This window comes from Erithacus rubecula, assembly GCF_903797595.1.
Source record: "Erithacus rubecula genome assembly, chromosome: 9".
NCBI lineage: Eukaryota > Metazoa > Chordata > Aves > Passeriformes > Muscicapidae > Erithacus > Erithacus rubecula.
In genome coordinates this window covers 15,317,547-15,461,725 of record NC_136660.1, presented here as the reverse complement: position 1 = coordinate 15,461,725, position 144,179 = coordinate 15,317,547, and the positions used below count along the sequence as shown (strand labels likewise).

General features: G+C 38.8%; 3 protein-coding genes and 1 long non-coding RNA gene across 10 annotated transcripts; 2 read left to right on the top strand and 2 right to left on the bottom strand.

Annotated features, from left to right (window-relative positions):
* Positions 1 to 55,220: 55,220 nt before the first annotated feature.
* LOC306805249 lies at positions 55,221 to 60,642 on the bottom strand. Its single transcript, XR_013775167.1, has 4 exons — positions 60,436 to 60,642; positions 60,007 to 60,123; positions 57,886 to 58,140; positions 55,221 to 55,759 (listed from the first exon to the last, which is right to left on the bottom strand). It is a non-coding gene; the product is annotated as an uncharacterized lncRNA (long non-coding RNA).
* An 11,036-nt stretch (positions 60,643 to 71,678) lies between these two features.
* On the top strand, positions 71,679 to 76,508 carry EIF3F (eukaryotic translation initiation factor 3 subunit F). Its single transcript, XM_079311909.1, has 8 exons — positions 71,679 to 72,036; positions 72,136 to 72,206; positions 72,336 to 72,415; positions 73,479 to 73,616; positions 74,687 to 74,778; positions 74,986 to 75,122; positions 75,260 to 75,373; positions 76,116 to 76,508. Exons 1-8 carry the CDS (start codon positions 71,694 to 71,696, stop codon positions 76,191 to 76,193), a joined length of 1,053 nt encoding a protein of 350 aa, XP_079168035.1. The 5' UTR covers positions 71,679 to 71,693; the 3' UTR covers positions 76,194 to 76,508.
* A 7,539-nt stretch (positions 76,509 to 84,047) lies between these two features.
* ANXA7 (annexin A7) lies at positions 84,048 to 95,509 on the top strand. The gene is made up of 12 exons (XM_079312842.1): positions 84,048 to 84,105; positions 86,876 to 87,083; positions 87,399 to 87,500; positions 88,604 to 88,644; positions 88,904 to 89,006; positions 89,292 to 89,386; positions 90,057 to 90,170; positions 91,296 to 91,466; positions 92,946 to 93,116; positions 93,225 to 93,300; positions 94,515 to 94,627; positions 95,153 to 95,509. The coding sequence occupies exons 1-12, from the start codon at positions 84,049 to 84,051 to the stop codon at positions 95,273 to 95,275; spliced, it is 1,374 nt and encodes a 457-aa protein (XP_079168968.1). The 5' UTR covers position 84,048; the 3' UTR covers positions 95,276 to 95,509.
* Positions 92,235 to 138,612, bottom strand: PPP3CB (protein phosphatase 3 catalytic subunit beta). Of its 7 annotated transcripts, XR_013775163.1 has the most exons (16): positions 138,192 to 138,612; positions 127,784 to 127,985; positions 125,611 to 125,735; positions 123,474 to 123,585; positions 122,466 to 122,611; positions 117,103 to 117,242; positions 116,928 to 117,005; positions 116,735 to 116,829; positions 115,154 to 115,279; positions 113,182 to 113,259; positions 111,647 to 111,673; positions 108,649 to 108,730; positions 107,716 to 107,813; positions 98,367 to 98,425; positions 97,699 to 97,770; positions 92,235 to 92,612 (listed from the first exon to the last, which is right to left on the bottom strand). XR_013775163.1 is itself a non-coding variant. In XM_079312831.1 (15 exons), exons 2-15 carry the CDS (start codon positions 127,872 to 127,874, stop codon positions 100,523 to 100,525), a joined length of 1,407 nt encoding a protein of 468 aa, XP_079168957.1. In that variant the 5' UTR covers positions 127,875 to 127,985; positions 138,192 to 138,612; the 3' UTR covers positions 98,961 to 100,522. The 7 variants fall into 7 exon arrangements, 6 of the variants coding, with proteins under 6 accessions (XP_079168957.1, XP_079168959.1, XP_079168960.1 ...); XM_079312831.1 differs by lacking the exons at positions 92,235 to 92,612; positions 97,699 to 97,770; positions 98,367 to 98,425 and adding exons at positions 98,961 to 100,701; positions 102,311 to 102,340; XM_079312833.1 differs by lacking the exons at positions 92,235 to 92,612; positions 97,699 to 97,770; positions 98,367 to 98,425; positions 111,647 to 111,673 and adding exons at positions 98,961 to 100,701; positions 102,311 to 102,340.
* Between the last annotated feature and the right edge of the window lie 5,567 nt (positions 138,613 to 144,179).

Here is a 144,179-nt window from a genome sequence, read left to right as displayed (position 1 = left end):
ACAGTACTTACATCATTTGCAGTTCTTCAGCAAGGACAGCAGGCACATGCTCTTGCTCCCAAAGCACAAATGCCTTAACAAGCAGATAATAATTTTCAATACTCTCCAATAGCTACTCCAAAAGCAGCAGAGGACTTAGGATAATTCTCACAGTTTAAACAGTTATTATTTATCTTACAGAGCATTGAGTACATAGACATACAAATCATCCAAAAACCAGGCCATCACAAAGCACTAGTACAATACTTTATTATCCCCAAAAACATCTAAGGGAAAATACTTTCTGTACTATAAACTAATTTAGGAAAAAAGATCTAATTTTTATACTTCTCTAAGCTTCTCAGAGAATCAATCAATTAAATTGGCTAGCTATGTTGAGGTAATTGAGAAACAGTTCCCAGAAGACATTACATAACTACAAACATAGTATGAACCAAATGTATTGAGTTAAGCAAGACAGAAGCAGGAGTCTAGAGTCTGTTTTCTGTCTAGAACTGAAGGACAGGGTGTGACTTTCTGAGTTACCTTATTTCCTAGGAAAGGGGAAAATCCTGGTCTGTATTGCCAGACAGATTCTCAGCCCTTCCCTCCACTTCAGCCCTGTGCATTTGCATCACCCCCAGTAACATACTCACACAAACACTGATCCTTTATCAAAGTCAGGTTTTACACAGCAAGACAGAGTGGCTTGATTAGGGCTTGATAAAAACTAAGCTACTCTGGCAGAAAGAAATGTTATCATTCCCTAAAGCCAGAGTAATTACTAATCATCAAAAATAGCAAAAAAAGATGTTTTCCAAACTCCTCCATGTTCTGTGGAACAGAAATTATGAAGATATCTGTACAACTAATGAGGGAAAAAAAGGAGATTGCAACTCAGAGATTATTTTACTCCCAGCAAACAGTGGCCGCCTGGCCAGTTTCATACAAAAATATGTGTTCAACAAATTAGTCAATATTTACTAACTTAAATTCTGTCTTGCTTATCAGTCTGACATATAAAACACAGACTTCAAAGGAAAAATACATGAAAGATGACCTTTTCAGTTCTTTTTTTATCAGTTTTATTTTTTCAATCCCTAAAGGCCTAAAAACTTTAAATCAGAGGGAGAGTGTTCAGACTTCTTTTTGCTACTTGCTCTTTCATTTAAAATATCCCTTTTCTTATTCTGTAATCTCCTTAAATGTCTTAGACACGGACTTAAAGCTCCTTCAGCCATCTATCTGAGCTAGCTGTTACATTCTGGCAAACAGCAACTTTTCTCCCAAATATTTATTCAGGTGTTCAAAAGCTTGGAGATTTTATTTGTTTGTTTTAAACTTTTAAGCAATCAAAATAAAAGTATTTCTTCCCTGGACACTTAGTCAGCTTCCATTCTTATAATAACCCTGAGATAATTCTACCAGATCATCAATAATGCATATACTCTGGATTTATTTTTTTTTAAAGGAAAATAAAAGGAAACAGACATGCTTTTCTCTAGAAGAAAACCAGAAGTACAAAACAGAGTGACCCTTTTGGCCTTTCTTATATAAAACAGGAAAAAACACCCATAATAAACCACAAGCACAGTTTTCATCTTTCACAGATTACTTAATGATAGCTTGCAGAAGTCCCCAGAAGAACATTAAATATTTCATACATTTAGTTCATCCTAAATATCAGGGGATTATAGAAATTAACAACCCTCTGGTAGTGGACAACCATCTAGCAGGCAGCTAGCTGCTCTGCAAGCATATCATACACACGATTTTTAGATCCAAAATTATATTTTCTTATTAAAGTGGCAGAAAGGGAACTTATTGTAAGTTTTGCATAACAAACAGAATTGCTACAGATTAAAAAAAGAAAAACGAAAAAGGATTTTTAAGATAAAGGCAGGAAAACAGTTGCTCATAGGAGTCTAGCTGAAAGGAGTTTGTGTGCTGCATCTCTTCCTCCTTTAGCTAACTATTTGTTTTCTGTTTCCTTCTGCTCCTTTCCTTTTGTGCTTCCAGCTTTCCTAATTTGGACATCCAAAATTTAACCAAGGACTAATCATGTAGCTGCTTTCTATAGTAAATGGAGTTGCACAACTAAAGGTTCAGAGTAACTAGAGAAGATATTACAATGTAATCAGAAGTAACTGCAATGAAATAAGATGAAAGTTACACAGTTGATCATTCTGCTGTTCCTTGTCCATGCCCTCTTATTCTGGCTGGGTCAGCACAGAGCACAAGGGTCTCTTGGTCCACACTTGGAAGCTCAAGGCCAAGAGCCCAACTCCCCGCAGAGAGACTGGCCACCTTATTTTTATAGTTGCAGTCAACTTTGTGCACAGTCCTTCTTTCAACAAAAGCCCACATCTGTGATACATGCTAGGCCAGCTGTCACAACAAAAACTAATACTGTCACATCCATGTCCCTGATTGATTTGGAGTTAGTCTTTGCAAAAAAGAAAAAAAAAAAAAAAAAAAAAAAAAGAGCTCAAATACTCTCAAATACTCAAATACTCTCTAAGTCACTGGCTTAAGTCAACCTTAATAATGCTAACAAAAATGAAGTAAACTTACATAAGCATTTTAGGAAGGCTTGAGTATGTAATTCACACTCAAGGATGTGAATACTGTGGCATACAGAGGGAATTCAGCATCATCCAGTCTGAAATTCAAGCAACTGTGGTTCTTCTATAGGAACCATCAGGGATCTTGGGAAGATTCATGACACTTGTTAACTTTACCTTCACATATAAAGTGAGTGTCTGAGGTATAGAATGGCTGGGGGAAAGTGAGTCTTACTTTAGTTATTTTAATGCTGGAGCATAGGGTGAATTGAATTGTGTGATTAGTGATTGAATAGCTGCTCCTCTATTACATGGTCCACTTGGCCCAGAGATTCCAAGTGCTTATCATTATTCTGTGAGCATAAACAACATTCTTCTAGTCTTGATCATACCAAGACACTTTGCATATGCTCTCTGTTGCACACAACTAAAAAAAAATTTTCTCTCTCATACTCAGATCTGGCATCAGGTTAGGCTCCAAATACCTGAACTATTGGATTCAGGCATCAGCACTTTATCCAGCTGGGTTACAATACAGTTCCTCAAGCCTTATAGCACACAACACATGCACAGAACAGCTTAACAGAAACAGAACACCTCAGTGGAAAATTGCAACTTTTACAGGAACATACAGTCTACAACCACTCAGTGTCTAGAGAAGTGTTTATCTCAACATTTCATAGAGGGGAACTCAGAATAGAAAGATAACATACACTGCTTCTGAAAATCTAGTCACTAGCAGACTTGTACAAAGCACTGACCAAACAACAGAAAATGCACAAAGTTCCAGCATTTAGAGTGGAAGCTTATGGAAGGGAAGATGACTAAACCAACTCCAGCAATGACTTTTTTTTTCCCCACAAAGATAGCATCCCACAGTTGTATTGTACTTTCCACTCACAATGACTCAAAAGTCACTCCCATAAACTACACGTGGTGAAAGTTCCTGTGCTCACTACAGGGAGCATAGATGTTTCTGGGGTAGAATATGACAGATGCTTGGAACTGTGAGTGTATGGCATATCTAAAATTAGTGGATGTTGTCAGAATTAATGGCTCTCTACATTTACAAAATGCCACGTAAAGACAACCAGATCTCTTGCTCACATTATCTCTTACAAGTTCACCAACTACTTGCTGTGGATGATATCACAATCAGCATGCACCTAGCAGGGACTGCCTTGCACTGAGCCATCGGCATTGCTTCCCACAGAATTTATGTTTTCACATAAGTTCCCATATTAGATGTGGGCAGAACGTCCCTCTCTTGTCTCAAAATCATATTAGTACAAATAAACCAGGATTCCTGCTGTACAGCAGAAGGCTACCCTGACTGGGCTGAATCCTTCAGCCACATGGGAGACGAGAGTGGAAGCATAAGAGAGCGTTGTGTAATTTACACGTCACCCTGCACTATATCAGTAGCAGAGCTGGAAATAGAAACCTCCCCCCTTAGACAGCACATCAAGAGGCGTGACAGGTGCTTCAGAGAGCCCTGTTCCAAAGCATGTGTCAACTAGAATGTGGGCATGACATTGCAGGGCAGCAAGGATGGGTACTGAGACAGGCTCAGCTAAGCTTGCTGCTGAACACTTTTCCCTGCATCTACCCTGTACTCAGACACCAGCTTGCAGAAGTGAGTATTTATCACCTGTACTATGCACGTATGTGATGAAAATTGGAGGTAATATGGCAGGGACTCACTTCTAATAGAGCTTTAATAATGAAAAGCAGTGATCCCAGTGCTCCTTATTGAAGCAAAATGGTCTTCATTACAGTGGTAGCCTTTCTAAATACAAAATTAATGGCATTTTCAGACTTGGCCTTAGTTTATTAAGTCATTAGAAATAGAATTAATTCATTAAATCTGAATTAATAGAAGGACAGACCATGCATTGGCAAGATGCCATGTAAAGCAGACTTTTCACAGGATTAAGCTCTCTGAGGAGCTAACTGTCAACCAAAGGCTAGTTCAGTGTGAAGGAGTCACCCAAGACAAGGAGATCTGTGACATCTAGCAGCTCAAGTAGCAAGGATTTGTTGTCACTCAATGCTACAAGGCAAACAGAAGCTTTGGGGTGTCCTTGTACTCAGGACTCACAAATGACTTCTGTTGCCACGTGACTGAATTCTTTTCGTAACTGATGGGCCAGAGAAGCAGCATGATATTTTTGAAGGTCATGAGTCTATGTACAACTATTATGGTTGATTTTTTTATTTACTTTTAAATTCAACAATGGATTTCACTCCAAAAAGCTTCATCAAATTGACTTATATGAGTGTATAACCTGGGTGGGATCCAACTGCTGGGCACTGAGCTAGTATCCACTAACAGTGATTTTGCTTTAGCTCATGTATCAGGGAATGTAGGAGAGCACATGGTCTTAAAGCCTGTAATCAGCCTGAAATTCCTATAGACTTCTGCCATCTTCATCAGAAAGCTGGGGGACCTTGTAGTCTTAGTGCTGCTACTGTACTGCAAAATACTAGTAGAGGGATAAAACTTATGATAGGCATGAAAGCATTGATCATAAAATTTTAGTTTTCCTGTAAAATGAATGAAACTAGCTATGAAATATCTATCATATATCTTTGCCAAAGGCTTGTAAACTTTCGTAACAGAACTAGAAAATATCATGAATTAGTCACAGGATTTCACAGGGCTGAACTACGGGCCTTTATGAATACCAGACCAGTTAATTTAGTTTATATTGTGACTAGGTAATTTAGATTATATTGTTTTTAAAAACAAAAACCAAACAACACAACACAGTACTTCTCCTAGAAAGGCAGCAAGACAATGTTTGAAAGAAAGGAGGAAAAACATCACATTCAATAAAAAGAAAACTTACATAGCTCCAGTGACAACAAGAAGTAAATTCAAAAGTTCATTTAAACATATTCAGACTGGGGAAGTTTCCGTGTTAGAAGGGAGAGATAAAGATGCCTACATTATCTTTTCTTACTGGACTGTGAGCTGTTAGTATTTGTGGCACTCTCCAGAGCTCCTCTATCAACTCTGTTTGAGAATCTCTACAAGCCTTAGAACCACAGAGAACACTGAACCACTCATGGCTGGACCTTCCCCTTGGGCAGACCTCTGGAAACTGCAAACATCTTCTCTTCACTGCAGGGAATTTCTGCAGTGGTGGATAAACCACAGGCCAAACAGTGTGGTGATCAAGAAGTATTTTAGTCATCTGCTGTGAAACATGTCAACTGTAGTATGGCAGGCTACACCATCCACTGAGCCTCAAATGTTGCTCAAAAGCAACTACAAGGCCATTGCAGTATTTCCACAGTCTCTCTCACTCTCTATTAATTCCAGACCAACATACTGAAATTTAAAAATCAAAAGGGAGAAATTATTTAACATCCTATCCTGACAACTAAGCCCAAAATCCTTGTGGATGCATCTAGATGACTGAAGACAATGAGACTGTTTCCATCAAGTCCACTAAGTTTGGATCAGATATTAAATCCCTTGCATTGGTAAAGGCTAGAGCACAGCTAACAGTTACAGCTTGATGAAGCATGAGTCACAAAATACCACAGCTCACACAGTGTCTGAGCTCTAGTGAGCAGTATCAGCAGCAGAACATTTGTTCAGATCAACACAATGAGCGCGCGCCTGACATGATGGTTTTCACTGGGCACAAATAACGCACATCTGAGTGCGCTCACAGCTTGTTTGTTCTAGTAAAAAACAATGCAAGACAGCAAGAAAGAACAAAAGTGAAGGCTGTGAGATGGCAAAGGGTTGTTGTTGTTCTCCCTTTAACAAGGCCTCACAACACAGGAGGTGATTCCCCAGATGCTATTTCCCAGTCTTACAAATGCACATATTAGAACTCTGTAAAATCCCCTCCCAAAGGGAGAAGCTGAAGGAGCAGAGATGAGATGTTGAGGTGCTTCTACTCCTGCCAGCAAACTGATTGCAAAACAAGAGACTTGGATTCTTTTTAATCAAAATTCCACCCAAAGAGAAACAGCCACACAAAATATGTACATTGAGGAAAAAGACCTATTGGCAGGAGTGCCACTGGAAGAAGTTAAGGCTGGAGAGGAGGAGGAACACCTCTGCTTCATTCATTTCCTGAACAGAGTGATTTTATGTGGAACTTCTGACTGCTAAGTCTATCCCACTTTCCACCCTTCAGAGCTAAGTAACAATATTCCCTTCTGCCCCTCCATGGCTGCTAACCCAAAGATCTCCACCTAGTTTACTTGCCTGATAAGCCCTTTCTCTTGGAGTTCTTACTGTTTGATTTTAGCACCAATACAGATACCAACTAGTATTTTTATAAAAGATCACAACAGTCATGTAAAGATACATCACATCTCTCAGCTAATTAGGAAAAAACCATGAGTAACATGATTTAAGTCTAATAATCACTCATTCGACACCATAAACACAGTGACTGATGGCCAGTAATTTACCCTATTCACATTAATTTGTTATACAATGGGGTGCAGTGACACAGAAATTGTAATAGGAAATGGTCTTTGAGGGCTTTGTTTCCTTTTTTTAAGTATAAATAACTTTTAAGAAAACAAGCATAGTCTTGTGATTAAAAGACAGATATTTTTAGAACAGTGTTCTAGAGACCATATTGCAAACTAAAGCAATAAATTATACATATTTTAAGAACACCTTCATTAAAAGCTTGTTGTTAATAAGTATACCCAGGCTTGAAGATCTGTCCTGTCCCGAGTATGCCACACATCCAATAAGACAGCAACCTCTCTGTGAAGCTGCTGTGAAGTTTGTTTTTCTTTCCAAATACTTTCAGGCATTTTTTAATGGATAATATATCTCACAATTGAATAATCAGTGTATTACTTGTAAAAATGCTCACAAAGGAAGTCTCACAAACCTACTAGGAAAGATAGATTAGAATGTCTGTGAGGTTTTTCTGCTACTTCCTACCTTCCTGAGGTAGGAAAGAACTCACTACCAAATATTCAAACTCACCAGTAATGCTAGATTACAGACCAAAGCCAAACTACAAAGGAAAGCAAAAGGTGGAGCCCACCAGGCTCCACCTCATTTCTCATGCAAGAGTCCATGTCAACAGCAGTATGCCCCATTGCCTTTTCATCCTTCTCCCAGTCCTCCCTATCCCAGTCTTCTCACTTGCTTAGTCCAAAAGCATTCTGGGTTGATGCTGTCTCCAGTGTATATTTGCACAAGCCTGTTCTTATGAGGACTTTGGTATTAGCTGGTGCCAGTGCTCTTTGAATCCAGGCAGTAAAATCCAGCAGAAAAAAATGTCCAGAACATAAATACGTTGCTTGTGTGCACATATGGGCATTGCCATATGTGCAGCCAAGCACCAATTTTATGAGAATAACACAATTCATACAGGTCTTTGAAATATCTAGCTGTTAGAACAGTAAGTAAAGTATTTTCTTTTCTTTCTCAAGACACTAAATTAAATCCAAGTGTCTTAAGTGTCTGAGGAAATGTCATTTCCAGATCTGGACTCTCTGATTGTACGATTTTTTTATACACCTGTATAGTTGGCTGTAAAGACTCACAACTCACAGATATCCAAAGAGGTGGTGACTAGTAGTGTGGCAAACACAAACCACATGTTCTTCATGACTGTGTGTCTACCCCTAGTCTAACTGTACTGTTGCTTGGCACATCCTGCCTTCTAGAAAGCAAACTTTCTGCCATTGGATTTGCAGTTATTGTACATTCATATATCATCTTACATGAGGGGAGCACACATCTGCTGGACATATAGGTTTCCAAAAAAGAAACAGTTATTTGGTTACTTACCCAACTAAAAGATTCAGAGAGGTAAAATAGAAAAAGAGAACAGAAATTGAAGCAAAGATAGATTGAGGAAACAAATATTTACACAACCTTCACACTTGTTAATCTTTCATAGGAAACTACATAAATTCTTAGCTTACTACATACTGTAGTAAGGTTTTCCTCTGATATTGTAATCTCTTTGAAGTATCAATAGATAAGATAAAAAAAATTAAAACACGTAAAATATTTAGTGGGTTGTTTTAATAATTAATCAGCCTAAAAGCTTTCAGTCTAGTTGTACTGACAGCACAAACAGACTTTTCAAGACAAGAAACAAAACTAAATATCTAGTCACCTATTAAAATGTGTAATAAGAGTGCTATTTCTAGCTCTTCAAATGTCATACTGAATCAAGAGAAACTGCGATAGCTAATGATTTTTTCTGGAAATGTAACTCTGGGGCATATACAGCTTTTAATAATCCCACAACATGTTTGTGTATGTGATATATTCTTTTCCCATTTTGCAGACTTGTGCCCAGCAGGTTTGTGAGAAGGTATCTTCTTGAAATACATTATACTGGCACAGAGCAGTGAGCAGAAATTCATTACAATTTTTTTTGCAACAAAAGACTTGACTGGTAATTCTAAGTTGATACACTGAATACCACTTTCCATATCTCTCACACTACCTGATGGATGGAACTCCACACAAAGATCTTCTCTAAGGCTTCTGAAGACAGAGATTGTATCTTCACAACTGTGTGGAGCACTGAATTCACTTACATCCTGGAAGGAACCTCAGGATGAGGATTCAGTGACTGCTGATATTATCAGAGAAAAGCCTAGACACAGACAGCACTGTGAGGAGATTCTCCACAGTACAGCCTCTAGTCAAGTATACTACCCTTGCAGTTAAAATTTCAGATAGGCAAGATGAGGTGTAAATCATGTGAAAGTAGTCTGCAGTCTCACAATATCTGCTGCAAGGACTCACAGCCTTTTCAGGCAGCCTCAACTCACACTCAGTTCAGACTTTTTGCTAGGAACACTCAGACCCCAGGTGCCAGTGCATTACCCAGCACCCAGGACCTGGGTCATCCTCCAAGGCACAACACACACCAACAGGTCACATCAACCTTCCTGGAGTCTTCTCCCTTGCCAGGCACTGGCTCATCTGCCTCCTGCCACGACCATACAAAACTCAATTCAGAGTCAAGCAAAAGACTGTCAACCACACTAATATCCAGTAAGTGGAGCTCAGCGCTGCATGACTGGCAATTCTTTCAGTACAGCTTATATTTTGTGACTGGCTTGTCCCCAAAACACAAAAATGGCTTTGAATAAGGATTAGAGGAACTTCACATGCAAAAAAATGTCAGCCAAGTTTTCAGAAAAATAACCATTTGCAAAACCAACACTTCATTCCATAAAATTCTACAAAATTGGCCAATAGATGGAAGTTACGAGTACCACCACTGGAAAGACATGTCTTACTTGAACAAACAATTTGTCCCAGTATTTAAAGAGTTCAGTCAGAGCACATCACAACAGAATAGACAGAGCAGGAAACAGACCTAGCTCAATCTTGTACTCTTTCTTGCTTAAGTAACACCCATGACAAAAGGATAAATATCTATAAATTCATCTAGACTGTTTTTTGTAATTATATCCTTATCTACCACCAATGCTGTACAAATTTCAGATGAATCGATATGAATATTTTTAAGATAACACCACCTATATGTAACTCCAGACTATGTCAAACAAGATTCTGTACTGATGCAGGGCTCGTTGTTTTTTCTTAACTCTTCTAAACTGTGGGCTTGATCTAAGTGAGGGCTAACATTACCTCACATCATTACTGCTATTGATGTAGCTGGCCAGAAGTCTAAGTGCACAGTCCCTAAATCTGGCCTTTCTCTCCTAGGGCCTCACATGACTAACTCACCCTGCCTAACTCAGAAAAGCCATGCCTGTGATTATGAAAACGCATTTGACTGCAAGGTCAATTTGATTTGGCCTTCCTGGCACCACTGGTGTGTCCCTTGTAATGACAACACTGCAGAGAGTGGAGAGTGGTCACAAACTCACAAAGCTTGTAACAATAATTCATCAACCACTACTTTTGACTCCTAAATTATAGGATCAATACAGGCATAGAAAAAAAGGAAAATGAACTCATATTCTGGTATCAGTCTCCTTTTCTGAACAGTCGTCTTCATTCTAATTATGTTCATCCTGCTCTAAGAAAAATATAACCTCTGTTCCTTATGTGAATGAGATTTTATTCAAAACAAGAACTGCCTTCTGGTCTTGGGGCAGATTTCATTCATATTGTTATTATATGCAAATAGTTTATTCTTTGAAAGACCATTATAGCTATAAATCAATTTTGTAGACAAACTACATTTTCCTGCATGCTGCCATTTCCTTTTTACTCATTTTGATGGAGGCATTGAAAACTCACAGCTGTTACAGTACCAAATACTCTTCTCTTAGTTCTCAGTGTAAGAGGAAGTAGAATTAATTCAAAGAATAATTTTAGCAACAGTTTGCTTTCTAAGATAAGGTCACTCACTTCAAAGTTTTTATTGTTTATGAAGAGGGCAAACATCAATGAACTGTTACAAGATTGCCTATGGATATAAAAGATTATTTTTTTAGAAATTGCTTTACCTCTCCATATCTCATTTCCTTCAACTGGAAAGTGATAGCAGAGTTGCCTGCTATGCTGGCATTTGTAGATAAGAAACAGATTTAGTGCTACACTGTAATTCTGTGGCTAGAGAGACTTCACACAGGATATGGAAGAAACTTGCCCAAAAATCAATCCAGATCATCTCCTCTTACTCTGAAGAGGTAAGAAAACCAAATACTCAGGCTTACATTGTACACATTAGATAGATATCAAGATGTAAAAGAAGTGAGAGAGAATTAAATACCAACTGACATATGGGCATTCACACCCCCAAATTCCAATATAAAGTGTCTGATCTAAGAAGCACATCACAAACCAGTTTTTCTACCTCATTATTTTCATCTAATGCTATTTGTTTTCCTAAACACATTCCAAAGAACAGCATCCACGATGCAAGAATCCAAAATGACTTAATCATGCTTCATTATATCTTAGTGAAATCATGAAAAAGTATATACAGAAGTGCTATTTCTTCCAGTATTTAAATAGTATTTCTCTCTGTGATGGCAGGTAGTGTCTGTTTTAGCAACCCTAATGAGAGTGAGGCATGACTGTATGTAGTTGGCAGAGTTACTCAAAGTGTCTGACCACCACTGCCCAAGCAGTTTGGCACGGATCAATTTTCATGCAGAAAGAATTGAGAAGTGCTGATGAACCTAAGCACGAATGGCAGCAGTGTGACACCTCCTTTGAAAGACACCTACAGTAGCACATTTGCCTTTACTGTCATGCTTGGGTAAGCACTCCCTTGGCTGATCGTGAAGACATGACAGCATCACTTCCCAAACCCTCTCCTCTAACTAATTCAAATACTGAGTCCAAAACCTGCTTATACTGGCCAAGCAGAAGGGTCACAATACAGTCTGCAAAGGAGTAGAGGCTGAAATCATACTAAAGTCTAAGGTCAAGTTCCTGAAATCCTATTTACAGACTTCTCTGTATAGGAAAATAAAAAGAAAAAGTGAAGGAAAGCATCTGGGTATCCAGTATTGTTGAAAACCCAGGCTTTTATGTTCCTACTTCAGAGATCCTAAGCAGCAAGTAAAAGCTCTAGCATAGTCTTTTACACAATAAGAGCAAAGACTAAAACAACCTACCCATGACTGAGAACTTCAAAGGCCTGAAGTAAAAACAATTTTCAAAGAACACTGAACTTTATCCATGCTGCCAGCGCATTTCCCAATGCCGAATAAATCCAAATCAAATATCTCACAAAAAAAAAAAAAAAGCAGCTTCTCAGCTGAAATCTTGTCTGTTCTTAAAGGCACAGTAGTTTCCATAATCCTATATGTAGCCTCTGCTCTGATATAAATTACACTAAGCAATGAAAGTGCTGACCCTGTCTTAACTTGCACCACAAACAACACACACTGTACAACCTAATTCCTTAATGCTCATTCACATATATAGCACCACAGCAGATAATGGGATTATGGAAGAGATTGAAGACTTCAGGATCAGACTAACAGAACCACTATGGCTCATTGCAAAGGACTCAGCAGAGAGAGAAAATATCATGATTGTTCATCCATCTTAGGAGATATATATTACAGTTTTTGCTTAAATCAAACAGAACCAGCAAGGGCACTGTTTTGGTCTCCCCATCTGCACTGTACTGTTATAAGACCAAAGGGGCATATAGCAAAGTCATGGTACAAAAAACTGAAAACACCAAAGAAACATTGAGGAAAAGATAATGAACCACTGTAGCTCTCTCCTGCAGAATGCTTGAGACAAAGCATTCTGCAGTAGGTTCATCAATTAATTAGCACATTGTATACAGTAACACATCAGTATATGTAAATGCTGTGAACATCTGCTGCTATGTCTTCATAGTGACCCGAGTGTGTGCATACATCCACTGCACCCACATACACAGAGCGCATTCTTCAAAATACAACATGTAATTTTCACAAAGGTTTAACATTCCTGTTTTTCCCCAGATTCAGCCTTTGCAAAAACAGTAAACTTGTAATTCAACATTTGCAGAGTGCTTCAAAGTTTCTCTGACTTCTCCTTCCCCCCTACTCCAAATATTTTCCCTCCCCTACAAACACAAAACACAAGAAGAGACCTGTTTATCACATGACCTTCCTTTGGAGGAATCCTTAACATTTGTACTCTTTGAATCACTTATGTATCAAAGATAAAGGAAGCTGCTAAAAATATTCAGACGGAGCACATAATTCTTACCTTCCTGACTTTTAGATTAGCCTCCTGGGCATGTGAAATTTATTAGGCACTGCTCCTTTCTTCTTCTAAACAGCTTAGGTGTGAGCTTGCGTGTATGTGTGTGTTTCTGTGTCTGTTTACAAAATATCTGATGTATTCCAAAAAGGCACACATGATGTGTTTTAACTCTATAAATATCACCACTTATATCATTTATTATATCATTATGAATGTATATTGGCTTTACAGAACACGATTATCTTTAAAAATAACTATTCATATTTGAAGCTAACAAGTATGCCAACTGAACAAGAAAACAGGAGTGCAAAAGAAAAAGAAACGGGATTCCTTAGAGACATTCAAATGTGATACATACATGGTTTTGGTATGTCTATCCATGCAGCAGAACCAATGTGGCCCAACCTTTAGGATCCAAGAGATACCAATCAGCTACTAACTGAGCAAGTTAAACCACCCCTTGCCTTACTGGATGTCTTAGACAGAGAAGCATTTGGGACAGATGTCTTTTTATGACCAGGTATCAAGACATACAAGAGAGAACAATCTTTAAGTGGCATAACCTGTAAAATTAAATATTAATATACCAAATATTTACCCAAAGCAGCAGCAGTAATAGCAATACTATGCAGAATATAAAAGCAACAACTGCAAGTAAGGAAACACTGATCTTTGGGCAGAAGAGTGAAGAAAAGATTCTACTTAGAACAAATCCCACTATCAACCATGCAGGTTCCACTCAGGTGCCCTTGATTTGGGGGCTCCTTTATTGAACCCATACATAAAGGAGTAACAGCCATGGCACTGACATGAGCACAGGGCACTTACTGGTTAAAAATCAAACAAGGGTAACAGCAGGAGCCCAGGCAGTTTTGCTGAAATGAGATCTGCGCAGCAGGGCAGGCATGGCTTTTCTTCATTACCCTAATAGCCTAATAAATAAATAAGGAATAGTTGTGTCCATGGCAATCACGCTGGTGATTTTTTTCTCCTTCCTTTCCAAGACACCTCAGGAGTGAGGTAGCCATACCCCGGCTGCAGAATGTGATCTGTAAATAAAAAACTGAGAGCTAAATGAAGCCCTTTCTATGATAGGATTTGATTAAAACTACTGCATATTCTGACATTTAAACCACCTCCCATTCATCAGGCACTAGTGATACCTGAAGCTGTTGCTAATTATTTTTCACTCCTGAATTCCTTATGAACTGCTTGCAAAAGGTGCACCTCTGCAGAGAAGCACACAAAATACAAATCTTCAGAAACAATAGATTGAGACTAACCAGTAGCCTTCTTTCCACTTAAAGACACGACGGTTTCATACCTTGCCATTCCCAGCTTCTGTTTTATCCAAACTACAGCAAGTGTTGGCTTCCTAAAGTACAGTATTCTCAGCATGCCGCACGCAGGGCAGCATCCATGCGCCGCTGACTTGGTAATTGCATTATCTGCAGCCGCTGATGAATGAACAACCGTAATGCATACATCCTGCCTTTAGCTCTCTCGGGACAAGCAGACACACACTCCGCACACCAGATTCACTCAGTTTGCTGAGTCCGAAGCTATACAGAAAATGCCCGTGTGCATCCCCTCTCATTTTAAAAGCAATGTTGTAATCTTCTCCCCCTTCCCCCTGACAGAAATACAGCACTTCTATTTACAAGCACCAGAAGCTCATTCCCAAACCTACTTCTCTGCATCTGCAATCTATTCTACCTGTAAATAATAAGACTTCAATAAAGGCTCGCGAAAATTGTGGTGTAACATCGGCACCGTCTCTGCATACTAGGAAAAACAGAGAGGAGCTAATATCCCACAGCATAATGGCCCTTTAAAGAACGACTAGTCCTTATGGGTATAAATAATCTCAAGAATAAAATGGAGCCAAGGCAATTTCCATTGCAGACGGAGAGCAATGACCAGCTGCCATAGCCGCGAGAGCCCCGGCCGGCCCGTAAAGTTCCCCGCGCAGAGCAGCTTACCTCGGAGCGGCACGGCAGCTCCCCCCGTGCCCGCCCGCACGGGACCCGCAGCCGCGCCGAGCCGAGCCAGCCGAGCTGCGACAGCCGTGCGGAGCGGAGCCGACCGAGCGGAGCGGAGCAGAGCGGAGCTGAGCCAGCCGAGCCGCCGCGGCTCCCCGGCAGGCGGCGGCCGCGATGGGCACCGCCCCCCGCCCGCCCGGCGGCAGCGGCGCGGGAACCACCCGCTCGGCGCCGGCACAGAGCGAGCCCCTGCCGGGAGCGGGAACGGAGAGGGCCTGCGCTCCCCGGCCGGGAAAGCGAGCCCGAGCCGGGCCGGGGGAGGGCGGGAGCAGCGGCCCCTGCCCGACCTGTTGCGCGTGTCGGTCGCTGTCAGTCCCTGGGGTGGTGAAATTGGCTGGGGACGGAGCGCTGGGTAAGCCGTGCACTAGTGCGGGTGGGGACACGGCGGAGCAAGGGGCTTTCAATGCAGCCATCGGTGTGTGTAACAGATCACTGAAAAATAGGGAGGAAGAGATGAAGGAAGGGGGAAGAGGACTCTGGTCAAAATGCTCCGTCTGGGGAAAAAAGATCAAATAGAGGAGAGGGGAAATCCCTGTCTCATTCACACTGCTTTTCACTGGATTAATATTACTATTTTGGTTTCATTAGTCCTTACTGCCAAGTCCCAACTGCCAGATCAGCTTGGGTACTCCACAAAAGTGGAGGAAAGGCAGTCCAGACTCAAGAGCATACAGACAAAACACTTAAAGGTATCAATCCACAGATGGCCTGACTGCTGCTCCTGTGTAAGGGAAGAAACACCGTGGACATACCGGGAATTTCATCCTTCTCACATTAGGATGTGGACTTTTTTTAATATTCAGAGGTTATAATTGTGTTTTCTTTCTTTTTCACCTTCAAAGTTCCTGTTGACTTCAATATATTGACAACCATAAGAATGTGGTTTGTCTTTACTTGAATATTATGCATGAAACAAAAAAATCACCAAATAATACAAACCAATTTCCCAAATAAATTAATTAGATCTCAATCTGTAAATTTGTTTGAGAAAAGATCAAACATATTTTGTTTTCAATGGCCAGAAGACATAAAGGAAGTATAACCCTAAACTTTGTTCCCTCTAAAAGCACACTAACCTCTCAAGGACAGCTGGAGTAATCTCCTTCATTTCAGAGAGATGAATAAATACAAAAGGCAGGCTAGCTGCCTTCCAGATGGGGACAGGAAGTTTGCAGTGCTGATCCTGAGCAGCCCTCTGCTTCTTGAAATCCCCAGGAGAGAGGAACATGACCATCATCTCAGAGCAGAATGGACAGCCGGGAAATCTCAAATCTGAAATCCAGCTAGGGCAGAAAATAGATGTCTGTTTCTCATCTGGTGGAGGGAAGGGTGATAAAATTTGTGGTATCCTGCCAAAACCACTGAGCCCACTTAGGCACAGAACCTCATATTACCCAGGCTTAATAGCATCAAGAAGGAAAAGGGGAAAAAGAAAAAAAAAAAAAAGACATTAATTGGTATTCCCACCTCTCAAACCCCAAAACAAAAACACCCCATCATAAGAATAGCCATCTGTGAGAATAATTAAAAGCAAGGCCTGGGATTGACCTAATAGCTGAAATGCTCATTTTCAATTTAGAAACTTACTAAAGTGTCAAATGTGTGCAAGTGTGTATGTACATCTCCATGCAAAAGAGGCATAAACCAGGAGCAATGTAGGTAGACAGATAGTTAAACATTGTAACCTTGTTCTTTCCTGATCTGTTCAGGGTCTGCAAGCATTGTTTGCCTGTCTCTGCTCCTGAAACAGTGCTTCTAAAAACCACTTCGAGTACCTTTAATTAGACTGGGGACTTGCTGGTTCATCTGTGAAGCCAGGAATGTCAATCTACCAATCTAGAAGAGCTATTCACTTCCAGGTTTTTAGGTGGGGAAGGCAGATAGCTGCTTAGCAGGGTAGGTTCATTCTTCAGGCAGATCCATCAGCAGGACAAAGTAAACCTGGTTTTGTCTCTCTAATGCATTAGTGCATCTTAATGCAAGAAGTTCTGAACTGCATTTTTTTATCTGCTCTGCTGAAATACAACTCCTGCCATCCTTAGATTATACAGTTGCTTATGGACACTGTGGAACAGTAAAAATGAGTTGACAAGATCACAAGGAATGCACAAATGTAGGTCTTCTGGCAACAGAGGGGCCAGGTCTGTTAAAACCTCAGCAATGACATGGCAACCACACTAGTCCCACCCACAGCAGCAGGCAGTTGCAAGTCAAACCATGGAGAAATTACAATTTTAAGTGAAACCACACTTACATACTTGACCCAATTTACAAAAGTTGTTGAACTTTTCTGAAAATTCAGAATAAATAAGAACATATTTTTCAAAATATGCTCAAACGCCAAGTCTGCCCCATGTAGCTGATGCAGATAAAAACCCTTCAAACCTTACTTGGGCTATCTGTGAGAAACCAGCATTTCCTCTGAAACAGGAGAGGGCTTTGTACCTCACTGCTGTCAGCAGGTGACTTTACAGCTGCCCATCTGCTATGCATTTTGTAAATATCAAACATTTGTCTCCTGCAATGCCCCATCTTCCTGCTCCTCTCAAAAGCAGGAAGTCTGCCTTCCTGCTGGTGTCCAGGCTGTATTTAAAAAAAGCATGTAATGGACTGTTATCTTACTAGCAGCCAAACTAATAACAGCAGTCAGTCTAAGAGATGACACGTGAACACAAGAGCTTAAAGTGTACAGTAGGGCCGATGGTTTCATTAGGAAGTGAACTCAGTGCTTCTTGCAAAGAGCTCTGTTACCAGAGCCAAATGAAAGAATACTCCCCACTGCTACTGCACCCTCAGCAAACTGCCCCAGAGCAAGGACTGAACCATATTTTTCTCTTGAACGGTGTCTCCCAGGGACAGGTACCAGGAGCAAACTAAAATACTGATAATTCAGGTAGGGGCCCATAAGAGCAACTAACAGCCTTCCCAGTAGCAGCAATTGACAGGCATCTCTTTGAGGGGTTTGTCCTGTGTTCAAATGCAAAAACTGCATCACACAACTCTGAGACATGACCCAGATGAATTGGAATTTTAATGCTAATCTAAGTACCCTCACTGAAACAAGATAAATGTAATGGCTAAATAACTGGTATGAGAAAACAGAGATAAATGGATTATGGGGCAACACAGACAAAAAGCACTTAAATATATATCAGAATCCTTCTTAGTAGGAAGACTGGCTATGCTGCACATTTGCTCTCCACCCCCATCCCCTCCCATGGAAATTTTGAGCTGTGAGGCTGAAAGAGAAGAGACCCTTCATTAGTGAGTATTTGACTCCACATACTGGTCCCAGGAGCTGTGACACCTCTTGTGAAATTTTTCTGTGCTCCCACAAACCATGTAACTGTTTAGATTCTTAATGACAAATGTTCATAGGTAATAAGTACATGGGCACAAATACTCCTCACTTACTGAAGTTTGTGGGACTTCTGTGATCATCTTTGCTAATGACAAGATTTTATCTCATTCACCACGAAATTCCTAAATTGTGCCTCTAGATTATGTTAAAGGAGGCATGTATTTAGTGCCAGAATCACAATCCCCTACCTGAGGTGACACAGGAACTGGATGGGACAGCTTCTTAAAACAGCCTGCTGGCAGTGATGTGAGAAGAAGAAAAATCCCTGCTTGACTCAAACCCAGATAAGCTTTCCACAGCACTAAAGCAAGACAATCTTTTTATTTGTAAAACAGAGAAGTCTTTAAAATAAAATCTGTGACATCACTAATCTCAAATCCTGCCATTTCCATAGCCATAGCCTGAACAAAAGTTCTAAAACTACTTCATGGTAGAACTATCCTACTTTGTAAGACAGTAGCTTAAACAAGAAAATCAAGAGTGACTCAGGTCAGTCTCTCAGTGCCTCTGACTCAATGCAGGTATACTGACTCCAGGCCCCTTCTCTGGGCTTCCCACCATTCTTCATCACACAATTTAAACCAGACACAAAGTCATGCTGATTCTGTGAAGGCATCCAGACAGACAAACTGCAACATTTTCCAAAGGCAAAATCATAGAGTGTAGTGAAAGGGAAATTGTATTGACCTTTTGCATTGCTAACAAGGGATTTGCAAGCACACAGGCTATGTTTGTTCAACCAGAGTTGAAAAGAAAACCAGAATCATATGAAACATCCCTCTAATCCATGAGCCCAGTGAACAGGATGGCCCTAGCTATTGTGTCAGGGCATACAGCTTGGGGTCCTTAATCCTTCAAATTATTGGCATGGTGCACTTGTTCTGTGACAGCTCTTTCAGATCTTTTCCCATCTCTTTTGTTTTGTTTTCTGCTTGAGTAAATAGTAGGGCAAAAGTGAGACACATTTGTTTCTGCTGTCATCTGTCAGAGTGAGTGGTCTGGAACTTCACCTCCCTGCTTTTTCTATCAACATTGTTCTTGACTACTGCAGGTGAGCTGCCATCAAGGAAAGAGTCCTCTCCCATTTAGTCTTGTATGAAAAGTGCAGAATGAAAATGATGGCACAAAGTACAAAGCTATTAAGAATAAGGGTCAAAAATAGAGATAAAAAAATGAAAACCAGAATCCACCCTATTTATATCACAGATCACCATTCATATCCATGGTAGGCAAACACAAAGTGAACAAATTGGCTCCAGTTTACAGAAGGAGAAAAATGAGGCAGAGAATGTCAATCTGACCATGATCACCCCATAGATCAGTAGCATATTAGCAATCTCAGGGTTTCTTAGTACTAATTTCATCATCTATCCACTAGGCAGCACTGCCTTGTTTTTGCATCAGAATTATTACAAATTATTAAACCAGGATTATACCTGGTTTATATTATAAATCACCATCCTGGTGATTTATACCAACTTGGCACAGACAAACAAGGGACAGAGAGAAACTACAGTGTGGAAAGTTCAGCTATGAGGTGATCTTGAACAGCTCACAGATTTTGTGTCATGGTTTTCAACCTTGGTTGTGGTAAATGCTGCCGACTCCTACCTGGTATGAGAGAGGTCAGGACAATATTGTCTTCTGAAAACCCTTTAGAAAAAAAGATTTTAACTCAGTGACCAGTCTTCATTTGTTCACAAAAGACTCTGTGTTACTTTTAAAATACACAGTCCCCCTACCTTAATTCTTTACAACTTAAATAGAATCTTTGTAAGAAACCATGATAATTGTTGATATTGCTAGTAGAAAGAAAAGAAGAGTAGCATTCTGTTTGTGCCTGCACAAGAGCCTCACTGGAGAGACAGGACAAAGGTAACCTTGGCATCTGCTGTTGTGTTTCAAATCCCAGGAGGAATGAGGACTCTGAATGCTGGTTTAACGCTTCTCTTGCTGGGAATGATGTAACAGGAACAAGCAGATTCTGCAAACAAAGACAGTGTTTTTATGAGCAGAGGTAAAGTTTGACTTTTCTTTCTCTGCCTTCCATCACAGCCTAATCCTTCTCTCTGTCTGATAGACAAGGTAGTAGCGAGAAGGATGTATAGATGAAATCATACAGACACCTGGCTCTGATTGCAACTTTGCCACTACTGCATGCAGCCTTGTACAAAACACTTGTCCACTTTCTTGCATTGCCTGTATTTCCAGCCCTTTCAATTCAAGTAGCAGCTGCCACACATACCAGTGTCCACACATATGTTCTCTATCCCTAACACAGAAAGCCGAGGAAGTTTTGATTTGTCTAAGTCTACGGCAGACCTTATGGGCAAAAAATCCATGCTTCCTCAAAGGGAATGCCTTGCTGTGCAGTTGTTATAGGGTGTGTGGGCATATGTTTCTGCTTGGCCTAATTAATTTTTAAATTATTTCAATAACCAATTCTTCTTTGGCAGGCTATGCTATCTGTTACTACATTCATGCACATATAATCAGGTTCACACATACAGCCATCTTTGCTAGTTAAAGACAGCTCATCATTTCAACAGGGAACATGGTGTTCCCTAGTAAGGTATAGGAAATACTTAAAATAAGATTTTCCATAAAACTAGAAATAATTTATGAATCTGAAATACATGCCATAAATGCATTACAATGCTACTTCAACTCTCTGTTGTGATTAATAGTACTGACATCAGATTAGAAAGTTTATAAGTAAATAACAACAACAACAACATTAAAAGGATATGGACAGAGTCCAAGCACATTTCAGTTTGGGGTTTAACAGTTTTCAACATATTTTTACTTTCACTGCTAAGTTCTCATCTCTAATCTTAGGGACATCCCATCCTAAAAAGGGATCAGATGTGATGTAGGGAGCAAGAAGCTTCAGCAGTAGGGAGACTTTTCCCTTCTCTCTGTACATGGAAAAATACCTTTATCTAGCTGGAAAGGGAAATATAACCCAGCAAGATGTATAAAGTGTGCCAGGTCTCAAAAGTAAATAGTGAGGAAAATGCTAAGCAATCACTAAAAGTGTGCAATGTCCATGATTAGCTGTAACAATAGTCTTCAGATTGGGATGCCTTTTCTGTAACCCCACTTTTCAAGATTTGCTATTATTTCTACCTCAAAGGAGCAGAAATAGTCTCTGGACATTTTCTTCCCTTCCATTCATGAAAGAATTGAGAGGGCTCTTCTGCCCATTCTTGCCGCATCCACCCTTGGAAAGGAGAGTGAAGAAATGTTAATAAAAATTAAAAGCCTGCAGGAGAAGGTGGGCTGTGCTGTTGGGGACAGATTTATAAAGTTTTTAAAATTGCTGAAACAGTGTAGGGTTAGAGACAGATTTAACAGTTTACATAGACAAATGGGAGACCAAAAGTACAGGTAATGATAGATTTTTTTTCCTTCATGTAGAACTACTTAAAACTGATTGCTTTGGATGAAATAACAATACATCTTTCTTATCCTAATTTTTAATTCATAGAGCAGATTGAACTGTGCAGGTTTGGAAAAGTTCTGAAATTTCTTCTTTGCATTAATTTCTGCCTGTTTTTACCCAAAAGATAAAGATACAACCCAGAGATGTGCTAAATCTAAAATTGTTTGGAAATAGGGAACCAGAAGCTTAGAGGACATAGGAACATAAAGCAAAAGAACCTAAGTTTGTAATACTTTAGACCAAGGCCCATCATGAAATCTCTGACCTGTGGATTCTTACTCAGCACCACTGGCAGTAAAGTTTATTTCTCAGTATTTTCACTTGTAAGACTCAAATCTTGAAAGCAATTTGGGAGAGGAGCAAAGCACTTATTCTCTGCTGGGATTTAATTTGCTTTCTGTCTTTATTTCTATCAGCCACAAGGGAATCTTTATCTACCCACATCAAGCCTAAAACTTCTGCAATGTGAAGGATCAGAGCACAGTAACATTAAACAGAAACAAAAATAAACAAAAACAAAAATAAAGCAAAGATTGATCTTTAAAAATGCATGATCCCTTCATCTTTCCTGCCTCAAGGAGATTTGTTTGTAGAGAATGTTAGATTTAAGTTCAGACCTTTCTTGCATAAGGAATCATAGTAAATAGTGGTAAACTTAACACCCAGATTTTGAAATAATATCAGTCATCATCATCATAATCTTCATTTCCATTAAAGCTCGGAGGGCATTTTGGAACCATTACTAAACTAATATTCCTAGTTTGGCCATTGCACAGGCAGATTTCTTTTTTCCAAACCTCATTTTTGTAAAAGAATTAAATAATATGATATCTTAGCTTTAAAATTTAAATTAAAATAATCTAGAAGGCTTCACTTAAATAATCCCATTCAAAACATTCTCTAGGTGACCTGTTTAAAGCTACAGAGTTCTTCTATATTCACAAACTCCACCAGTTCAGTCTCTTTTCCTAATGGGTGGGCATTTTACACAAAAGCCTGTATAATGCCAGAGACAGAGTAAAGTAGTAGGTCCCAGGTATGTGTCCTTTGACCAATGTACTTGCAGCTGAGAATCTGTTAGCTCCTGCTGAGTCCCAGCCTGTCATGGGCAACCTGCTTTCAGTACCCAGTTTAGTTCTAGGCCTCAGGATCCTTCGTGGCAAATTCAAGTGTAATGCCTTGTTGACTCATCCCCTGTCTCAAGTACCCAAACTACCAATGTAATCCACACTCTGAAAATCAGGATTTTCTAGTCTTCTGAGTAACCACCATCCCAATGTGGTAAATTAAGTGCTGTGCACAAACTTTAGACATGGACTTGCTTCCTAACAACCAATCTATTAAGTACCTTAAGCAAGATACCAGTATTAAAGTCCTAGGACAGAGCACAAATCTTGCTGTGCTGTCCCTTTGACAGGATGTTTAATTTTAATGAAGGGCCCAAAAGGAAAACTGAGGACAGTATTGTTTTAAAAGTTATCACAACTAGTTAACCAAAACCCTTGAGTCCTCACATTTGTGTTTTGCTACATAGTCTATGTCTTCCTCTGTCTGAGGCTTAAAACTGATGAGGGAGAAGTAAACTGTATATAATAGAATCTCTAAGGTTCTGAAATGTCAGATAATAGCAAGTCATTTGTAGCATTTGTTTGAAACAAACATACAAATTACAGAGAATTACTGAAAGACATACTCTGAGTCACACATCTTTTGCTGTCACTTGTCTACTGAATAAACTGCTCCGCTCTGGGAATGTCAGTGCTTCATCTTGAAAATACAAAATATTAAAAGTCATGTCTCTATGATGTATACCTTACAGGCATACAGAAATTCTGCTGTTTAATTTGGGATACCCTTAATGTCCAAACAAGGAGTCAAGTTTTCTCTGTAGTTTTCAATGCAGTTTCAGAAAAAGCTCAATTATTTTTGAGACTCTGAAAATTAAATGACTGTCACAGTCTAACAGCAAGCTGTGAATCTGGGACAGAAATCCTGCTGTTATGACTCCCATCTGAGGTCCTGAACATCACACATTCCCATAACAGGACACTGGCTGCAAGATGTAATTATTTCTCTTAAATTAAGAGATCTGTTGTGTCCTACCCATGAATTACCCTGAAAATTCACTTCATTATCTCCAAGCCATTAAAACAGTCACAGTTTTATTTTGCCATTGCAGCACTTCTATTAGGTGTGAAACTAGCACTTTCCTTTGGGATGGCACAGTATTTTAGGAAACCTATCTGTACACAAGCCTTTGTCTGAGAATGTTTATCAGTAGAAACCATATCTATATCAAATCAATAAACATTTAAAATGGGTAACATGGTGTAGCTGAAATAGGGAGATAAGAGCTTCCACCTAAGGATTATGAATATGCAACCTCATGGTGTTCAATAGTAACACAGATTGTGACTACTGGGGTATTTACAATACTGTATTTGTACTTATACTGGTTAGAGACCATTTCTAATAAATAAGCACTTTCCTTATTTTGCTGGTACCTTGCTTGACTGAGCCTGATGAGGTGGACAAAGGCAAAGAGACTGAGTGTCATTTATCACATGCACTTCAGAGTGATGAGGGGATAACAACAGTGGGGACCTACAGGGCAAAGCCTGGGAGTACTGATAGAGATACTGGACTGCAGTGATGCATCTCCTGTGCCAACTCAGTCTGACTGACCCAGAAGCTTGGGGACAGATTTTTCTCCTCTGCATATTAATTAAGGGAATATATGCAAATGTAACAAGCCTTAAAACTATCAGTCATACATCTTGACCTTAATAAATAAATTTGGATACTGCATTGAGACCATTCCAGATTTATTGGCTGTAGCAACCATTTTAAGGATATTGCCATGTGCCATTTTGCCATACTTCATACAAGAAGTGTATTCTGTGTTTTTCTTCTGACAAGAACTTCACTGTGATTGATTTAAGGACACATTCACTAGCAATTTTGATAGTCAGACAAAATCACAGTCCAAGGTATGTACATCTATAATTCTGCCAGGTACATTCTTGTTTGAAAACTCATGTATATATGTATGTATGTATACATATGTATGTTCTTGTTCCCGTGCCACACAATGCATTATGTGAAAGTCACTATACTTTGTAGCATCATAATCTGGTGATGCTTGAAGTTGCACAGATTAAAGAAATTGCTCTGCCTTCCAGTGGGTGTTTAATTTGCCTAAATGTTAGCTGCCATTTCTCTGTAGTGAATTTCAACTTGATTTCAACTTGATTTCAACTTGAATCTGTAAAAGGTACTTGGTGGTTATGGAAAATTAACTGCATATATTAGAGCAAGACTATTAATAGCTTTTCAATACTTCTAAATAATAGAGACACACATCCCTTCAGGAGTTGGGTACATCAGAATGTCATCCCACGCCTCACCCCATGCAAACACGTATCCCTCTGCATCCCATGCAAATACAATCTGTGGCAGGACAGTGTAATGAGGACTACTGCAGCAGAGTCAGAAAGAGAAATCCTATATGGTTTGCAGAAAATGACAGATGTTAATTTGAATACCATTTTCATATAAAAAATTACTAGACTAGCTGGGAATGGCCTAGAAGAACTATTGTCAATGACAGAAATTGTGCTATGTTGGGTTTTATGAGATAAATCTTCCAACATTTTCAGAAACAATTGCAATGCAAAAGCATCTCCTTAGCAGAAGAAATGGTGATCTAATAGCAACTATTGAGATCAACCTTCAGCCTCAACATACGACTCATACCATTGTTGCCAGCACTTTTGATGGAATAATATTTATTAGCATGTTGAAATCTGATGCTAGCAACAACACATTTAATGATTATGCTCTGAAAAGTTTTGTCATACCTTCAAGCCAGAAAAGCAGGCCTGCAGGCTAAGTAGTTTGTGCTGACAGAAATCTCAAATCTCAGATGAGAAGCAGGAAAGGAAAGGGAACCAAACCCCTAGCACCAAGCCAGCAACAACTCTGGGGAAAACACATTACAGGAGTTACATGCTGAGCAAGGCCCTGATGGGTTTATACATATAGTGCTGGCAGATGAGTTTCCTTCCTCTGCAGAACTTGAATAGATTGAGAGGACACTGAGAGAAATCCCTCCAGAAGTTAGTATATGACAACACTAAATTGCATTCCTCTGGTGCCCTAATGGGACATGAAAAGCGTGTGCTGAAATAGGGGAGATTTTATTGGGTTTTTATTAATTTTACGCTGCCCACTTCTTTATATTTTTCCATATAATTTCTAAATACTTATAAAGTTGCATATATTCCTAAAACACAGCAATATGTAGTAAGTACATATACACCAATCTGAGTTACTACTATTAGGAAAGAGAAAGATCAACTTATAATATTTAGCAAAAATGAATTGGTGACATACTACACAACTAGAATTTTTACAGAAACTTATTCTCCTGCAATTCATTGCTTTAACTCTCAGGAACCCTTATACAGGAATATAAGTGTATAAAAAATAAAAAGTAATTGGAATGTGCTAACAGGATAAGTAGTACCAAGACATCAGGTCTTATATTTTAGTATCTCTACTAGGCGACATCCTAAAATTGTTGGAATCTTCAGGCTTCATAATGAACTCAAGGACTTTTCATAAGTTCTGGGTTATTTTTCTTATTGTGCTTAGGCAGAACAATCATAGTAGAGCCTATAAAGATCCAGTGTCACTTAAAATTTTGCTAAGCCCTTAGTCTTACTGTCATTCATCAACAGTAGGCTCCACTCCCTCATTATTATAAATTAATGCTGTGTGGAAAAAGTTTCCTTTATAGCTACATCAGCATACTTCTCCATCTCTTATTGTTGTTGCTCCATCTTTGCTGCAGCAGCCAGACACACACCTTAAGGAACCATGGAGTTAAGCAACTTGGATGTTGGAACCAGCTGAACAGCTCAAAGCAACTGCACATCCTGGAACGTGCAAATAGATTTATACCATCTATATGAGATGTATTTTATTTAATGAACAATAGACCAAACCTCTCCATCTTGTGATTTCCAATTAAACTCATGAGCTTAACCTCAAACTGGATACATATTAAAATAAATTTCTAGGGATGTATAATTGACAGAAATCTGACCTGATCTCCCTTCAAGATAATCACCATGTAATCAGTTCCTGTGCAAAAACAGAAGTTAGTGTTTCCCCCTCAATGTCTCTGGCTGTAAAAAGCTGGCCCCTATTAAATTAATGTGTGTCTATGACTTCTCAGTCTTTGGAGCTTGTGTGTCTGTGTGTGGTCTGGTCTCTCTGTAGAATATGTCCAGCAACTCATGTGTGTCTTCTGCATTTGTTCAACAGCCATGAGTGGCCCAGAGTATCTCTGCAAAGTGAGGCACATATGGCAATGATTAATGGGGGCTGAGAAGTAAATAAATAAGTTGTGGGGGGAACTTTGAAAAGGGCACAGAATGGAGGAGAACAAAGCATCCCTGGAGTCTGGTAATGAATTCATAACCAACATAAGAGCAAACGAAGAGATAGTGCCTAAACCTAGAAGCAAGAGAAAACAAATTAGGCAGACACATTATAAACCAGGATTTATAACACGATAAAAATGAAGAATAGCATATCTGGAAAGATCATAATAAAAGCATCAGCTTCCTGGCAGTTCTGAAACAGGCAGCAAGGCTACTGGACTATTAGAGATAGAGATAGCTTCAAACAGCACTTGATAGAAATCAAGGGGAGAGCAAGAAAAATTGTATCCTTTATATTAACCTATAGAATTCTGTGTTGTTACATTGCAGATTGCATCTTTCATCTGTAAATACCTACAAATTGTATGTGAAATATATGTATGAGAACATAGAGCTGCACACAGAAATATCTGTTGTGATATGAATGTGTTACCTTTGTGTTGATACTTGAGTATTGGCCTTTTCTCCTGGGGCAGGCTAGAAGGATCTGAAGTTGCTCAAGATGCCAGCAGCCTTCTAAGGAAAATATGGGACAAAAGAATACAATAGCCTAGGCCAAACACTGGGGATCAGAAGTCTTCAAGTTGTCTTGACCATGGTCTTTTCTTCCTGCCTTGGTCCTTTTTAATTTTTTGTCAGATGTTATTTTAGACCAAATACAAAACACTGGGTAATTTCCTGCTGATTCCACAATTTTCTTTATTATTTGAGCACAAGCACCATTCAGACACTTATCCAATGCACTGACGAGTCTCAGGAGAGATGGAATCATAAACCTCTCTGAAGCAGCTGCCTTCTTAAGGAGCAAAACTTCAACAAACCTGAAACAAGCAAGCAAGCTTTCAGGTAACTTGGGTTTTCACTTTTTTCTGTCAAAAAATCTCTATACAGCAATGTCAATGAGTAATATATATTACAGGTAAGGTTCTCAATACACCACAGTCTACACCACTTCACTGTCGCTGCTACTGGCTGTCATAAGAAGGATGAGGCTATCCAGTTCCAGGATTTGAGGTATTCCATTTGAGTTTGAGTGTATTTCATCCACCATGTGCAGCTTTCCTAATGATTAGCTAAGAAGGAGACTGTAATTCATTTGACCAAGTGCATTGATCAATTCAGATAGGGAAGAATATAAAAGGCAAAGAAAATGGTCAAAGTAAGAGCTGTTTTCTAGGGTTTTTTTCTATTAACATTTTCAATTAGCTGTATGTTTTTACATCTTTGGCTCCTTTGGTTAAATCTGAGTATGATACCACAGAAATAATGTCTTAATGCATAGGATAATGAATAGAAGAGCAATACATACTACATACTTGTGCAAATATATTCTCAGGTCACTGCTAGGCTGATAAAACACTCATATGCTGCTTTTTGATTCTGTGACATGAGTAGAGCTTCTTTTCTGAATTATGATATTACATTAATTCATTCTAGGTCCAGCTGTTAGGCAGCACAGCTACAGTTCCATTTGGATGTCCTGAGCTTTGCACATGTAATAAATCACTGTGGCAGCAGAGGGATTTATGTGAACAATTCCTCATACATTTATACAAATTCATATACCTATCAAAGACTGTCTTGTTTTACAGCTCAGTTCAAATACCACCTGCAAAAGTCTGCTAAATTTCAGGATCTGACATGTTCATTGAGTCAATTTATGCAATGAAAAATTCAGTGGGACCACAAACTCACAGGACCTTTTGGAGAAATGCTGAACATGGAGACTCATTGTTATTTCCTTGTTCACCCTTTAGAGTCCCAAACATTCTGTATGTTCAGGTATTGAAATCAAAATTACAGTAATCTATGCCTTCTTGACTATTCTCACATTTTAGGACATTTGCCATGTCCCACTTGCACTGGCATGGCACTTTCAAGCAAGCAGAAGAACCAAATACATATTTAGCAAAACTGACACACAGAAGAAAGAAATATCTCCTGACCCAGAGTTATGCTGAAACAAGGAACAAGTCAGGATATTCAGAAAAGCTCAGGACACTGGACATACAACTCCCATTAAATATTGGTTAAGTGACTTCATGGCTGTTTGGGTTTTTAAAATACTAGCTGCAGCTATTCAAAGAACACACCAGTTAATATATTTGTCATTACTCTGGTTAATAAAAATAGGAGCCTTAATCAGGCTTCTGAACCCATACTGAGGAATTAAAGTGTCCTGGTTTGTGAAAGTGCTGAATACCAGCCACTCCCACTGACTCAACGAATGTGCTCAGCACCTTGCTAGCAAATCAGGCCCAAATTAGAGCACTGACATGAAGCTATTAATCAGCCAAGTCTCAAAGCAAAAACAGTTCATCAGGGGAATCAAGGAATAGAAAAAATTAAGACTATAGGGAAGAGTGAAGAGATTGCTCTACAAAGTCAGCTTAAGATTGCTACAAGAGATTTTTCTTCAGAAGTTTGACATTATTCATGTATGTAACAAACAGTTCCACAAACAGAAACTCTTTGCTTGAGTCTGCTTCAACAACAGCAACACCAGTTTCATATAATGCACAATGCATCCCCAGAGATTTGCACTAAATCAAGTTGACAAGAAAATCAAGACAGAAACCATGCAGAAGAGCTTTGAAAAATAAATCAAAAAGGCTATGCTGATTCTGCAGCACAGCTCTGTGCACAGATAAACCAGCTTTCTCCAAAGTCATCTCAGATTGTTGCTAGAGCATGTGAAAATGTACAGACCTATGATAGGAGCAATGTAGACATTATACATCACCCATGGATATGGAAAAGAAATTACCCTCACTTCCCTGAATTCTGTTGTAACTACTTCAGCACTACTATTGCTTCAGCACAGCCAGGAGTGGGCCCCTGTTGTTGAATATAGGATGTTCCTCTAAAATGTTTGAACCACCACTAAATTAATTTCATGATCACTGGACACAGGTTTTCTTAAACAATGTCTCTTCTGATTTTTTTGCACAGATTTTGCAGTTTTCTTTGCACAGATTTATATGTTTTCCACTTATGTACTTTCCTATCTTGCCTTAATATGGTTTTATAAGAGGATGAACATTCAGCCTCTTTCACTTGGCAGCCAAAAAGCTTTCCTAATGTGTCCCTTGAGAAGTCTTGGGGTAGAGGAATGCCACATAGGATAGATCTACCAGAAAGTTCTTTGTCATACCACGTCCCAGTCTCTGCCACCAGTACTGAGAGTTTAACCATATGAAAGAAGATGTCCATATGTTCCAAAAATCAAAGCTCTGGTGCACCCTGAGAGGTGTGAAAGACACGAAAATTCAGAAAATATTCAATGTTACTCTGACTTAGATGGTGGTATGTTAAGGCCTGAAATTTATGAGATATTTAAGTCACCAAAACTCTTTCAGTTTTTGGCTGGCTGCATCAGTGATTCCGGCCTACATATTTTGGTAGACACATCTTCCTCCATAATTAATTTGATACAATCTTGTTTTGACAAATATGCACTTCAAACACATTATTATTTCCTGACATATTTTTCACAAAGTTCTACATCTGTTTTGCACCTTATATTCATTATTTTAGGCAGCTCCCACCCCAGAGTCCTTGTACTCCATGTTCCCAAGAGAAAAAATTGAATGACTAAGGGAAAAATATATGAAAGAAGGTGGCATGAATAACAATGAAGATGGGTGTGCTCACATAAATCAGAAGTCACCATGGTCACAGATGGCCTCCAGCCTCAACACTGCCAGGTGACAGTGATTTGTAGGCAGTGCAGCAAAGACAGGCCTTGAAGGAGGTTTTGGAAGACAGTCAGGGAGTAGCTGAAGTTTGGCAGAAGGTTTTACAGGAGAATGTGTCTAAACGAAAAAATGCAGACAAATAAGTGGATAAATGTTAGTGGAATAAAACAAAGGCACAGAAAATCAGGTATTGCATTAAATAATGAAAGAAGACTTAGCAATGAAACAGAAAATGTTATTTTGGCTTTAAGTACCAAAGCTGGTATTTTTTAAAATGAAACAGGATTTTTGGTTTGGTTTTAATTGTCCAGCTTATATTACAAGCTTATATTAACAAGCTAGTTGGGTCTTTTTCCACTTGGAAAAAATAGTGACAACCCATGTTCAAAAATATTAAGAACTTTCATGGTGGAAAATGTTCACTGGAACATTGACGAAAGGTGTGTGTACATATATATATATATATATATATATATATATATATCTTTAGTATATTGTTAAGAAACAAGGTGCACACAAAATCAGTCTGATGTAACAAACACAACTTTGTATCCCTGCTCATCTATATCATGTTTAGCAGCTTTTTCTGAAACATAATGTTAATGCTACTAGTTACTAGTTAATGTTACTAGCATTACTACTTGTAATGTTACTAGTAAAATCTTTGAGGGCAAATTTCATAGGCAAAGGTAATTGTTCTTCCTAAATTAACTGACACAGTTGAGAATAAACAGACAAGCTTCTGTACTGTCAGTTTCCTAAGCCTTTGACAGAAACACTCCATCATTCCCTGTAGATTTACCTTCCCTGACCCTCTGACACAAACATCTGAATATGCCATTTAACTTGCTAGTAACATAACTATAGAGAATAACACAGTCTTGAGTAAGACATGGACATGTTCAGACAAAGAACAAATTGAGGAGTCTAAATTGAAGTTCCAAATAAGCATCATTCTAGGACAAATTTGCAAGCCTGGATCTCACCCTGTTTAGTCCTGACAGAGTCCATGGCTTTCACTGGCATCTGGGAGCAATTGAAAGGAGGGAGCACTTGCAAAGACCATTCAATTATTGAAGATCTTGAAAACCATTATTCAATTTCTATGTATATCAGAAGAGAAAGAAGAGGGGGGGAAAAAACCAACAAACACCTCAAAACTATTCACCGATTTCCTTAAATTTCTAGGAAAGTAAAGAGAAATTTCACACCTTCCTTAGTGACATGTATTGAGGGCAAGTATCCAAACATAAAACATTACCGTTTTAGGAGCCACACACTGGCCCATTGGCTTCTCTCAATATTATTTATGCTAATATACAGAACCAGCTCTTTATTTGCAAGAGAAGGATTCTGGGCATGTGTGTGACTTGGGAAGGTGTCTGTTTAGAGATTGAGTGGAGTGCTACTGTTCAAAGAAAAAAATCAAACAAGCTCACTGTACTTGAAATGTACACAACAAGGTTACTGAAGAAAAACCCAACAAAAAACTAACTCAAAGAAGAGAAAGTGTCTAACCATTGACCTGGTTAGAAGGACTCTTCCACTAACAGGTACCTGGTGTTGTTAATGGTCAAGCCTAACTTCAGCACTTTTCACGTGGGGCTTGAGCTACAGATCTTTGCATTGGTGTGTTGAGAGTAGGAGGAAGCAGGAGGGTGCCAAGCACAGGCTGCTCTGCCATATCCAGGGGACAGAGTAGGAATCTCTGAAGAGATTCTAGGGGAGTACAGGAGATCCCTCTTCCACTTGGTGTGCCCAAACTGATGCTGAGCACTTCACAAATGCTGGGCAAGGTTCATAGACATGCTGGAACAAGACCAAAACTTATGCAATCCACCTCCCTCAGCTATTTTGAGTTTGTGTCAGACAGAAGTTTGGACATGGTTAATGCTTTTTCCCATTGTAGACTATAAAATCCATAGATTGTTTGAGAGCAGAGTTCTTCTATTAGGATCAAAAGGCAGCTAATGCCATGGCTCATAATGTCCACAAAATCCTGACCCAAATCTCACCAAAAGCTTACAAAATTCAAATGTCACTTTCTTGGTCTATCTCTGACAGAGATAAGGAGAGACAAGGAAACTAAAGCCATATAAACCACATGAAGAGTCTTGGCAAACCAGTTCTGTTACTTCATGAAAAGGTCTGGACACAGTTGCAGAACATGTGCTTATCCAAAGCTACTCAGCCATGAAAAGGTGGGGCTGTCACTAGCAGAAGTGTGTTTAGTGGGAGGTGTTATGCAGCATGGTGACAGTATCACCTAACATATTATGTTATATTATTACTGTTAATACTATTTATATTCTTATAATATTATTTAATGTTTCTAGCAACATATCAGACTGCACTATTAATTCATATTTCTACTCTCTCCTAATCTGCTAATGTTCATCAGTAAATCAGAAAATTATGATTAATTCTGAAAGTACTGCTGCTCCATTTCCTAAAAAGCATATTTTTAAACCAAATTATCAGCACACCAACAATATTATACACTGGAGGTAATTTCCATTGGAATATAAATAACTTGGAACTGTCCACTAAAAACATAGTTGCATATTAAGACCTTGATCATGAACCTCAAGACATACAGGCTCTGGTTGTCTGAGCTGCAGGCCAGCATTTGCAGGTTAGAATGAAAACTGTAACCAAATGTGATTATAGCTTTATTTAGCAAAAAGCATGACTCATAACGGCCTCTCTTTTTCAAAAACTGTGTATCAGAATAATTCAATGGCTATGTTTTCCAAAAATCAGTGTTGGTGACTGAGGTCTTTTACAATACTCACAGCTTCCCACAAGGTATTAAAATGAGAGATGTTAATATAAAGCTGGCACCCTGAATGCACTAATCAAGTATCTTGGTGACCTAAATGTCAAATAAATTAAATCTGGTGAGGTAGAAACTCATCCTGTAGCATTTTTTACATAACATTAGGAATGCAGTAGCATGGTAGTTCAGAACAGAATTGTATTATGTAAGGAAAAGCAGCAAGGCTAGAGAGGAGAACAGCAAAGAGAGTGAAAATTGCAGGTGCCAAATTTGAATTTTCTTGTGTCTGTACTTTTTCCCTCAAGTGCTGAATGTCTGCAGTATGCAGCATTTTTGAAAATAGTTTTTAAGTTACATGAATTTCAATTTAAACAGATCAGGGATGAGGATTCATTCAAATGTTAGCTTTCTTTTTTTCCAACTCTAACGTCAGTGGAGCCATTTTCAGCAATTTCTTTAATTTCTTTCATTTTTCTGACAAAGAAGAATTACTTAGTTGGAGCTCAATGATCTTCTGGTTTCCATGATTATGTAACTCAATAGCCATAAAACAAACTAAAGATGGGCTCAGCACAGCTAACATGGAATAGGAAAATGAAGCTGATCTGTCACTGCCTTCTGGGTGACAATAGAAATGGCCTTCTCTGATTCAGCTCCTGCCTCTGCATAGTGCTGGTTGAAATTTATTCCTCCTTTGTAAAAATTGGGTGGACATGTTTTTCTTCTCTCCACCCCTCCATGGCTAAAGCTTTATCTCATACAGTATTCTGTTGACAGATTCTTCTGTTTCAAGGCAGCTGCTTAAACATACCTCAGGAATTAATTTCTCTTAGCATAAAAAGTTCTGGCTGGTGGTGTCAGAGTGCAGTATTTCCTTGTCACAGCCTTCAGGTCACTTTGCATAAAGCTGTAGCATAAGAAGAATATTGAAGTTTCCCCAGAGGAAATCATTTGATCACAAAGCAGAGTGTATGTCTCAGAGAACCATCGTTAGATTTATGGTAAATGCTGATAAAAAACTAGAAAAATCAGTGCAAACCTATTTTCATCTACTCATGTTTGAAATTGATGGCAAAGTAATATATCAAAGGCAAAGTCATCCAGCAGCACATTGCCACACCTTCTTATCTCCCAGATGCATAACTTGTTTTCACTCAGACAATTACTACACAAAGACTGTAAGTCTGTCAAATATAATGGAAGTGGAAAAGGGGGCTGTTATGCAATGTTTCTATACCCCAAATACCACCTAAAAACTGGACTGTACAGGTGAAAGTGTGCTTGTTTTTAGCTGTCCTATCTTGCACATAGCTTCTCACAATAGGCACAAACTTCCTTTACAAGTACTTGCAACAAAGAGCAGATGAAGGACAAATCTATTTGCTTTGTGCTGATCCACACTTAGCACAGCGTCCAACAAAAATCTTCCTCTCCAACTTCTGGTTTTGTGCAAACTTGCATTTCTTACAAGTTCATGTGAATTTCCCAACCTGAATGAGACCAGTAGGACTTGAATGAACTTTCACAATCTGTGTCAGAACCAGCACTGGCAGGAAACTTGTCCCCCAAGTCAGTGCATCACCGGTGTGATGTTGAAGGTGCAGCCCCAGTTCTGGAGGGGAAGCTGAACAATGGAGGTTCAAGTGCATCTAAGTGGATAGTAGTGATCTAGCAAACTCTGGTTTTCCTCTTAGTGAACACTTCTTGCAGCTCCTCAAGGGTCTGCTAGACGTCTCAGCTTCTAGTGCTCCAGCCAACACAGGTGCCAGAGACCACCTCACCAATAGAAATGTGACAGCCCAGTGTCTTCCAGACAAAACCAAGCAAATCCTAGGGATTCTAAATCACCTCTATCCCACTGAGAGCTGTACTATTTATAGATCCTCTAGGAATCAGTCCACACGTAAGCAATCTCAGCAGTAAATAAAGTCATAGCATAGATGCCTTGAACTTTTCCACTGCAGTTTATATAATTTTGCTAAAAAATACATCCAATCTCAGCTTAAAATCATCTGAAGGTTTCAAAGCAATAAATCACTGCAGCATGAGAGTGCTAGCATTGATAAAGAGGTGTCAGCCAAATCTCTTTTATGGGAATTCCAGAGCCCAGTCTCTTCCTATTGCAGCACGTCCCAGGAGGCTGCAGAGAATGGCTTTCCCCAGTAAAGATGACCCTGGGTCTGCTCAACAATGATAAGAGTTCAAAATGCAGGCAATTTGTCCTGTGTTGCCTGTAGCAACACTGATATGAAAATAATGATAGATACCCTGGTGATAACAACTCCTGGAATCCTTGCTGGGCTATTTTAAAAGAGAAACAAGCCTTTTTCTTTTGCTACCACAGACACAGCTCAAAATAAAGGCTGCAAAAGCAATACCTGCCTGCCTTTCAAATGGGTGTGCTGGGAGCTTGCCTATACTGTTGGTGTGTGCTCCTGCAGCAGCATTAGCCAAACATTGCCTCATTCTGCTTCAGCTGCCTGGCTCTGGGAATGGGGCAGTGTTTTTGCAGCAATGCCATCTGCTCCCTTCCAGTCATGAAGGATCTTGAGAATAAGCTAGCAGGAGTGGTGATTCACTGCATTCCTCTCACCACCAAGAGTGACCTGTTGTCAATGATATGCATTTTAGTTATAGGCAAGTCTCTTTGTCCCATGCTCATTTCTCTTCCATAGTTCACAGGAAGCTGAATGGGATGAAAATTACTGTCCTAATGACCTTCAAGATGGACCTGGCCTGACACAGCATCTCTCAAATGAAGCCACCAGAAACACTGTGCAAGGCTAGTACAGTTTCAAGTAAGTGTTAGCCCCATTGTCATCAGGATTCCATTCCCTGTGCATTTTCTATAGCCACATGTGCTGTCACTAGCATGCATTGATCTCTATTACTAAGTGTTTCATAAAAGCTTACAGGAATTAAATACCAGAAAATGTGTGAGCATCATATTACAGTTTAGTACCACAATAATTTTGTGGCTTGTGCTGAGGTTTTACTATTGCTTTCCAAGCAAAGTCAACGGAAAGATGAAAGAATTTTCTGTGCTTAAGTAAAGGCTGTTTAAGGAATAAGACAGCTTCCAGCAGGAAAAGGAAACTCCTTCAGTATTGGATGGGAGAGATGCCAGAGTATTTCATTAAAAGGAACAGAAAATTGATGATTGTTTCTATCTACATGGTGTGTATTCAAACATTCATTAAAGTGTTCACTGTTCAAAACACACACGAAAATCACAATACTTAGCACAATACATTTCAACTGCTCTGACCAGTCTTCTAGAAATCCTGGACTTGTTACAGCATTTTCCAATATCCCATAAATATCCTATTTTCATTACATTTTTAAGCCCCAAGATTTGAACCCAAAGAGCAAGGATGTAAGGTACTGCTAGAGGCTTCCCACTTCTAACAAGTCAAACTGACCTCTTGAAGATAAAGCAGCTGCTTCTGCATTTAATTTCTGGCACTAGTCTTTCTAATTCTTTGTGAGACAGACAGTCACTATTATTTGTTTTTAATAAACAAGAGATCACTGAGATTGATGGAAGGAGAGATGAAGGTGAAATACCTAAGTGGTGCATGTGGATAGCTACTTGTGTCACTGTTAGGAATAGGAGTCACACAGCATCTAGAGAAGGCAAAGACAATACTTTAGGTTATGGAATGAGATTATTTACATTTAGATGAAATACTTCAGGAAGAGGTTACAGATTCATACTCAGTATGAGTACTCAGTACTCAGGAGGATAGTAGAGCATTACTGACACGGATGGTACTATTTACAAGACAAAGAAGTCTCACAGTTAGGAGTTAACTTGAGAGAGCTGCAAGACACATACACAGTGCCTAATAGAACACACAAGAATATGTACTGAAATCCATGAGAAGGGAACATCAGAAATCATCTGTTCTATATCTACCCTTATCTTTGAAAAACTGAATTCTGTACCTGTTAATTTGCCCTAGGTATGACACTCTGGAAGAACCAGGCTCAAAACCTAGTGAATCCACTCAGCGGGGGATATCTCCTCTGAGAGGGAATCCTTCTGTAGTATAAGGAAATTGCAGCTGTTCCTTCCTCAGCTCCTGCTTTGGGAAATGCAGCTGGAAAAGTTAGCAAGGCCTGGACAGCAACAACTTCTCTGTTCCCAGCTTCTGGAATAACAGGTCAGACACTTTTTTACATAACTTTTAGAAAAAGGTATGAACTGACAAATTTTGCTTGGAAAAGTTTAGTACAGTTTGCCACAAAAATCTGAGGAATTAGTGTGTTCACTGCACCCCTAACCTTATTTCCAACTCTATTTCCATCCAGACTCAGTGCTTAATTACATTTTAAAAAATCACGTCTTGTATGATGCAAGTCTTCCAGGAAGTTGGTGTTTCCAATTAATTCAGAACCTTGCTAATCTGCTCACTGTTCCAGGGGCTGGCACAGAGCTCTTTGCTCAACTACCATTTGAGATGCATATGCAAGGTCTTCTGCAGAAGGGAAGGAGAACTTGATTTAAATTTGTGGTTCTCTTCTAAAATTGGAAAATTAATTTCAAGCCCTGTAGATAAGCATTTGTAGCATCCTGTATAAAGAGGAGCTATGTTATCTTAGGCTAGATGACACAGTAAACAAAAAGGCTTGTCCTATTCCTATTAATTAGTCAAAGTGATAGGAAATTTTGGTAATGTTTTTAAAGAGGCATTTAAGCAATAGGGGACACACTACAGTCTTCTGTACTCCTTGTCTCATGCCTATCACTTAAATATGAACATTCAACACACCCCCTGAATCAAGTCTGGTTGTGAGGCATTGCTCAGTTTGAGTTCTTAGTAGTTTTGATTTGGATACAACTGCCTTGGAAGTACTGGAGTAGTCAGACATCAATTCAAGAAGGGCACTTGAGAAGAAGGGCCTCATGTCTCATTAAAGTCAACAGATCTAAGCACACGGGCTGCTGCAGCTTTGCTTATCAGCATTCAGTCAAGCAACTATACAAGTAATGCATTTAGGCACATCAGAGATCTTGCTGCATCACTCTAGTCATGCTTCTGGAACACTCAACTGGAAGTCTAGCAAAATTATCCTCAGACAGCTAAATTAGATTACTTGGAACTCCAAGAGTCTGCAAATTAGGATTGCTGGTTTCTATCCATCTTAGACAAATCTCTTTAGTAATAATTTTCCCTCTGCTTTCTTCTTGTACATTGCCTGCAATGCAGAAAAGGCCCAGTGAGAGACTCTTTCAAGAGCATGAGTAAAACAGGACAAGATACATAAGACAAGGAAACTGAGGAATCTGACTTTTTAAACAGTGTTTTCAGCTAAGAAAACACTAGCCATTAGTATTATCCATTATTGACTTAATCAGCCTTTTCTTGGTGGCTATGAAAGTTGTGTTCCAGGAGATTTAATATAACACATGGGGAAAATAGAACTCATTCACTTGTAAAGGAACTCCACTTGTGTGTGAGATTATTCTAGGTGTGAATTAGCCTAAGTAGTTTATCTCCAAGCAATTTTCAAAATCCTGTGCCAACTAACACTTGGCCAAAAGCAGAAAACTCACTGCCAAATCTTACCTTAGAGTTCAGCACAGTGCTGCATCTTGAAAACCCATTCTGGGAGAAGGGTGGACTTGGAGTTGATAAACAGGATAGGAGAGTTCAATGCTATGTGGCCGCTCCTCAGAGTTCCTTCCAAAAATAAACTACTACACCCTTTAAAACAAAATGTTGACCATGCAAGACATTAAAACCCTTGGTTCAAGCACTCTTTGTACACAGCAGGAGGAGATGTTATCAAAAGTAGCCCAGCCAACAGAAACAACTGTTAAAGCAAATCCTTTTGTGACTGGTCCATTGTTTCTGAACACCCAGCAACAAGCAAAGGGTGTCCCTCACTGGAATGGAACAAACCTGGGTAATAGCAAGAAGCTTTGCAAATATCATTAGGTACTATTCAAAACAGCAAGACATTAGAAAAACAATATGAGGGCTTACATATGCTTTATCACTTCTTTGCACTCCCCATGCACAACTGTCCCAAACAATAAAAGGGCAGGAGGTTGCTGTCTAGTGAATGGAAAGGATCTTGTAAGGCAGAACTCAGAGTTAAGTGCAAGCTGCTGCAAAATGCACTGCAAGAACCTGCAGTCAGACTGAAGTTCAGGCTTCACTACTGCACCAGGGAGCAAGGACATGCAGGGACATTTATCATGCCTTGCACAAATAATCTGAGTTTGGAATAGCAGTGCCTCTCTATGCATCTGAGCACAGACACACTCTGGACTATGCAGGTTCATTCAGTGTCAAAAGCCATCTATGCCATTTGGAGATTACTATTTCCTCACTGGAGTTCCAGAGACACACAAGGGTCAGATTTGGTGACTGGTCTTTGGTACATCATCCACAAAACAACCCTCATTTAAAGCATATGAAAAAGTCACACAGAGGACAAACAACAAGCTATGTTATTATAGCTGGCACAGCCAGAGCAACTTATAAAACAGGAGAAGTAGCCGGTAGGAGAAATAAGAAGATATGAGATAGAGCAGTCCCACCCGAAGATGTGCTGCCAATATTTTAAAATAACAGCTCCCAGAAGCGTTTCCCTGTCATGTGATGGATCCCACACAGGAGGAGTGGCTGTGCTTCAGAGGGAAGTGCTGGGTGGGACGAGGAATCTGTTTGCTCTTCTCTTGTTTTCCCCATTTAAACAATGTTTTTATAAACAGAACCAAGGAGGGAGGTGGCTCCACTTGGCAGACAGGCACCTTCTGAGTAAATTTGCTAAAAGGGATTATTCTCTGTTCCTGAAAGCTGTTCTGAGCATGCTCAGATAGCTGTGCACAGAGTTCAGCAGGTACAACCCAAAGTACTGCTGAAGGCTTTATGCAGGGAATTAGATTGATTATTCCCCCAATATTCCTTTTCTAGCCTTCCAAAAGTAACTGCTCTTCCAGTGTAAGAAGATGCATTCTAAAAGTAACTTTGTTTTACTCCCAAACTTGCTTGCATGAACCTCAAACAGGGTTATATGACTAATAACCAGAAAATGTAATTTGGCATGAAAAAAATCACTTTCCTCTTCAACAAGGGCTGGTTCCTGAAATTATAGTGACCATCCTCCCAACACACAGTTGTCCCAAACCTTACAGACTGACACAGATATACTGAGTTTGAGAAATATGCTTTAGATTCTTTCCCTGTAATCCCCCTCCTTGTAGGCATTCACTTGTTTCCAGATTCTCAGAAACAGAAGAGATGTAAAAAGTACTGCAGTGCAGCAAGACTCACTCCTGTTCTCACTAGGAGATGCAGTGTAGGAGGAACTTGCTCTTAAATCACCCGTTTCAGTCCTCTTCCCCCACACACATATAGATGATGCTTAATTATAACTGACACGTATTTCTGCTGCAGGGATTGCTTTATGTATTTCAGTCACCTAATGCTAAAAAAGCCCAATCTTATTTTAGTCCCAGACCAGGTTCTCAAAAATCAGAGCTAGCTCATTTTATGCTCAGTAAGAGGGAGACCTTATATACATCTGTCTTTTCATAATCAATAACCAGGTGTTAAATTATCCTCTGGGGAAGAGGCCTAGGAGTGCTGAGAGACTAAAGCATTACAAAGCTGCTTACTTCAAGGCCATTCATGATTTATGCACTATATGATTAGCCAGAATCAGCCTCTAGGGTTAAGCTTGCAGATACTAGTGCAATATACAGAAATAGTAAGTGACCTAATCAAGTATTTTGCTACTTAATACATAGTCTAATTAAGATATTATAATATTCAGGAAGTAACATAAGGTCCATGACCTGTAAGAGATTTCTTGTAGTATGAGAAAATCACATTTGTGTAGATTTAGAGTAATTAATGAGAGGAAACTGGCATTAGAAAAACAAATAAGTACCAGAAACATGCAGGAATGCTGGCAAAGAAATACAGAGGCCCATCAGCAAATCCAAGCAGCACTGTGATGTGGGCTGAAAATAGTTCAACAAGTAAATTTAGCATCTTTGGTACATTAATAAATCCATGTGCATGACATGCAGAGAATGGCACACACGGCTGAAGATGCTGAAGGTAAGGGTAAGGAAAACAGTTTGTGTTACCATCAGGTATTTAAGAGTCAGATTCTTCACTCAAGGGTGAAACAGTGATATTGCTTCATAGAAGACAAGACAAAAGTGGATTTTTGCTCCATTCAGAACAGAATTCATGGTGGTCAAAACATAGCAACAACAGCTTACTTCCAGTAGCCTAAATGCAATCTCCTGTTTCAACAGGCTGAACTTGTCAAAAAGGTCTGAATGAGGGTGACAGTCAGACCCCACTTCTTGAGAAGGCTAGAAGTCAGTTCAACATCCTTATCAGAGATCAGAGGGTTCAGCCTGCTCCTACTGGAGTCAGAAAAAGGAAACTTATTACTACATATACTGCATCCTCTCCTCAATGCATGTCTAAATGTAACTACAGTGCAGTCTGAGTTTGGCACTGAGTTTGCCTTGCCTAGACAGTTTCCCCCCTTACAAGGGCTTACATCAGGCCATGACATTCTTCATTTTAGGACTCTGATCCCTTTGATCAGTTTTTTGGTTACAAACCACTATTGACAGCTGGCAGTCAAGACTCCCAGGGTGCACATAAGTCACACAAAAACACTAAACAATCCCCCAAAGGTATGTGACATTCCTCTACCTCAAGCAGCAGAACATCTATACTTGCAGGTGGGCACAGGCTAGGTATCTAGGGACAAACAAAACAGCTGAATGGGAAGACCAACAAAGTTTTCCATGGCTAACATCAACTTGGGTAAATAAAAATTACCAGAGGTAAGCCACAACATTGCTTTGGTGTATCATGATCCAATATTTCCTCTGTCAAGGATTCACCCTCCTCCATTCCCTTAATGCTGATAGCACCACTATTTTCCAGGGGTCAGTATTCCATGACTGGAACACAAGAACATGCACTTCCTCTAAGAAGAAGGAAGACAATAAGGAATTGTTGAAAAATTTTAGAGTGAAAGCCAGTCTTGATATAAGGATGCCAAACTACATGAAGCTCACTATATTCTATGCACATTTTGCAATTATTCATTTATCTATAGCATTAACAGTTCACCTGTCATTTCTAACTTGAATTTCCATTTACCACAACTATCTCTCTGTTCTTTAATCTGAGCCACCTAGGTTGCTTTTCCTTTGTGAGATAATTCACTACACTAACTTTAGCTAAAACTATGAACCCCAAACATATTTCATTATGCAAATTGCATCAGATTTCAGAGCCTTACTGAGAAAGTCATGTTCAGTTCATTGTATTTGTAATAACAATTGCTAAGAAGTACAATAGATAGCTGAAAAGCAACCGTGGGGCTTTTTTATCAGGGGTAAATTCAGCTGCCTGAACAAGATAGAAATGAAGTTCGGGCTTATTTCAGAGACTGCACCTTCATAATTCTCCCTGAAGGATATTGAATGGCTAAAACCAGGACAAGTTCAGTTCTGATAAGAGCATTAGATTAGAAAACATTACTGACTACATAACTCCATGCACAGTGTAGTATTATAGTTGTGGGGCGGTTTTTTCAATACAGTGACCTTGTCTAGTCATAATGTACCCTTCAAACTTTCTACTTAAGCTTTTGAATTATCAGTTATATCTTCACCATACCAGTAAGAGTCTTTCATTTGGTTTGCATTTTTCTTTAAATTGATCAGCATGGTCAACTTTGAAGCTTCACCCAAAGAGCAGTTTAACACAGTTACACATGACTTGTCAGGTCTTAATAACTCAGTGAAGGTGAAATGTTTAAGTCAATTTTCTTCCTGAGAGATAGATTTTGAGTGCTTTGTAATTATCATGGCTTACTAGACAAAAAGGAACCTGATCATCTAAGTTGCTTTATATTTAGGATTTTACTCTTGAACTGTTTTTAAATATTTCAAATGCTCAGAAACACATCTAACAGCCAATTGAATTGCTGTCTGAAACATTAAAAAAGGCAAGAAAGTTTTCATCTATTGTACTGTGTGATTTCTACAAGACAGCAATGAAACATTCATATCTGTAGGGCTGACTGAACATATTTTGTAAACAAAAGGTATGATCAAAAATAGCCATCATTTTACCCTTATTACATATCATGACATAGTGACTAGTGTCACTGAGCCAGTCTTAGAGGCATCTTGTGGATACTCAGGCCAATCTCAGTGTTATCAGCATCTCAGCACCTCACATTAGGTATTAAGGTAGGAGTAAGCATGTTAATGTAGTCACGTTTTTTTTTTAAACGTGCATTTTAAATGCTCTCTGAATCTGGTAGGCCTTAAGCAAGTATTCCCTACAGAGAATATTCTGATAGTCATTTCGTGCATTCATGTTACCAGGCAACATGCCTATCATCCTACACAGCTGGCCATACTTGTCAAAGATCATGCAAAGAAAGATGACATTGCAAAACCATAAACAGAGCTAGATCAACACACTTGGAAGATGCTGGAGCAACGCAACAACATGACTATAAATGTGTTCTGATGGCTGTAAAAGTGTTCTGTGACTGTCAGTTTATGTGTATTAGGTAGCACTATAGGAAACCTATGGACTTTCCAGTCTCTCATATAAATTCTTCTGTTGAACTTACATCTACGTGTGCAAGAAAGACTGCTTTTTTCACAGGATGTCTCTTGAGAAATATTTTTTGCCTCTGCAGTTGAGCACATGACTCTGCTTTTAGGCTTCCTATTCATAGCTGCAAAAAGTTGCTAATAAGTGACATTCAGGAATCTCAATGAAGCAGGTAAGAAAGATTTTTCTTAGCACTTCTACATCACTCTTGGGTACAGGTATTTTATGACCAGATAAAGAAGACATCTGTGTTTCTTAGTATTCATCTTTAGAGAAAGCAAGGTCAATTTTTAAATTTGAGAAGTAAATTTAAGCAAATCTTAAGACAAAGTAGCAGCAAACCTGTAATATTACTATTACAAGGTGATTTATGTTAAAAGCAGAATGGACAGAACCAAGAGAGTTCATAATAAATTGTACTAAGTATAGAGGATCACAGTGGATCCACACCTCTTTATGTCTGCAACACGTTTCAACCTGCTATTGCACACCTGTGTTTAGCTAGAGAATTTGAAACATTTCGATATTAAAGTCTCAGAATTAGACCCTATATTCATTATTCTATAAATGACCCTGTTGAATTCAGAGAACCTTTCCTGAAAACAAAGCCAACCACGTAGGGAACACTAACAGAGTGAAAAATCTATCTGCAAAGGTTTTAATACAGATTTTCAACTGTGTTCTTCTACAAAGTCATGATTCTAAAAAATTCTGCAAAACGATTATATAATTGCTCATGAAAACAGAAATCTTCAACTAATTTTTTTTTTTTAGAAAATATATGAATTCAAACTGTGAATGCAGAATTATGCTCCATAGTTGTTGTGTGAACTCCTAAAAGCATGAATAAATTGATGGACTTATGCCAGTTATCTCAAGGCTGCTTTACACAAACCACCCATCATCCACATTTATTCTATGGTATCAATTTGTGGCTCACTGCATGACTCAAATCACAGTCACCACACAAAATCATGCACAAGTACTGGTGCAAACACTTCTTGCAAAGATTTTAGTCTTCTCTTTCTAGGAATATTCTTCTAAGCAAAATTTTGCATGGACATATACTAACAGAAAATGGTAGGATTTAAGGGTTGTCAGGTGAGTTGGTTGGTTGGTTGGTCAGGGGGGATGTGCAGTTGCTTGTCAGCCTTTATTCTTGCAGAAGAAAAGGCTGTAGCATTCCCCTATTTCTGCCATACATATGTTTATGCCCTACACCAATATAGGTATTATCAGATGCCCAAGTGCAAGCTGTAAGTCAACCAGGCTGTGTCAAAGCCTAAATCAGTGCAACTCTTTTGTCTCTGATGGATTACTAACACCAGCTGAGGATCTGGCCCCTTACATACTGTCAAAAGAGGAAGGCTGTAGAAATCCACAGAATCAGAGTTTGTTTACATTTCCTGCCATTCTTTATCTCTAGTTTTCCATTTGCCTATTTCATATTTTTACGAAATGCCACTCCAATTTATTTGGTTTTGCAGTTATATAATTCTCCACACCCTCCCCCAGCCCTGATTCCACTACTGCTGAAGATTCAACTATAATTAGACTTGATAAACTCTAGAAACAATTCTCTAGCTTTCAGGTACTAAGGAATTACATTCCTTTAGATTGCATGGTAACTAGCTGGCTGTCAATTGAACAGCTTGAAACAAACAAACAAATAAACCCCAACTGCAGACAAATAAAGGTTTTTGAATCTTCTGCACAATAGTAACTAGTCCAGACTCACTAACTCCAGTGGCTGAAGTGCTCACTGTTATTACTATGCAGATTAGCTGATCCATGAAAATAGGAAAATGCAATGTCCCACCCCTGCAAACTGCATGTCTTCTGCAAGGCTCTGTGGAGAATCAACTATTTATATAGCACAGCCCATTTTTTTCTTTTGGATTCATGTTCTAGATGAATCTATGGCCTCAAAAAACACTGATATCTCTGTCCACTCTATCCATTAACTACAGCTTCAATGACTTTTGAAAGGATTGTTATTTTACCCTTTTGTAAAGGCTATACTGTAATTGCATTCATTTTAGGATTCTTTAGGATTTCAGCCCCTTGAAATGCACAAATAAGTTTTCAAATAATCTGACCTAGCCAACTAACATTATTAATCCATGAATTTCAGAGAAATAAGAAACAAGACACATTGGATCAAGATTAAAATTCCACATGATATGCAGAAGGGCTGCAAAAACTAAGTTCTAGATTGAAGTGGCAACTACTTTATGCCAAATTCATCACTAGATTAAACAGATGTAATTTCCAAAGTTATGCTAAATTGCAGCCACTTCTTATGTGAACATGACCTTTTCCATTCCCACTACTCCTACCTCACCCTGCCCCCAATCCCTTCTTTATTTTGGAATGAAGCCCAAGATGGCCTGCACCAGTTATGTTTTTATAATACTCCAGTGTCAGTTTCCACTAAGAGGCAAGAAAAGCTAAAATGCACATTGCAGGGCCCTTATAAACAGTTAACATCTTAACATCACTCCTACAAAAAGAACAGATTGAAAATGGCAGCAAGATATTAGATCTTACAGCATGTAAAAGTGTTGAAAATGGAGTAATCAGAATTTGGCTGAAAAATCAGGGTGCACAAGACTGACAGAGACGTCAGTAATTCTTGGTGCTTTATCCAGGTATCTAGGTATCCAGGGACTTAAAGTGTAAGCAAACCAATAGGTCAACAATGTAGGCTTTTCTATTAATCTAATAGGGGTCTTAAAAGCTATCTGGAGTAGCCAGGCCTGGCTGTTCTGTCATCATTTAAAGATTTTTGTGGTCTTTTTTCATGCCAAGTCTGAGCTTTCTCCAGGACAAAAGTGCTGAATATAACACTGAACAAGGTTAAGGCTAAGGATGTCTGTGGCTTGATTTTTACTTAAAAGCCTGGAATAAAACACTTGCCTTTTATCCCTTTACTTTCAATTGAATAAGGATTTGACATTTTTCTCTTGCAGTAAGCCAGTTCAAAGGTCTCTATTTCAAGTGATTTTAGCACAAGAAGTATTGGACTAACAACTCTAAAGACAAAAGACCAGGTAACAGAGCATAGAATAGAAGAGAGTGGGAGGGTAGCCTTTCATTCACCTAACCATGATCCAGCTGGTGGTTATAAATGTGGACTTGATATAAATGCTGACTGAAGCTTCACAACATGCTTCTCTGCATGCTGGAATGGCAGTCTCTCTCAAAACCTATAGATGTCTGCTTTGCAGATGCACTGAGCTGAACAAACCCAGGGGTCAGAGCAATGAGAAGACACCAAGATTTAAAACACTGTTCTAGAAAGGGAAAGCACACCTGCTGACCACTCCCCTTTGAATTAGCTAAATGTTATTGCACAGGAGGTCATTCTAGATCCAGTCTAGGAGCTAGGTTGTGGAAGCTGGTGAATTCAGCTATACAGAGCTTTTAAAGAGTGAACAGTAAATATATAGGACTGCAACTGCTACGTACATGCACATTCCTGAAACTGGTCTGTGACTGCCAAAGTCACCTGGATGCAAATACTAAATGCATAATTTCAGCCTATTATTCTCTGCATAATACCTGCAACATCAGGAGTTGATCACCTGTATGTAGTGATCCCTAGCAGCAAGAACAACCAGAGCAACCAGAGAGTTAACCATAAAGAACACATTTCCAGTGTTCATGGGAGCCCAAAAAAAGAAACCATGCACATAGCTATTGTTCCAGCTGACATTACATATAAAGGCTCAGAGGTACCAAAATGTCATGAGCTGTCTTCTTCAGCAAGTTTCCGTTCCAGTTTCAGAAGTTTCTATGGCAACTGAATTGTTAATCCACATGGTTTTTATTCCAATTCATGCTACAGATCACATTTGGCAAATGCCATAAGCTCTCAATTTATGGCTAATTGATTCCGTGTTTGGGGATATAAAGTCCCATTTCCTGGGTTGCAGGGATTACACTCATTTTGTATTTTCATACACTGTGTTTTTTAATCACAAATATGAAAACCCAGATATTTTAAACAGAACTTCAGTAATGCATTGAAGTACAATTTAAAAGAAGCAAACAAGATTAATATCTTTGATACTGAGTGCTTAGAATGTCCCTTGTGTTGCTTTCCCCACACATTTTTTTCTTGCATGGGCATTAGTGGGCAGGACTTGCCTGCACCTCACAACAATCTGCTGAGGCTCCAGCTCCCAGCAGCAATGCCATGGGTTATAGAAGTGTGGGACAGAAAACAGAACAGCAAAGGATGCACAGAGTTCACCATGGCCTGGGTCCATACCAAGGTCAGCTGCTAGAAGCTGTTCTAGTAAAAGAATGTTTCTTTAAAAATAAAATGCTTAAGGGATATTTTATGGCAAGTGCACTCCCTTTAAGGAATGTGGTTATTTCTCCCCATTCAAATGTCTTTATCTGCTTCCAACTATAAATAATTTTGAACTATTAAAACTCACCAGCTTTAACACCTAACATAAAATATAATAATAAATTTCATAACACTGCTTAAATGAAAAGAAGTTAATTTGAAGCTCAGACATGAAAAAAAGCCCCAGTATTTAACAATTTTGAATATTTAGCAGTCTTAAAATTAGGACTTGTTCCATTTTTCCAATAATTAGTATTTGTACCATAATTATAGTTTGTCTATAATTTCAGTAATGCTTAAGAGCTTAGCTGCAAATAGAGAGCCCTTATTCAGTGTACAAGAATGTTTCCAATCAGTGGCAAACATTCAAAGTCTTCTCAGACACAGAGTTTAAAAGATCCCCATGGATGTGGGGGAGAAGAAGGGCTGAAGACAACACACATATATTATTACCAAAAATTCAAAGCCTGCAAAACAAAGTATAGTGTGCCATCACAGGCTAGTGCCTTCACAGAGGCCCCAAAATTCAGGAAATATTTGAGGTATTACTGTTTGGTACTTACATAATTCTGAAACTTACACAAGTCCTGTCACTCTGAATGTTCTCAGCTCAATTTTGGAGGAAGCAATTTCATTTTCCAGTTCTATCACTTAACCCTGACAGGTCACGTATTATCAGCATCACACCAACAAGTTCCCCAGAGGTAATGTTTGGACCCAGCCAAGGATTTCCACAAGACTTCTGCCTAGAAACTCTGACCCAGTTACATGAGTTACAGCAAAGCCATGCCTCCAACAAGCTCTGTTACCCTGGACACAATATCAGCTAGAAGATTTAAGACATATCAGTGCCAACATGCTGTTTACATACTCAAAGAGCCTTTTCAGAAGTTTGTACACAGTATGTAATTTTTTTCTCTGGGGCACAAGACATGGTATTGCCCTGGCCTGTAATTTCAATGTAAAAGTCTCAATTATATCTGTGATTTATTACCCATAACAATTTTGACTGTTTTAGGTGTAATCTTTAGACAACATAAGACGAATATTTGAACCTAGCACAATTCTGTTAAGATCAAACATAAGCCTTTTCAGATGGTCAATAACTGCATTTCTTAGCTTGCAAAGTGCAAGCTACTGAACACCCAATTAATAATGAATTTAGTATGTGAATAAGAAATATCCCTTAAAATACAGAACTTTTCATGTAGGCAAGCTGAAAACTGTGGAGATTCAGTGTGAAGTCTGTTCAAAACAGTAGTTCAGTTTCTGGGACAGTTCTGTTTTCATGGAGTGGAAACTACACTAATAAATCTAAGGTTCAGTATTTCTGTTCCTTCCTAGTCTGCCATAGCTCTTTTAGTTCAATGCCTCTCAAATTTAAATTACAATATCCTTCCAAAGCAACATTTCTGTGCTCAGATTTTTTCATGCAATATCAGTCCTTTAAATACTAAAACCTGAGTCACACAGCAGAAATGGAAAAAATGTTCTGAAGAAATGGAGAGGGAAAAAAAAGGAAAAAGATTCCACAGATTGCTTTTCAACAGAACTATAGAATTTGCAAATCTATTTTTTTGTGTCAGCCACTAATCTGTGCTTTTGTATTGTGATATTATTCTACAGTTGCCAGCAGACAAAGCAAGACAATGCTTTAGCACCTTATCAGCTGGATTAGAAAAATAATGGCATTTATAATTTAGAATGGACAATAGATTACTAAGTCTCAGTATAATTTTGGATGTTCCTCAGTAAATATTTTCAGTTTATATTCCCCCTCCTTTCCTCTTCAATTTTCTTCTTGACATACAATTACCCATTGAAGACAAGCGTTTGATCCTCAAATGAAAAAGAAAACTAGTAATTTAGTGCTCTGTAGACTCTCTCTTCAATCTGTGAAAAATACTTGAAGCCCTAGTAACAGTGCAAATCACAAAATAGGTGTTCTCTGTTATAGGAAAACCAGGCAATTTTGTCCTTACCAGCAGCTGAAATACATGCTGCATGACAAGTTTGGAAGCATCATTTCTGGGAATTGGAGATTTTAAATACCAGTAACTAAATGTAGTAACTATTCTTGGTACTCCCAGATATGTTCCCTCTTATAAAAAGGGAGAGGAGGAGGATTAAAAAAATTCCACAGGTGGTATGCCTTTTTCCAAAAGAATTCAGTTTCTAAGAGAATTCATCAGACTTCTGGAAAGTGTTAAATGGAAAAAAAACCTGTACCTGTAGGACCCTAGTAGCTCATAAGTAGAATCCTCATTCTACCAGAGTTTCCTCAAACTGTAGTACCTGATTATCATATTATGTACAATCAATCAATCTTATCCAAGGTGTAACATAACTCCTCCCTCCAAACTACAAAGAACACAGCATCCTTTCAAAGTTCAGATTGTGCTAAGCAAGTATAGGTATCTGCAAGGCAACACCATTCAGCATTCAATGCCTAGTCTCTATTTCTGTGTTTCTTTCTTGCTCCTTTCCCCGGCTCTCCTGGGATGAAGTCAACGAGGGAAACTATAAAGGTAAAAGAAATTAAAAGAAAAAGCAAGAACAAAATACCACTTAAGTTACTTCAGCAGTACATCTTGGCATCTTTCTTAAGATCATGTTATTATCAACTACCCCAGACAACCACCTTCTTCACACAGGGACTGCAGAAGGACAGTGCAGATATGTACTGATGCCAGATGGTTTCCAGCTCCTTTCGGGCCCCACATGCAGGTCACTGAAACTGTCTTCCAAAAAAAAGACCTTAGAAAAATCTGGTGAAGATTTAGTAAATGTGCTACTCTGGGTTTGCTGTGATGCTTTCTGAAATCTGTAAAGTTTTTCTTATTTTCCATAAAAACAGTTCTGTCCAACACCACACAGACTACTTCCCAAAAAAAAAAAAAAAAGACCAGCTCATACTGAGCTGGTAACTGGGGTATCTTATTCTCTGCATTGACACTGCATTAAAAATTCATGGAGGAGAAGCTCTTCCAGATGTCTAGCTACTGTCCTTTGACTTCACTTATAGCAACTGCTCTGCAGCCCCAGGAATACCCATCTGAGCAGCCTGGCCTGAGCCAGCATTCCTGGTACACTAACCAAAACCACAATACTTACAGATTATTCTCTCAACTGCCTGGAGGAACATATCTTCTTCCGGCAGAATGCAAAGGAATTAACGGTTTTGAAAACTCAACATAGTAAAGAAGGAATCAAACACTGGCAAGTTAACAATATAGGCTAACAGGTTTCCAGGAAGCAGCAGAGAACATTCTGGTCTCCTGCCCTGTAAGACACTATGCTAGCAAAACAAACCACTTTAGTGACTTAAAGCAGCAAATAAACACTGAAAACCACCTTCTCTCTGCTTCTATGTTATTTCATGAAACTAGGCTTTTATGAAATGAAAAGTCTTCCACATCACAGGAAGCATCAAACTACTGCCTCCCTGGGCACATTGTCACTTTTCTGTAAATGCAGCATCAAAACCTTATAGGTTCATAGGTAGGAAAACACTTCTAGGATTATCTAGTCCAACCATTAACCCAGTACCAACATGTTCAATATTAAACCATATCCCCAATGCCTTACTGAACACTTCTGGGTGATTTCACCACTTCTCAGGGCAGCATGTTCCAATGCTTGACCACCTTGTAAATGAAGAAATTTTTCCTAACATCCAATCTAAACCTTCCCTGGAGCAATTTGAGGACATTTTCTCTTGTCCTGCCACTGTCTACCTGGGAGAAGAGCCTGACTCCCACCTCACTACAGCTTCCTTTCAGGCAGTTGTAGACAGCAATGTCTCTTTTGAGCCTCATTTTCTCCAGGCTAAACCCCAGCTCCCTCAGATGCTGCTCACAAGACTTGTGCTCCAGACCCTTCACCAATTCAGTATAATCATCTTCAGAAACAGAGAGATTGCCACCATGTGGATCTCCAGCCTCACTTGTTGTCAGTTATTCCAACAAAGTTAACTCCTGGTCCTACTGTAAGCCAGGCTACCAAAATGCCATTCTGTAGTTCTCAAACATGCAAGATGTTTGCTATGGCCACTACATTGCATTTATAGCCCTAACTGGATGGGGAAAGATTTTTTACAGAGTTTAGTAGTGTCATCCGTTATATTTAATATTTCCAGAATCATATCTAGAGAGGTTTTAGGCAAAAAAATGATCAAAATAAAATGTGACTGTCTATGGGGGCCAAATGTGATAACTGGGGAGGAAAAAAAAAAAAAAGACAATTTATTAAATTAGCAATAAACTTCAAAACTCATAAAATTTAAATATATAAAATAGCATTCTGTCCAGATCATTTTAATTCACTACAAGAGTATAACACCACTCTGGGAAGAATAAGGAGTTGACTCTCAAGACAATTTAAGGATGGATGCTTAAAATCCTAACCCTTACTAGGAATGGATTCACAGCCAAAGAGCTCTCAAGTTGGCATGTACTGGTTTGTGCCTGTTTTGGAAAATATTCTGTGCTGCCAAAAGAGAAAGACCAACCTCAAATACCATGAACTGTATGACAATATTATGCAGCCTGATCTCTCACTTGCCCATCATAAACCATTGTTTTGGTTTAGTCTGAATTTAATTCATAGGAATCATAGGAAAAAAGAGGGACTAGGCCAGGTCATCATTACCTTATAAAAAGTCAAAAATACAAAAAACTTTTTTTTTCAAGTTTACTTGCTTCAAAATATAAATCACAAATTGAACTAACTTCTCCAATTAGTTTTTCAAGCTGTCAATAACTAAACCAGCCTCCATCAGTTCACAAAAAAAGTTCTCATAAAAAAAACCCTCTAACTATACCTTCCTCCCAAATACTTCCAATACATAACCAACACAGCCATCTTCTCTGTCTTCCAGGTGACCTGTATTTACTGAACAAATATTCAAGGGCTTTTCAGAAATTTAGGACTCATGACTTAAACTGATCTTTACTGGTACTGACCCTAAGGGAAGATCAAGTGAGGAATGAAGGGAAGGGCTAGATTCTAAGTTGTTCCCTTGTGTGTCTGCAGTGCACTTATTTAGTAGCTTTCCATTCTGTGGCTGTTGCTTTGATTTTCTGAAGAAATTCTGAGAATTTTTTGCTTAGCAGTACACACCTAACTGTGCAGTTCCTGGCAGTATGCCCAAACAGCTTGTAGTGTCTACTGGAATTTATACTGGAGATATTCCCCATCTCACAACTATGACCTTCTTCAGACAGGTATCATGACAGAGAACACTTAGCCAATTCCCTCTCCTGGCAGTTGCTTAGCACACAGACAATTGCATGCAAACTCATCTCTGCAGAATCATTAATTGCACAACATTCTGTTAACATATATTGTTATTTTCTAAAAATTATATTGAATTGATTCTTAGAAGAACTCCTACAAATATATTCTGAACCAGCACACACAGGGTATCTAGATGCCAAATTTGCCCTTTTGATCACATACTAAACTCATGAAAGAGGATCCAAAATTCAAAAGTCATCTCCAACTTCAAAAAGCAATTTGATCCAAAAGACACAAATCAAAGCTTCCCAAGGGTTATGCTGTATAAATGCTGTGTTTTTGCAGCTGGAGGTGGTTTTGAGCTACTTTAATTTAATCAATTATCTTTTAGATAAATATATAATGCTAGACATATACTATGTCAGAACAGAACTGTTTAATCCATGCAATAATCATAGTTTGGAAGGCTGTTAACTCTGCCAGTGAAATTTGCATTTCATTTGAGCTAGACCAGATAGGCTCTTCATTTTTCCTATTTTTCTTTTTTTTTTAACTTACTAATGCAACAGAATACTCCACGAAGAAGCACACCATAGAAAGAACATCCTTCCCACCCTTCAAAATCAAATTGGCTGCAAAAAAGAAACACAACCGAAAAACCACCTGAAACACCACAATGTCAAGATGAACAGGTGATGTCAAGAATACCATGAAATAGCTTTTTTGTACACCAAGACTTCATTAAGTATATGGTCCCTGTGAGTGCAGATTGACCATTCTGTTCAGCTTGGATAGTGAGCTAGTGGCCAAAGACTTAACATTTTCTTGGTAACAGCATTGGGTGCTTAAGGGACACAAAGGTTCATCTGGATGCTGTGAATGGAAAAGTCACCATCCTAAAGAGCATATAACTTTATATATGATGGGAAGAAGAAAGCATTTGTCACATTTTATAAGCAGAAAATGAAAACACACAGTTACAATACAAATCACAAGAAATGGGTGGTTGGACCTGCATATTTAAACCAACACAATTGTTCATATTATTTTGCTGGACTTTTCCTTTCTCCAGTCTAACAGCACCCAGTAATAGAACAAATTGCAGAAAAATTCAGCAGTTCAGATACCATGGTTAATTTGTAATGAGATTCTGTGACCACAATTTGAAGGAATGGAAAAATTATTCAGTCGAAGTTCAAGCTTCTAAATGCTTTTCTTGCAAACATAAGATTGGGACTGAAGGAAATAAACAGCTGGTTTACAAGTCTGCAGAATTTTCTGAGGAACAGCAAGAATTCTAATAGAAGATTTACCAAATAGATACACTAAGACAAATTTAGTGTTTCTAAGCTATGTCAAGGATTCTCATATACCTCCATCTTCTACCTTTGTATGTTTTCTTCTTCACAGATTTATCTTCTTGCTGTTTAAAAATTTCCAGCAGCAGTGAAAACTGGATCTTGCTGTTCATCCAGAATCCAACATAAGCAATCTTGCATACAAGTTCTTCCATTTCTTTTCTTAGTTTCTTCCTTTTTCCTCAGCACCTGGGACTCCACTGAAACAAAGAAGAAAGCTTTCTCACCAGTTATCTTCAGACATTTCACAGCCAAATCTCCAGAATTTTGATGTCTTTACACTCTACCACCACTGGACACACTCCAATTCCCAGCTTTCTCCTAGCTCCCAGCTCTCCAGGAAACCATTTTATCCCTTTTCCATACTAAGAAAAGAAATGGCCTTCTAGGAATCAAAATTACAATACACCTCTTGAAATCAATGGCATTGTATATATAAAGTCAACAGACTCCAATCCTACCTTGCTATTGTACAGCTGCATCCTCTGCTGTAAAAGCCCTCATAGATTGATTTTTCTTAGCATCAATTACCATGTCAACAAAACTGAGGCTGACTGTTGGTCTCAAATATCTGACAATGCTTTGAACATCTGTCTAAATATTGCTAACAGTGCTTGCTATGGGTAAAAACAAGCCCCATAAAATGTGGGTAAACAGTACAGCCTCATATGCATAAAATAAAACTTAAAAGGTTCTTCCTTGCAGTGCCTCAGGCTCATCATTACATCTGTGAGCTCTGCCCTGCCACTGTCTGCTACAAGAAATCTCTTCTTGTGGGGCCTCAACTATACCACACACTATGGTGTTCCACATTGCTTTGTGGAGAGATTAGACACCACTCCCATTGCCCTCCCTGACACATAGAGAAGGCAGCCAGAGCTCCTGCAAGTGGAGGCAGAAAGGTCAGTCTCCTTAGGGAGCTGAAAATATCAAGATCACCTATTTGAGTTCCTGCATGGGAGTGTGCTCCTAGAATTGGTTCCCTTCCTCTGATGACAGTAAAACTGCCCAGAGATGGATTGAGGGTGGATCTGGTAGTTCTTCAGATGTTCATGGACCAGTCCTCAAGCTGCATGCCTCAGTCTGAAAAGGTCACAGATGACATACAGGGCAATGTGTTATTTCTAATTAGTTTTGGTACTTTAAATAGCAGGGGGTTTTTATTCCTTTGGGAAGACACCTCTGTGGTGCAGTCATCTTCCCATCCCTTGCAATAGTGGAGAAGGAATTGCAAATATGGATTACCAGCTGGCCTGTAAACCAAAACCAACTGAACATAGCAGTTCACATTCACATGCTTGCTTTGCATACATTTGCCAGATTTCAAGAACCCCAAAAAAGAAAGCCACTTGCCCAAATAAAGTTCTCAAAATTACTATAATACAAAGTCATCAACTTCCAACTCATTCAGTCATATGGACAAGCATCTAGAGAGCTGATATATAACTCTCATTATTTTCCTGCTACAAATAGCAGGGACTTAAAAGTCCTACCACATGAGATCATTTATTTATAACATAAAGGAAGATTAACTCCTTTCTGTCCTCCCTATAGGACAGAAATGACACTGTAGTTTCTCAGCAAAACTGAAAACAGAAAATGACAGAAAAACCCAATAATATTTTAAAATGCAACACAAACAATGTTATTAAAAATAAAAAAAGAAAAATTAAAAAGTGCCAAAACTTTAAAGACAAGTCACTCCTAAGTAAGAAACAGCTTATTTTCCCCCATGTTTTGCCACCAGCTGACTAATCCTGATGATTCACATAGCTAGGTGGAGTTACAATGGTTTGTGAGGGAAACACTTGCATTTTTACATAAAGAAAATTTGTACACTTTTGACTAAATTAGTGCTCAAGGAACACATTGAACAACCTGACACCAATGCTTTAGAAGATTCAGATGAATGAACCCAGGCCTTCAACAATCCTTATATTGGAACAGAGTACTTCAGAAGTAAGATTTAGGAGACTGAATCACAACTAGTTTTCATACAAGAAAGCCTTAAATCAACTAAAAGCAGCTGAAACTTGACTGGACCAAGAACACCATACAGTTCACTACCCTAAAACACATTGTCCTATTCACAACCCAATATCTAACCTTATTCAGGGTATCTCCCATTCTACAGACTCACTCCATTAAGATAATCAGAAAAAAATGCTTATAGGTACATTACTAGCTTCTCTTTAATGGAAAAAAGAAAGTGGTTTCATTTGTGTCATACTAGATATTTTAAGCACACCCTACCTTGCTATGAGCTGCAACTCTTATTATTTGTTTATCCATCAGTGTTCTCACCCACCTCACTCCTGACCCACACACCAAAAACAGAGTAGAACAGGATCAGAGATTCCCAGTGCAAGCGTGCATCCCAAATAAGGTGAATTTCTGTATTTAATTCTTCTCTAGTTGCCAGTGTACTTCTCTATGCTAAATTTCAACCCAGTCCCAGGACTGAGAAACCCAAGTACCTCTTCACATAAAAACACATCTTGTTACAGTTCTATATACACACAAGTCTTCTGTTTTGCCAGTTGCTAGAAGACTAAAAGCAGGTAGGACCTCACTGGTAGATCTGGTCAAAAATATAAAAAAGAAATCAAGTTAGCTCAAGAACTATCTACTCTGATTTCCAGTCTAGTCTGACTTAGCCAGTAATTTAGTACACTAACCAGGACTACAGGCAATAAAGGCCCTTATTCTTATTTTCCAATATAACCTAGAACCTAGAGAATTTGAGGTAAAGCACAGACCTTATGGGCTTTCAGCACTCCTCACAAAGCAGAAGCTCTGGACTGGGAATCTCAAAGCTTCCCAGTTATAATCAGCTGCTCTGGCTTGCTCAACCCTTCATTGTGTAATAAGCAAACACATTATTTCATATAGCAATTGCAACTTCCAAGGGTTACATAAAAATTTCTGATTTGCAGGTAACTGGGAACCCTGGTTATATTCTGAATTGGTATAGACTTGAGCTAAGATTCCCTATGAGCTAGAAATACTTCAAGTTAATAATGCTCAAGAATAAACACTGCTTGTCATTTGGTTTGTTAGAGCATCAGTAAGCATTTGGGGCATTGCAAATGGTTTCTTAAAGGTAGCACTTAATCACCCTACAAGTACAGAAAAGAGGTTTGGGTTTTCAGCAATTTGGGTTTTGTTGAATTGAAGTGTTTCACAATGCCAGAGATGGAGAGAAAAACAGTGATAAATGATACAGCCATTTAAAAATATTGTTCTGGACTCAGAGATGACCAATTCTGATAAGAGAATAAAGAATACAACCTGAGGTCAAACCAGTCTGGAAAAGAAATTGCCTCATTAGAGAGTAACGTGCCTGCTGCTGCTTGAACCACCTAACTTTTCCTGGCATTTTCTAAGCAATCATCAGCATGCCTTACTTGTTGTGATTTTGTTTATGTTTACAGACAGACAACTGGTGTCAGATTATGCTTAGTCCCTCTATGAGGACAGAGTTCCTTACAGTTACATTAAAGCAAGTAGATCGAGCTGCAGATTGATGAAATCTCAACAACTTATTTATGTCCTAGATTTCTCACTGTTAAATGCAGATTCTTAACTAAACTTGGAGGAGCTGCTTAAAATCAGGTACTGGAAGCTGACTTGTTCTTTCACAGAGACTGAACAACTATATAGCCCATCAGATGCTGCATCCCACAGCATGTTGCTAGGTTTCATTAACTTGAAGCTGAAGCCAATACCCCAGTTATTTAGAGCAACCCACTGAGGCTTCTTTAAATATAGGAGGAAGAAAGCCTCCTCTTCTACTAGACCTCACAAGGTTTGGAGCAGTGAGCAAATTAAAGCTCAAATATCTCCCAAAAGCAGCTCTAGCCAAGCCATACAAACCAAGCAGTTGGCAATGCAGTGATCTTGCTCAAGATGTGGCCAAACTGAATCCTAGGAAAAGCTAGAAAAGATTTTTGTGGCAGTGCTCTTTCCCAGGATGCATTCTTGGTAGAACAGTGCTGATGCATATTTAGTGCAATGTCAGACTTGTAGAGAGAATCAGATGCTCTTAATCAAGCTGAGCTTCTCAGTGGCTTCCCCTGAATCATAACATCCCAAGGGCTTTGTCTGCTATCCCCATGCTCATACCAACTCATTAGAGTAATATCAGGATAATAATTTACCAGGACTGTGCCAAATCCAAGTCAGTGTTTTTGGAACCCCCCAAGAGAAGATATTGAAAAAGTAGTGAACAAAAACCTTTCAAAGGACATCTCCTGTTCATTAGGACTGCTCTGTGGCCACTAATATTAACTTAGTTTAATATATATCACATCACAGCATGCTTCTGAGAAAGCATATGCTGAGTATTTTTAAGTGGAAATTACTCTTTTTTCAGCAATATTTCTTTGCCACTATTCTCCGTGGGGATCTTGGATCTCAGATGGTAACAGTTATGGAATGAGATTACCTGTTCTTTGGATTGAGCCATGCTGGAGTTTATGCAAAGGAGATCAAGCATACTGTGTTTTTTCCATGGGCACAGGCTTCACAGGAGCAGTAAAGGCAGAGCTCCTTCTGAACTTTGCTGAGGGAAGAAACCCAATGTCAAAGCCAGTCCAAATAAAGTTGCACATACAAACATGTGCTTCTTTGAATTTAGAGATGTATGAATAGGGTATGAACAGGGCCAATATCTTTGCCACTTGCTCTTCTCTCTGCCTCAAGCTCTAGTAAATTTTAATTTCACAAGACATTCTGGTGTCAATTACACTAGATAGAAGGCCTACCCAGGCAAGTACCACCATCAATGAGATAAGAATCTGCCCCAACCTGTACTGCAGCACAAACACCATTTATTTAGCTTTTCTCTTGATCACTGACACATGGTATTTCTTACCTTGAACAAAGCTATCCAGACTGATTGACTGTCTCCAGAAGAGCAGCAAATAGCTGCTTATATCCTGGTGATTTCTGTGATTACAGTCCAACTTAAGAACCCATCATCTCAGTTCTAGTTATGGATCAGGCATCTCTGTGTCCCAGGAAAGCTGTTCAGTTTCTTTGTCCTCACCTCCTCTCACTGTCAGGATCTGGAGAATGACCAAGTGTTTAAGCTGCAGTTTCACAGAAATTGTTACAGAACAGCATCATCAGACTGTACTTTTAACAAAGCCTGAACCAATCTGAACTGCAGGCCAGCAGAGTCCTGCTTTCTTCTTGCCTCAGAGTGCCACACCTCTTATTGGCACTAACAACAGACACCAAGAAAGTTATTAACTTTCTCACCAGATCTCAGAGCAAAGATGGCACTATATGAGGACAGATAAGGGCCAGAACTAGCAAGTGGAAAGGCAAGTAGAAATGTGTGGCAAATTAGATCAGCTTCAGTCATCACAGGAGGAACACAGATTTTGTAATTATTGAATTTTCTGAGCATCTGAAACATTTTTTTCAAGTGCAAGTGCTAGATGCAGTATGGAAAGCATGAATGGAAGGCCAGAGCAAAGTCTCTGAAAGAGTTTTCACAATTAAAGCTAAACTGAATCTATTGGGAAAGGACAAAATTAGACTCCTCTGCTATTATGAACAGAAGAAGCTCTGTTATTGCCTGCAGCAGCCCTCACAGCCAAAAATGGAAGGCCCAGAAGCTAAAGAGGTGGCAGACAGATGAGATGGGTCCTCTTGTTGGCAGAGCACTAGAACAGAAGGAGTGTAGCTTGTCCACACAGCAAGTCAGAAGCAGAACGAGGTAGCTGCCCTTCCCTTTTCCTATAGACTCTAACAATTTTAGCCATTCAGTCTAGTGCTTTCTAGGCTAAGCATCTGTTAGAGCTTATTTTGGCTCTGCTTCAGGTCACAGTCTTGTTCTTGGGAAGGTATTTTGCCAAATGAAATAGAAATCTTTTGGCCCCGGTGCTTGTGAGCAGATATTTAAAATATTGTTTTTGTCAAGAACAACTTATTTTAATGGGTTGCAAAAAAAACCAAATTCAACTTGATAAACTATTACAATCCCTGGAAGCTCTGGTTTGTATCGATTAAAGGGCAATGGAAATCAAAGATTTCATTTTAATGGAGCAATTTTCGAGCCTTTGCAGAAGTTCTATCCCAAACCCCAGAACTTTTGGTGACACAAACTGGACATTGCTTAAAACAATTAAGCACCATGTCCTCTTTGCATAGCATTTGACTTCAGCTGACAAAACAAATGTGTTTAGCAACAGCTAAGATACAATAAAATCAGTACTGCTACAAAGCCAGAATTATGTCTTAACAAAAGCTTGCTATTCCACAGGAAACACGATTCTAGTGCCCATGCTGAACAAAGGTGATAAAGTCTGAACACTACCCAATGTAAGCCATGTTAAATACTGCACTGTGCTCCAAGTCACTTTGCAGACAGTTGGATCTGCTTGAGTACCTCAGTTGCAGAAGAATATTGAAATACTCTTCCCATGATATTGACATGCCACATCATAGAGAGCTGCCATGAGAAAGCAGACAGAAAAATATAGAAAAGTTTTCAAGGAAAATTAATAAAAAGAGAACAAAGAAGTGTTACAGCCTAAAAAAAGGGTTTCTGCAAAACTCTGGCTGACATGCAGTTTCATCATCTTTGGGGAGTTCTCTTACAGGATTCGGAGTCACCCAAGGGCAACAAGTACTTCAAGCTGAAGTTTTGTTACTTGCTGTAGCCAAACATCACCAGCTTTAGCAACGACTTACCAACGTTCTTAACCAACGACTCACACATTTCTGTGAGTCTTTATATACCTGTAAAAAAGTACAAGGCTCCCACAGAAATGAGAAATATGTTCCACGTGTTACCTTTTCCCCCACAGCTCTCAGATTTACTGTAGATGGTAGCATGACTGATCATCTGACTAACATCTGTCCAACATCTGCTTTTTAGGGAAACCACCCTGCAAATATAATTAGCTGAATCTAGGCTACCATTATTCACAATGAATACCCCGTTGTATATTGAAGCTATCACTAATGCTATTCCCTTAAAAAGATTCAGCATACTGACTCAAGAGCATGAGATGTCTGATGGGGGTGTGTGACAGTGATGCTATATTGCCATCAGCTTTTAACACTCAAATATCCTAACAATCCCCTAAACTGTGAAAGTAGACCACAGAAAAGTCAAAAAACCAAAACAAACAACCCCTCCCAAAAACTAACAAACAAAAAACCCCAAAACCCCCCAAAAAACCACCTAAAGCCATACCTAGAAATTATTGCAAGATTTGCAACAAAATTATCTGCTTGTCATCATACTTCTGATGGCAAGACAGTAACATGGCACCTTACACAAGAGAAAGAGTTGAGGGATCAGGACAACTATAAACAGAGCTGAAGGTGCTTCAGTCCTTTTAATGCCCAGAGCTTGCTACAAACTACATTTAGGATTTCCTCTTCTGTCCCCTAAAGCCATAGGTAAGCTGAGCCAAACCACTGACTATTCCTGATTTTTATCTGAACTGTAAACCCTTTGGAGCTATATATCATTTTGTGTCTCTATATGTCTATACAGAAATAATATTTCAGTCTGCCAGAAATCCAGATCCCAGACTCAAGAAAGCTACTGAAGCTTTAAGTGCCATGACCCACATTCTCCTTGTAAAGTCAGTTTCTTGCAAACTCCCTCTGGACTCATAAATATAGTTCTGTTTCCAATAACATGATTCCATTTAATGCCTTCTGCATTTAAACCCATAATCCTTTAATAACTTTGGGAATATCTGAAGATATTAAAATTAAAAAAAACAAAAACCACAACCCAACCAGAAAGCAGTTGGGCATCCCTGAAGTTGATAGTTTGTATGAATAAGCCATAGGACAATAAAAGGCCAGACTGACCATAGTAATAACTCCCAATGCTGACTTGAAGAAATTAAAAGCAGGCCAGGAAGCTTAATTCTAAATGTGTTTTCAATTGATCTTTGTTCCTGACTGTGTTTAATGGTTAGCTGTTTGAGAAACCCTCTGGGGTTCTGCTAGTTGATTTCAAACTGGGAAACAACAAGCAGTAACACACAGAGAGAGATACTTTTCAAGAGAGGGAATTTAAACACAGAAAAACAAAAAAGAAAGATTTCTAGACAGAGCTAGATAAGGGAAGGTGAGGGATATCTCCCATAAATGTGCCATTGGCAGAAGGGAGCCTTGCTGGTAGCTACAGAAAAAAATGGCTGGGATGATATTTCAGTGATGGATCAGCTTGTTTTTCATTCCAATGGGGAAAAAAAAATAAAATAAAAAAATAAAGGGATGTAATTCAGAATAGCAAATGGCAAATGCCAAATGTTGAGAGAATTAGAACAGAGAATCCACAATCTAAAAGCAACTATGGAAATTCTGAACTTTTCATGTCAAATTACACTGTAAAAGCTGTGAAGTTGTAGCTGCAAATAGAAATTTGACTTTTCAGAAGGGGCCTGGAAATCAAACCTGAACAGTCTATTTATGTACTCCCCTCTGCCACAATAACAAATTGAGCAGTGCTGTGAAGACCTGTGATTCAGCTGGAGTGCTGGGTAGTTGGCATCAACTCTTTGTTTGTGCAGATCAGTCCAACCAGCCTGATGCAGTTTACACAGCCAATGCTTTATCATGCTTTCTGATGCAGAAAGGCAAATTGGCAATCAAAATGTAGAAGGCAAATTGATATGTCAGTGCTCATGGTATTTCAAATCCAGATAGATTGGTTAGGACAGCATTTAGCAAAGAGAAAGGTTTGATACAATATGAAATCAAATGTTGCTGCTGTACCTGAGATCTCAGCAGCATGAACTCATCTCAGCTGAAGAATTATTTATTACTGGGAAACAGTATGGACACAATACTGTTCTCCTTCTCCTTAGGCTAGGTGAAGACTTCCTCCCTTTCCAAAGTGCACAGTCTCTGGGCCAGAAAATGCCCTCTTCAGCTTCCTCTCAAAACTGTTTCCTCAAAGGGTAAGGTCTTTCCTGCCTTCCCTCAGTAAACTGTCAGTACATATCCTACATGTAAACCTACCCTGTACAGTATCATCAAGTCATATTTTGCAGAACTGGAAAACTGAGATCTAAAGGATAAATGACTCCCCCAAATCAGTGGAACAGACAGGAGGGTAATACTATCCCAGTTGTTATCAAACACTTCACACTGTAAGAGCTAAAGCACTAGCCAAGGCACGTCTCTGATATTTTTTCAGTTATACAGACACATTGCCTTAACATCACCCAAATGCCAGTAACAGAAATGCACTGGGCCCTCAGGTCTCCCAGGCTCCTACACAGAAACTGTCCCCTGGGTTCTATTCCCACTGTTCCTTTCCAGCTCCTATTTCTATATGTAAATCACTATCTTCTTACCTTCTCCCATACTGCCCACTCATTCATCCAACACATCACAATGCAGCTGCCTCAAAGTGGAAAAAATCTGCTGAGCTGTGAAGGGACAGAAAACACTGTCAGACCCTGGTGATATAAAAATCATATAATTATTGGAGTTCACAAAACAACATTTTTGCCATTCCATATCTTGGCAGGCCTCCCTCCACCATCAAATGAAATATATATTTTCCCTTCTAGTTACCTCACTTTTGCATGCAGATTTTGTCTCAAGACACCAAAGCACATGTTTGTGCTGAATGACACAGCAAACATTGCCAGTCTCAAAAATCTCGTTCAGCACTTTTGAGGACATATGCAATTTTGGTCTAGGCTGAAATGTACAGACAATGGTCATTTTGACCCATGCCATAAAGGACACCAAGGAAAAGGACATGCTTAGTCGTAGGAATAGTTAAGCTATAAAGTGATTGTATAAGAACAAGGAACTGGAAAAAGAGATTATCTTCCCAACAAATAGCACACTGACACATTAGCTGTTAGAAGTGTTAGAAATTTTTAACATTTGAAATCCACCTGCAAACGAACTTTCACACTTATCTGTTATCAGTGGCATTACACTTAATTTTATTTGGATGTCAGGTATTCAAGGACACAGCTCTTCGCTGTTAAAAACGCTTTTAAGTCAAACACAGTAGCAGCAAGTTACCAGACAAAGGAACACCGTGTTTAAGGCTGCCTGCCAGACATTACTTATTCAAGTTGATTACATGGAAAAGACAGTAGGGCAGCCACACTTCTATTCCCCATACTCTCTGGGAAGAAAAAAAAGCCCAGAGTCATATCTAGGTTTTCTTCAGTTCTCACTGCATGGGGTAGGCAGGAAGAATATCACATAAAGACACAAGGCTTGATCCTGCAGAGTAGTGCACCTAACTGCCTTGCTACGTCAGTACAAGCACATTCTATCTTAGTTTTGATTACAAATAATATATAAAATGCCTCTCATTCGAAAGGTGACTGTCCATGATTTGAGCCAAAGCAGAAAATAATAATTATTATAGATCATCAAGAACCAGGAATGTCTTGACAGACTGAGGAGGTCACACTCTCATCAAAGACCTAAAATACTTTTCATTTCCATATATTTCAGTAAAATTTGGGGTTACACTATCATATATCACATCTTAAGGTTGCATAGCCTTAACATCCATAAGTAAATTTCTCTATAACATTCTTATGGGAAATTAAGGTAGAATTTTATAAATTATGAGGAAGTAAAATTAACAGGTTGATTCAACCTTAATGTTCCTAATTTAACAAATAAGCTGCTGTGTAAGACATGAAATAAACACTGGTGGGAAAAGCTGTGTGCACAAATTCCCACTTACGCTACTTACTTCAAAGCTACAGAGCAAAGTCAGCAATTAATTAGAAATAAGTGGTTACCAGGCTGTGATGTGCTGGTGTCAGAGGCGACCAGAGCCGCAGTGCCAGCAGTGCCCCCGGCCCCAGCAATGAACCCCCCCCGGCCCCAGCAAGGACCCCCACCCCAGCCCCAGCAATGAACCCCCCCAGCCCCAGCAATGAACCCCCCCCCCCCGGCCCCAGCAAGCCCCCCCCCCCCAGCCCCAGCAATGAACCCCCCCCCCCCGGCCCCAGCAATGAACCCCCCCCCCCCGGCCCCAGCAATGAACCCCCCCCCCGGCCCCAGCAATGAACCCCCCCCCCAGCCCCAGCAATGAACCCCCCCCCCAGCCCCAGCAATGAACCCCCCCCCCAGCCCCAGCAATGAACCCCCCCAGCCCCAGCAATGAACCCCACCCGGCCCCAGCAATGAACCCCACCCGGCCCCAGCAAGGACCCCCACCCCAGCCCCAGCAATGAACCCCCCCCGGACCCAGCAATGAACCCCCCCCCCGGCCCCAGCAATGAACCCCCCCCCGGCCCCAGCAATGAACCCCCCCCCGGCCCCAGCAATGAACCCCCCCCGGCCCCAGCAGCGCCCCGCGGGGCCCGGCGGGCGGCGCGCGCCCTCTGGCGGGGAGCGGCCCCGGAGCGCCGGCACCGCGCCAGCTCTCAGAGCAGGAAGGACACCTTTCCTTCTCACCTTCGGTAAGATCTGCCGGTGTCCGCGCCATAAATACACTGCTGCGATAATATAGAATATAAGAACTAGCGTTTTCAGTCAGGAACACACCCAGGAAAATAGGGTGAACCCATGACTGTACAGACTATGGGAGAGGAATGGTGAGACAAACAGAAGACTCTTTCAGAATATCACAGTATCATAGATTCATTTATGGTAAAAAGACCTCTAAGAGTATCAAATTCAGCTGCTAACCTGTCCCTACTAAGTCCACCACTAAAGCCATTTCCCCAAGTGCCACATCAGCACATGCTACTTCCCTTTTCCAATGTTTGACAACCCTTTCAGTGAGTAAATTTTTCCTAATATCCAATCTAATCTTAGTGCAAATTTGGGTTATGTCCACTTTTGGAATAAAAGCAGTTAGCCATGGATCCCAACAGTATGCATTAACTTAAAAAATGACAACAAAAAAGCACACCACCACACCCATTTTCTCTTCTTGAAGAGCCTGTTCCAAGTTATTGCTGATACATTCCCACTAAAGCCTGAGGGGTTATGGTACTGCAACATCAAAAATCTGCCTTTCAAATCAAAATGCCTTTTACTGTGGTTTTTAAATGTATTTCACTCATCTTTTTTTTTGACAGGTTTTTCACTGGTCATTGGAAGCAGTGGAACTCTACATGCAAGAACTAAATAAAAGCAGCTAAATAGGTTTTGGGACATATTTCATCAATTAAAAAATTTCTACACTTTTGAGCCTAACATTTGTACCACTGGGGGTTTGTCTGGGGTTTGGGATACTTTTTTTATATCCACAGCCATTCTTTATTATGTGTTTCCATTTTCCCTTCTTCAGTGAGTACAAAACTGACCATGAAAGTGTCTGTTGCCCTACCAATGCCAGCCTGTGGGCATTATTCTTTGTTAGTTTCCACTGCAAGTTTTATTGTGTACTTTTACTTCAGCTTGGATCTCTATATTTCCCTACAGTGACTAAAAAGCACCAGGCAGCCCCCAGTGTGCTATTTTTGATCACCTAATGACAACTTTCATTGCCACTCTAATTTTAGCAAAGGTATATTCTTTTATCAACATGATATACAATTGACACTACATCTCATTATTTTTAGGTGATATTTAGATTTTCACTCTAAGCATTACCTCAGTAGTCCTGTGTGCCAGTGTTATTTCTCTGATAATTAAGGTGGTCCCTTAGAACATTACACAGAAGCAGGGAAGGGCTTGAATCCTTTTTGCTGAAAGGATGAGGCTGAGTCAGCTGATGCATTGTGCTGGTGGCTGTCAACAACTATCTTCCATCTGCTGGCAATCCCAAATGCAGGAGTATCTAAGACATTTGATGAAGACTAAACAAGGGAACAATTACCTTTTTTTATTATGAAAAAACCTGAGACACCCCCGCCCCCCCAAACAAGCCAACCCCTCACAGCCCAAAACCTGAAACCATTGTCCGTGACTGCACCATATGAAAATCCTGGATAGAAGGCAGGACTAATGGATCCCTGTATGGTTAAAGCCCAGGCAGCAGCCAAGAAGCACACAGCCTCTCACTCACAGCTCCACTAGTGCCATGGGGAAGAGACTCAGAAGGGTAAAAGCTGGAAAACTCATGGGGTGAGATACAGTTTAATAGGGAAAGCAAAAGCCACACACACAGACCAAAACAAAACAAGGAATTGACTCACTGCTTCCCATGGACAGGCAGGTGTTATAAGCCAAGTAATGCAGAGTCCCCAGGCAAGTACAAGAGCCCCTTATTGCAAAAAACAGGCCTTTTCAAGCAGTTAGCCCCTTATCAGGTGCATTCCATTTAAGCACAACAAATGTAATTCAACCAACCACCATAAACAATGTGAACACATAATGGTTTTATAACTTGTTTTTTCTACCTCCAATTCCACTGAGTCACTTTCCCATAGTCCTCTTCTACTTAGCCAAAGTAGCAGGCCTGAGCCACGATTTTACAAGGGTAACAAGGCCCCTATTTTATAAGGTTTTACCTACATGCAACAGGCAGGTGCTCAGCCATCTCCAGGAAAGCAGGATCCCATCACCTGCACCCATTACTTGGGAAAACAAAAAAATATCACTCCCAACATCCTCCACTTCTTCCTTCTTCTCCTACTTTATATACTGAAAATGGTGTCATATGGTCTGGAATATCCCTTTGGAACATCAGTTTGGGTCACCCAACTGTATCTTCTTCCAACCTTGTAGACAGAATGTATAACGGGAAATCTTTCTTATAATAAAGGAATAAAAATAGCATAGTCAATCCCATGAAACTAACCAGACAAAACTACATCCTGAAATGATGAATCAAATCAATTGTAGATATTATATTTTACCTGCAATGCAATGTAACAAATATCCCCTAGAGCAAGAAATTATGTTAATTCCAGTAATATAAACAAGATAAGAAGATGGCTACCGATAAAGAAATTACACATCATCAGTGAAAATGCAGCTGACATGACAGCAAATGCAGTAATAATGACTCAGTCACAATCAAGGACTATAAAGAGAAATTATACAAGAGCAGAGCTTGGGGATAATTATATTCACCACCAAAATCAGATGAAGGGAAACTGTAAAATCAGAAGGCCCTGAGTCACCATGCTGATCCATATGCACATGTGAATGTGTTTTCTGTGTCCCTCTAGGCACTCAAATTCTACCACAGTGGGGTAGTATCCCAACATCTTAATCATATCAGTAGATAGATGTCAAGTTTTCATCAATACATATTCATAAGTATATCTATCCTCCTCTAAAAGTAAACTGGTACTTTGTGAAACAAATTTAATAATGTTAATTGTAAAGGTCTTCATTTTTTCAGCAGTCATTTAGCAAGGAAAAAAAGTTTTGCAGCTTGGACACATCTGCTCCCCGCACAACCACGATTGATTTTCTTATCACTAGATTTATACAGTGTTTGTATTAAGTGGGCTTTGTAATGAGCCAACCATTGATCTTTGACTTTTGAGATACAAGTTGTCCATCTTCACTCACTACATACACTCCAGCACCCTGTGTAGTTTTGAAGTACAACTGCTGCTTCATATTAAGTTGCCCAGTTTTTAAGGTGAAAATATAAAAGTATAGTGGGCTCTTACGGAGCCTTTCTTGCTCCACATGACTCTGCAGTGACTATGCCAAATTAAGCACCAAGCCCAGTTTGATGCAAACAAGAATAAGATCAAACAACTACTCTCTAACAAGAACACCTCACACATTAGACTTCTCAATGACACATCAAAGCTCTGGGAACAGAAACATTTTAAAGCTTTATGCCATTTGACCCAGCCATACCCACAAGAAAAGAAGGCTGCACAGAGAAAGCCTAAGAATAGGAGATCTAGTTTTTACTGGTACACAGACCTGGAAGTGTTTTTATGAAGAGATAAAATCTGTTCATGCTCCTATGCATTAGCTCTCCTTTGTAGTTTTGAAAGGTGTTACCCACTTATGTAAGAGAAGCAAACTGCTTCCACGTAGGCAGAATGTGTAATCCTTTTATTGAGGTGCTTCTTTTATACTCAGGAACCTTCTTCAATGACACAGTTGAAGCTGCTCATTAACTGATGACGTTCAGGCCTCAACTAATGAAGCAGAGAAAACTCCAAAAGCCATCCATCATGATAAAATGGTTAACAAAGAGAAAACAAAGTTCTGAAAGAATCCAGTTCTCTTAGCAGCTATTGAAAGCATACATGTCTCATTTCACAAAATATTCTCAGGTGGAAGGAACCCACTGGTCCAAATCCTGGCTGTGCACAGCACCATCCCCGAGTCACACCATGTGCCTCAGAGAGTGGTCAAACACTTTTTGAGCTCTGTCAGCTGCGACCACTGCCCTGGGGACCCTGTTCCAGTGCCCAAACACCCTCTGGGTGCGGGGCCTTTTTCTGATACCCAAGCTAAATCTCCCCTGACACATCTTCAGGCCATTCCCTCAGCTCCCGTCACTGTCCCCACAGACACGGTGCCTGCCCCTCGGCCTCCCCTCAGGAGGAAGCTGCGGGCTGCCACGGGCATTCACACCTCAGCCCACCTGCCCCACCCGCACAGCTTAGTGCTCGGGGCTGAACACACGGCAAGTGTCATCCAATAAGTGAATTTGTTGGGTAGTCCCTAAACCTTGGATAGGGGTAACGCATTTCCTGACAATCACTTACTCTTCTATGGCCTGTCTCACAGGACCAAGACCGCAGGGGCTGTATAGGCCAGCCCTGCTGGAGCACCTTCCCGGGGCGCTGCGTTTGCAGCTCCACAGCCCCCAGCCGTGAGGCAGCCCCGGCCCCGCCGCCTGTGCCCTCACAGCGCCCCGAGCCCCGGCCCGCCCGCACGAGGGCGCTCACGCAGCCCCGCCAGCGAGCGCGCAGCCCGGCACACCGGGCGCGACCCCGCCGCCTCCCTGCGCAGCGCTGAGCGGCATCTCCGCAGCCAATAAACGGCCTCAAAAACTGGCGGGGTGGGCGCTGCTGGCCAATAGGAGAGCGGGCAGCACGGAGGCGGGGAATGCGAGAGCCCAATTGAGAAACTTTCCGGCCCCGCGAGGGTGGGAATAAGAGTAAGGTTCAGTCACAGACGGTGCGCGCTTCCTCCAATCAGAGCGTCTGCCCTCATCGAGATGCCCCGGATTGGCTAACAAATGGCCTTAGCTGGCCCGTCTCGCCAATAGGGAGGCTGCGCTGCATGACAGACGTTCCGGTCAGCCAATTACTGACGCTACGGACGACCCAGCCTTTCTCTTGCAAAATGGCGGCCACGGCTCCCGGCGCGGCTCCTCCGGCGGCCGCCCCGCCGCAGAGCCCGACGGCGACTCCCACCGTCCCGGCGGGGAGCGCTCCTCCCGCGCCCGCGCCGACCCCTCCCGCCGCGCCGGCCCCGCCACCCGCCGCGCCACTGTCAGCCGCGCTCTCGGGCCCCTTCCCCGGCGGCCGCGTGGTGCGGCTGCACCCGGTTGTGCTCGCCTCCATCGTGGACAGCTTCGAGCGGCGCAACGAGGGCGCGGCGCGGGTCATCGGGACGCTGCTGGGTAAGAGCCGCCGCTCGGCCCGGCCCGCCGCAGCCTCGGGGCAGCGCCCGCCCTCCCCGCGGCGCCCCCTTACCCTCCCTCCCTCTCTCCCTCCCGCAGGGACCGTGGACAAGCACTCGGTGGAGGTCACCAACTGCTTCTCCGTCCCGCACAACGAGTCCGAGGATGAGGTACAGGGCGGAGCGGGGTTCTCTCGGCGGGCGCGACCCCCGCGATCCGCTGCTGGCGGCCTGTGCCCGCGCTGCCCTCCGGGCTAAGCACCCTGTAACCAGCTGTCTCCGCACTCTCCCGTTTCTCAGGTGGCTGTGGATATGGAATTCGCCAAAAACATGTATGAGTTGCACAAGAAGGTGTCTCCTAGCGAGATCATCTTGGGCTGGTAAGTTCTCCTTCACATGCAAGTACTTCTGTTGATTCCTTACATTACATAAATACATAATTCACTTTGTCACAGATGGAGAAGCAGAAGCACTAATGCCTGACAGCCAAATCTTGCAAGTATTGTTACACAGTCAGTGATAAAGCTCCTGCAGCTCATAAACAGAAGAGATGGTATTAGAGACTTAAAGGATTTTGTTTTGTTTGTGTCTAGCAAGGTATCACAGAGGAGTGATGTGTTAGAGAATGTGTACGGCTTTGTTAGAAGAACCTACTATCTGTAACACAACCTGTGCCATGGAAGTTAAGTGAAAAAAGAAGGGAGAATACAAAAAGGGCTTTTAATGTACCAAAGGCATTACGAGGAATCTTATACCAGTTTGAGTACTTAGTTCTCTGCTGGAAGTACCTGTGTGTGGGATGTGAAACAAGATCAGTACGGTGTTAAGGAAACAGAGTCTGTGTCTGAGTGTGTGACACAGTGTATTTATCACTCTTTTCATGCCCCTCTGATGCTACAAGATGACTTCATTTTATTCCTGTGGAGCAAGCTTCCTCAACAGCCTTCTAATGGCACAGCAGAGTGCAGTTCCAGTGACAGCAGTTTCCCTGAGGATGTGAGATGCTAATTGTAGAGCAATTAAAGGAGCTAGATTAACAAGTTAGACCTCATGCAGAAGGATGTGTGATTTGTGGAAGACAAAATTCATTCAAGTTTGTTTGCTATGCTTTGACTTACACAGATGAAAAAAACTGGTCTAGAACACAGTGACAGAGAACTGAATATTGGTTGTCTGATGTCAATTTTCTGATATTTTATGGCTGGTACTACAACACTGGTCCTGAGCTTATTTTGGGCATGGGTGTGCTCAGCCTGTGATTCCTACAATTTTAGGGATAAGTGACCATAAACTAAAAAATTCTTAGTTAAAACACTTGTTTGGCTATAGCTCAGTGTTTGCAAGTCTGTGGTTTAGGATCCAAACCTGTTAAATACCAACAATACAAGACATAGTGCACTTGAGTGTTGGAAGAATGGCTCTTCAACGTGTGTTCTTTTGAAGGTATGCTACAGGTCACGACATCACGGAGCACTCAGTCCTGATCCACGAGTATTACAGCCGGGAAGCACACAATCCAATCCACCTCACTGTGGACACAAGTCTCCAGAATTCACGCATGAGCATTAAAGCCTATGTCAGGTACTCTGGGAGGCTGCATTTCTGGGAGGGGGGCAATCTGAAATACTGAGAGATGCCCCATCAGGGTAACAAGAAATGAAGTGGGTGCAGTGTGACAATATCGTGCAGTAGTTAAGCATAATGGTGAGCCAGGGATCATAGTTACTTCTCATTGGAATGTCTTGACCATTGTATGTAGGCTGAAAGACTTCATTAACTGCAACCTCATTGGGGTGTAGGACTGTGACTTAATTAACAATTTTCAGAACATCTTTGGGAGATTTCACAGGGTTCACACCGCTAGCAGTAATGTCACTAACTTCCATCACACTACTGAATGCTAGCCTGTAGCCATAGGGTTTATTGCTCAGCAGTGCACTTACACAAGTCAGAGAATTACTGTGGTTAGAACAATTCAAACAGCATCTTCTTGATGGGTCTTTCTTCCTCTTTACCCCATCATTCTTAGCAATTAACAATGGAGATTAAATATTGAGAAATTCAATTCTTCCACCTCACTGAATTCCTCCCGATATTGGCTGAAGAGCTCTGCTCTGTAAGGAAAAACCCCTTTTCTATGTAGAGAAAGTACTGTCTCCTGACTGTGCTTCTTTAAAACGGGAGCTGTTCCATGACATCTTACTCAAAGCGTACATGGACTTCAACTACCTTGAATAATAAGTATAATAAAGGTGTTGAAAGTACTTGGTAGTTTAATTTTGTCATTGTTGTTGCTTGTCATTGCTTGTTGTTTCAGTAATTTCTTAAAGCATGAAGTATTTCAGGATAGGAGAGCACCTTCTCTAAAGGCCAGAAGGAACTTTGGCTGATAGTTCTTCATGCATTCATGCTGACGTCAAACCAGCTAGGAGTATTCTTGGATGAAAAAGAGCAATTAATAGCATGCCAGAACTGATTTCCTGTCCTCAATTATCCTTGGGTCTTAAAATTGCTGATTTTGGTGAGAATGAGTAACATACTCATGTTCACGCTCTAGTGCTAACAGAGATCATTGAGATGGAAATCTCTTCCTTCTTCCCTTATGTATGTCCATGCTGAAAATGTTCTGTTGTTCTTTTTTCTTTTTCTAGTGCCCCAATGGGAGTCCCTGGTAAAACTATGGGCGTGATGTTCACACCCCTAACAGTGAAATATGTTTATTATGATACAGAGCGGATAGGAGGTGAATGCTTTCTTCCTATTTTGGTTTATTACCATTGTTGTGACAATGTTCAAATGCTTCTTTTACCTTGGTAAAACTGCCATTCTGTGAGTTTTACTGGTAATCAGACTGTCTTGCTGAAGCTGACCTAAAAAATCTTCAAGTTAGGGGTTTAAACTGATTTCTGTGGCAGTCAGTTTTTTTCACTGATCCTCCTTTTGCTTTCAGTGGATCTTATCATGAAGACCTGCTTTAGCCCCAATCGAGTGATTGGCTTGTCCAGTGACTTACAGCAGGTGGGGTCAGCCTCAGCCAGGATCCAGGATACCCTGACCATGGTGCTGCAGTATGCTGAGGATGTGTTGGTAAGGCCAGCTTTTCATCAGCCAGAAAAAAAGCTTGATGTTAACTTGTGCATCTTGCTTTTTTCTTTGTTATGTCTCTTTCTGGGCCATAAACTTTGAGTCCCACTTATGCTGAAGTGTGTGTTTCTTATGCTTAGTCTGGCAAAGTGGCTGCTGACAACACTGTCGGGCGCTTCCTGATGGATCTTATTAACCAAGTGCCAAAGATTTCACCAGAGGACTTTGAGACCATGCTGAACAGCAATATCAATGTAAGATCATAATGAATTTTTTCTGTGCCTTGCTAACAATATTGCAAATTTGTCATACAGGTGCAAATTTGTCTGTGATCTATCTTTTCATACAGACGTGCTAATAGAAAATACAGCTTTTTTATTATCAATAATCTGGTGTTTTAGGGGCTGAGGGTGGATAAAGAAACTCACCATTATCTTGCAATCAACTGCAGATAAAAGTATGAAGGACTTAGGAATTTTGCAGGTCATCTGAAAACCAGTACCAATTCTTCTTTCATATTGATTGGACAGTATGAATTATCAAATTGAAGTAATTTTTATTTCAGCCATAACTGGTGACTTGCCAGATTCTTTTGCCTGAGCTGGAGGTCTGTCTCTCTGCATAATGCTTATGACATGAACAAGGTTTTAGCATTCTATTTGATTTCTGTAACAGATCTTTAGAAAACTTAAGTTTCTGAATGTGTTGTTCACCCACAGTCTGTAAGACCAGAACTAATTTTTAATTTTTATACCCTTTGACTTGTCTGGTTAACATGGGTGAACTCAGAGTTAAAATTTTACAAGCAGTATTTTGTATTCCAGGAATACCAAAAGCTTCCTGCAAGGGAAGCATTCTTCAGGATAGGACTTTTCAGGACTACGGATGTTTCTTGTAGCTGATTGTAAAATGCTTTCCAGATGTTAAAAATTCAGTTATCTAATAAGCTATGATTTGTTAATATTTCTGATCACTTTTTTTTTTCCTCCCTTTCAGGACCTGCTGATGGTAACCTACTTGGCAAATCTCACACAGTCACAGATTGCTCTCAATGAAAAACTTCTGAGTTTATAAAGAAACTTTTGCCACCTTACACTTGAAGGAGCCTGAAGAATGTGCAGATACACTTTTCTGTGGTGTTAGAAATTTCTTTGGACTGTAATTTAATTACCAACATGACATGGTTTACATCATTATTTCCATGGCTCTGAAAAATCCCTACCATGCTGTAGGAAATTAATGGGAATGGCTGCAGTTCAGTTGGGCCTGGTATTTTAAAATATGGAATACGAGCATCTTTTGTCTCCTGGGTTTGTCTACTTGTATAACAAAATACAGCTTTATTGTAAGAATGTATTTGGAATAAAAGTTCCATTGCAGTGGCAACAATGGTTTCTGTCCAGAAAAAAAACTTTCTCATTTATTGTGTAATGAATCCATTTTTGATAATGGGGGGAGGGTAGGAGGGCATCAAGAAAGGAAGAGTGCATGTGAGTGAATTCCAGTTCTTTGCAGGTTCTTTTTCTAATTGTTAAAGCACACTGAAAGTGTGGGGATTTGTTCTGCATATAATATGCTTTACCATGAAGGACTGCAGAATGATCTCTGGTTTATTAGCTGTGTATATCCCTTCAGCAGGGTACTGACAGACTACAAGACAATAAATTTAGTTTATGGTATCACTTCTATGCATATCATTATTTTCTGATTGTTTGGGAAAGGGAGAGATTTGAGGATAAAAGTTGGGTGCTGCCAGATAGGAATTTTCTATTCCGTAACACTGTACTTCTGTTAAAATTATGTGAAGAAAAGCCCAATTTCCCCCCCAAGACATGTTTCATGTTAAGTGAGTTCCAACTGGAAGAAAGCCAATACAAATACCAGCTGTAACATTACCTTTAGAAGGCTGTCTTACAGTTCAGCTGTGCAGAGGGGGTATTCTGCTTTAACAAAGTTAAAGCATCCCTTTTCTACAACAAAACTGTTCCCACCTTACTAATGACTGTATCTAGTTTGGTGAATGAATTTGAAATTGAAGTAGGCAAAGAGAGTGCTCTCCAAAGTAATTTGGTAATTTGCCATCTTAATTCAAGAATAAGACTCAGATTACAAATCTATAGATCCTGTATTAGTTGTTCGAATCTAGAGAGTTCCCCCAGTGACTCTGCTAAATTCTAATTGCAAAGTCAATGTAAGTAAAAACTGAAGGTCCAGCAAAGATCCTCATCTATTGAAAATTTGTGATCATTAAATAAGTATTAGAACTCAACTCTGGTTTTTTATTAGTCTGAATAAAAATGTTTTGCTTTCCTTTCTCTCTTTTAAACTTAAGAATATTAAGTTCAGACATTTAATGTTTTGAAATTTTCAGATCAAGGTGTGTTTTGAAGAAAGTTTTAACATGAATGGAGGAAAAGAGGAAGCAGCAAGTTGGATAAACTGAATAATTACTGCAAAGAAGTTGCAGGGGAGGAAGCAAAATATTCTTTCTCTGATCTCTCCTGGCAGGAAACTCTTTACCACTCCCTGTTTGGAAAAGGAAGAAAACAAAAAGAAAGCTATTCAGCTTTTAGAGTGTTAAAATTCTTTGTTGTTTTATAAGCTGGTGTGCACAAAAAGCAAAGTTCCAAGAAGAACAATTGTGACCATTGTGGATTTGCCAGTCCTTGCAAGCAGCTGCAGACTAATGAAGATATGTGATAGGGGACTGAGGTTATGTCTTTCTAGGCAGAAAGATTCACTGAAAGGTGAGGCATTGCAAGTGACCAACGTCCTGGAATTGAGACCTTTGTGAGACAGGACATTGCCAAATGCTTGGAAGTGGAGGAGGAAAAGTTTCCTTTTTAAAAACTGTGATTCCATCTGTTCTGTCCTTCTGAATGGACACATGGTGATCTTCACTTTGCCCCTGGAGTTCTGAATGTCTGATTTCAAATTTCAGTGACCACTTTTATGAAGGACAGCACTGCAAACACAATCATTTTGCTTTAATTGTAAAGCCTGAGCTGTGCTGTTACCTCCAAGGCATTCCTTCTTTGGAGTTGTAAAATGTTGACAGAAATTGCCAAATATATTCTATTAGAATTGTTCCACTCTGAAGGAATCTGTCTAAAGCCTTGAAGTTCAATAGAAAATCTGGTGGAAAAAGCTTGGGAGTCAAGAAACATCACCAAGAATTTCAAGCTTTAACTCTGCATTGATTTGTAAATTTTTTTTTTTTTTTTTGGGGGGGTGGTTTGGGTGGTTGCTGTTTGTTGTTGTTGTTTGTTTGGGGTTTCTTAAGGTTTTTTTTTGTCTTATATTTGTTCAGAATGAGTACATATTGCAAATTAATTGACCAAATTAGTTTTACACAGTCAGGATAGAGAATTCTCTGGTATTCTTCTGTATATTGTATTTAGTCATATTAGTGATCTCACCAATACAATAAAAAACCTCCATCCTCTGTGATGCATTCAGCATTTTCTTTTCTTAGATGACTTCTCTGAATGAGTATAAAGTCCTGGACATTACTGTATTATATTTATTTCTGGCAGTGTACATATTTTCCTGGTAAATATTAGGCTTTAAAATACCTTGTTCAAACAACTCTTTTATTAGCTCACAGGACTCAAGTAATAGTCCAAATTATGTAAATTATTGAGAAAGTTAAAATATTTATGATCTTTAGATTTTTTTTTTTTTTAATCCTGGCTTAATTGAGCTCATCTTGGGTTTTTTTTATCTCACCATAAAGTTCTTGAACAGCTGTTTTCCTCAATACACATAATATTCAGGACAGAGTTCAGTGTTACAACTGATTCTCTTGTTCTCTTTTGGTATAACTTGGAAGAATGTTCCATCAAATCCATCTGCTTGTAACCTTGGGCCTTCCTCAGACAGCTTCAACAAAGGAGGAGAGTTTCAGCCAAGCACCTCTGGGCAGTAAAAGGCAATGAAATTTTATGGGTTTTGCAGTGAGCACGGTGACTTTGGACAATCAGCAGTTTAATTAGTACACAGTCATTATGTTTGTTTTGACATCTTCCCAGCATAGTGCTGGTTCATAACTCTGAAAGAGCATGTAAAACACACAAGTACATGAAAGTGCACTGTTTGTTATCAAAATGGATACTTGCAGGATAAAATATCTTATTTATATTTATGAAATACCTTCATAAGAATTCAGGAGGAATAAGTAGCGGTCCACTAGTTTTTAACTGACAAGACTCAGCAGAAAAAAGTTCTATATTGTTGGGAATAACAAACCTTTTTCTGTTATCTCCAATTTGAAACTTAAATCCTTGTTGCCAGAATAGCAACTTCATTTGCTGATTATTAGCATGTATTGGGATGAAGGCCACTAGATCTGCCTTTTAGTTAAGCCACTTCAGCTTCTTGGCAGAACACTTAAACCTGCTGCAAAGAGGATGTTGCAGAAGATCTCTCGTTAGGGGTAGAAACGAGCCAAGACACAGACTCTCGTTCAGCAACATGAAAAGAGTCCCAGTTTAATCTTCCTTACAGATTATCCATCCTGACTCTGCTACAGCAAGATCCTTGGGCCCAGCTGCAGACTCTGACTGCTGGCTATTTCCTGCTGGACCATGACTGCAAGTATTGGTTTGCAGACTCTGAACACAGGCTTGACCAGCTCAGCTGTGACTGCAGGCTCCAACAGCAGGTACTAACTCCATCACATCCAGCCTGACCACATAGCAGATCTTTTACAGCAGCAACTCTCTTCCTTCTTTCATTCTTCTTTGGGTCTCTCTGGAGCCTTCCTTCCTCTAGAGGGGCTCCTCTACCTCCAAGCCCCTCCCTAACTAGCTACGCCACCCCTTTCATCACACCGATTTTTTCCAGTCACAGCTGCAATCCATTAAAGGCTATTTCTCTTTTTTTTGGTAATTACTACAACTGTGGTTTATCAGAGGCAAGGCTGCCTGTAATCTCTTCTACACAGACAAGAGGAGGCAGTGCTTTGGTGTGTAATTTTTGTGAACCTGTGGACATATGTCCCTTATACCTGAAATTCATGGGTTTAATCCTAAAGCTTGGAAGGCTGATGTGAAAAGGTTGGACACACAACCCTTCTAGAGCAGTTAAGCAGAACAAGCTGCTGTTCTGTGCTTTGAGCAAGGGTAAAACTTCATTTGGCTTTCCTCACAATGGAACTAGAGACTGGTTGGTAACTCAGCTGTAAGGGTAGTGTTGAAACCCTGGTGTTCAGAGCAGGGCGGGTGGAGCACTGATGTGACTCATGGGGCAGTGACTCCCTTGAGCAGCTAACCAAACCCAGGGCTCCTCCTGAAGTGAGCTGTGCTTGCTCTGCTCCCTGCACACAGGGAAGGTTCATTCAAAGCCTATGGGACCGTGCATTTTAATAACTGCAGTCACAAGGCTGTCTAACAGGAAAAGTATTTTTAGTACATCATGCAGACTTGGACCACTGCAGTATCTTGTGGGTTTGTTGCACTTTGACCTATGGTTCAAAGCTGACTAGTTCTTACAACAAACTTGGGGAAAGGTTTTGTTTTTAATTTAATTATATTGGCTGGAGTAGAACACCAAAAGTAGTACTTTATATTACTTAAGTGGGAAATAATGTTCCAAGCAGGATATGAAGAACAGAGAAGCAGCAATGCTTTAGCCACCTACATCACCAACAATAAATTACTCTGGAAAAAAAGGGTTTGTTTCAGCTCTTTTGATAGCACTCAGCACAACTATGTAGTTGAGCCAAGTCACTCCAGACCAGAATTCTGTCCAGTACTATGCCGTAGGATCAGATGCAAGAATATTACAAAAGAGAAGAACAAAAGTTGTCGCTCCACAAAACTTGAATTTTCTAATAATGAGAAGCGGTCTTGACTCTGCATGGGGTTTTAGAAGCTTTCCTAAATGTGTAGGCTCTAGGTATAGTAACAAGCCAAGGGATTTCCCTAAATACAGAGAGTGAAATTAGATGACCACAATGATTCCATTGGATGCTTTAAAAAAGTAATTCCAAACATTCTTGTTGATACATAAACATTCAATGCATTTAACAGATTGTTCAGATACATGTAATTTTGTTAAAAATATTCTCTTCTTCCTTTTACACAAAAAGGAAGGAATTTGTTTTAAAACAAATTGTTCTTTTCTTGAGTAACTCAAATCAAAACAGTCCACTAAATGAAAAAAAAAAATCAAAAAAAACCTGTGCATTTTATAAATGCACTTGGTTCTCATGGAAACAAGGATTAAAATATATACCTGTCCTAAAAGAAATGTGATGACATAAAGTAGACATGCACTCAGATTGTCAGATGAAGAATGCTGTGAGGATTAAATTCTTAACGCCACTCCTGATGTGTTCTGGGCAAACAAGAGAGAACAAGCCCAATTTTCCTGGATAGGTAATCTATTAGATTCATGTGGCTTTAGGTGCTCTTCATTTGAAGCGAGCAAGCATGGTAAATTATTACCCACCTATTTTCTGCTGCCTGCACTTCATGCTGTTTTACAGACAAATAGAACAGTGGTTGTTATTTCTTCTAGAGCTGAAGTGCTGTACCAGGTAACAGGAAGGAACCAAAGCTACTTGCATTGAAATAGTCTCTAAACTGCTAACATCTTTGTCATAAACAAAAAAGGGGATTTTTAAAATCAAGTAACTGATGCATAATATCATAGGTGAATATTTCATAAATTTTATCTTGTTTGTCAGAATGTCTTATGAATAATTAACATCAGGTAAAGAAAGGACTATGTGTGTGTAATGTCTATTCAAAGTATAATATGAATAAACATTACAGCAGACAGAAACAAACAGTAAGCGCACTCCTCATAATTACATGCAAGTAACTACAATTAAGGTTTCTTTCTAGAAAAAATGTATGTAGTAGTCAGACAATCTTACCTTCGTGTCCTTTTGGGACCTAGATCCTGGTCTTCAGTAAGTACAGCAAAAGGAGCAGCTCCTCCAGCTCCATGCACTTAGGCCTTTTATATTCTTTGCCTGTTACATGCATTCTGGTGGCCTGCGTGACTTGATGGACTCCCTGACAGCTACTGGACAATGATCTTGACCTAAAGACTCATGTGTTAGTGGATTACAGATTTGACTTAAAACTACAGGCATTAGGGCTGAACCCCATTGCGGTGGTGCTATAGGAAACTGCAGTGTGGGCTTTTCTCTCCTTTCCTAGCGGGTGGCAAAGGACTCCCGCGGGAGAGCATCTCCGGGCGGTCCCTGTGTGACACAGCTGCACCGGCCAGCGGCTCTGCCTTGGTGGCACTTGAGCCCGTGATCTTACCTCTCGTCCGTCCCGGGGGACAGCCGGGCAGCTCGCAGCTTTCCTCCAGCGAAGGGCGAAGCTGCGCAGCCAGCCAAGGGCTCTGCTGGCCCGGCCGGGGAGCGCGGCCCGTGGGCCGGGCGGGGCGGGCTCGGTGCCGGGGGCGGGGCGGGCATCGCCGGCCGCACAGGCTCCATTTTGCGGTGTGGCTGCGGAGAGAGGCCGGAGGCTTCCAAGTTCCCCTCAGGTAAGGGGAGCGGGGGGGAGGGAGGAGCCCGCTCGCGTACCCCTCGCCCCAGCCCCGCTGCACCGCCCAGGGGCTCGGCCCCAGCCCCGGCCCTGCTCACGCATGGCCCGGGGGGCTCGGCCCAGCCCGGGGTGCGGCCGTACTGCACGGAGCCCCGGGCAGCGCTCCAGGAGCCGCGGCCCCGCCCCCGGCTCGGGGCTCGGCAGGTGTGCGGCCGGGGCGAGTGCCGCCTGCCCCGGGTTAGCCGCACCCCCCGGCGGGGTGCCCTGGCGCTGCGGGGCGAGAGCGAGCTCGGGTGGCCTCGGGAGCAGTAGTAGCGGGACACCGGGATACTCGCCTCCTGCCGCAGCTCCAGCCGGGGGTTCGCCGGGGCGGCCCGCGGCTAGGGGCGGGAGGCAGGCCTGGGGCGATGCAAGCATGCTCTGAGCGGAGCGGGGGCGGCGGCAGGCGGGGCCCCTCAGAGCCGGCGGGCGCAGGCGGGGAGGGCTCGGGCCGTGTCCCGCTCGGGTGCGGGGGTCCAGGTGGAGCCGAGGCGGAGGGCACTTGTCCAGTGTTTGCCCGCTGAGCTCCCGGCCCGCTGATGCTTCACCGCGGGGGTCAGTGCCGCAGCATGACTCACACCCGCACCCGGTTAACCCGCCCCGTGCCCGTCAGCGGGACTTGCCGGGGCAACCGGACAGCCGACGGAAAAAATCTGCTGTTTTTGTTGTTATAAAAGTAGGGTTCTGTCGCGAGCCCGCTGCTTCAACTTGGGATGCTTGTGCCAAATTTAAAGTCCATTTTTTCCTTAGTCGTTAAAAGTTTCATAACCTGGCTGAAGGTCTCAAATCTCCCTGCCCACCTGGTTGGCAACATGAAGGATGGGATGATCTCTACCTCTACTGCCCAAGTCCCTCTGTTAGAAATGTGACTAAAATAAACGGTTACTGTCACAAATGAAGTAATGCTGATGGATTATACCTGTTCTTATCAAATTACCATTTTACCTGGGATAGATAGGGTGCTGCTCTTCTCCCAGGAACTACCCCTGTGAGCACAGCAGTGCAGAATGATGGACACAGGTGCTAGGTACACTCCAGAAACCTGCACGGTTTCTATCCTGGCAAAGGGTTCAGTTCCCTCCTGCTGGCACCTCACAGTGTAATCCTGTATTTCAGAGCTTTCTGGAGGTTTGAGCCTCTTACCATGCTCAAATGTCTGTCTGACCCTAAATAAGAGTGATAGTTAATTACAAAGTTTAAGATGCTTCCCTTCTGAATTCTGATTGCTATGGTCAAATGTAGGAGAGAAAAAGAGGAAAAGTTTTGTGGGTTAATAGCAGATTATTCAAGTGATTTAACAGGTAATTAGCAAGCAAATACCTACTACAAACTTATATATAGTGCTTCAAGTGAAAATACCTTTTTTGTTTCCCTTCCCCAGAATGTCATATCCAGGTTATCCCCCTTCTGATGGCTACCCTGCTTTTCCAGGTTATCCTGTAAGTATGGCTCTGAATGTGTTGCATTCCAAATGCAATTGTATTCTGTGGCATTCTTACTGAGCTCCATGTGTCTGTAAATAGTAGCTGTCAGTTCATGAACCCTGTTCTCTAGTGATTATGGTCTTTGCTTTCATCAGCATATCTCTGAGGATGACTTTACAGCTGTCACACAAGAATTCCAAGTAGGAAACTTAGTTTTTTTTAATGATAGCCATTGTTCCAGAAAGGTCTGTGGTCTTGTTTGATCTTTTTTTTTGTGAATTTGGGTTTTTAAATACAGCTGTTTCATCTCAACAATTCTTTTTTTTTTTTTTTTTTTTTTTTTTTTTTTCCCAAAATTTCTTCTGTAAATAGGAGGTCTTTTACATGTACAGTTAGAGGTAATCTCTGAACCAAGGTGTACCAAATATAGCCATATCACATAGCCATTTCCCAGGATTTACAGAGATGTTGAGCAAGCTGCAGTGTCACAGCCATCAGGAAGAGCTTGGAACACTTCACTCAAGTAGCCCAGCTTTCATATAACACTAAGTAAATATTTTTCTGAGGATAGAGGACACTGTATCTTTACTACCCTATCCACAGGACTGTTCCACATTCAGCTCACAACTGAATCAACTAAAACTTTGAAGGAAACTTAATGGAAGGCAGAAATGTATCAGATATGGCTGATACTGCAGTCTTTTTGTTATGCCTGCAATATTTTTCAAAGCTAGATTCATCCCTATGCTTTTATGGCATTGATCATGGCACTCATGCACTTTCATGGCACTAGTCATACTGTAATTGTGGGAATTTTACCTGTGTTCTGTTTTGTACAGAACCAGACTTAAGCACAGATCTCAGCCTGAATGTCTTTAAGATACTGAAAAGCTATGAATATATGCAGTAAATTCTCTGATGATTTTACTTTACAGTCTACCCCTACTTCTTCTGAAACACTAAAGTCAGGCAAACTAAAGACAAACATGTTAGAAATAAGACTATTAACTCCAGAATTTCTTTTCTTCCCTCAAGGTTCTTCTGAACCCTCATGATTTTATTTTACCTTGTAGGGGTTTTTTTTAACTAGATCTGAAAAAATTTTTTTTTCTTAACTAGCATCTACAAAATAGCCAGCTTCAATGAATTAATTTAAAAGACATTTTAGACTGTTATCAATGATTTCCTAGTCTCATTGATCATAACCAATCTGATAACCAATTCAAAAAGCATATGTGAAATTATTCTTTTCTGCACCACTGGTAGTAATCTGAGCAGAGTTTTGAGGATCCTAATTTTGGATTTATGAATCTAAATTCCAATAAAATCTTTTTGTTGAGTCAGTAGACTGTACCTCTGGGGAAAAGAATATTATATAGCCTGGGCACAGGAATTTTGGGGTAAAAATCTTGGGCAGCCAAACCCAAGGAGAACATTTGAGCTAGGCTTTGCTGCTCTGCACTTTATTTCTGTTTTCTGGGGTCAAGAATGAATGTCTGTAATGTGTGACTCGTATTTCTAAAGCTACTCAGTAAAGATGATTCCCAGCAAGTGAGTAATGAGTCCATTCACTCGCTTCATTATGAAGTTGATTTTGAATGCCTGATTTCTAAGCTCATGTGTAGTGATTTTTACCTTACAGGCCTTTCCCTCAGACATCAAGATCATTCAAGTAAATATTTCTAATATAACTTAATGCTAATAGCAACATTTGAGCTATGGCTGGTAAATCATCCATGTAGCAAAACAAATATATTGCTGTTGGACTTGTTCTTTTTATTTAAAACCTGTAATAGGTGTTCAGTCTGACTCAGTGATCCAGATTTAGTGATTCAATGTCCATGCTATATAACCTGGATTCCAGAGGAAATGGGGGAAAAAAACCCCAAAAAGTTCTTACCTGTAACGTTTGGAAATACTGTTTGTGCAAGAGAGGCAGGAGTTTCAAAGTTACTATGCTCTTAAAAGTCCTTTAACAGGGGGTTAAAAGGGAGCTTCTAAGCAAGCTGAGCTGAGCTCACCTCCTCCCTGTGTGGGATAGAGCAGCTTTGCAGTGAAAGACCAGGAGTCCCAGGGGCTGACAAGTCAAGTGTGGCTCAGCACTGCGAGTCCTCAGGGAGGAAGGCTAATGACACCTCAGGCTTTAGCAGGAGCACCTCTGGAATACTGTATCTGGCTGTGGCCTCCTGTTGTGGTACAACAAAGACAAGGAGGAGCATGTCCAGGGAAGGCTGCTTGCCTGGAAGAGCAGGCTAAGCACAGATCTGCTCAGTCTTCTGCTGGGTGAGAAGGAGCCATAGAAACATTGCAGCCAGCTCTTGTCAGAGGTACACAGTGAAAGGGCAGGTAGCAAATACAGGTTGCAATTGCAATTTGGTTTGAGGAAAACATTTTTCTCCAGAAGAGTAGTCAAACACTGGAACAGGGGCCCAGAGAGGCTGTGAATTTGCCATTCCTTGTATATACTGAAAACTATCAGGCCTTGCATGAGCTCACCCAACTCCAAAGCTGGCCCTGCTTTGAGGGTGGTTGGGATCACAGGCCATCCAGAGGTGACTTCCACCCTGCAGCACTCTGTGATTGTGTCAATGTAGGAGATTCATCAGAACACCCAACCAGAAGGACCCCAACCGGGCTTCAGGAATTCTGCTGCTGCTGCTTCAAGCCCTACAGCTAATTGTATCATTCACATTGCTATTATACACACAGACATTTTGGCAGCTTGGGAATTTCTGCTCCATTGTGCTGTTGACAGGCATACAGACATCCCATTTTTGTGTTTCAGCCGACAGGACAGGAGTCTGTCTATCCACCAGCTGGTCAGTACACCTATCCTGCTGTTCCTGGAGGATTCCCTCCATCAGGAGGAGGGGCCTATCCTGCAGCACCACCAAATGCTGGGTTTCCAGGGGCAGCAGGATATCCTGCCCCAGGGGGCTACCCTGCTTCAGGGTACCCTGCCCAGGCTGGAGGAATGCCAGCTTATCCTGGAGGTAAGATCCTTTGTTAGAGTACCAGTCAGGAATGATTTCCAGTGTAACCATTCCCTGTGTTCATTAGAAAGAGTAGAGAAAAGCAGCTTTGTTCAGGCAGCAGCAGGCAGGCAGCCAGGTTGCCATCCAGCAGTAAATACCTGCATGCTGATGGCAGAGCCTTGGTGGTTCTGGGTCACTGCACAGACATAGAGAAACTGGTCTCTTACGTAGCTCTGCTCAATAACCTGGCTCCTGTTTTGTCAAGAAGTCAAATACAAAATACTAAGTGTGCTCTAAAGTCTGGTTGTTTTTTTTTTCCCCCGGCTCCTCCAGGCCCTGGCTTCGGTGTGCCTCCCACTGGGCCTGGCTTTGGTGGCTATCCACAGCAGCCTCCTGCCCAAAGCTATGCTGGAGGTGGACCAGCACAAATTCCAGGTATGTTATGTATGTTATGTATAAGAAACTTCAAGCATCCAAGGTTAAACCAAGAGACCCCAGGATAGGTAGTAACAAATTAACCCCTTACCTTTCTTACTTGTAGCTGTTGAGATCTGTATGCTGTGCACCTCCTGCCACTTTTCTTGACTAGGCCACTGGAGGGCTGATGAGAACCAGCTCTGCAGGTGCTCCATCCAAAAGGGATGGCTATCTCTGAATAATGGTCATGACACAGTGGTTTAGGTGCTTGCCCTTTTTCAAGCTGCAAGTATCTGATGAGAACTGAAATTCAGAGCCCACATTCATTGAGTATCTAGCACTTCTGTTAATTTCAATTGCATTTCTCAGATCTGTGTTTTCATAGTGATTCCTGACACACTAGAAAAAGAGGAAAGGAGAATGCACACATTTGCTTAAAAGCAGTGCAGTGTTTGTAATGCTTTGAGTGGTCAGTTACTACAGAGATTTTTTTATTTTCCTGGAATATATCAGTTGTATTTTAAAGAAATTCAAAACAGCAAAACCATTTTGTTTTATGGTTGCTCTGTTAACTCTGGTACTAAAATGCTATTAAAAGTGATAAGCAATGTGCACACATATTACGAATAAAAACAGAATTCCAGTACAAAAAAAATAGTTTTAGCTTTTGCATTACCAGTGCTTTTGATCACAAAATGAGATTCCTTCAATCCTTTTTGCAGCAATGAATTCTGAATATTTACTGTTTACATGCTAGGCATTTTAAAGTGTACATAGCAGCTTTTAAAGAGATCATGGAACACACATTCTTCATTTGTTTGGGCTATCTTGGCTTCTGTCAAAAATAGCAGAATTTCATAAGGAGAGATCCTTCTAGTTCCCAAAGCACTAAGTTTAGTATTTTTAGAATTGCCTTGCTAGTGTATGTACCAAAATGCATCTGTGATTGCTTCTTCCTGTTATCCCTAAGGGAAGAAATTCAGTTACTGCTTGTGGTAGGTATCATTAGGAAACAGGTTGTGTGCAGTGGTTGGTCTGGCTTTATATTCAGTTTAGATGGCATTTCCATAATAAGAGGAGACCTAATAAATTTCTCCTACCTTGTTCTTTATTTTCAGTAGGATTTCCTGGTGGACAAGTACCATCCCCAATGCCTGGTCCGGTATGTGCTGTTTTCTATAACTGATCTTCTGTGGCTGCTGTAGTTTTAATGTTTTTACAGCTGATTTCCAAAGGTTTAGATTGTGTTCTGCATCAGGAGTTTCCATCTACCCTCAGAGTAATGCTAGCCTGATTTTGAGTTAGAGGAAGAAATGGAGAACTAATGGACAGAGTTTGTGACAGAACTGATTGCAGAGTTGTGATTTTAATTTGAATTTTTATTGTGTAGATATCTAGTTACATGTGACTCTTATTTTCAGCCTGCTGCAGTGGTTCAGTATACCCAGGGTACAATTCAAGCTGCTCCAAACTTCGATGCTGGAAGGGATGCAGAAATTCTACGCAAAGCTATGAAGGGTTTTGGTAACTAAGCAATAGAAGCTTCAGTTCCTATTCATCTCACTTCTTAATTACATTTTGTTGTTTTCTTGTTTTTATTTAACTATACTTCCCCCCCAACAAGCTTTTCAAAAGTTACATTTTCAAAATAGCCTGGGCTATTTAGTAGATGAAGTTACACAGAAAATTTGGTGGACTTAAATAGCAGCTTCTTATTATGTAATTATGCCCAAATGCAATAGTATAAAATGCACAGTTTTGGAGGGACTATATTGCATTTTTGCATGACATTGCCCTTCTGTTTCCAAGGAACTGATGAACAGGCCATCATAAATGTTGTTGCTAACCGCTCCAATGATCAAAGGCAAAAAATCAAGGCAGCTTTCAAGACTATGTATGGCAAGGTATGTTTACTAGCTCTTTGAATTGGGAAACAAACCCAAACTTTCAGCTGCTGCTTTAACTGCCTGGTTGCATTTTAGTCATGGGGAATGATTTTTTAAATGCACTTCTTTTGGTTATATTCCTTATGTATTGGGAGACATCTGGAATTTGACATAGGGCTGTCCTGATACCTGGCAGGTGGAGGGGTGGGGGAAGGCTGGAAGCTGTCTCTGTCCCTTGTCACACAAGAAGCTTCTCTAATGTTTGTCAGAAAATAATCAAACTTAAACTGCCCTTGTATTAGTGACTGAAACACCTACTGAGTTTTATCACACAAACCAGCACTGAATTCTTCTTCTTCCCAAGAAACAAACTGAGAAATGATTAAAGATTGGATAGCAAATAAAAATCCAGGTTAATTTAATTTCTTCCCTGTCATTTTTGCAGTGAAAAGTGAAATTTTGTAGCTGTGGATTAGTGAGGAGACAATGGAGAAGAGTTGAGCTGTCAGAGATTTGGACAGAGGGAAGTTCTTAATAAGAAATAAAATAAAGCCTTACAGGAAAAACAGCACAAAGGTAGAAAGGTAGAAATAAGCAATAAAAGTAAGTTCTAAATTGATCTTTCTTCAGTATACAATCTATATGCCTAACACTCTGCAAAACCCTTTTTGTGTTTATAATTGATCAGGATTTAATTAAAGATCTGAAGTCTGAGTTAAGTGGTAATGTGGAAGAATTGATTCTAGCCCTCTTCATGCCTAGTACCTACTATGATGCCTGGAGTTTACGTCATGCCATGAAGGTATGGTATTCCTGGGAAGGAAACAGTTGAAAAGCTATCTTGAAATGCTCATCCAAGAACACCTGGTCCCAGCATTGCTGAAAAATCTGCTAGTGTCAAACAAATCCTGGAATTGCAGAACTGTTCCCCAGTTCCACAGTTTCTGCAGGATTAGCCAATTCAGGCAGATGTCCATTCAGGAGAGGACCTTGTTCTCTGTCACTTGGGTATAATTTTTGCAAGAACCTAGAAATGGCCAGGGTGCTGTTGAAACCACAACCACTGTTTAAACTAAAGGTATATGCCTTTCCTTACTAGGATCAAACCTTTGTAACGGAAAGGTATTTTTGGATTATCCCTTTTTTCCCCCAAAAACGAAAGGAAAAAATAATTTCCTTAAAAGTCAGATGATGGATGTATTTGTTGAAATACAAAAACAGCATTTAGATATTAGTGAGCTAGTTTAAATTTTTTAAACATCCAGAGCATCCAGTATACTGGAATGTCTTGCTTGAGCTACAGCAGCTAGCAGGTGGCTGATAGTGGAAATGAGTAATTCAACCCATTTATGAATGCACACCTTCTGGAGAATGTGGATCTTAAATGAAGATCTACATTTAATGAGGAATAGCCACTCAACCATTTTGAAAAACTCATAATACAAGATTACCTCGAAGTCTCACATATATCTCCTCTGCTGTCTAATCCTTCCCTGAATTGAGATGCTCATGCCAGTAAGATTCCCCTGTACACAGAAATCACAATTAATTTTTATTATGGGGAGGGAAGCATCTATGAAAAGTTCCACATTGTGGAAGCAGCCACATTTGGATAGGTAATACACTTGTGAACTCACCAAAACTGAATTTACAAGTGCACCTTTGACTTTAATGATTATCATAAGGCTCTACCATCCTTCGGTAAATTTCCAAATTGAGGCAGAATGGTGCAGAATGGCACGTTTGAGGAATCTTCATTCCATTTTAAGTATACAGTAGACTTGGTGCTTTCACACTGCAGGGATACTGTTCTTACAATCTAGATTGTATTAAGTTTTGAAATACCAGATGACTGCCTTATTTCACAGTTAAACAAAACTGCATATGTAGTGCTCTGTAGTTATGCCTTTGTTTTCTTTGCCTACAGGGAGCAGGCACTCAGGAGAGCGTGTTGATTGAGATCCTTTGCACAAGGACAAACCAAGAAATTCGCGAAATAGTGAACTGCTATAAATCAGAATTTGGAAGGGACATTGAACAAGACATCAGATCAGACACTTCAGGACACTTTGAACGATTACTTGTATCTATGTGCCAAGTAAGCTTTACTTTTAATTTTTTAAAAAGAAGATAACAGTGTACAGTCTGATGTGATAAGTCATAACGGCTCCACAAATAGCCTGTGTGTGCTTAGCAAGAGGCAGGTTTTTAAGCAATTATCCCATGGTCATTAATTTATCCCTTAAAAAATGACACTTCAGTCCCTCCTCAAGAGATATTTCTTATCTAAACTTCCATGGTGAATGTTGTGGCCTAATTGAGCACCCTCAATTAATAGCAGAATTGACGTGGAAATATTGTGCAGATGCAACCAAGTGGTTCCCTAAAACAGTGCTCTACACTGCTGTTAGAGCAAGATGCTTTTAATTTTTGCATATGTTAACAAAGTAATCTGGGTGGAGCTGATTGGATAACCTCTGTGGTATGTAGAATGCCTGTGAGAATCTCTACAAACAAAATAAGACCTGCCACAGGGCAAAACCTCCTCTCAGTTACTCCATAGCCTGTCTTCCCTTTACATCACCAGAATTAGGGAGGTGCTATTGTTGAACTCAGATGACCACTGGAGCTTGTTTATCCCATATAATTTACTAGGGCTCATTTTGTGTTTAAGAATAACTTGCAATTACTCATACTTAGGAAGAAATATGTAACTAACACAACTTCCCACATTTCTCTGATCAATTTGCCTATTTCTGTTAGAATTTCTTTGACATTTTACTATCTCATTGGCTTCTTTCTTTGTGAGGGATCAGCTATGCTCTAGATATTTGGTTAAAAGTCAAAATCCACAAGAAAGCAAACCTGGAGAAGCTCATGCTGCTAATTTTTATTTTGATAAATCCAGTAGTTTACAATAACTGACAACCACATAATTTAAGTAGTATATTAACCTCTATGGATACAACAGTATTGGAGAGAATGTATTCAGCCTACTCAGCCAGTATGTTTAGCAGTATCCATCCATGCATCGGGCAGCAAAATGCCAAAACAACCACCAAAGCACATAAAATGTCATATGAGCCCTACTGACACAAGTGTGGTAAGTGCTTTCTGGAGAGATTCTTACTTGAAATAGGCAACTTCTAAATAAAATAGGAGGGAAACCTGAGATATTTCAGGTGTGCATATTCAGTAAGATAATTCATTAGTTCGTTTGGGAAGAGTCTTTGCAACTTGAAGCCTAGAAACAAACAAATCAAGAGAAAGCTTACATTATTAAGTAAAATAGAGAATTAAGTACAGTACATAATGAGAACTATGAGATGGTTTGTAGGGATGAAGTTATCTGAGTCAGTGTATCTGCAGTTTAAAGCATGTCCTACAGCTAAGGTTCTGAGCTACTTTTGTATTTGTTTCCTATAAAGAATATTAAACCAATGTAATGTATTTCAGACTATTTCTCTTCCTGCTTCAGGCATTGAAGATACCTGCTTGGGGTCTATACACACTGCAAGCAGTTAATCATAGCTTTCTCTGTGAAATTTCATGTGAAATCTTTTGTCTTTGCATTAAGGGTAATCGTGATGAGAATCAAACTGTGGATTATCAAAAAGCTCAAGAAGATGCTCAGCGTCTGTACCAAGCAGGTGAAGGAAAACTTGGGACTGATGAATCTTGCTTTAATATGGTTCTGGCAAGCAGAAGTTTTCCCCAACTGAAAGCAACAGTTGAAGCATATTCCAGGGTAGGAGTTCTTCACTGATTTCAAATAAGTTTGGTCAATGTATTTTAAATTAAGGTTCCAGTTGCTACTGTGTTTCATCATCCACATGTTAATCTTATTTATTTGTAGATTGCTAATCGTGATTTATTAAGCAGCATTGACCGAGAATTTTCTGGAAATGTGGAACGTGGTTTGAAGACTATTGGTAAGTTACATGTTCTTCCCTCCCCCCTTATCCTTTGGGAATTAAACCTAAATGTAACTAAAGAAAAATCCAATTCAGCACTGGCCACATGGCACGTGATCACATAATCAGAGACCCTGCTAGAATAGAAGTAGCTTCAATAATGCACATAATTCATCTTGCACTTAAGTGAAGAAAATAAGCATCCATCATGAAGAAGTCTATTTCAAATAAGAAAAGGCCACATAGAAACTACTTGTAATTTCTCTGGGAAGGCAGGCAAGTGTACAGAACCAAGGGTCACTGGTTAGAGCTTGTAGCTGTATAATTCAGAGTTCTGCAAAAGAGGGGGTACCAGTGTCACAGAGCTGTGACTGGGTGTGCAGCTCCTCAGCAGAGACAGCTGAGCCACCCACACAGATAACCTCAGAGCCAACATGAACCTACTGAAGGCACAGTTCCCTTTCCAGCCCCTTCCCCACTACCATCTACCCCAAAAAGCTCAGCTGTGGTTAAGGACAAGCTTAGCAAAATAGAAGATGTTGTTTTGAATTAATTTTTTCCTACTGACTTGTTATAGTAATGCAGTTCAACACAATTCAGCGCAATTAACTGATAGTGAAAATCAGTAATGTTTAGTAGTAAGTCTGGAGACACCAGTCATATCTGTGCTTCCCCAAATGACAGCAACTCTATAGCCATAATGGATAAGCAAAACTTTCCAGAATAGATTCTACTGAAAAGTTTAATAATAAAATTTCAGGTCTGAGAATCAGATAAAAAAATAATGGCTTGTCTCTGAGTGTGAACAATCTACCTGAAACAAGATCTATTCTGTAACTACAAGACTTACAGAACTACTAGAGAACCTTCTGCATTTGTACATTTCTTAGTGAGATTCTGGCAATGGAACCTTGTGTCCCAATACCAGCTATCCATGAGAAGAACTATTTTTGATGACCTGTTTGAGAATTAGTATTTCAGAGTTTTGAAAAGCGCTTCCAAAGAAGTTAACTGCTACTAACCATGAGTTTTTGTGTGAAGAAATAACTTACTTGGTCAACTTGAAAATAAGCTTAGCTCTATAAACAGGTCTCATTATTCACAGTAACTTGTTCTTCACCAAGACCAACTTCTAGCTGTCTACAGCAAAAATCCTGCCAAGTTGATCCTGCCAAGTATTACTGTACAGCATTCATTACTGGAACTAATCCTAACAATATACTTTATTGCAGTGCAATGTGCTTTAAACCGCCCAGCCTTTTTTGCAGAAAGACTTTATTATTCTATGAAAGGAGCTGGCACAGATGATTCTACCCTCATCAGAATTGTGGTCACTCGCAGTGAGGTAAGAAATTTTCTCCTGTGTACCAGTCATATGCAGCAGAAAGCCATCTACCCAAACCAGCTTGTCACTTAGTCCCCCTTTCACAGGTGTAAAATCATGTACTGCATAAAGCTGTTATGGGGTTCATCTTTAGATGCATGTGTTAATTAGCTTAAAGCCAGCTTTCACATAGAAATTTAATTAACTCTGCCTAGATAGTAGTAACTGCTTGTTTTCCTTTTTAACTGTTGTTGCCCATCTACATAGCAGCAAGTGAGCACCTCCAGGTGGGAAGTTCACCTGTTCAGAGTTAGGATGGCACAATCTTAACAAAGCATGGAACAACTGCTGCACTCTGCTTTGGTAGCTGCTCCTCTATCCCTGGGGGGACCAGTTGGCTCGTTGACTGCACAGGGTCAATCATTGCACATCTCACCCTTGGCACGTGTTCTCTAGTTTGCAAGGGAGGAGGTGTGGGGTGACTGTCTAGGATTTAAATCATACACTATGGTTGAGTTTTCTGCTTTTTTTTTTGTCTTTGCATAGATTGACCTTGTGCAAATTAAACAGATGTTCACACAGATGTATCAGAAAACATTGGCTACAATGATAGCAAGTGATACAAGTGGTGATTACCGGAAGTTGCTGCTGGCAATTGTTGGGCAATAGAAGAGGATTTTCTGGTTTTTTGGTTTGTTTGGTTGGTTTTTTAAAACAAACTGAAGGACATGAAACATGCCTTAAGCAGATACTAACTATCCTTGTAAAAGAATAATTTTAAAGGTTGCATAATCAAATATGCCTTCTTGATGATTCAGTAAGCTTTTTTGCACTTACAATGCCTTAATTTACAGCACATAATATTCTTTATTGTATAATAAAAGATATATCTTGTCTATTAGACCCTAAGCCTTAGTCTTTTTGACCCAGACAAAACCACTTCCCCTCTATTGGATTCCTGCATGCATCTCTGTGGGAATCAACTGCTTCAGCCAAATGAATCTCCAGCACTCAACAAGTTTCCTGAAATACCTAAACTGCTGAGCTTACTGTGGAAGATAAACAAAGCCTGAGGCTGCGATGTAAAGCATTTTACACCCTGTCCCCTTTTCATTATGACTTCTATCATAATGCTGAACAATATTATGTGCATTAAGTGCACAATACACTGACAGTGTATAGGGGCCTTGGCAGAATCTGTACACCCCTATTAAATTCCTTAAATTGGTGGTTAGTTACCATTACACTTAAGGCAGCAATGGAAAAGACAAATAATCTTGTATCTGATTCTGAAGTCTCTCCTTGTAAAGGACTTGGTTATACAGCAGCTGACCAAGCAGTGAAAAAGTATTTATTTAATGCTAACCTGGAAATCCAACCCAAAGCAGTTGTGACCTAAATGGCTACGTGGATATTTTCAAAGGATTTCAAGACAACAACTTTGAACAGCACATTTGGTTTTTTTCAGAAAGTTGTATTGAATCTGTCCCCAACCATAAATTTAAGAGAAGCTTCAAGTCCAGCAGTAATAAGCAATAAGTGTTCCTTAACTCATTCACAAATAAGCAATAAGTGTTCCTTCAGCAATGCTTTAACAAGTAACAATTGTATTATAGGGCACCCTCACACAAACAGCAGAAACCTATTTCTAGTATCTCTCAGACATAAATCGCTAGGGCTGGTAGAGCTGCTTCCAAGATAACAAACCTTTCACTCTGCACAGCAGGAACATGGAGGTTTTTGCAGAGCAACAACAGATTATCAAGTGTATCATACCAAAAAAACTTATATATTTTACTTGTGTGGTCTGCAACCTAAATATGATTTTAGACTACAAACTTCTTCTAATACTAACTGAGAAATATAGTTCAGCTGGGTCAGATTAATTATTTCAAATACAAATTAGAAGTTGATTTGGAGAGACTAGAAGACATTTTACTCTGCACTACCTTGGTCATCCTTACTGTAAGTATCCACTGAGAGGGACAGATAAATATACATGTGTGTATATAGATATCTATCTGTCAGTAGCTTTCCAAGCTTGACCAAGATTCTGATAAGCTTTGCTTCTCATTTATTTGTTCTTGAACAAACCTCTTTACAAGTGAAGCACCTTAACACTTAATAATTAAAGCGTATTAGTGCATGTGTGTGTTTTTATGTGACTGAAAATCCCTACCAATTCACTTGTCATTCAAAGCAAAATATTGATTAAATCTGGCTCATACATACTATCGCAAGAAAATGAAGAGAAGAATAGCTTTCTATGGTCAGTTCTATGTGAATGTAAAACATTTACCTGTTTTATGGCAAAAATATTTTCATTACATGCTAGCAACAAAGAATTGTTAAATGGGAGCAATAACTGAATGATTGACAATGAAAGTACAGCAAAAAATAGGCAAGGAAAGACTGTCTATCCTGCTTCTGAAAAAGCCTTATTTTTCTACCGAACTTACATTATAGTGCTTTCAGATTAAACAGTAGAAAAAAAAGCAAGCTGTTATGAGAGTCTTCCCTCCAAAAGCATTCAGATTCAGAGAAGAGACATCCCTTTCCAAGACAAAAACAGCCTCAATCCCAACCATCTGGCATTTTGCAAAGGGCCAATCTTCACAATTCAAGACACAAGACACACTATAATTTTTGGAGGTGAAGCATTCCCTGACAGCACAAGACCCTGCTGGAAAATAACTCCCCAAAACCTGACCCAGCTCGGCCTGTACTTCTTCTCAGTTCCACCAACACACAGCTACACTCCCTGGGGCAGTCTGAGACCCCAGCTCACCTCAATCTCAGCTGATGGTGCCTTCCAGGTAAGCACTCCACAGATGATGGTCCCACCCCTCAACTCAGGGAAGAAGTGACCCACACATGTCTGCTGAGCCCAGAGCAGGTCAGGGAGGCACTGACCACTCCAGCTCACACAGGAACCTGCCATGCCTCTCACAGCTTTTGCTGCCTTTGGCTGTCAAAGCCAAGCCTTCTCCCCTCCCTACCCAAGAACAGACTAAGGACATATAGGTGACTTATGTTTTTCTTCCCCTCCTTACAATGCTGAAAGCATAAAACAAGTAATGCAAACTACTTACAGTTTTCTGGGAGTAAGGAAATAATTTCTTCTCCCAAACAATATAAGAATTAGAGACAGCTCCAGATTCCACCTTACAGAAACACAGTAGCAAAAAATGAGTGCCTACTTTACAAACAGAAATAAACCCAGACACAAACCTGTTACCTGACTACTTGCCTAAAGGGTGATAGGAGAAACAGCATGAGAAGCTAGGCCAAATACACTGTATTTTCCTTCACTTCATATCTGGCAAAAACTACTACAGTAAATGGATAATGCAAGAAAGTCCTTACAGCAGCAAAACAGATACTGCAGGGAAATCCTCACAGAAGGGAACATCATTGCTGCTGGGCACTTACTGCTATGCAAGTATCAGAACCAGTTCTCTCCAGTTACAGTGAAGTCTTTCCACACAGATTGCACCTGCATTTTCTTCATATACACAGTTCCAGCTACTCCAAATCCTCATATCAACCAAGATCTGAGTATCAAATCAGGACAAATATTTTCTTGTGAGGTTGTGATATTTTCCACTAGCACTTAAAGGAGAAAGGTACCATCACCATGTTCATCATAAAATTTCAGTTGTACTTTTTAACAGGTTTCTATTCTGCTCTAATGACACTGCATGCAGACTGTACAGCTCGCAGGTATGGGAGTGCTTCATAAAAAAGCCAAAAAACTTACCATTTTTAACTTGATCTTCTGGACTCAAACTCTGAGAAGAATTTCCAATTAGAATGCATCTGCAATAAAGTAAAAATTGAATATTAAAACTCCCCTTACCAACAGTGTGTCACTTATCTTAATTCTCATCCTGTTTAGCAGCTTGTCTTTAGTTTTAAAAGAATATGCAAGAAGGCTAATTTGTGTGTACAGAGTTCCAAAACAGACAATTTTCTCCCTTGGCCCAAAAAGCAGCCCAAACACACTTCAGTAGTTGAATGTTTAGCTCAAACCAATATATGACACGCATCTATGTGTAAGAGTCTTTTCTAAAGTCCACCCTGGTCTGACAAGCCTGTATAAATGAAAAAGTGGATGTCTCATTTACCACACAAAATATTTCTGAGAGAGAACTCAAAAGCAAAAAAAACAAAAAAAAAAGCAGCAGGAATGAAATTTAAATTACTTAGTGTTTATATTCAACTAGTTCTCTGCAAGCTAAATCCGACCTTTTTTGCTATTTTTTTGAATGACTTAAATATTGAAGACTATTTCTAAACAATTTGCAAGGTCAGATTAGACATATATATGGCAAATAAAACCAATACACAGTGATAGGAGCCGCAGCCCATGCACAAAATTTATTGTGTGCTACCGTTTATAAAATACTTGAATAGTTCAGAACATGCATAAAATTTCCAACTTAGGGGTATGTACAGATTGTAGTTTATGGCAAACAAACAAAAAAAACCCCCAAAAAACTGAAATAAAAACAGAACAAAAAAAAGAAAAAAAAGAAGAGATGAACTCTAGTGACAAAAGTTTCAAGTCGTGTTCCAGGGGATGAGAAGGACATGTAGCAAATGTCAAAATATATAACAAAGTACACTGGCAATCAGTACAGTCCATTATTTGTGAACAAATTAGCACAGGGCTTCAATTTTTATTTTAACCAAGCAGTCCTGTAGATACCAAAATACATGCAGTCTCAAGTTTACACTTTCACTAATGCCTTAGCAGTTGAACAGAGCAATTGCTTACGCGCTGCTTTGCTTAAACAAAAAGTATGTCCGATACAGGTTCAGTTTCCTTTACAGTTTTAAAAATAATAAAAAGCTTGCAGCTATTCAGCCCAGTGATTATTAGCTATTTATGCAACCGTAATACTCACAATAAACTAAAAGTACCCATAACATCTAGGTAACCTATAGATGTACATCATAGGTCTATATATTAAATATTTGCAAAATGAAAACATGCATACACAAAATACAATGCCAAGCTTTACAGACTTGATATGAATCAAAATTTACTTAAACAATGTACAAAGTTCAATTAAAAGTACCTTAAAATTAACACTTCCATATTTTTCTTACTTTTAAAATTAGTATATATAATTTTTTATTTAAATTCAAGGTGGGGAAAAGTCTTGAAAAAGCTGGGCAAAAAAGTTTCTAAATTAAATATTTTTTTTTTTAAATCTGTGTTCAAGTAATAAACATTCCTACATAGAAATCTTCTGATAAGCTGTAACTAAAAAATACAGTGAATACAATATAGAATTAGCAACATCTAAAGGAGTAAACCTGAGGTCAGCATTTTACAGAATGACCAAATGAAATTTTTTGGCATTTTTTCTGTTATTTAAAATACAGTTTTTGCAGCCTCAGATATTTTAAGACCATTCTAATCTATAATTTTAAAGACATATTATGAAACCAATGTCCATTAATAAATAGTTAGCTCTTAGGGTTGTATTTGAATGTCTGATTTTAAAAAACAAATAAACAAACAAACAAACAAACTACCTCTACTGAAAGAAAAATCCCATTTGTAAACTTAAAAAGTGTTGACAACGTAAGCGTAAGATGCTATCTAGGTGTGCTTTAGTGAGAACAGTCCAATCCTTTCCCCAGATCTCTTCCGAAGCTGCAGCAGCCAGTGATGGATGTTGGTGTGGAAGGGTGAGGCACACGCTCCAGGAGGTTGGGTCACTGTGTAACAGAGGGGCTGTCGTCTCATAAGCATGATGGTCTCTCTACAGTGGGATCAAGTCAGATGGTTTTCCACCTCATCACTTTAAGTGATCCCCCTATTTCATTTGTTGTCACATCAAAAAGCAGTAATCTAGGAATTCTCAGGCAGGACATGAGTGAGTAAACCAGAAGCTGGTGTGGTCACTGTGCATTGTCGTTGCCAGTTCCATTGTTTCCATTGGCATTTGCTGTGTTTATGGTATTAATACCATCTTGCTGAAGAGTATCTTTTCTTGGTGGCATTCTCTCATTGATCCTATCCAAACCTTTTGCTTCTTCAAAACTGCAGATTCTATGTTGCGGAGAGAATCCTCGTATTGCTTAACAAAATGCAAATTTGATATGTCAGTAATGGAAAAATAAGTTGAAAGCATATACTTTTTCTAACGAATGATGTATAAAAAAAGATAAAAAATCAGCCAAAGAAACTTATGGCCCTGCAACTGTATTGCTAAAAGATTCTCTAACCTGCTTTCCTGACATGTTCACGGCAATCATGATTTCAGTTCATTACAAGGAGAACAAAGTATGGCAAATATTCTGCAAGTAGGAATCAAGGGATTTAAGCCCACTTGATTGCTTCTGCTTGTCCCTGGTGGGGCCAGCTATCACTGCTGTGCTTTTGCTGCCCAGCTCATTGGGCTAATCTTAACATCCCCCTTCTCTTCAGGGCAATGTCAGTAAGATCTAAGCAGCACAGCAAGTGGAGTGGAGGCAAAGCAGCAAAGGGTTACAAAAGAAGTGGCAGATTTACATCCTGCACACGCACCAATGGCCTGATCCTGCAGTTTTCATGCAGGCAAAACTGCAGGATGTGGTTCACACTGTGCTAATCATGTAGATGATGGAAATGGACACAACCACAATCACCGAGTTAGCACTGTGGTTCAACAATGGTATCACTTAAATACAGATGTATTTAAAGTAAGGATAGAAAATAGGTATTATTTTGCTGCTGATTATTTTGATGAATGAGGTCTGCAGTTGAATTTACACCTAAAAATGGCTGACCACATAATAAGACTGAAGTCTTTGGGATGAAATAATTATTTGGAGGTTTAAGTACAGCTTTCCACTCACAACAACAGGACCTCTTGCAGGTGTGTGTGAGAACAGAATATGGCACTTGTTTATATTTTTGGAGATCTGACTTCCTTAATTAAAAAAACAAAGAATACAGTCATTAAATGGTGCTTTGCAACTAAATCTGAAAAACCCCGAAGGCAGCTCTCTCAACGCTATGCTATTTGTTATTCACTTCACTGAATTCTGAGCAAGAAGAAACTAAAGTCTCTCTGAAAAGAAACTGATGGCATTTTGCTCAATATCACTAACAGAGGACATATATACAACTTATTTAGCACAGAAGCACTAATAATCCACTGAATTTGTCTCATAAATACTAGAAATAAATTTGAACAATAAATTATATTCAAAATCTATAAGAAAAAGGATATACATCTTGTACTACCAGATATCATAGAAAGTTTTAAAAAATGTTCAAAGCCATTAAATATATTTTATGAGAAAAGGCATGCATAAACAACCCTCCTTCCACATATAACATCCCCTCCCCACAATCAAACAAAACCTTCACTTGAATGCAGAAAAAAAAACCACTAAACACTTCAATTTTTAAGAACTTCAAGACAACATCACATATCACGACATGCTATTATACAAAAACCTACATCATATTCTGTAAAAAAAAAAAAGGAGACCAAAAACCCCCAAGAATTTCCCTAAAATATTAAAGATAATCATCATCCTAAAGCCAGAAATGAATGTTACATGTAAAATAGATGAATCAATGCAGTTGATTCATCTCTGCTTGTGCAAGTTGAAAATAAAACACACCCACACCGAGTACTTTTGAATTCCCTCCCAGACACCACAGATCTCTGCCAAGGGCAAAGACTCTGATCATACCTTTTTCAGCCTCAATTGCCTCTACAGTGGCTGTACAGAAGTGAGCAGATGCATGCAAAATGAATGAGAAAGATGAAGAGTGTAATATCGCACAGCAGAAAAGGCAATGATCAATTTAATATAGTATGCTACGCCAGATTAGATTACAATTAGTTAAAATGACAATTAAGTTTTTTGGGGGATTGTTTTCAAGTCTAAGTGAAACTTTTCCTAAATTTTAATTAATAGAGTTTATCAACTAAAAGCCTATCAAAGTAACACTAATGAACTGGTGTTATTAACTATACATTTCTGTAACTTTTGGGATTTTTAAGACAGCAACAGAAAACTTCAACTGATGCTAAAGTTGTGGTATGGTTTAAAAAAATACTAAAAATCTGTTTGAAACGATTTCTGAAGATTAAAATGCATTAGTGATATTCAATAAATTACCAGGAAGGGCACTACAAAAATAACACTACTAGCATTCTAATAATAATAAAAAAATTATTTTTCTCTTTATCTCCCTGAAGTTTAATTAGTACTTCAATTTCTCACAATATTTTAAGATAAAATGGACATCTCTGAGAACTGAATCGTGAAATTTAAGCCAAAGAAGACAAATCTAGAAAGTCATATTTACAAAGTCTTATAAATTGTTTAGTTGAATCAACAAAGTCTACAGCAGGAAGAGGTCTGGATTTAACATAGTCTTAGTGGGTGAATTAATGTGAATATGAAGAACATCTAGCTCACTAGCTGCTTTTCTAACTAAATAACTATGACAACTGCTTTAATTTCTTATGTGTAAGATCTTTCTTTATAGTTTTAGCTCTAGATGGCAAAGATTTAACATAAGGTTATTGTTATTACAGCCTGAACTGTAGCTAAGTCAATTATGGTAACAGATTTTTACCTCCACTATTTGCCTGCCTCTAATAGCACAATTTCAGAAATAATGACAAAAAGCAGCTTACATAGTGGCAAACCTACTTGTGTAGTGCTTTGTACATACTGTTAACAACAAATCATGGCAGAGTATTCAAGCAAGTGCTGGGGAAAATTGCTCTATAAGAAAATAGGGCATTTGGTGAGAATAAAATTCTTTAAAGATATTTAAGTTTATTGCTTCTCACTTCCTATCCACCAAAACCAATCGCCTACACTATGCCTACACTATGTTACGTATGAATTGCCAACACTATGTTTTAATCTCACTGTTGCATAAGATTCTAATTTTCACTGAGACAGTCTAAAAAAATTGGATACTTGCATTAAGTAAGTATCCAATAAATACTATTTTATTTCATAAAATAATATTAAATACTTAAGGAAAATGCAGCATTTCGAATTTCATATATTGCACTTTCCATGGAACAAGAAATGAAAAAATGTTTAAAACAGTTCTGCACTTAAATCTACAGAGACAAGGACAATTCCAGAATTAGATCAAAAAGCCACTTGAATGGATGGTTATTTATGTTTACCTTAAGGGAAATAAACTTTCTCTATTTCTAAAAATAAGTTACTTTAAGAATTGTTTTAGAAAGTCACTAAATACATACTTTCAAACTATAATCAAATTGCCATACAAATATGAAACTATATTAAAAAAACCACCTCTTTCCACCATTTCCTGTTACCTGTGTAGTCTCTGTTTTCAATCTTTTCCTGAAAAGATCACGAATACTGATTTATCTCTGCAAATTATGTAGCTTGGTCATAAATACAAATTTCAGAATTTACTCCTAGTTCACACTACTTGTAGAACTACTATTCCAAAAAGACCTTGGAATATTCATCACAGTTAAGAAAAAGATAATTTCAACTTGAAAAGAGCAAACTGACTGGAAAATACAAGCACTTAAAAAACCTGTAGAGACTCGATTTGGAAAATCATTTTGTTGGATTCTTTTTTGCAGGTATATCTAAATTAAAACTTCATTCTTTGTAGACTGTGATGAACCTCAAATAAATACTGGACCATATTAACAGGTAATTCTGAAGTTTTTGCTTTAAAAATTCCCAATTGAGAGCTGATTTTAAGTAACAAGTTTCAATGACTTATCCTTAATTTCAGCTTTTTGTTATACTTAATGGATGGATGTGAGAGAAAATCCTTGCCAATTTTCAACATAAACACAAAAAACTATCTTAACTGCTTTCTGACTAATAGCAGGGGCTATTGATGTCCATGGCAAATTTATAATTTAGACTTGTGTTTGGCATGTTGCTGAATTAAGCTCTAGGTATTTTGTCAGTTTTTAGCAGATGTTGGCTCAATTGGGAAGCTAATTTCATTGAATTCAATTCACAAAATAAGTCACTAGAAATGTTATTTTAAATAACGGTACTTAATATGATCTTTATTATTTCAGCTACTATAATGCAAGCAACAAAAATAATAAAAACCAAATTTACATTTAAAAAATCTAGAAATATACAAAGGCCACGATTTTCCAAAATCTGTTTTTATCCTGACATTAAAGCTGTTCAAAAGTAAGCTATGATTAATTTTTAAAAAGTATATCCATATATTCATGAAAAAAGAAATCATACATTGACATCTCCCATAGGATGTAGGCTTACATTTTTTTCCAGAATTATGCTTTTGAACTGAGCTGTCTTTGTTTAAGCCCTTGGCTGCAGTCTGCATTTGCCATTCTCCCCTGGGCTGCACTTATGCTGCAGTGAGGATGTGCTGCTGCTGCCTGGCAGGATGGCAAAGCCACCAGGCACCCCTGCTCCAAGGAGGAGGAGGAGGAGGAGAAGGGCCAGCAGCTGACAAACACAGCAGCTGGGCTCAACAAAGTCCTGACAGAACAGTGGCATTTGCTAAGACCCAGTATGGAAAATTTTACTGACATTAAGTTCTATCATAGGTATATATGCAAAAATTTAATGTGTGTATATCTATTTGCCCTAATAAAATAATTTCAGCTCAGCTCGCTAGAGAAATGTAGATATACACTCCAATTTCTTATAACTTTCAAAACTGCTCACAGATTTAACAGCAACCAATGCGCCACTGAAAAAATGAGCATTTTCAATACTGAAACCAGGAAAACCTAGGGCATACTGGTCAACTCTGTGTATTTTTAAGCCAACAAAAGAAAAGAATAAAAATTTACTTCGATTAATATTATGTTGTTTTATTTTTGCAAGCCTAGATTAGTTTAAATCATTGATAGTATACTGATCAATACAGTACAAAATACTTCAAATAGTAATTAAGTATTTACAGTAAAATCCTACTATACTATCAGTGACCATATTTTTGTCAAGAATGGATATTCTTACTACACTGGTTTAGAAAATGGTCAGTTAATGAAGTTTTATTTCATTTTTGGTTTACTGCCACGTTTGCAATTGAGCATTATAATTTGTGAACTACTCTTTTAAGACTGAAACAGTAACATCAGTCTTACCAGTAAAAAGAAGTTACTTCAGTTTAAAAACTAACAGTTGGCATGATTTATTTTGAACAATCAACATGACTAAAAAAATGGGGTATATTAATGTAGTGCATCAGGGAATATTGCTTGTCAAGAAAAAGCCAACACCACAAAAATCCAGAATGGATTTTGCATATTTTCCAAATGTCCCACATCTTCAGTAATGGTAGAAAGTCATATGCTTTATGTAAAAAAAATTTTCTAGTCAGTTTGATACTCTCTGATATTTGTAATGCAACATGGATAAAAATTTGTTAAATGAGTGAGAGGAATGCAGACTCATTTTTAAAGCATAATAATATTTCTTATTAATGAAAATTAAAGTTAGAACATATGCTTTTGGAATAGTTAAATGGATCAGGAAACACACACCATTTCTTGTTATAGACACTCACAAAACAATCACATACATACACTGGACATATAAACTTACTTGCAGACATTATATGTCCACTGAAAAATTATTTAAAATGTAACATTTGTGTTTCAAAGCTATTAAAACCAGCTTTGATAGTTTAATAAAAAAACAAAGCTATTAAAAACCAGCTTTGATAATTTCATAGAAAATGTGAAAGACTTTTAGAAAACTACATATAAAATATATGCAATTCAAATAAATAGTCTAAATCATGAAAGAGAAAAGCAGCTACTCTTGGAAAACAGATTGTGTAAAAGGTGGTATTCATATATCACAATCTTTCAATAGTTATAAAATTCAGTGTTCCCACACTAAAGTTTTATATTTCCTAGTAAAGCCTGAAAGTGGCCAATAAAAAGTCCCTGAATATGTTAAGAGTGCTGCTGATATGAAGTCCAGTTTCAGACTGGTGTTTTTTTTAGTTATTCACCACTGTGAACAGAAAACATGGACTTCATTCTTTTAATACACTTGGTACAAGCTCATAGCATTCTCCCTAATCCTAGTTAATCATTATGGGCCTTGTGAAAAATACGATCGAATGATTCAACAAACTAAAAAAAGAATAAAAACCTTTTACAAAATATTCAATGAGCCAGATTACAGTATATTTTGTATAGAGTTCTTTTTATTTTCATGCAAAAAAAAATATATGCACACTTAATAACACCCTTTTATTTTGATTTATTTACAAGTTTTAAATTCAATCCCTTTATTCTCAACTGATTTTATAACAAATGATGGAATATTTTTCAAGTACATTATTGTTCAAAATGCACAGACAATGTGCAGCAGCAAATGCAGCAAACCTCAAAAACAAGGTGCTACAACATTGCTTCTACATCAAGAGACAGACAAGTGTCTGGGATAGTGGTTTAATTTTAACACTTATACAGACATACATCTATACCTAGAGAGAGACAGACAGATCTAAGAAAGCAGCTACATCTGCAGAGGAAGGAAACAGCATGTTACAAGGACAATTCAGGGAGTCAATTATACATAGAACATTTGACAAACAACATAGAGAACAAACTTTGGCATTAATTACCAGGGTACAAAACATAGCACATTCCAATCTGTCAATGGAGTGTAATATGGAACTATGCAGTCTGTAGCTGTTTGTTAATATTAATATCAACAAGTATTTGACATTGTCAATGAAAATACTAACACAGCTATAATAAAACCATTTTAATGGACAGCACACAAGTAATGATGCAAAATTACACTGCCATTTTTGTATCTGTAATGATTAAATGCCTTAATATGAGATATATAAGGTCACCCACCTGAAAAATCTTAAACTAAGGAAGCTCAGTCTGAAAAACACAGCCTGATACTGCTGAACTAATTGGCTTTTAGTTTTATACCCTGGTTAAGTATCCATTTCACATTGCCTGATTAACACATAACACTATGCTTGTATCAGCCGCTAAGACAAGAACTGAAAAGCATAAGAAATTCCCTGCATGCATTATGTGTGGTGTTAGCAAAAGAGTGAGATGTGCCCCAGTCCATCTGAGGCACAGCAAGTTGCATAACATCATTACCACTTTGCAGGGTCTGTCGTCCTCCAGCCAACACTCCACTAGGTAACATTCCAGTGGGAGTCAAACCCTTGAGTGTCAGCACACTTTCACTCTCCTCCCTGTGTGAAAAAACACAGTAACAAAGCCTTAAATATCTGCACATGGAAACTTGCATTGAAGTAAAATTATGGATGGGGAAAGGGAGATCCTAGTTTTGCTGTGTTTTAGGCATGTCAAACTGAATGTAAATTCAAATTCCAACAATTTAAAAGGTGAAAATAATTCCATTCCATTCCATTCTTATAAATGCTGGCTACTTCTGAACCAAATTCTGAGCATTTGTTCATATGCAGGTTTATTAGCTTTGAAATGAGCACTGAATGCCTCATGAGGTACTGAACATATCTTATTACCATAAAACAATCTCCAATTTTGTTTTAAATGTCTTTAGTTTGGGAAATAAAAACTTTAAAAAATTACTCCTATTTGAGCAATTATGTTCTGTGGAAAAACAGACATTTTGGGTAAATAGGATGATGTTAAAGAGGATGGGATATTTTTTAAATAGCTGAAAAGAAACAAATCAAAACTGGAAATAAAACCCCTCTACTCCTCAAGTTCCTGGTATATCAGACATTTTCAGAATCAGTCCTGACCTCCTCCATCACACCCTTGATTTCAGTCTTTCTGGTATTGTCTTTCCAACACTCTCAGTTAACAGTTGGACAAACATGAAACTAAACTGAACTAAAGATCATGTTCTCAAATTTCTTGAAACGTCTCAAAAATATTCTTTAACCAAAAATTTCAACGTCAACAGGGTGCACCAATATCCAAACAAGATTCTGATGCAGTGATCTCCCTGAAAAATCTTTGGCATCCATTATCCTGAAACAGAGATGTTTACCTTGCATATGTAACAGGGGTTTAGGAGAGCAGAAATCATGCAGGTACCTGAGAACAGAGAAGACTCTTGCCATCTTGCCAATCGCACGAATTTTGTTTCTGATTATTTCTTTCCTTGCGGCAGCTGTACCTACTTTCAATAGAAAGAAAAAAGAGTCTCAAGCTCATGAGTACATACAAGGTCATAGTTTTAAAGTGCATCAAATTTTACACAACTGTTTAAATTCAGTACTCTTCACAGGAGGTGAGTACCCAAACACTTAAGGGCACAATGTTATCAAATTAGAGCTTCAGAATGCCAGCAAAACCACCATCACCTCTGTGTCCCCAAAACACACACAAAAAAGTTTAGATTGTTCACAATTATTTCCTAAACCAGTAAGCATCTGAACTACCACAACTATGGTGTAGAACTATCATAACTCATTTGCCTAAATTTTGCACTTTAAATTCTTAGTACTGATGTCTGTATATCAAGACGTGGGCAAGCAGCCCAAGATATTAAGCCAAAGAGATACTAAAGCTACAAAAAAAAAAAAAAAAAAAAAAAAAAAAAAAAAAATTCTAATTGTTACACAGCTGTACAAGAGAAAACAGTGGTTTCCTTGTTTCTATGTCAGCTACTCAAAACATAACTCCATGAAAACCCCCCAGAAAATAAACAAGCAAAAAAATGCAGTGGTACCTTTCTTACCACTTAAGTCTGAGTTCCACATCATCTTAGGTTTGCATCATTTGCAGAAATTAAAAATACCAAAGATTTGGAGTAAATACTGCACATTCCAGAGGGCAGAGTGATACCACTTGTGACAAAAGTGAAGACAAAACTCTGAAAGGAGGCAGCCACCTTTGCCTGTCTTTGTCTGACAGGAAAATGGAAACACCTTTCTCCAACACTAAGTTTCTGGTTTGTTTCAATGTATAAAAGTCATCCTTCCCCTCATCTTACTTTCCCTTTGCCAACTCCTCAATTTTATTAAAACAGTAGAGGCAGGTGAGGAGGTATCAAAACCAAAATCCTTACTTCTCCTCAGCCATTAGACAAAGAGAGCATCAGTCACATCAAGGGAAGAGTAACTCACTCATGGTGAATTGAACCACAAGGGACCAAGAGTGAACAAGCTCAGACAGGTCTGTTAGGTATTCCAGAACTTCCACGTACATTGTTGTTCAGTCTTGGAACAAAGGTACACAATAAGAAGTTGCCAACTAAATTGTAAGAATGTAGAAGAGAGGACCACAGAAGTGGGCAGAGGAAGAGCCACATGTCCAAAATTCGCCTACTTGCATTCAAAAAGGGAGCTGTGGAAAAACCTTTTCCATCCCTGCTCACTAGCATGGGGCTTCCCAGAGAGAGTACAGACACTCAGGTACAACAGTCACACTTCTCAGACCACAGCTTCAAGGACACAAGGCCTTCTGTGGCTCAAGAGTGGGTAGACTTTCCACCCTGAACACCAAACCAAATAAAATACAAAATATAAAGCATGTAAGGGCAAACAACAACAACAAAACCACACAAGACAGAAAAGGTGCAATGACAAAAATCGGAGGCAAGAGACAACCTTTGTAAGAATACAATGAGAGAATCATGGGGTATGACAAATACCTGCTAGTCCTCATAAACAAAATAAAAAAAAATTTTTTAGACAATTCTAACAGATATCAAACTAAAAAAGTGACAAAACAGGTGGAAACAAAAAGTGACAAAACAGGAAAAGCTTGGAATAGGATAGTATGAAATGTTAAATTTTTACTGAAAATAATTTCCTTGAAATTTCAACTTTTAATTTTTATAATTCTAGAAATTTTTGCTTTGTCATTTTGAACTACAGAATAGCCACTTGAGAATCTGAAATAAGGAGACTCTTACAGTTTGAAAAGATCTGGGCTAAGGGGGATGTCATATATTTCTCTAAGTTCCTCAAGTTTCCTTCTACCTACACCAATTTGCAGACTTGGCTGATGCCAAGCTGTAACATGCCAACTGGAAAGACTTCAGGCAATGCTAGTCCCTGTGCTTTAAAATGAGAAAGGTTGCTCTGGGGTGTTTGGTTTGTTTGAGAGGGTTTTGTTTGTTTGTTGGGATTTTCCATTTTTTGGTCTTTTTTAAGATGATCTCTCCTTGCCCTGGCCCTTCAGTAGCAACACAGCCAAGGCAAAAAGACAAAGGCATTTGCAGCACTGCACTAATGTGGCTATCAAATCCTGGTTACTTAGGAAATGGCATTTGTTTGCAGAAGAATCTCTTGATTACCCTAAATTATAGGAGATATGACAAAGAACTTCCCCATTTCCCATTCCCAATGCTTCATAAAAAACAAATTCTGAAACGCTGACATGCCCCAAACAAAACTTTTGGAAATATGTCTATAATCTAATGCAATCCCAAGTATTAGAAATATTCTCTGGAATCAACACATTTACATAGAGAGAAAAAATATTATTAGGCAGGTAGTAATCAGAAGAATTTGTTTGCACAGAACTATCTACCCTGAGATTTCTGAAAAACAAGTGACAGACCATGAATTTGAGTTAGTAAGTAGGCTTCTTTTTGCAATTTGTATCCGACCATCTTCAAAATAGCACAGAGAATCAAAAAGTACGTTTTTTGACATGTCAGTTAAGAAGACTAAATGTACTACACAAAACCAGGTTTTGGAACATTTTATAAACACATTCCATGCACAACCTTAAAAAAACAGCTAATGAGGAAAGTATTAAAGAGGAAGACAGACAACAGAAAACTCCCTACACATGCAGGACCAAAGATAAAATTTTAGAAGTAGGCAAAAGAATGGAATTCTACAAAAAAAGGAATGAAGAAAGGAGGAAAAAAAGTCATGCACAGAAAGACAGATGTCTTGAAGTATGACTTCTCATAACAAAATACACAAGTCTTTATAAAATTCCCATTAAAATTATTAATAATCAGGAACTACTACATAATAACTCTCAGTAGAAAGGTATTTTCTCAATAATACTTTACACTGTAAGGTTCTGTGAAGTCATATTTCAAAACATTCCTACTCTGTCTGGTCTGTACCTTTTTTATTGCCATATATGAGTCGCTCTTCAGATGGAGAGTCCAGAAAAAAAGGAAGTGAACGATGAAGAAAAAGGTGAGTGAGACAAAAAAAAAAGATATTTAACTTGGCAGTGGTAATAAAGAAGGAATGGAGAAGAAATGTGAAAAAAATAAAATGGAAAATTGCAACACTTGAAAATGCATTCATCAAACAAGAAATGGAATTGTTGAGAATATTTAAAATTTGACGAATAACAAGTGAAAGCTTGAAAGTCAACAGTTCAAAGAAAAATCCAACCACATAGAAAGATAAAGCATAGACAGTACCTAGGTGGCATAAGAGATGCATCAAGCAAAGAAATTGTTGAAGGAGACAGAAGAATAAAATAATTCAAATTAGAAAACTACAGACAGGGCATATGCAATCAACTGACAACTGCAACTACTCTGGCAAACACAAATCCTAATGCCTCAGAATACCACCTAACCCTGCTTGGTGCAATTGCTTTATGTTCAGTTTAGTAGATTTACTTGAATAAAAGCAGGAATTGACAGTTGGCAGGATCACTTTTGAGACTTCCTCCACGTTTTCACACTTCTGGCAATCATCTAATAGCAGCAAAGCTGAAGTGGCTCAGAACCAATGCACTCCAATGGAAAATACACAGCTGCTTAGCACACCACCATTCTGCTATCAAATTTGATCACAATAGTTATCAAATGCTAAGAAAGGGGCTGCATCTCTAATGCCTTTATAAATGATCCTTTCATGTTTCTTAAAGGCTGCTGAAAGTTTTCTTCCTCCTACCCCATCAACAATTCACCAGATCAGGTCTGTTACTGCATGAAATGAAGCAAGTCTGAAAAAAGTTTAGGTGTGGCATTAAGCACTTCTGTAAAAAGCCCAACAAAACTAAGTGTAACATGCTAGGTCCTCATGTCACTGTTGCTTCCTAATCATCACGCTATAAACCATGCTTAGCAATCTACTGGATCACAGTTTAAGAGACAAAAAGATGCTATAATTTATTACACGAATACACATAATATAATATTCATATAAAAGTTGTCCTTTAAACTCAAGCACAGACTTAAACTTGCATTTCAGACTTTATTTATAATACTCTGCCATAAAAACATTGTATCTGATGTTCTCCTATATCAACTGTATTGAAGGGCAATAATTAAGAAATTTAGTGTATTATAATAGATTTATTCCAAATAGTAGCAAAGTGAGTATATTTCAAATTTTAAGAGCCAAGACATTTGGAGAATTTCCCACTAAATGTTTGTTTTATATTGAAATCAGACATGAGTATTTGCAAAAAGTTTGTTTCAAATAAAAATTACACGAGGATTTGCAAAGATTATTATTACTACTTCTTGATCATAAACACAAACACAACTCCCTTCTCTGCACCACCAAAGGCATTGTCTTCTACAGAAAAATTCCAAGGCAATTTTGTTCAAATGTCAGGAAATTTTACATCTAGGTAAAAAATTGTTTACAAGTTACCATTAGGAAGATTTATGTATCTTAAAGTAAACCCTACCGTCAAATTGATCTTCTCCCTCTGTCATCAGCTCATCATCAGAGCAAATGCTCAAAACATTCACCAACATTTCTGTTACTGTATAGGAAAAAATAAACCTTAAATCATTCTGTGTAGAATTTAAAATATTTTTACACACACACAAGATCTAGCTAGTCCCCAGCAGCTCAAGTGAATGAACATGTCACACCACAGCTATTGCTCAGTAAACCATTTCAAAATAAGTGTTTTTCTTGATGTGAGTTGTCACAAAAAAGCAGCTATAAATTATACAACTAAACAATCAAACAACATCAAGAACATTCCTCTCTTACAAGGAGTTATTTTAGATAAGGAGACTTTTCTTGCAAATTAGTAGTTTTATGTCAAAGTCAAGTATTTGAACTAGTTTTTATGCAAACGTTACCTAAATATGAAAAATTTTGACTGCTCAAATTTAGTCTTGAGTTGAAAAAGCTGTTCTATTCCTGACACCTGCAGGCATGTAGCAGAAGTACTCAAGCAGAAAAATATTAGAATATAGGAGTTTGTCTTCTCAAACTCCCCTTAGATATATCAACATATTGGATATAAGCTTTTTGAGACACGTTTGGTATTTTTTTTTCCTCCAGGAAGGTTCTTATTCTGTCATTCAATCTTTCTGACATATATCAGACTCTTTCTTAAAATATTCAAACCTTCCTCTATATAGAGTATTCAGACACCTATCCAAAAGGCAGTTGGTTAAAAACGCTGTAAATTGCTGCCTACATTTATTCATGACTAATTCATAAAACCTCTGTATTATCTGCTATGGTTGTATTCTTCATTCTTGGGAAAGAGTTACTCTCCACTGTAAAAGAAAACCCAACCAAATTATTATTTTGATCTGATCAATGCAGATCAGACAATACTGACAATAAATCCTTCATCAAAAGTGGAAGCATGCATTTGTCCAAAGGCAAGGCTACCTTCAAGGGCCATGACTCCAGCAGTCTGAAGAAATGAAACACTCAAACACTGTTAAATAAGCTGCTGGATGTCATTACCAGCAACACAACAAAAGCAAATTACACAGTATCAACCCTTTGCTGTTGAAAACATTATCTCCTGTATCATCAGGCAAGAGAGATATAAACACAATCTTCCTTCAAATGTTAAGTCCCATAATTTAAACATAAAAAATTGTTGAGTGGGTTAACCACAATAAGAAGTGTCCAAACTATTTGCATTTAACTGTTTACTAAAGATAACATAAGCAAATCTAGGATCACAGGTTTTTATGTCCTTAAATATGTAACTGCAGAAAACCTAAAATTTATTTAAATTTGTTTCATTTGAATTAAATTTAAACTAAATTAAAAATAAAATTTCAAAGAAATTCAAAGAGCTCTCCAGATCCCTTTTTATGAAAAGAGCAGTTTCTGTCATGGAAGGATTTTAAACAGACCCAAATAGCCTCTAACCTCGTTGCTTGTCAACTGAGGACTACTTGGGGCCCCAGTGTCCTAGATTCAGAGTTATCATCTCTAGAGAGAAAAGAAAAAAAAAAAAAAAAAGGAGGATCTGTGCTAAATTATCTTTTTTACAAGAAAAATTATAACTGAAAACTTTTCTTTAGTGAAGGTCAATCTGTTATATCTATATAGGAAATTTTTAAAACATTTTACATGAACATCTCAACATGAATTTAAACCTATAACTACACAGGATATAATTTTGCATTTTGTAGAATAAGAACTATTTAAATATTAATTCAAAGTTCAAAGATACTATTTAACAATGCAGATGTACATCCTCAATGAAAATTATAATTTCTGTTAACATCTTAGCTATATCAGATGCAGTTCTAACTACCTTGACTTAAACAAGTAAAGAAAAGAACACAAAAATAATGCAATTCATCTCTAATTGGCAAATACATTTAAAAAAATCCTCCCAATATCAATCTGGGAGAAATACAGATAACAGTTGATGTATAACATCTACTAACCTTTTTCTCCAACAAATGGCAAAGACCATGTGAAAACATCCATAAAATTTGGTAGCCAGTAAGGATGAGGAGAACAATTGAACTGACGAATATTCATCACATTGTTTTCATATTTTAATACAGCAGCTAAAATGAAATTCAGACATTTTGAAAAGAATGTTTGAGACTTGTGAGTACCACAAATGTAAAGTCACAGGCTTGGATTAGGTCTATTTATACCTTAGGCTAAATAATCCCAGAGGCATTCTATGCTCTTTCTTTCACAGTATTTACAGACAGGTAACTAAGGGAACACTTTGGATTTTTACTGTATATATTTCACTTTAAGGTACTGTTACATGTCAGTATAGAGTTGTACATCTTATTTTAGGTCTACAAAGATTTTTAAAAGTTCTGAAAACGTATAATTAGAGTAATTTTAACAAAACTAACTCAGAACAGCAATATATTCAGTATATGCAAAAAGGTTTTATTCTTCCTATGTGTCTTAATATGTGTGTTCCCATGCTATAAGCCTGGATTAAAAACTATAGACATTTAGAAGATGAGGGAAAAGAGAAAACTAAGAAAAAAGAAAAACAGATGCAATCTAGAGCTAAACAATCAGTTGACCAGATTTTTCTATACTTACACTTGCATCAGACTGGGAATAGCTCATGTGAAAAAGGGTTCCATGAACACAGTATCCATAGAGATAGTGAAAAAACTTAAAATGCCAGTTGAAGATATTTTTACTTTCCCTTACTTTGCAATCAGTGAAAGTAACAACAGCTCATCTTTTCCTGTATACAGTTATTCACCCTACAGAAGTGGTATGGGCTGGGGGTGGTTCTTTATAGGTGGGTGGAAGAAAATGCAATGTATTTAATAGAAAAAAGGTGTTGGTTTCAAAGGAACTCTACTTGAAAATCTGGAGATCATTCATTCATCACATACTTGAAAAGCCTTACTTTAATATCATACTTGAATGGCAGCAGGCTTTATTTTTAATTTCCATTGTTGAATTTTATTACCATCTATGAATAATATTAATTCACAGCTAAGCTCTTCTCTGTAATTCTGACTTGCAAATCTTTCTGCACACTATTAAACATGCTTCTCGTGTTCAACTCTATCTTAGTAGAGGATGGACAAAAATGAAATCTTAATATTTCCAGTGGTGATCAATACTTCGATCTCTTTCTCGATTTCCCATATGTGGCAATTATGGGAATTATAATCACAATTAGAATGCTTAGATGCCACAATACACAATGCAAACCACCTTCCTTGCCCACTAAAAACAGTCAAAGGAGTGAAAACTCATAGCACAGGGAAACCTTGCCTGACTGAACACCAGTAGATTTAATCACAAGTACTGAACAGCAACAACTTTCACAAAGGAAACCTCTGACCACAGTTATGCTTCAAGGGACTCCTCTTACAGGAGACTGTCATTCATGGCTCCTCTTTATAACTTTCATTAATAGATTTTATTTTTGTCCTTTAGTTTCTTAACTGGCAAAAAGCTGTTGATATTAGATTATCTAGTTAGACAATTTTTTAAATTCTAACACACAATTACTCGTAGCAAGTTCTTACCTTTATTATTGTAGACATCCAGGTAATTAGGTGCTGAAAAAATTGTTATTAAAGATGGGAACCCTGTAGTTTGACTTTTCCTGTACATTCTATAACTGCAAAATCAAAGAAATTATATTACATCTTACAGCAAATAAGCAATTGGTTTTTATTTACATTATTTACATTTCCTTGAAAGATACAAAGTACTCACCCTGCATCTTGTGCTTCATGTGCTCTAATGATTGACAACAAATTATTATTTTGCAAAAATTCACAAACTGCTGGATAGCTGTGAAATGAAAACAGTTATAAGTAAAAGATATTTTCTTAAAATATTCAGGAAGAGTCAGTACTAAAGCACCAACTAGATCATAGCATACTCTCACCTATAAAAGTATGAGCATCCTCTGACTGTATTATGACTGAAATGCTCTGGCGAATTTTCATTTCCAAAATCTTCTGAAGGATCTGACCACAATAAGTCACACATTGGTCCAAATGCTGGAGGCTCTTTGAATCTATCTAACTGTTTAGCAAGAAAAGGCAACAGCACAAATACTCTTTAGATATTAAATTAATAAGTTTTACACATTTGTTAACCTACATATCCATCAATACCAAGCATTTTTAGACTGAATCCCAACCATATCAAAGAGAAGTAGTTTCTGTATAGTTTTTCCTCTCCTCCTCATGATATAAGGCACAGGCATGCCAAAAGAACCAAACCTGTTAAGAGCAATAAGATATATTAGCTGTAAAAAGAAGAGAGATAACTTCCAGACTGATGGATATGTGTAATACAAGGTCAAGATACAGACAAGGAACAAAATGGTCCTTTTTCATGCACATGCCACATCTACTAATCTGGAGACGCTACCAAGAATTAGAAAAGAGAAAGAGTACAGAAAACAGGAATTATAAAAGAAAAGCATGAATAATTAGCACCAACTAGAAGAGACTAAATGTGTATTACAAAACAACCCTAAAAATCCAAACCAACAAAAGAAAAAAAAAAAAACCACCCTGAAACACCCGTCTCCATGGTGGATCATTGAACAACGTAATGAAGATGCGACTGGTGCAGCTGTCTGAGATTTTTTTCACACAAGCTTTATTTTTCAGCTCTATCCCTGATGTAACAGGCCATAAGAATTCTAGGAGATGTCTGCATTTTCTCTCTCACTGCTTCTTTACTGATTTTCCCTTGAAAGATCTATTTTAGCAGCCTGCAACTTTCCTAGTAACCACAGTAAAAAGGGGGAAGTTAAGGAGCAAAGCGCATTTGTTAAGGTAAAAGGAAAATACCCTGCTTAAATAAGTTACAGGCAATCAATCTCTGATGTCCCAGAAATGAAAGTAGATATCCCAGGTTCAATCTAAAGTTTATTTGGTCTTTATGTAGCTGGAGTTTGTTCACAAGATGATTTTATCCAAGAAATGTAGGAACAGTTCTTTGATGGACAGTGCATTTATCTCACTTCAGTTCCCATACCAAAGAAGATGACTTTGATGGTACTAGAGAACACTTAACTCTTCAGGACAGGCTCGAAGGGAGGTTTGGTGAGCACCTGGTGAATTTGAGTCTAACGGTCCATAGGAATCCATTCAAATATGGAACCAGCAGTAGTGCCAAGCTCTCTCATGCCCTGGAAAATCAGAGCTCCCGAGGCTGCCACCTGTAACATAAGTGGAGAGGTCCAGATCTTTATAAATTCCTGCCAGATAATGGTAAGGCAGGTATTAACTGAAGTTGTTGTTGGAATTTATTCAATATTAAAAATCCTGTGGTTTAACATTTCCCATACTGGATGATAAACCTGGTATGGAGTATTTCTTCCAGATTGAAGAAGTCAGTCCATCAACTTCTGCAAGTACCTGAATTTCTGTAGATTAAACCATCAAGTTTCTAAACCTCCAGCAATAAATTTGGGTCCAGAAGCTAACAGAGGCATTCACACAAGGAAGTTTCAACTGTTTGCTGATTGATGTTTCCTGCAATACAGAAGGCTAAAAGTCTAGAAAACATTTCTAAGAATTTTTCTTTAGTCTTCAAGGATTTTCCTTTTGACTTTGGCCAAACGGATAGACATTATAAATAAAAGTTCTGGTTGCCTGCAATTAACACACCTGTCTCCCAAACTAATTCTTCATACTATTGGAACAATAATGCAGCTGTTTCCTGAAATCAGGTCAGTATGTGAAAAATAAATACACTTACATACACTTACACATATAATACATATACTTACATAAACACCAAATCAATTTCTTCACTAGACAGTCTACTAACTGGCATGGTTCTTAAGATATCTCAAAATTTAAGGAAATGTCACTTCAAGCTACTCAACCCAGATTGCATATATCAAATCAGAATAATCAATTTAAGGGCTTCTCTATTATTAGCACAGTAAGAAGGTTAAAAGACATGAGCAAATTCAAAACACGTTTTAGTGATTGAACTATTTATGAATGTGCTTTGACTATAGCAAAAAAGAATCTCAATACAAACTGGCTCAACATTTTTCTAAATATGATTAAGGTAACCAAGAAAGACAATTTTTAAGAATAAGAATCAATATACCTGGTGTTGAAACGGAACTAGGTAGTATATTTTTTAATATACTATAAAACATTTAAACATAAATTATTTTCTAGGTACTGTGCAGTCAGGACAACTGAAGTGACATGCATTATATCTCCACATGAATGTACTAATTCAGGAGTACCAAAACCTGAGAGGCAGATAAAGGTACAGCATATTAAAACACTTTTACTTTTGAGGCAAAAGACCTTCACAGAACTTTCACACACAGACACCAGTTTTAATTAATCTGTCCTAATTTTCTTGACAAGTATCACCTAAGAAAGCCTAAAGAACAACGTGAAAGCCAGTGAAGAGTGGCAGCCATCTCACGTATTACTGAAAAAAAAGAAATTTCAACAGCCACAGAAAGGAAGCAAAGCATTACAAGACAGTTGTGCTGCCATATATTTAAAGGCAATTTGCTGACCAAGTCTTAGTATCACTAAGAGTTAAACAAAAGAGTGACCATTTGTTGTAAATGAGGAAACAAATTATTTGTCTCTCTTTATTTTAGAGTCCCCATAATCTTACCTGGACAGTTCCTTCTTTCTAAAATGCTAGGTTTAAAAATCACAATTCCTAGTATTCTGTTTCATAGAAGTCTTGGCAGTATAAATTAAATCAACTAAACATCATCTCTAAGTTGATGAACATGTGACTGAAAGAGATACTCTTTACCAAGACAACCAGAACATCTGTGGAATTGATATTCAGAAAAAAAAATATCAGATTACAAGTTTCACAAACTTCCACTTTGGCAGAAATAGGAAGCACCTAGAACCACCTTTCCAGTTAGGATTCACTGTCATGCCTAGTACAATAGCTGTCCCCTTCTGGAAGTAGATTTATGACAGCAAAAATAATAATTTAAATTGTGTAGTTTAATCACCTTCCTGCATGTCACTACTGATGAAAGACTTCATCCAGAAGAAACTGTGCCCTACATAGAATTTTTCTTAGGTGATTCCTGCACTATTTATAGAGCTGTGATTTCCCTTTCATGCCAGACAATTATGTCCTTGCAGCAAAGACCTCTCCTTAGTAAGAACCTCTGGTAATAAACTAGAAGGCCTGGAATATTATACAATTGTCTGATTGTTTACAGAAGTAATTTCACAAACCACACTTGCACCCCAAGTGTATGATTTTTTCCTAGATATAAAGCTAGCATTTCACATCACCCATTTAACTTAAATACATTTAAAATATCAGTGCCAAGCTCCAATGCAGCTATTGAAGCTGCTGCCAATCCATGACTAGCACCTTTTCCAGGTTACCAGATGATTCTTTAAAAACAAAAAAGGCCGAAACAACAATTCTATTAACACTACCTTACATTTAAGTGTTTTTCATCAGAATAAAATACAATGCAGAATTTCATATATGCATATAAACATTTCACCCTAATGTAGACTTGAAGAGAAGCACATCTGAAAGTACAGGCCAAGACAAGACAATCACCTTTTAGTTAAATTTGCTTGACACTTTGAAACCTGATTAGCTGCAAGACTGAGACTAACAGAAAAAATGAATCATAATCCTGTTATGACAGTGGCTTTCCAAAGTGTTTTTCCAGAAAATGTTTTCTTTACATTACTTTCCAAAAAGCTTTGACCATGCTCCTTTTCATCTGTATAGGCAGAACGGTTAAGGGTTTGTGAGAATGGCACTGTTTAGCCTCTTTGCTGTCTTGCTTCCCTTTCTCCACACAATGCATTTGGATTTCTGTGCATTAGTATTTGCTTTGACAGTGCAATGTGCCTCAGTACATTTTCCCACTTACACCACTGATGTTGTAAATACACTTCCTCTCTAACATTTTCTTCTCCTTTCACATCACTCTGCTTAGCAGTGTAATAACTGTAAATGAAATAAACTGACATTTGAGGCTCTCAAATGGTCCAATCACTACAAAAAATCCGTAATGAATAAATACAGTGAATTGAAAAATTATGGCCTGTAAATTTGAGGAAAGGGAGAGGGAAAAAAGAAAAACGAAGCACAAATAAAGGAGAAAATGCTAAGAAAATGAGAAATGTAATTAATGAAGATAAAAAGACAAAGCAGGCTGCAATACATACTTTTATATACTATAAAAGCAATTTAGGAGCATGCTTTTACTTTCTCTTCAACATTCAGATCTCTTTACACACAGGCCCTCATTTACCTTCTTCCATATGTGGATAAACAATGTTTTTTCTTCCACTCTTACCTATAATCCCAAAGCTTTCTTAGAACCACCTACATATATTTTCAGCTGAAATCATCTATATTTTAGCTGTTCCTAATCACACCAGGAATGGTTTTGATTTCAAGTACAGCACTCAAAATGTCACCTAAGTTAACTTAAAGAAGTCTAAAAGGAGTATGCAAAAAGGAAAGGAATGGACTTTGAAAATGTCCATCTGATACAATCTCCACCTGACAAATCATCAATGCAAGTAAAAACCAAGCTATTAGAAACAGACTCCTCATGTCATCACAATCTTCTGCTCTTTAAAATGCACACCGCTATTTATTGTTTCCATTGTATAATTTTAAAAAAACCTTAAAAAGTTCTTTTTCTTAATATACTCAGCACATTTACCAGTGAGAAGTACTCCTCAACTGTTACTCAAATGCCTTCCAAATCTGCCATTTTAAATAGCAATATGAATTTCTATTAAATACTGCAATATCTCGCTTTGTCAAAAATAAATCCATGTATTTAAGACAGTAAAAAAAATTCACTATAATAACTGAAATATGACATTAGATATAGAAAGCAATTTTAAGATTCCAATTAATTTTAACAAGTTTTCTCCTAAAAGCCATGAGAACACTAGCTCTTACCTAGAAAGAAATACAATGTATTATTTTGATTGGATATGAAACTCTTCACACATACTACCTGTCTCAAAAAACTCTGTGTGGATTTTGAGGGTTCTTTTTTTGTGTATGTTTTGTAACAGTCCCAGCTGTCCTAATGAAGCCTACTAATGAAAAATGCACTAGATAATCCATGAGATTTTAATTATGATACTGCTTAGCCTACATTTCTGTTCCTGATTTACACTTCATCAGGAGACAAGAACAGAAAACATACTGACAACTTCATGAAGATGATTGTAACATCATATAAATATCTCTTATTTCCGCTTATTTTCAAATACACAAAATACTCACTCTCCTAATGTCATCTAGTGTATTAATTTCTGGTGAAAGTCCACCATGAACACAAAGAAACTGTTGATTTAAGAGAGCAGCAAGAGGGAGACAATCAAAAGCTTCCATACAAGCATCATAGACTCTTTCAGAGTACTTTATTTTACCTGCAGGAAAGAAAATAGAAATCATTAAAACCCCATAATATATGGAAGTAATTTAGTGGATCATGGTTATAAGAACACATATCAAAGTGAACACTTTAAAAACCCCAAACCGATGAGTATTTTGGGGCTTAAATGAGCATTTCCAAACACCTCAACAGCAAGCACATTTCTAAGATGTATTTTCTTCCTGAACTATAAACCGTTTTCACTTATTCTGTTATCAAGTGTGAAGAAACTATTTTTGTTTTTTAAAAAATCACTGAATTATTTAATATTTTTATACAATTATACAGCATATTTCAGTATAAAATACTACTAAGAAATTTGTGAATTGTCATTTACAGTGAAAAGCTAAGAATTGATTCTAGATAACATAATTTTTACCTACATCAAACAGGGTTTTACCAGGCAAAATGATCCATTTATCAAAGGATCAATACTTATACAAGCCTTCAAATGGAGAGGTAGCTTACATCACTGAAGAGTTATCTTACTAGTATAGCTGAAATCAATCCTCTAGATGGAAAAATTACCCCACAGCAGGGACTTTTTGCTAGTTTCACAACTCTGCTCAACAAGTTACTCTGCACTCCCAGCTACAGCAAAATTATCTTCCTCTCCAGGACTTTAAAATCAAGACTGTTACATCAAAACTTACTCCATAATGTATATTTACAGCCAGCTCTCTTCTTGCACTCCAAGGCCACACTGAACTGCAAGCAATTCTACAGAAGTCAATGAGGCCTGCAGATGTTTACAAGGCCTTAATTAAACTAAGAGACAAACATCTTTCAAGCACAATGACAGACTACAGATCACCAGGCTGGGAATAACTAATTTTACATTTTTAAGTAGTACTTACATTCTTGCTTAAAGGTAAAATACTCTGTTAGGTGTCTGCATTCATGGTTGCCTCTCAAAAGAAACAATGTGCTTGGGTAAAGAATTTTCAGGACCCATAAGTACAGCACACACTGTTGAGAAAACAGGATAACCAGTAAAACACACTATTTCATATGAACTTTAAAAATTATTACTGAGAAACACTGAGTAAGGATGTTAATAGTTTCAAAAAGCAGGTACTGCTTAGTGTGCCATTTTAAAATAGCACTACTTCCCCGAGTCCAGTTCTGACATGAGTTATGCAAATTGCTTACTACTTTTCCTAATAACAGAATGCTGAAAAAATGTTTATATTTTCTGGATATTCAATTATTAAATAAACTCAGCAGCATTAAACTGTAGAAGACTTTCATCTAGACAAATATTTTATGTGTTTCTGTCTAAAATCCAGTAAAATATATGATTCTAAACACTGGCATAAGAAGAAAAGCAGACATTTATTATCAGAGACTGGAAAAAAAAAAACCTGACAAAATAATTTCCCTTAAGGTTAGATGCATCATTTGGATATGAGTTTTAAACTTCAAATGGACATAAAAAATCATCCTTTCCCCAAACACTGGGGAAGCTGATTGGTTTTTCAGTGTATAAGAAGCCATAGTCAAAGTCACAGAATTATAGTAATTTTCCATCTATCATTATTACTGCAACTTCAGCAGTGAACCCTCAAAAATGTAAGAGCTAAGAACATGCACAATTTTTTCAGTTTAGAGTCTGTTACCATCCAGCAGTCCTGAATGCTCAAAGTGTATTTCATAAATTTCAAATCTAATTCTTGCATTTTTAACTGAGCATAGAAATCTCAAAACCCCACAAGTTTTGGACTTCACTGAAGTCACCTACAAGCTGTTATCATTGTTCTTAATCAATACCAGTACCCTGAAGCTACCATTCCTCAAACTTATTTTAGAATAGCAGAGGACACAAAAGGAAGAAATAAAACAAATGGACATTTTAGAAAAACACTGCAAACATTGAGAAACACATGAAAGACTTTTATTGTGAAGTTTAGCTAACAAAGTACTGAATTTTTATCTTCTTAGTAAAAATATGCAAAACCAATCTTTGTTCAGAAGTTGTTTTAAGTGTAGTGGTTGAAAAGCTTTCATACCAGGTCTTGATATGTTAACATACAGAGTTGATAAGTAAATGTCTTTTTCAAGGACAATTACATTATTTATAATCATCAAGAACAGGAAAAGAAGATCAAATTAATAAATAGGGAATGTCTATTGAAATTTTTCCTTAGAGATGACTTTGGGGCTATTGCCCTTGCTGCATCTCCTATTCATCTCTAACAACCCCAAAATGCTCTGTGCCTTTCACAGCCTTTCACAGCACATACCCACACATTATTAGAACTGCAACATTTTAATACAGAAATGAAAGAACATACACTGTGACTTGCAAGACACTAGTTCAAATGGTATGCCATTCCATTAGTTTGGTATCTATGAAGAGATCACAAGCTGGGGCAGCTCCCAGGCTGCTCCCAGAACACTTAATTTAAAAACCATGCTCTGAAACTAATCGATGTGAGTATCTTTGAAATGCAGCACAATTAAGAAACACGCTGAAAATGAAAAATTATTTGACTTCAAAGTAACTGAAAAATTAATGGCAGAAACACAGGTCATCCTTAGGGAATATCTGTATTTGCTCTTAACAATTTTTGTAAAGAAAAATATTAATGATTATTAAAGACCATTTGATTACCAACATAAAATTAGGTTTTTTTATAAAAATAAACAGACAATAATATTACAAATAATTGTAAGACCTTGCAGTCATGACTCACCTGCTCTTCACAACATACAAACATATTACCAGACAAGCAGCAGTATGCATAATAATGTAACAGAATTTTAGAAAACTAGCTAAAGAAAGAGGAGAAAAAATGAGTAATTCTGGTGATTTCAACAGGACAGTCCAAACAACTGGTCAATATCCTCCTGTAAACAGGCCTTTATCACAGGAGAAGGCAAGCAAGGAAGAACACATTCAAATTTAAAGCACACCTAAAATTTCATTTGAAAACCTAAGTGAAAGTGTGCTTATAAAAAATTAGGACAGAACAGATTAATATATTCAGTTACCTCTATACTAAAATAACCTCTGTCTACATAGTCACCGAGGAAGAGGTATCTTGTGTTAGCAGGTGATCCTCCCACTTCAAACAGCTTCATTAGATCAAAGAACTGGCCATGAATATCACCACACACTGCAAGCAAAAATTTTGTTCCAATTAATTTTTAAAAAATCTAATGGAAAAGTCACCAAGTTATAGTTAACAGCCACAAAGTACTTCAAATTAAGAAGAAAGGTAGGAATAACAGAAATTTTTGAAGATTTTCATTAATATTTGGTTTTCATTAAGATGCTGTCTTTCCTACCTGTGACAATACTGATGATATCTATGAGTCCAGGAGATTGGGGGGTATTTTTCCAACACAATTAATGCACTGAGCATTGAAGTCTTGAAGACTTCATTGAAGAGTCAGCACCTCTTGAATCTCTTCCCCAACTCCTTAGGTATCTTTGCAAATTCTCTTTGAATTTCAAATGTGTATTTGAAAATGCCTGCTGCTTTGCAACAATTTGCTGAGCCCATGTGAACTTGGAAAAAGCAGGGAGTGCACTTTTGTTTCTGAGTCAGACTAACACACTTTTTAATAAAATCGTATCTTCTGCTTGCTCAAATATCCATGTTCATTATTTCAACAGTGTATTTTTCCTGTGCTTTTAGCATATGAGAAGGGACAAGACCAGTGGTCAGCAACCAAAGGCAGAAGTGCCAAAGATAGCAGCAGATGGGAAGTCTTTAGGGAACAAAACCAGGCCATCTCACAATTTTAAAAAAGTAATTAAAAAATGCATGGAAGAGACAACTGCTCCTATCTCCTCTTTCCCACAGGAGTTCTCAGTTCAGTGGAAGTCAGGAGCTGCCTTCTCACTTTTGCATAAGGTATCATTGGTAGCAATTAACAGGAATTTGAGAGCTTATGTCTTTCATTGATGCAAAATGTCACTGATCAACTGAAAATAGCATCTTCTGACTTCTTAGAGTTTATCAGTAAAATCTTCGGGGGAATAAAAGTAGTCCTAATTTTGGAAAGAAATACTGGATATGGCACACCACATTTTAAAGGTTGTTATTCCCTTAGAGCAGACCATTTGTCATCATAACCTACAAAATATGAGACTAAATAGAATGTGCATTCTTATATGTTTCTTTCCTTATGATTTCCACTCAAACACTGAAAGAACTCCTCTCCTTTTAAACCTGCCAATACACCAATTACCTGTATATATAGAAATACAAAAATGCTAAATAAACTTTAATTCTGAGTTTGTCTGGAACTTCATAGGACTCTGAGCTCAGTCAGCCACTTAGTGGTTTCCACCATATCAATCATTCATTTTTAAATGTCAACAATAATAATGGTGTGTTTTCATTTACTCAATGCTAACAAACAACAAGCTGATTCCCTAAAAGAAGCATTCAGACACTAATTTTATATAAGTCCATTTAGAAGAAAACACATTCAGATTAAAGAAAATCTGATTTGAACACAAAAAACAAATCTACTTTCATTATCATAAATAACAGACAGGCAACATAGCTACTTCCTAGATTGTTTATAAACAAAAATATTAAAGGACACAAATTCCACCTTTCACCAGGTCAAACAGAAACAGAACTGTTCAAACTACAAAAAACTCAAGAAAACCCTAAAAGTCAGTTTTGCATCCCAGTGGCTCTGGCCCTACCATCAAAGATGCTAAAAGAATCTTTATCAATACCACTACTCTCAAAAGAACATGGTTTTACATGCAGTTACCAATCTCACTTACAGACCAATACAAAGATGTATTTTTTACTAAGGATCCCAGTTCACAGTATCTGCTTCAAACCTCAATAATTAGCTTCTCTTCACATACTTAGATTTTGGAATTATCCTGAGTTTAGGCAGATGCCTTTATTGCTACTTATAATATTGAAATAATTAGAAATTTGTGTTTCAACAGCATTTAACTACTTCCTTCTTTACTCCCAATTTTAACACAAATCTTACCAGCTTGTTCAATAGGTTTAATGCCTTCATTTTGCAAAACAATGTGAAGACTGTTAAGCAAATGCAGTTGGTAAGGGGTAATTCAGTAGGACTAACAGAAATCTTGGTTCAACAATTTTAAGACAAATTCTACTACTGAAAAAATCTCGCTTTTTCAAATTTAATTATGTATGAAATTATTTAGAAATATTACCTGTAATTGGAGCTTCAACTTCTATCATAGTTTTTTTCCCTCCGTAATATTGCAGCACCCTCATTGATGATTCTAAGTGCAATTTCTTCATCCACTCGACCTTCCTTTATCAAGTGGTTCTTCAAAATGTCAACCCTTGGTCTTCCATCTGTGTCAAACACTTCTTCAGATGTCAAGCGATGCGTTGGTGGAAAAGGGACAGCTAAAAATCAAAAAGAAGAAACAGTAGTTATGACACTGCTATTTGAAAAATAGAGTCCATCAAGGAACAGGGATCTATCATGGAATAGCTGCTATCCCAAGTAGCAAACTTGTCTTTTCACCAAGGAATTTTATGACAATGTTAAAATCTGGAGTAGTGCTATCTGTGTACAAATTTAAAAAATAAAACATCTATACTATGCAAGGTTGTAGAAACTATAAAACAGAGATAGAAGGCATAGCAATATGTACAATATCTGGAAGAGTAAAAACTGACTTTGCAAAGGGAAATGATCTCTCTCTAATATAACACCATTCATTCCCTGAAGAACTCATGAAGTACGGGTGATACAGGCTTATCCATTTAATAGCCACCTAGACTTTCAAAAGCACTAAAAATTATCCCACCATCAAAGCCTCAGGGGAAAAAACCCACCAAAAAACCTTAACCAAACAAAAAGAACCACCAAAACAAATGCAAAGCTAGCAAGAAAAAGATTCAATACTGTTTGAATGACCAGAAACAAAAGGAGTCAGGAAGCAGTAGTTGGGGACCAGAGCAGGCTCAGCAACTGCCCAGACAGTACATCTGGCAAGTCTGTAGCAGCTCAGTTACAGGTGAAATATGGATGTGAGCCATGCAAAAAGAGGATATTTCAAAATTGCCACTAAGCAATGTCATGGCACTCAGGATGTTACAGGAAATAAAACTAATCTGACCCCAGTCCTCTCCTCAAGCATACTACTGTTGAAAGAACGAACTACAACCAAGAGGCAAAACCATTCTGTTTGTCACCATTTAAACACTGTATGTTAAAAGAGAAAAATGGGAGGAACACATCTACTCGAAGATAAGAAATAGTAGCACAAATACACGCAAAGATAGAGTACTCACATTTATTTTCTTACTCTCTGAAGTCAAACTTGACATTCCAAAATCAATGCTTAAATACTGAAACACCCCCTGACTTCATTTAAATAGATTTTTAGATCATAAGTAACACACTGATACCCTTCTGTTTTATGGAATAGCAAAAATCTATCAATAAAACACCTGATGCATAAATCATACGTATATTCACTGAAATTAAATTATTCTAGAAAATAAACCAGAGATATGTCTACTATTCCTCTTATAAAAGCTTCTAGGTAGGAAGAAGCTGCAAAATGTGCCTCTACATAGTGTAGAACAAATTCACCACTTTTTTGTGGACATAAAGTATTTGATTAACAAAAGGGAAATTACATGCCTTTCCTTCAGCTTCCTCTATTAGGAATTCAGGTTTCACTCAGAAATGTTAAAATCCCATGTAGTCCAAATGTTAATAAACTTAATTTATCTAAGATATCAAAAGACAATCACTTCTGTTCCATGCACAATTGTTTAAAAACATAAATCTGGCTCTGATAAGAGAAATTAATAATTCCAACAAAATAAATGTATTGGATTTTTAAAAGCACATAATTATGATTATGCAAACACCAGTTCTAATATTCACTGTTTTTCTGACCAAACTTTCCAACCTTCAGATTCTCTTAATGTCATTTTTTACATTATTTGGAAGTTTATATCAATCTGTATATTAATCAGTTTTAGGCTCTTTCTTGCCCCACTTCTTTCAATACCCTACTTGTGGGCCCACAACTGCTCTCAGCAATTTAAAGTTAAGCTCATCTCTTCAAGAGAGACCAGACAATTCACAAAGAAGATTTCTCCAGTTTTAATTCCTTCAATAGCATTAGAGATCTCACACATCTTCCCAGAACCAAAGTCAGTCACCTCCAATACACAGTTTTGTAAGAACTGTGCTTCATTAATCCTAGTACTGTTCAGATCTATTTAGGTGAAAAATTACTGCTTTGTTCTTTTTGGAGGTTTTTTTTTGGGTAGATGCAGGGTGTGGCAGAAAATGCTATCATTCTCTTAAGTGCAAATCACTACTTACTGCAACTACCAGAGGCTGCAGAATTTGAGACCTCTTCCTTATGGCAGTTCAGATATTTCAGGGGGTTTAAGTCCATGGTAAATAAAATTTTCATCTCTCAATAAAGTTCTTATATCTACTAACAAATAAAGCATTGAGTTTGTCCATCAAATTATATTCTCTGGGAGGCTAAAAAACCAGCTGTTTTATTCCAGTGTAAAGATTCGCCTTAAATTATTTGAATTAATATACTTATGAAGACTCAGATTTAAAACTCTGTATCCAAGAGTTTGTTATCCATAATGTCCAAGACCCACAACAGTGGTATGAGAAGCCATTAAGCATCTCCAAAGTTATATTTGCCTCATGAACAAATGAAATCTTCAAAGTAGTTGCTCAGAGTTTAACAAAATCCTTTTCACACAAGACATGTAATTTCCATTGCTCAAGAAGGATTTCCTCAGAACAATTTTCAGAGAAGGCAGAATAAAATATGGTTAAAGATTTTAGCCATTATCTGCATCACCCAGTAAATAAAGCTAACACTTTTTAGAAAAACTGTTTCTTTCAATTTTCTACTTTTTGCTCCAGCAAAAGTTGATACTGTATTAGAGTGCATAGCTTTGAAAAAGATTACAACTGTTTTTAATAGGTTGAGGATGATGATTTTTGAAGCATGTAGACAATTTCTGCAAACTAATGGGTTTAATTAAACCTTTGATGAAATAGTCATAGAATGTTATAGCCTAAGGAAAAAGAATTGCAGCATGATGTGTTTGTTCCAAGACACAAATATAATCCATGTTTCAAAGTCTGTGCACAACCTGTGCTCTGGGACTGTAACAGAATGGTAATTAAGAGGAATTACCCTAAGGAAATAACATGGTGTTGGGCATTAAAGGATTCTCCTCTTCTATTCCCAGCCAAGCTAAACAAGAGAAAAGTTATCTGGAGATGAATCTCTAAAGTAATACACACTGCAATATCTTACTAGTAAAAGTACAGATGCTAATAACAAATGTAACACATGATTTACAACCAAGACAAGATTTTCTAAAACAAACCATTGCTAACTAGTCAGAATTATTCAATTTCACTTTAAAAATACATACAGATAATACTATTTTAATATATTGATCAAAAAATGGAAACAGTAGTGCTGACGAAAAAAATAGTGAATAGCTTCTGAGACATGTTAATGAAAATACTTTGATGGCCTTTTATTACTAACTGAATATGCATTAACAGAGGAAAAAAATCACCTTTCCTTAATACTGCAATATTAATAGGAAATATAGAAAGCAAAACCTCTAAACCTAGTTCTACACTGACTTTCTACAAGCCTCTGGGTACACTGATACCTTACAATAAAGCATGCTGTGGAGATTCAAAGGCTAGAACCAAATTGAAGGGATAAATTCCCAGGATGTAGTAAGAAGCTCAAAGGAGAAAAACTACATTAATGGCACTTTAACCAATATAATAATCCTGCTGAGAGGTGCAATATGGCAACTAACACAAACACGCTACTTCCAGACCCAACGCAGATCTCACATTGCCTAGTAACTAAATACAACAGTAGCTGCTAATAAAATCTTACATGTAGATACTGTAAATTTAAACCACACTGATATATATGCCCATTGTAAAACCTCAGTTAAATCTGGCTTGTATCAAGAGACACCCTGTTGGAACAGGCTCATGAAACAAGATGAGATCAAAGCCCCTAGACGAATGTAAGAGAAAGCATCAGGGAGCAACTGTACAAGGGACTGCATTTTCACAAGCAAAACTGTTTCAGTACATACAACTGAAAAACTTGAATAATTCTTTTTCTCTGACAACGAAAGAAAATTAGCCATCTTTCCTCTATCATCAGAAGCCCATGGCATATTTCATGCATTTAGTTTTGGCTGTTAAAACCTTCTCAATATCCCAGATTGCATTTTCTGTTTCAAGAATGTTTTTGATTTCACAGATAAAATATCACCTCACATTACTAAGGTTACTAAACACAGACATTCTGTTTGCAAAGAATGTGTTGCTTTGGTGATAGGCATACATGAAACAGTATATATAATGTTTGTCTCCACCAAGTGCAGCACCATCATGTAGCAATACAAACTTGGTGCTCTGTGAAAAGGCAGGCCAGCATCCTTCATTTTCTCAGTAGTTTATTACTGACAGCAAAATGGTCTGTGGTTTTTCTGTCATTTAGTCACCTTTTGCGGTCTTCTGGTTTTATAAATGCATTGCTGTCTATGTATTGTAATTCAGAAGAATCACAAAACCTAACACCTACTTACATATTTCAGTTTGTGCCTGCAGTTTTCACACCTCTGCCAACATCTCTATGGAAGGAAAAGATGCAGCACTCATAACTGCTATGAGGACAGACTATATCCAATTATTCTTCTGCACTTGCAGAACAGATTTGAAAAGAAATAGCATAAAGGCATCGCAGATGGTCTGTGGACCAGCAACCTTGAAAATACTAGATAAGCACAAATACACAGCCGCATCTACTGGAATCAGAAAGCTACAATCAAAAGCTGACAAAACCCACAAGTTACCCTATTCACCTCAAGCAAGAAAGCACAGATCCAGCAAAGTCAGTTTCTTGCAAATTACCAAAACTATCCCGAGGTTTCTCTGAATGCACGGTTCCTGCTGCATTAGCCAGCATTCTAGAAGCAAGAAAAAATGGCCCTGTAAACCTTGAAACCACACAAGAGCACTGAAGGTACTATTTATTTCATCCTCACTTAAGTACTTGCAGTCTCAAAAGTTGAATAGAATTTTAAATCTGAAATGAAACTGTGCATGTATCTTGTATGCCATGGTGTGTTCATTCATCTTGTATACTGAGTAGTTTTTAAATTAACTTGATTGATGTTTCTGGAAGTTCCTCACAGGAAAAATACAATTATTTCTTTGAAAAGTATTAAAAGATACTCCTGCCATTAAAATGGCAGTATTGTGTTACGCCAAAAGATACTTAGTGCTTATATGCACTTCTGGCAATGACGGATGCATAGACCTTTCCCTCTGCATACTCTGTTTTGGAAACAGGGTGGTTTATGGATTTTCTCTAGAGTTTCATCCAGACCACCATGTTTATGACCACTGCTAAAACTGTTTTCCACTATGTTGTCCAGATTCTAGAGAGATACTTTCATAGTTTTTGATTCCACTGCACCTTATTGCTACGAATTCTACAATTCAAATTACTTGTTGTATGAAAAGGTATTTCAGATTTTCTGTTTTGAATGGTACTGCATTTCTCCTTCACACAGGAAGATAAGAATCACAGTTGCTTCCTATTCAACTTTTCCACTAAATACCCTTCATGAGGTAAGAAATATCAAACTCTATCCCTTACTCAACCACTCCTTTTCCAAGTCAGAGACTTGTCATCTTTGTCATTCCACCTTGCCCAAAAGCCACTCTGTGCCTCTGAACATATCCTCAGATAAAGAAAAAAAACAGGAAGATGGAACAAAATTACATGCTGTTGTTCAAGATGCACATGTAACACAACATCCACATAATGGCATGATGGTGCAATCTCTTTTTTCTTGGTCATCTAATACTCCCTGAATTCTTACCAGGCCCGTTGACTGCCACTGCATTAAAATTTTCAGAATATTATCCATACAGATCCTAATACTTCTTTCCCAGGTTTACTGCCTTCAACTTTAAAGAAAGCACTGTTTTGTCCTTTGTAGAGTCTGCTCTGTCTTTCTCTTAAGAGCATCTCCTACAACTTCTTTATGACCTTACTGAAGCATCTCTAGAAGTTTGATGACCTGTATAACTGTACCAACTCCTCTATAACGTATTTCCCAGGGATACAGTTAGGCCACACTTTCTTACAAGTGCTATGAATCTGATTAAATTAAACCTACTGATCTACAGCTGTCCAGTTAAATCTTTTTTTATTTATTTTTTTTTTAATGCTGCCATGCTCCATCTCTCAGACTCAGAAGATGAGTAATGCCCCAGGCTATGGAAAATAAACCCACAATTTTGTACCCAAACCCCTGAAGAACTCCTTTAGAGACACCAGACAAATATCTTCTGATCTTGGGATACTTTTTGGGAACATTTCTTTCATTGATACATTGATACATTTCAATGAGAAAATTCTTTGATCCATTCAACAGTGAGAACTGATTCATGTGCAAGAGTCCTTGGTTCCTTAAACCATAAGCACACATGTGAGCAGCTGCCAGAGTTTTGTGCTCCAGCCTTATCTTCCCAGCCCTTAACTGCCAATTTGCCCTACTAAAATTGAAGCAGGCTTCCATTTTTTGGTGGTTTTTTGGGGATTTTGATGTTGTTATTTCAAGATTTATCCACTCTAAACATCCCCTGAAACTAAAGAAGACCAGTCAAACACTTATTTGTCACAATTCAGTTCCATTCCATTGTCTCTCCCCCAAAACAAAATTGTGATTTTTAGTTTTGGGCTTTTTTAATATGATCCTTTAATACCCTTGTCACACTGCTGCTTTTGTGGATCATCTTAAAATAATTTCTGGTCAGCAGCATTAAGTGCTTTACAAAATTTTTAAAACAGGCTTCATGCTGCCTGTCAACTTTTAATCTTTACCTTTTTTAAAAACCAGACTCTGAATTATAAATCTAAATACTACAATTATTTCTTTTTCTCCTTATATGGGTATAATTGTTCAAAAGTAGCTATTAGAGCCTCATTTTAAGAGCCTGTTTGCTCAGGGATATGAGGTACATTTCTTTGGGTTTCTCTAAAGAGCTGTTTCAATAAGCTTCCATTTAATATCTAAATGACCGTCTGCCAATCAGATTGTACCATGACTTTTATCCAAAACAAAGGAATACTGAAATCTTTCCATTTTCAGAAGAACAGACATCATCTCCAAATTTAGCATTAGGTCAGCAAGGCAAGGTCCCGTGGATTGCGTCCCAAGGCCTAGCAACAGCCACAGTACTAATGTCCTTTGCACATCAGTAATGACAAAGTGCAATGCTGGAGGACTGGAACTCCCAAGTACAACTCTGGGGTGTAACTACCCACAAGAGAGTCAGAGAAGCCCTGATGCTTTGCCCTCAAAGAAAAGGCAATGAAGGCTCATCCCTGCCATGCTCAGGACCACTCCAGCAGGGTGAGCTTCCAAGTACTTCTTCCTCACAACCAGGGAAAAGTACTTTACTACAAGCTGTGAAACAGTCGTTTCAGGAGGAAAGATACATTGATAAATTTAAAGTTTGAAAATCACATATGCTGAAAGATGAGGTGAGCTGACTGAAGTCAGTCCATTATCCTCCAAAAAGAAAGGCAAACCCAAAGAACCAGATACAAGATTTAAGTATCTAGAGCAGTTTATAGAAAAAAGATTTTGACAGAATATAACAAAGGGAACTACTTTGTTCCACAAGACAGTAAAACACACTAAGTATCTTTCAAAGATGGAGAGGGTGCCTTAGAAAACAGTGAATCAGAACAACAGGTACACTTTTTCATCCCTATTTGGGAAAAAAAGAAAAAAAAGGCAGTAACAAAAGCCCCATTACAATACACTTTTGGGAACCAAATGCCAAAAGCTGACTTTAGACATCTTTTCAGCTCCACAGCTAACCATTAATTTACAGAAAACTCTGTAAGTACAAATTACATAGGCAATTTAACTAAGCCATATAAAAGACAATTTGAGCTTTTTATACACTTTAAAAGCAATCAATGACCTTTGATGAGACAATTCATACTTGGAAAGATATACCAGACAACACAGCTAGACTGCATATTTAAATCTATTATTATGTTTATTTTATATATATCTACCTGATATGACATAATACATCTGAGAGCTGTTGAGATACTTCTCTACATATTTGTACTTCCCATCAACTGCTAAATATACAAGTTAAAATATGAAGGGGGACAGTTTATTACAAAAAAAATAGTTACTGATGATACAGTAATCAAACAATTTCTTCTTGGGTGAGCATCTCTTGCCCATTTCTGCTAACATATATTATAACTGGTAAAGAATTCAGTTTCTCACAGCCTCTGAAATGTAATGGATTCTGTCCTTTATCCCCCTCTTCAAGGGATACACAGGAAGGAAATAAATCTTGAATAAAATCAAGACAAACAATGAAAATAACAGCAACCTTTAGGTCCTGAATTCAAATTTTCTCCCCAAAAGAAAGGGTATATTGAGAGCAGGAAAGCTGAAACACGGACCAATACACAGATACACCACATAACACCACTACATTTGCTCTGTGGCTTTTCTTAAGAGTCTGAAACTTTATAAAAGATCTATTCATTGTATAATAGGAAAGAGTATGGTGAATGTTTCTTGGTATGCAAGAGGCAATGCATCTGTTTGTGAAGAGGGATGTGACACAGTTTTCACATTTTAGCATGGTTTCAACAAATTGCATAGATACTCCCACTTAGAGTGACATAACCTGCAATCTTGCTCGTCTGGGGTCACTGTCTAAAAAAAATATTTCCAACTGCACTGCACCTAATGGGGGAGGAGAAACCAAGCCACCCTGTCCTTCGTATCAATAACACAGACATCTTGGCACAACTGGCCAGGCTTTCTCCAGAAGCCAGTGATTCAGCAAGACAGGGATGGATAGGACAGGTGACCAGAAGGTCCAGAAAGTGCTGCTATATGAACTGGTTGTAATTATGGCAGATGGAGCCCTTCAAGACCAATTACCTTTACAATAGCTCTGCATCCCAGCACCCAGGCTCAAAGAACCAATGCAAACTCAGGCAGTAATTCTGTTTAGAAAGAAGCAAGTCTTAACTACAATTTTAAACAACCAGATGCCCAGGTCACGTTTAATATTTAATTAAAGCTGGATGATTATGAAGTGATTGGAAATCAGCAGGTTTTCCACTGCATTATAAAGTATCTAATCACTTACTATTAATTCTTCTACATTGTTTGAAGAACTTCTTACCACAATTGAAGTAAACGTGCAAAAATTCAGCAGGTCTAAACACCACACATCTAAGTAGCACTAAGGAGTACAGGTTTCCAATAGACTGGTTTTATCATTTTCTACTTTTACCCTTGCAATTTGTTCAAAAAAATCAACAGGTTAAGCAATTCAAAATTAATAACAACTTACTGCAAGTAAAGCTTTCCAGTTTACTAGAAAACATGCCAATATCCAAAAGATCATATGGGTTTCCAAGGCTTTAATTAACACCCGCTGACAAATGCATCCTTTTCATTTCTCCAGGCCTCCTGTTACATAAAAAGTTAAACAACCAGATCTGCATCCCTCTGAACTCAGTCAGACCCTGTGTTCCTAGGAATGTCAACCTTAAAAGCAGACTGCTTGTATACACCAGGCCTGCCATAACAATTGTCCACATTGACATCAAATACAATGCAATATTAAAACCACTAGGAGCAAAATAAAATTATGTGCAACTTGAGCAAACACAACCTAGGAATCCTTTGAAGCATTACCTATGCTCTACCCTTAACTCAGGTCTAACACACATAATTCAGGATGCTCTGGTTGCAAAGGATGATTCACCTCACAAAAACTAAAACGATACACTTCGTGTGGTTCAGAGAAAAGAGCTATTTTGTACCATTTTGGTTGCTAGACCATCCCAGTTTTAGATGAATGTATCTACTATAAAATTTACTTCCTAAGAAGTATAACGTTCGACTTTCCACGGTTCCCCACGAGATTTCTAAGGTAGGCCACAAAGAAATAGATCAAGGTGAATTTTCTCCATCAGAACTGGAACCTGAGAACAGCAGCCAATAGAACGGGCGGCAGCACCTTCCCACTCGCTCTTCCCGGCGCTGGCAGCGCCTGCAGTTCCAGGGCTCTCCCTGCGCAGAGAGCGGAAAAGCCCCGCAGAGCCGGGGCGCGGCGGTGCCCGCTCAGCCCCGCACACGCTCCGGGCAGCGCATCTGGGCGGGACGCGCCAGGCCCGCAGGCCGCGGCCACCGCTTCCACCCGCGGCCCCGCCGCCCTCACGGCCCGCCCGCGCCCGGCTCCATCTCCCCGCTCCAGCAGAGCCGACCCCGGGTACTCCCACCCCCGTGCGGGCGTCCCACGCCTCCGCACGGTGCCGAGCTGCCCTCCCGCCCCACCTGAGGGCAGGGCAGCCCGGCCCGCACACGGAGGGCACCGCTCACCACGGCCGGGCCGCCTCTCCGCGTCCCGGCAGGCCCCGGCTCTCGGGCGGGGGTCGCGGCCCCACCGCGCCGCGCAGCCATGTTCCCTCTGCGGGACAGCGGGACGCTCACCCTTGACGGCGCGTTCGCTGGTGGCGTGGGGCGTCAGCAGCAGCACCTTGCTCCCCTCCTTGGCGGACATCTCTGGGCGCTGCCGGGCTCCGGCGGCGGCTGCTGGGCGCGGCAGCGCCTTCGTCCGCCCCTCCGCCGGCGGCTGGCGGGGCGCGGCGGGGCGGGCGGGGGCGGCTACAGGCGCCGGGCGGCGGCGGCCCGGCGGAACATGGCGGCGGGCGCGGCTCGCGGCTCCTGGCGCAGCGCGGGGACGGTCCGCCCCGGGCCCGGCATGCACCGCGCCGCCGCCCGCCGGGCACCGCGGGAGCGCGCGGAGCTCCCGGCCCCGACCGGGACCGCGGCGAGACTCTCGCCCGAGCCGGGGCGACGGCGCGGGGCGGGGCGGAGAATGCGGCCCGGCGCCTCCCGGACAGCAAGGGGAGGCGGGCGAGGCGGCCGGAACGCCCCCGCCCCGGGACGGGCGGGCGCCGGGCTGGGGCTCAGGGGGCGGTGCGGCGGATGGCCCGGCCCCCAGCGACCCCGCGCGGGGGAGGGCCGGCGGCCACCATGGAGAGCTCCGTGGGGCCGCCCCGGGAGCGGCGGCGGCGGCGCCGGGAGAGCCGTGCTGTGGGAGCCAAGCCCGCACTGCCCCCGGGAACCAGCGCAGAGCGAGCGGCCCAGCGTCTCACCTGTCAGGAGAAGTGGATCAAGGAGCATGTACGGCCCGCCGTTGCCCCCTCATCCCCCAGAGCTGCGCAGGGTGACGGGGGCAGAGGCTCTGCAGCACGGCCCGGTCTGGGCAAAGGCAGCACAGCGCAGCCCTTATGTTCTACATAGACCATGCAAGTGTTGTGCAGAGCAGTAGGTCCAGGGCGTAAGACAGGGCTTTGCCTTGGCCAAAATGTTGATACAACTCTCCTACATCTAAGGTAATATGGTCATATTAAATTAACTTTGCTGATGAAAAAAGCTAAGGAGTTCCTGTTCTCCTTCGTAGCAACTGATCTCATCCCCTCTCCTCTGATTTATTGTCGTCTCAGTTGTACCAGTGGAGGCTGGCCATAGAACTGGCACTGTACTTGAGATCACAGAAATGAGCTGTGTTTAAACCAAACAAAACCCACAAAGCACACAAACAAAGCAAACCAAACCCAAACAACAATCAGCCAACTGACAATCTTCAGATTTGGCATCACTTAAATATTAGCTGACATACCAGCCAGATCTAGCAAACATCTAAACATACACATATATACTGTATTTGATTAAACAGTTATCTAAAGGAGTTGCTGCTTTGCATCCCAGCTAACAATGAAACTCATATGCATTGTGTGTACTGAGCTGTGCAATCTATTCCATACGATAAACCAGGAACTTAAGAAAGAAAAGCCATTCAGAAGTACTGGTTTTCAGCAAGGATTTGGTTCTTGCCCCATTCAGGTCCAAGGCAAAAAGATGACATCTGAGGTGAGGATCTGCTAGGCTGAACATAAAAAGCTCTTTGGCTTAAGCAAAAAGACATTGAAATTGACAAGTTACACAAGTGCTGGGGTTAACCTTGCTTTTTTAATTTTACAGCCAAGAGAGTGGCAAGTACAAGCAAGAAACTTTGAGTGAAACATCACATAAAAACATTCAAGAAAGCAAATGAAAAATTTAAGGGAATAATAATTATAAACCTTAGGGTATTAATCACTTGCAAGACTCCGAAGTTTTGGAAAAACAGAACTCTAGTAATTCCATGCATGCAAGTAAAACATGCATGCAGGCAAAAATGCTGGGATACTTCACAGTATCATGGAAAAAATATTTTTTTATTAAATTGCGAAGCTTTCCAGAAGTAGGAATTACTACTTTATATCTTATGTTCTGCAAATGTCTATCATTGTAAAATCAATTTAAAATGACTGGTTTTTAAATAAGACGAAAGCTCATTTCCTTCAATAGCAATGTGTATCAATTGTGTATCAAGGATGAGTATGTAGGCAGAGCACAGGACAAGAAGGGCAGTAAGTAAATGTTTCTCCTACTGATTTTAGCTTAAAGGAGATCTGCTGAAACAAGAAGCAGGGGGAATGAATTCAGTCTTGCATTTAAAATGAAGAGGAGCCCAGTAATAATTGCAGTTTGAATTTCTGACAGCATAAAACAGCAGAGACCCATATTATATAGAAATTCATTTGTCCAAACATTTGCAGACATACAGGAAGCTAGAGACCTTGCTGAGTGTTGTCAGGAATCTCCTCTTGACCTCACCTGAAGTGCAGTTTGAAGAGAGATGCCTTATTTGAATTGTTCTCTTTTCCCAGGAGCCTGCAGCCATATTCCCTGTGTGAAGTAAAAGGGGCTGATGCATTCAGAATGCTCATTGAGGAAAAATCACAGTGTAATATTATTATGATACTGTGCCAGAGGGGACATTATCAGCTTCTAGGCAGCACACCTAGTGTCATGCATGCTGAAATACTTTCAGTTACATCCAGCAATTACCTGAAGAAAAGGCTCATATGGATGAAATCTTCTTGGGTTTGCACTCCCAATACATCAGGTTTGGTATGAAAAATGGTATTTTGTCTCCCTACAAATCACACATCCTAAAAACACTTAAAATAATTATTTTACAATTTTTATTGATAACAGCTAGAAAAAGAAATTGGCTAGCAGTTACCTTAGCATTTTTTTGTTATTTTTCTGACATTATATATTACCTCATTAAAGTGCTGAGCATGTGCAGTTCTCATCAGGACAATATAAAAATATTTATTAGGCAGAAATATGCAGTTGCCTCTCTCCCTAAGCCCTTTATCTTGTCATTGAAGCTTTTCCATGTGGTATTGTCTCTAAATCTGCTACCAACTCTGGAAGGGACATTCACATTGTCCCAATTTACCTCATGGCAAAGGCAAAGAAACATCTCCCACCAGCACCACAAATAGCATTAAGATTGTAGGAACTTAGGAACACAAGTACAAACAAATACAACCTTGCAGATAGAAGGCAATGTGCCTTTATAATCCTGTGAGATTCCCACAAGTGCCAGACAAATCTGAAAAGCAGAGTGATGTTTTACTTCCTGTTCAGCTTTGCCACCAAGTGGCTATTCCATTCTACACATTGAAAAAAAGAGAAAGGAAAAAGAAAAAAAAGAATGAAAAAAGAAAAAAAAAAAAAAAAAAAGAAAAAATAAAAAGAAAAAAGAAAAAAAAGGAAGAAAGAGAAAAAAAGATTCTGATAGATTTCTCTTCTGATGGGATATTCCAAACCATTACCTATCTGCTAGCACTGGACTGCTTTCTGAACAGCTGCTTTCATAATGAAGAAACAGTTCAGCAGGAGAAGCACATGGAATAACCAAACCAATCCATCTTCTTGTGTACCATGGGGAATGGGGCCATTTGGGATGCAGATGACACCTGATTTCCTTCTGCTCCATCTCAAAGCAATACCTGCTGAAGCAGCATGCAAGAGCTCTTTAAACAAAAAGGTGCTATGATAAACACACTTTTCTGATACCTCCCATGGAGGGCTGCAAGGTAGAAACCACTTTTTAGTTAATCATTGCTGTAGACAAGTGCTGTTTGTTGAATTTTAGGCAGAAAGAAGTCAGACATAAAAATGATCATGTGAAATTTCATAGCCATCTCGTGCAGCAGGGCAGATATCAGAACACTCTTCTGACTCTAACAGCGACATACCTTAAAATCTGGCACAATGTCCCAGAATCATCTAATTACCCAACAAGAACTTTTTTGAAAACTAAGAAGGAAATTGATTCACAGGAGAGAGAGATATATTCCAGATCCCAAGAGAAAGATGCACAGAACAAATCTTGCAAAGATAAACCAGGTCTGAGAGGGGAAGACGTGATATGAGCAGGAGAGTAACAAAGACAAAACTTTTAAGAAGTTGTTCCATTTCATTGACTCTCTCTGGTGACTGTTTGAAGCTGTTCTTTCATAAATGGCAGAAATGATACTGAGGTTGGTGTGAACTGTAGGACTGCCTCAAAACAAGGCACAAATTATTTTAAATATATCTTACCATACTGCTGCTATTGAGTTTCAATATCAATACTTGAATATTTTCTTTTTAAGAGGGTGCAAGGTTACCTTGCTGTACCAAGTCAGCTATTTTATAACAAACCATATTATCTGTAACACAGGCATTTTTCACAAAGACTGAAAGCATTGTCTTAAGCCATTTTCTCCAGCATTATGAAGTCATTATCACTGTAATACTCCAGCTTCCGATGTCATCCAGTACTGAGAAGCTGCAGAGACTTCAAGAGAAAATCCAAAACCAAATTACTAGATAGTTGCTGGTAAAAAATGACAAGCTACTTTACTATTACAGTGTATCCTGTCCCACTCCCTTCCTGCATAAATTTCCCTCATTGTCTGAGAAACTCTGTGAACAGGCTGAGGAAGTACAGACTACCTTTAAAAAGCTAGTTAAGGCCACAGGCATTATTTGCATCATATAAAAACTGTAAAAAACAGGCTAAAGCATCCCAACCTGACTCCAGAATTGTAGGTAACTTTTACATACCAAACCCCACCAAGGCATATATCTGATTTGAATTTCACACCTCTGCAGTGATGGTACCTCAAACTCTTCCTTAGGTTCCTCAAAACATCATTTTCTCTGCTTAAAGCATTCCTTCCCCTGCCCTTATTATCTAGTTCAAACTCTTCCTTCCTTAGCCTTAAGCAATTGCTCTTTCTCCTACCATCTGAGACCAACCAATTCCCTCTCTTCATTTATCTTACTACCTTAATGATATTAATAGACTATTAATAGTCACCTCTACTCACTCTAAAAATTGAGTTCACTCTGCTTTTTGCTGCCCTCCTTTGTGTTCTCTCGTTTCCTCAGCGCCTCCACAAGCAAGAGACTTAACTGACAAAGTACTCAAGGTAAGCAGGCCTACGTATAGGACCTTCCAAAAACCCCCCAAACTTACTCCTGCTCTGTAACAGGAACTGATAGAAAACGGTGGGATACATTTTACAATTTCTTTAAACTTTGTTGATCCATGAACACTATGTCCTACAGATCAGAGAAATCACATTAATTAATTTTACAGGAAAGTGTTGGGGCAACAAACCCACAAAAAGCAGGTAGGACAACTCAGTTGCTGAAGAGTTCATGCATTCTTCTCACAAACACATCTATCTATCATGACATGGTGCAAGTGCAACCATGCCTTCAGCTTACTTCTCTGCATCCCTTTCCCAAGTTCCTGAGACCAAACACCATGAACTACTAATAAGAATTAACTGTTACATTAGGATTGAATAGGCGTTGAATAAAGGGTTGAACAAAAAATTACTTTCATAACCAGGCAACCCTGAGGTCACAAAAAATGAATGCAGAAAAGGACATCTCAAGGATGTATTAAAATAAGCCACATAAACATTTAGAAGCTCTACCACTACATATTTTGTCCCAGTAAATTTGTATGCTAATAGACAATTCTGAAACCACTTGGAGAGATGTGGGCTTCCCCCCAACCCGCCATGCAGTCATTCCATGAGAAGTCATTCCAATTTTATTTTCTCATCTGTATCACTGAGCTCTTCCCACGAATTACAACCTTGTGTTCAAATCAGTAGCTTAGTGATCAGTCAAGACTCCCACACACATACCTTCTTCTCTCTCTTCAGATGAGCATGGTGTCAAAACCTGCTTCATGCATCTGCTACATTAAAGAGCTTCTTTTACACCTCTAAGGGCAGTTATCCAAAACCAGTCTACAGCACTGAAATGGTTGTTTTATGTCAAATGAGTTTTTCTACCTGGAGAAACTAATTGAGAGAAAATAATTGATTTACCAAAAGAAAAAAAAAAAAGAAAATATGCATTATTTCATCCTATTAGGCAATTAATACAGAGCGCCATGAACAATTGGTTCTTTTTAAATGTACTTTAAAATACATACCCGATTTCTGAAAACTTGTACCTGAGTTAAGTGTAGTATATTAACTTCCATTTGATTTACATATTTAG

Coding starts and splice junctions, on each gene's coding strand:
- PPP3CB (XM_079312831.1), bottom strand. CDS start 127,874: ATGAAGAAATTGCACTTAGAATCATCAATGAGGGTGCTGCAATATTAC. Junction 122,612..123,473: donor TTTTACCTTTAAGCAAGAAT/GTAAGTACTACT, acceptor TCTTTCCTGCAG/GTAAAATAAAGTACTCTGAA. Junction 117,006..117,102: donor GGATGCTCATACTTTTATAG/GTGAGAGTATGC, acceptor TTCATTTCACAG/CTATCCAGCAGTTTGTGAAT.
- ANXA7 (XM_079312842.1), top strand. CDS start 84,049: ATGTCATATCCAGGTTATCCCCCTTCTGATGGCTACCCTGCTTTTCCA. Junction 87,084..87,398: donor AATGCCAGCTTATCCTGGAG/GTAAGATCCTTT, acceptor CGGCTCCTCCAG/GCCCTGGCTTCGGTGTGCCT. Junction 89,387..90,056: donor TCAAGACTATGTATGGCAAG/GTATGTTTACTA, acceptor ATAATTGATCAG/GATTTAATTAAAGATCTGAA.
- EIF3F (XM_079311909.1), top strand. CDS start 71,694: ATGACAGACGTTCCGGTCAGCCAATTACTGACGCTACGGACGACCCAG. Junction 72,416..73,478: donor AGCGAGATCATCTTGGGCTG/GTAAGTTCTCCT, acceptor GTTCTTTTGAAG/GTATGCTACAGGTCACGACA. Junction 73,617..74,686: donor AGCATTAAAGCCTATGTCAG/GTACTCTGGGAG, acceptor TTCTTTTTCTAG/TGCCCCAATGGGAGTCCCTG.